Source organism: Stenella coeruleoalba, assembly GCF_951394435.1.
Source record: "Stenella coeruleoalba genome assembly, chromosome: 5".
Taxonomy (NCBI): Eukaryota; Metazoa; Chordata; class Mammalia; order Artiodactyla; family Delphinidae; genus Stenella; species Stenella coeruleoalba.
The window spans coordinates 60,791,350-60,904,308 of NC_137150.1; the positions used below are offsets into that span (position 1 = coordinate 60,791,350).

The 112,959-nt window shown below is 40.9% G+C and overlaps 2 protein-coding genes across 3 annotated transcripts; both read right to left on the reverse strand.

Moving 5' to 3' along the window:
• Positions 1-283: 283 nt before the first annotated feature.
• Positions 284-63,916, reverse strand: MCCC1 (methylcrotonyl-CoA carboxylase subunit 1). Its single transcript, XM_079921224.1, has 19 exons — positions 63,732-63,916; positions 61,077-61,123; positions 58,143-58,279; positions 55,010-55,105; positions 42,799-42,920; positions 42,004-42,151; positions 41,795-41,916; positions 33,014-33,125; positions 31,386-31,467; positions 23,492-23,619; positions 20,236-20,419; positions 17,904-18,013; positions 16,249-16,465; positions 14,091-14,177; positions 8,658-8,707; positions 5,566-5,703; positions 3,934-4,041; positions 1,485-1,556; positions 284-703 (listed from the first exon to the last, which is right to left on the reverse strand). Exons 1-19 carry the CDS (start codon positions 63,818-63,820, stop codon positions 575-577), a joined length of 2,178 nt encoding a protein of 725 aa, XP_079777350.1. The 5' UTR covers positions 63,821-63,916; the 3' UTR covers positions 284-574.
• A 6,739-nt stretch (positions 63,917-70,655) lies between these two features.
• LAMP3 (lysosomal associated membrane protein 3) lies at positions 70,656-105,443 on the reverse strand. Of its 2 annotated transcripts, none has more exons than XM_079922512.1 (6): positions 105,266-105,443; positions 97,462-98,192; positions 96,455-96,583; positions 86,731-86,788; positions 83,514-83,684; positions 70,656-72,656 (listed from the first exon to the last, which is right to left on the reverse strand). In XM_079922512.1, the coding sequence occupies exons 1-6, from the start codon at positions 105,312-105,314 to the stop codon at positions 72,523-72,525; spliced, it is 1,272 nt and encodes a 423-aa protein (XP_079778638.1). In that variant the 5' UTR covers positions 105,315-105,443; the 3' UTR covers positions 70,656-72,522. The 2 variants fall into 2 exon arrangements, with proteins under 2 accessions (XP_079778638.1, XP_079778637.1); XM_079922511.1 differs by lacking the exon at positions 70,656-72,656 and adding an exon at positions 79,565-81,132.
• Positions 105,444-112,959: the final 7,516 nt, after the last annotated feature.

Consider the following 112,959-nt stretch of genomic DNA (forward strand, 5'->3'; position numbering starts at 1 on the left):
TGTGTGTGTATATATATTTATACAAGCTTAGAAAGTACAATAAAGGCAGAGGCAGTCTAGATAGAAACTTTCCAATCACAAAAACAAGAAACAAATAGCATCCATGTGTTTAAACTACCTAAGAAGTTACTCTTTGGCAAAAAAACTCTTAGGTTTAGTGCTATGGCATCTGTCTCTGAAATATGTTACTGTCCATTTTCATCACGACTGTGACTAGGAAATAATTCATTTAGTTAAATGACCTTTTCTTTTTCAGTTGTTCTCCTTTGATCAAGTTGCTGCTCACCTTCCTAAAAACACTACATTGTATAAAATTTGAGGCAGAAACAAACTATATTGTCTCCCAATAAAAAAGTATCATTTTATTAGTATGAAATATTCTGAGATAATTTATTGTATTTGTGACCCAAGTACACGATTCTTAAATACGAAACGGTTTTAAGCGCAATCATACAATCATTTAGTAAAAGTGCTGGTCATCAGACCCCGAGAAAAGCAGGAAGGCACTTTCCCATTTTGGTGTAGAGATACTACACTTAAGAGGCTGCTTAATTGGCCGCTTATTTAATGGAGTTTATTCTGCTTCCCTTTTGTCAGATTCTTCCTCCTCAAACTCGACTAAAGGAGCGTGTCTGTTGGCCTGAGAACCTTCTTTGTAGAACACTTTCTTGATAGTGCCATCCTTTGGAGCCTTTATGGTATGCTGCAAAGACAAAAGGCATGACAAACAATGGCTATGATGCTAATGAGGGTTGAGCACACACCAAGTCAAGAAACATGAAAAGTGAAAAATGAAGCCAATTATTTTGATGTTTTGTCATGTATCAGTGCTTCCCGACCTTTCTCATATCACAGCACACAGAGAAAATAATAACAGTTTTATGGTGCGCTTGGGGATTGAGAAGAATCACTACCTTGATGCATCTGGTCAATAATTGGGAAGCTCTGAATTAGCTAGTAATTCTCAGCTCAAGCTTCACAGTAGACTCTCACCTGGGAAGCTTTTAAAAACTACTGATCCTTGGGCTCCCCTAAAGGAAATCCCAGTTCAACTGGTCTGGGAGGTACTTTTGCAAAAAGCTTCCCCGGTGCAATTTGTGACCAGGGCTCAGAACCAATGGCCTACAATTTCTAACCATCTAAAAACCTAAACAGCTAATTTAACTTGACTGAGGTTTTCACTTTGATACTGATATTTGGCATCCTAGGTATGGCCTTAGAAAATACCAGTAGCTAATATTCTGTTGGGTTACTGCCTGACTCTAAGCTATTGATAATTTCAGAATCACTAATGACAGGCACAATCTCACAAAATGAAAATGTAAGAGAAGGATGGTTTGGTTTTGTTTCCTGTAGTTAATGCTTCATCAATCCATGGTTCTTAATATTTAAAATGGTCTTAATTTACAAAATAAGACAAAAGAATGATTGGGACTGATAGCTCCCATAGTTTATTTGGCAAGTGAACCCGTGATTTCACTTACCTCCATCTTCATGGCGATCATAACCATCAAAGAATCTCCAGCTTTTACTTTGTCTCCAGCTTTCACAAACACCTAGAGAGTCAGAGTGACAGGTTAATATTTAAAAACGCAGAGGTCCTTTGTGGTCCACGGAGTTGGTATATAAATGTACACAGCAGAAGTATGTGTCTGTGTGGTTGTCTTATCTGCCAAAGACAAACATACTGGCACAAATCAGAGACCCATAGGTCAGTCTGGCATTGCGGGCACTGTTGTCAGTGGGGGGGCACTCCTTAGCTACCCATCCCTGCCCCCTAACCCACTGAGTTTTCCTTGAATCAGATGAATACACTTAATGTATTTCAAGATCCTTTTGTGTTTTCATGAATACACAGACAAGACATGTCACCAACGGGGAAGGACTGACTACAGGTACACCTCGTTTTATTGCTCTTCACATTTATTTTGCCTCACAGATATTGCTCTTTTTTTTTCTTTTTAAGAAATTGAAGGTTTGTGGCAACTCTTCATCAAGCAAGTCTATGGGCGCCATTTTTCCCACAGCATTTGCTCACTTTGTGCCTCTGTGTCACATTTTGGTAATTCTTGCAAAATTTCAAACCCTCTATGAGTAAAAAGATTATGACTCTCTGAGGGTTCTGATGATGGTTAGCATGTTTTAGCAATACAGGTTTTTAAAAAATTTTTATTTTACATTGGAGTACAGTTGATTACAATGTTGTGTTAGTTTCAGGCGTACAGCAAAGTGATTCGGTTATACATCTATCTAAGTATTTTTTAATCAAGGTATGTACACTTTTTTTTAAGACATACTGCTATTGCACACTTAACAGGCTACAGTGTAGTATAAACGTAACTTTTATATGCACTGGGAAACCAAGAAATTCATGTGACTTGCTGTACTGTGGTGGTCTGGAACCAAACCTGCAATCTCTCTGCTGTATGCCTGTACTACACTTAAATGTTTTCACGACAGGCAGGGTGGAGGGTCTTGCCTGGTTTTCTAGTTTTTAGGTTGTTTAGGATAGTGTTTCAAGTCTTTAGGGCCTTGTGTAGTAAATGCAAAGACAATCTTCATGTGAAAGAATTAAACTTACTGGCAACACAGAAAAATATCTCTATTTTCCTTTTTTCAAGTATAAATGAACTCATATATCCCATATGGTTTTACTGTCTTCTTGGTTAACATGGTTATCAAGTAGTTTTCAGAAACATCACACAGTAGAGTTAGGTTCTGAAGTCAATGTGTACAGTCAAAACTGTGAAAAATGAGAAACATGTCTGAGAGCCCCACAATCACCCAATGCTGGGTGATAACTTTAGTAGCATTCAATGAAATCAATGATCTGGGTTTAGGTCAGTTATGGGGGAAAAAAGTGCATGTTTAAAAGTACACCCTGAGTAGGGATGCCCATATTACAAGAGGCCTGTGGGAACTGAGACTGAATGAGCAAAAGGCAGGTCCAAGTCCCTCAAGTCTGTTGCCCTTCTGGGGCAAACATTTCCAGACAGGAATGGTAGGTGAAATCACTCACACTATTTAAATAGTTGTTTTCTTCTTTTATTTATGGGTACCAAGAACATACAGTTGAATTTTTATGACTTAAATACATTTAAGGGGACTCTACTATATGTAAGTATATAAAAGGAGACTACTGATCTACCACCATTGGAAGATCTCAACTCTGAATATATGTGGCATTCAACACCAAACCACATTGTTCTTCACCAATACCATTCAAATTTTGGATAATGCTTGGTGAATGTGTCATTTTAATCATATAAAGACAACCTTGATTATTTGTACTTTGATGGAAATTCCCACTTCAAAGAAGAGTCTTTATCATAAATTAGGCAAATGGGGACTTCCCTGGTGGCACAGTGGTTAAGAATCCGCCTGCCAATGCAGGGGACACGGTTTGATCCCTGGTCCGGGAAGATCCCACATGCGGTGGAGCAACTAAGTCTGTGCGCCACAACTACTGAGCCTGCGCTCTAGAGCCCAGGAGTCACAACTACCAAGCCCGCGCGCACCATCTAGTGAAGCCCGTGTGCTCTAGGGCCCGCAAGCCGCAACTACTGAGCCCGTGTGCTGCAACTACTGAAGCCCGCGTGCCTAGAGCCCGTGCTCCGTACAAGAGAAGCCACTGCAATGAGAAGCCTGTGCACCGCAACAAAGAGTAGCCCCTGCTCGCTGCAACTAGAGAAAGCCTGCGTGCAGCAACGAAGACCCGACACAGCCATAAAAAAAAAAAAAAAAATTAGGTAAATGGTATTTTCACTGTAATATAGAACTTGAATCTATAATAGATCCTCTTGTTTTCTTGAAATGGATGCTTTCCTATGAGCAAGATTTAGAGAGGGGGAAAAAGAATATATACAACAAAGTTCAACAAAGACATTTATTAGGACTTATTGTACATCATTCTACATACGTTCACATCATTACCTTTTCAACAGTTCCAGTCATAGGAGCTATGGCACCTCCTTGGGTTCCTTCTGAGCTCACTGCGGACAAGTATCTGGGGACTGGAATGCCAATCTGAATACTGCCATCCTATAAATAGAAATGATATTTATGGGGCATATATTTGTAACATAAATCAGAAATGAAATTAAGATCACTATAGTTTTACTAATAGACCTGAGGTGATGATTATTTTCAAACTATTTGTTAAATATCAGTCATCTTTAATACCATGGTTCTAGTTTAGCTTTGTACCTTGAGCAAATTACTAAACCCCTCAGTCTTGGTTTCCCACTGTAAAGAAGTAATGGCATACATGCCTCACAGGGGATTAAAAGAATTAAAGGATATAACTGTCGGTAAAAGACAGCCACTGTCTGGAAGCCATTTTTAGTAGCAACCCCACTATAAGGTGCTTAGTCTAAGCCAGGAACTCTTCTTAACAACTATATGAACATATAATGTCATTGATGGTCCCAACAACCTTATGAGTTGGGTTCTGTTATTTATTTATTTCTGTTCATAGATGGGAGAACTGAAGCCTAGAGAGTTTAACTTGCTCAAGGTCAAGCAGATGCTGGTAGGGCCAGGATTTGAACCCAAGTAGCTTCATACTCCAGAACTCATGCCCTTCACCACTCCACTCTACGGCCTCTGCCATCATATTGTTCTAGCACATTGACTATGGCAAGAAATGCCTGGTAAAATGAGATCAACCTTGACTCCAAATATGTAGTTTAATTACTGGAATACTAAAGGCATCTCATCACAAAGGACTGTGGTCTGGAAGATGGTTCCCAAATGTGAGAACACTCTGAAGAGGCCACAGTATATCTGATAATCCATTCCCTTTCTTCGCCCATGCAGAACACCAAGGTCTTCTAACAAGCTCCTAACCAAATCCATGCCGAGCCTACCCCAACCATCCTTTGACTGCCACGAGACCACCACTAACCCCACCCACCGCCCCCATATGGAGTATTCGGTCCACAGACTCCTCCCACAATGGTCACCCTCCCAAGTCCCCAGGATTCCCAGTGCTAGGAGGATGGTGATTGGGGGAAGTTTTCAGGCCTCAAATCCCTGAGAGAACACTGCCCCCTGAGCAGGGAGATTCGCTCTGACAAAAAGGGGGTAAGGGTGTTTAAGAATTAAAGGAAGAAATGGATATGTGTCTGTCAGTGAGAATCTGTGAGAACAAAAGGGATGAATGGAGAAATAGAGAAGGTGGAAATGTGACAAAGAAACAGACTGAAAGGGAGACAGAGAAAAGGTCACAGCAGTGAGAGAAGGAAGCAGGATCTTTCTACTATCTCAGTGGAATACCTCTGGTCAAGCAATTTTCTCCCAATCTCCACAACAGTGTTATTATATTATTATTATTTTTTTGCGGTACGCGGGCCTCTCACTGTTGTAGCCTCTCCCGTTGTGGAGCACAGGCTCCGGATGCGCAGGCTCAGTGGCCATGGCTTACGGGCCCAGCTGCTCCGCAGCATGTGGGATCCTCCCGGATGGGGCACGAACCCGTGTCCCCCGCATTGGCAGGCGGACTCTCAACCACTGCGCCACCAGGGAAGCCCCCACAACAGTGTTATTATAAAGAAAAGACACTACCATGGAAAATAGGTAAATAGTGTTTTCCAGGATAACCAGCTTAGTTTTACTAGCAACTCCATTAACAGAAGATTTCAGGTAAGTGCAGTCTCCCTCACTGCAAAGATCACCAAGGACATGGAAAGTTTTATCTTCAATCTGAAAAAACAGAAAAATAAGATCCTTAAAATAAAATAAATGAACAACCCTACAGAATTAAAATCAAAATCAATTCTTTACTAGTAAGTTTCAAAAGGTAATAGGTAAAATGTTCTTTTTAAAAGTCATGTAGGAAATTTCCTCCTAAGATTCATAAACAAAATACTCTAGAAAGAAACAGCAGTAAGATAATTAAAAGGAAAACAAAAGTTATAGAACATATCTATAGCATCATACTGCTACAGAAAAAGGTTCATTTAAGAATAGCAATAAAAAAGTGAAATAGAAATACAGATCAAAGTAAGCAAAATTATTAAAATTCAGTTGAGTATATTACATGTTAGTACTCATTTCTGAGTACCCAAAGTCAAATTTAGTTTTACTGTGCCAAAGTTAGTAATGAAAAAAGCCAGAACCCCATAATTAGATAGATTTTACCAACATGTAGATCCAATTCATGGGTTTCAGTTATGATTTAAGAAGATAAATTAGCTGGAGATTGACCACAATTTTCTTACTCTGAGAGAGAGGGTACCGAAGAACAGATTTCACACTTAACCTTCCAAGGAAGCTGACAAAAGGACATGAAACCTTTCTGTTTAAAAGGATGCTTTCTCATATACGCACTCAAGAAAAAGATTTCCCTTACACACAGAAAATTCATTTAAATCTTCTTTCTTTATTTTTCATTTCAATTCCCATGTTAGTGTCAGAGTCCTGTGGCTATTCTTTTCAAATATATTATGTAGGCTAAAGTGAAATAGGTCACACTGCAGTATTTATACATGGTTCTCATCTATCCTAAGTTAAAAAATACGACATTTTTCTCTGCTTTGGAACCTACTAAAACAGCCATTTGAATGTTTGTGGAATTCTCAGGACGTAAAGGTTAGATTGGGAACAGTTTTGTTTAAAGATCTACAGAAGCACATTCTAAGTTCGTGAATGTAGTTCCATGAGCAGATTAGAACAAATCTGCAATTTAATTTACCATTTACCAAGGGATAAGAAGGGGTTCCTAAACCAGAGGTACCAATATGAATTGCAACTCTCACATACTAAAGTAAGTAGATTTCCCATCATTTGTCTGAATCTCAGAGAAAGAAAACCAATGTGTCTCAAAGCATTGGGTAATCTAAAGCACATCATTGATAAATTCATTTTGCAGGATTTGAAATCTCTTAGCTCGTACTAAAAATGATTTTTTCTATTCTCTGAATATATACTTACTATAGGAATTTGGTTGAGTTCTCATATTGTTTTTTAACCCTTTTAGCATTTCATTTTGCCCGTATAATGGACTTTTGAAAATTGAGGTCCATCATAAAAATTTTGACTAGAGATTCTGAAAGTATGACCTGTGGATCCCTTGGGGTCCCCAAAACCCCTTTAGGAGTTCCACAAAGTCAAACAATTTCATAATAACATAATGTTATTTGTCTTTTTTTACCCTCATTTTCTCAAGTATACAGTGGAATTTTCTAGAGATTGCAGGACACGTGATAATGTTATTGCTCTGTTGGCTAATGGAATGTGTGCTTGTAATAAACTTTTCTCCGTTTATCCTGCAACTCAACAAAAAACCCAACCCGGTTTTTAAAAAAAGGCAAATAATTTGAATAGACATTTCTTTAAAGAAGATAAACAAATAGTCAATCAGCATACCAAAAGATGCTTAACATCATTAGTCATTATGGAAATGCAAATCAAAACCACAGTCAGATACTACTTCCACACCTGAGAATGGTTTCTTAAAAAAAAGAAAAACAACAACAACAAAACAAAAAAACCCACCAGAATATAACTGTTGGCAAGGAAGGATGTGGAGAAATTGGATCCTTTGTGCACTGTTGGTGGGAATGTAAAATGGTACAGACACTATGGAAAAAAGTATGGTAGTTCCCCCCAAAATTAAAAAGAAAATTACCATATGACCCAGCAATTCTACTTCTTTGGGTATATGCCTAAAAGAACTGAAATCAGGATCTCGAAGAGATATTTGTATACCGATGTTCATAGCAGCATTATTCACGATAGGCAAAAGGTGGAAGCAACCCAAGTGTCCATTGAAAGATGATAAATAAAGTGTGGTATATACATACAATGGAATATTATTCAGCCTTAAAACAGGAAGGGAATTTGGACATATGCTACAACAACAGAAGGACCTCAAAGACATTATGCTAAGTGAAATAAGCCAATTACAAAAGGAAGAACGCTGAATGATTCCACTTATATGAGGTACCTAGAGTAGTTAAATCCGCAGAGACAGAAAGTGGAATGGTGACTGCTGGAGGAGGGGTGGGTGGAGAAGTGGGAGTGGGCTCTTACTGTTTAATGGGTACAGAGTTTCAGTTTTGGAAGAGGAGAAAAGTTCTGCAGATGGATGGTGGTTGCACAACAATGTAAATGTATTTAATGCCACTAAATTGTACACTTAAAAATGGTTAAAATGGTAAATTACACATTATGTATATTTTAAAAACGTACATTAAAAGAATAATAATTTTTTTCTCAGTGTAATTTTCTAAATGGTAAATATTAATAGATGTAACTAATACAAACAAAAGCTCTTAGGGGAATCTCAATAACTTTTAAGAGTGCACAGAGGTCTTGAGACCAAAAAATTTGAGAACTACTACTTTAGATATAAATACATTCACATAATTTAGGGGCTTATTACGTGTCTGATTCAAAACTATTATTATTATTATTTTTTTTTAACCCATCTTTTATTCTTAAGGAACCCCACAGACAAACTGAATAAATAATCAGAAACTGTATAGGGGGTAATTTCTCCAAATTGGTCTGAAATAAAAGCTCATGACATTCTCCTAATTATAGTCATAATAATCAATGGCTTAAGAGAAAGTAGAGAGTTAAAAAATACTCTACTTAGTATGACAGAGATCAGATTCAGCTCTGAGCTGTAGAACAAAACCAGAAAGGCTTACCTGCATGCTATGTGACCCATCACGGTTATATGTTACAGCTATGGTTACATCTTTATGGAGAAAGGGGGGAAATTGAAGAAAAATTAGAAGACATTCATTTATTCAGTAACTGAGATTCTGAAAACATCACTTTCAACCTAAGGATAACTAGTTGTTAGGGATATCAACATCTTTTAACTCTCTGACAATAAAGATTAAAAAAATTTAAAAATCAGACAGGTTTCAATAAAGGTGTATTTCAAACTTTCCTTTTTTAAAACTGGAGTTTTAGCTCTTTTAAGTTTATAGGATATTTCAGATACTTTCCCGTCAACAAGAAAGGCTGTAGTGTCATAGTAGAAAATGTAAGTAATTGGGAAAGAGAAGTTCTGGCTTAAGACCCAAATTTGCCATCTGTGGCAAGATCACCTCTGTGATCTTGACCAAGTCATTTAAAATCTTGCTTTTCTGATCCATTCTGACCCATCAACTGGGTATGAGAATGTAAATGATTAAATAAATGTGAGGGCTTCCCTGGTGGCGCAGTGGTTGGGAGTCCGCCTGCCGATGCAGGGGACACGGGTTCGTGACCCGGTCCGGGAAGATCCCACATGCTGCGGAGCGGCTGGGCCCGTGAGCCATGGCTGCTGAGCCTGCGCGTCCGGAGCCTGTGCTCCGCAACGGGAGAGGCCACAGCAGTGAGAGGCCCGTGTACCGCAAAAAGATAAAAAATTTTTAAAAATAAATAAATGTGAAAGTGCAGACTTTACAAATATAATATACAATATAGTTATATCATTATGTGACTACAGAATAGGTTAAAGACTATCCTAGGAGATGGAAATTTCGTGGGGTAGAGAATGCAGACCAAAGTCATTTCATCTACTCCTGACACATCACCCAGCATCTTGATGCTGCCAGCTCAAATCTGTTTCCAGACTTGACCTTCCTTCTCCAGAACTCTAGTTAGTCACTCCTAGCAGGATCCTCCATTGGCAATTTAAAATAAATATGGTGGAGCCAACAAATCATCTCCCCACTCCGCCTGCCTTCCCTCCTGACCTGTGAGCTCCATGACTGACACCATTTTTCTTGTCATCCAGGTTTATAACCTATCATTCTTGCCTTCTCCTTCTCCTTTGCTTTCCACCTCCAAGAGTCACCACAAAGCTGCCAAATTCTTCCCCTGGAGGACCTGTCCTCTACACTTCCTCCTGTCCATTCCCATCGCTCTACTCTGATTCAGTCCCACAGCTTCTGGCCTGGCTGCCTCCAAAGAGGTCCTTCCAAAACTTCCTGCTTCCTGTCTCAACCGTTCCAGCTGATGCTGCCTAGCATGTCCCCACCACATTCAAAATACTTGGCCTGGTATGGAAGGCACCAAACTCCCAGTCTTGGTTCCCACTATTCTTCTACATAGCCCTGTGTTCCAAACAAATGGAAAAAATGGGCCAATTAATATTCTCCATATATGCCTCTAGCCTTGCCCACAATTGTGCCTCTTTGCTCATGCTCCTCCTTCACACTTTGCTGGTCCTCAGCCACACCAACTGACACATCACGCTCACTCACTGTCCTTGGGAGGAGTCTGTCTAGGTGGAATGAATTCTCTCTCCTCTGAACATTAAGACTTCGGCATATAAAATACCATTATGATTCTCCCCTCATCCAGTTTTATATGACAGTGATTTTTCTCTTTATCAGTTGTTTTTAAAAATTGCAAAAATAGGACTTCCCTGGTGGCACAGTGGTTAAGAATCCGCCTGCCAAGGGAGGGGACACCGGTTCGAGCCCTGTTCCAGGAAGATCCCACATGCCGCGGAGCAACTAAGCCTGTGTGCCACAACTACTGAAGCACATGTGCCTGGAGCCCGTGCTCCGCAACAAGTCACTGCAATGAGAAGCCCGCTCACCACAAGTAGAGAAAAGCTCGTGCGCAGCAATGAAGACCCAATGCAGCCAAAAATAATAAATAAATAAAATAAAAAATATTTTTTAAAAATTGCAAAAATAAAAATATTCACAAAAGTTAAATACTGAAGTTCATAAACTAAAAAGTCCCCTCTACTGCCCAGATGTATTACTACTAAACATTTAATGTGTGAATCCTTTTAGATTTTTTCAAACGCACAAACTTATATTTTTCTTTTATAAAAATAGGATATTGTTATAATATTGTTCTGCAACCAACTTTTAAAAATTAACATGTGACATACATATCTATTTTGTTCTTTTCATAGTAGCAAGGGGATAATTTAATAATGATGATGATGATAGCTACTGTTTATTGACTGCCTGCTCTAGGTCATTCAATGAGCTAAATGCTAATGAGCTAAATGCTTTATAGGTGTTGCCGCATTTCATACACTCAACAACCCAAGGAAGTAACTGCCATCACCATCCCCATTTACGGCTGAGGACACTAGATGCTTAGAGAGGGTGACTTGCCCAAGGGTCACAGACAAGAGGGGAGCGGAATTCAACCCATACAGTCTGACTCCAGGGCCTGCATTATTAACCACTATACCGTCCGTCTTGCCAACATATACACTTCTCCTTTGCCAAGCGGTAAATTTCTTACATCTTTTTTTCTCCTCTTTACATTACTCAGAATATCTGTTTTTTCAAAAACTTTGTACTGAATGTATGAATGAATGAAACTTTCCCCATATATCTTACCAATATCTTTAAACTTTCTTATAAGAAAATACATCCAATTATGCCAGATCAGTTTTCTTTCAATTTGTAAGATATGAAAAGTATTTAACTGACATGAATGCCGAATGAATCATAGTAAAGGACTTCCCTGGTGGCTCAGTGGTTAAGAATCCGCCTGCCAATGCAGGAGACACGGGTTTGATTGCTGGTCCGGGAAGATCCCACATGCCGCAGAGCACCTAAGCCTGTGCACCACAACAACTGAGCCTGTGCTCTAGAGCCCAGGAGCTACAATTACTGAGCCCACGCACTGTAGAGTCTGCGCGCTGCAACTACTGAGCCCACGCACCACAACTACCGAAGCCTCTGCGCTCTAGGGCCCAAGTGCCGCAAATACTGAGTCCACATGCTGCAACTACTGAAGTCCACGCACCTAGAGCCCATGCTCTGCAACGAGAAGTCACCGCAATGGAAGCCCATGCACCACAACGAAGAGTAGCCCCTGCTCGCCGCAACTAGAGAAAGCCTGTGCGCAGCAACGAAGACCCAATGCAGCCAAAAATAAAAAAATAAAATGAATAAATTTTTTAAAAATTAAAAAAATCATAGTAAAGACATTGCCAGGAAAACTCTAAATTCTTTTATATATTATAGGGTAACTGAATTTGTTCCTCCCTCCTCTAGGTATCTCTTGACCCCCACAAGAGAACCTTAAACATCTTCTTATAAATTTAATATATGTTTAATATCCTCTTACATACTTAATAAAGTATATAAGTTTAGCATGGTGCAGTGTTAGGTAAGCACATGTACCCTGGAGCATGGGCTCATATTCTGGCTCCACCAATTAGTTTTGGTGTGACTTCAAGAAAACTATTAATCTCTCTAAGACATGGTTCTCAATTTACAAAGTTGACACTAATAATAACACTGATCTCATTGGCCTATTCTGAAAATGCAAATGAAATAATCCATGGAACGTGCTTAACAAAGTGTCTGATATATACCAAACACTCAATAAATCTTAGCCATTAGTATTGAGGGTAGGGCAGGGTTCTGTGAAACATGGCCATAGTAACAAAGGAAGATTATTTTTCAAGCCCTGAATATTTAAAATGCTGGGTCGTTCTTACTGAGATCATTAGGAGTTGGTTCTACTTTAGATTCACAAATGCTTCTGGGCTCTTAGACTTCCTCTTTGGAGCACTCTCTTATTCAACCATGGTCACTACTGATTATATTAGAGACTCACCATACCATTCTGAAAGCTATTATATTCAGACCTGGATTATTGTTGAAAAATACTACCAAAAGGATGTAGTGAACAGCATGCATATTGGCTTTTCAATTATATATTTATTTATTTTAAAAATTAAAACAGCAAAATCCCCAAAAATGCAGCATAATTCAAAACACTGCTCAGAGCCTTAGTGAAGACCCATGCCAGATAACACAGTTGGCTCATCTGAATTACAATCACACATGTGATTTTTCTGTTTAATTTAGGTTGAAGAGGTCACTGAAACTTTGCTGCTGATACTTGTGTTCAGCATAGAAGATTCTAGAGTAAGATATTCCCAGATTTTGGAGGCTGTTTTTTAGGACGAAATGAATAAATACACCAGTATAAAATGGATAGGTTGACCATTTGCAGAATGCTACTTTATAAGGGATGTTTGCAAACTTTCTTTTCATGTACTCAAGGCACTTAGGGCAATGACCATCTAGGTTCAGAAAGAAAAAATACCTAAAGAGCTATAACCCAATCAACTTCTGTGAACAAAGAATCTTTTAGTAAATGACTGGATATCTACACAGAGTTGAGGCACAGAACATCTCACTCTGTCTGGGGCAGAGGGTGCTGTGATGAGCTGGCAGGAGCATTCTGTTCTACCTGGTAGGCGCATTCTGATAATGGAGTTATCACAGTTCATTGACATCTCACATTTAAGGCCATCCAGTCGTCCCAGCCCTGACTCTGTACATCTGGCTTGCCAGGCAAACTGTCCTGCAGCAAGAGGGATACAGCCACCTGCTATCACAGGATTCTGGTTCCTCTGGTACACTGTTCCAGCCATAAGTTTATAAACCACCTTCTGGTTTAGGTGTCAGCCCTTCCTGACTTAAGTTACAATAAATCAGGCCCCCTCCTGAGCCTATTCAAATTAGTTTGCAATCAAAACTCAATTTTCCACTGGAAAAGTGGTGAAAATAGCATAGGGGCCAAGGTCAAAAAGACTGGGTATCAATCTTGGCTCTGCCACTTACTAGCCTTGAGTAAGTTTTACTGCACCTCCCATGCCTAAGTTTCACCACCAATAGGTGGGTAAAACAGTGACTCCCCTTCATTAACGCTGCCTGAGCATTGGGCAATCCTTCCCTGGAGTAGTTCTGGTTACTGTTTTTCTTCTTTAAAAGTCATACATGCTCACTGAAGAAAAACTGCAAAGCAAAGAAAGTACAAAGAAGAGGCGGAAAAAAGACTGCTTCAAATTCCACCATCCAACGGTAATCTCACTAATGTTTTGTCATATTTCATTTGTCATTTTGCTATGTACGTTTTATGACATATTTTAAAAATAGTTACCAAATATAGAAAAAGTGTAAAAAAAAAAAGTCGTTAACTCTACCACCCAGAGCCAATCAATTCTATTATTTTAGCATGCTTCCTTCCAATGTTTAGGCTAGGGATCTGAAAAAATGTAATTGATAGTGGCCAGACTGAATCCTTTTTTTTCAGGTAAATATGCTATATTTCTACAAAGCACATTCCTCTTTTAATAAAACATTACTTACTGTTTTTACCATCCCTAAGAGTCATGCTTCTGGTATAACAGATATTCAGTCTTCTTCCACTGCTGGATACAAAAGGAGAGTATTGATCTAGAAAAAATTTAAAATTCAACAACAAATTAATGAACATCAAGCTTACTAACAAAAGAAAATGTAGAGGTCCTATATCAGCAGCTCAAATGTGTTTTCTTTGTTCTATTCATTGCTTTAAATTTATTTTTAAAAAAGTTTTTTTAAAAGCTATTTTCTTCTTTTTAAAATATTTATTTATTTATTTTTGCCTGCCTTGGGTCTCAGTGGCGGCACGTGGGATCCTTCGTTGCGGCACGCGGGCTTCTCTCTAGCTGTGGCACGTGGGCTCCAAAGCGCAAGGGCTCAGTAGTTGTGGCTCGTGGGCTCCAGAGTGCATAGGTTCTGTAGTTGCAGTATGTGGGCTCTCTAGTTGTGGCGCGTGGGCTCAGTAGTTGCAGTGCGTGGGCTTAGTTGCCCTGTGGCATGTGGGATCTTAGTTCGATCCCCTGACCAGGGATCGAACCCATATCCCCGAATTGGAAGGCAGATTCTTAACCACTGGACAACCAGGGAAGCCCTCTCATTGCTTTAAATTTAAATTAGACACTTTCATTTACGGCTCAGGAAATTTTATATGAAAAATATCCCAGTTTCTCTTGAAAATCAGAATATTTGCAGCCTCAATTCTCATCCTCTGGTTACATAAACTGCACAGTGGTCACCTTTTTTGACAGGACAAATGCATTCCAGGTCACCCAAATCCTCACCACTCACTATTTTTCTTTTACCTGGCCTCTTTTACTCTTCTCTGTTACTGGTCCGCCCCAGACATTTGTGTGTTCACCCTCTGTTAGACAATATCCAGGAGCTACAGAGTAGCTAAATTGAAGCAATTTATTCTGAAACTCCTCACTGTGCTAGTTATAAATTTTAAAAAGGAAAGTGAGAGTAAGAGGACACTCCATTCTAAAAATGCTAAGTCCAGGCTTAGGAATACCAGATGGGGTATAGTTAGATGCATTTATTTAATGTAAAAGGACCAAATGAGGACACAGCACAAATCTCCAAATATAGTTTTATATTTTAAGCTTTCAATGTAACCTTCTTGAATGAATCTAGAAATTAAAGATCCCAATAACAGGATCCTATAATAATAATCCTAACAATAATAAAGGGATAAATGGATTCAATTTTTTTTTTTCTGTTTGCTCCAAAGATCAGAAACAGCCTGAGGAAACATTATGGAGCAAATTTGGGAGAGCTCAGATTTTGCCAATTTAGAGGGAAGAACTTCTTAACGGAGAACTGACTGAAACTGTAATTAACTAACGAATTTTCATTATGAATTTCCAGCTTCCTGAGGTGTTAGGAGGCTGGGCAACAACTCAGCAGGGACGCTGAAGCAGGGATGCACGCGTGTGGCAGCCAGGATGAATCTCTCATAGGCCCCCCACCCCCACCCCGTGCCCAGATTCTATGATACAATGAAGTACCTAGGTGTCTAGCTAGTCAGAAATTTGATCACAGAATAGAAAAAGAGAGGAGGAACTAACTCAACAATAAATCATGGGTAACCCAAGGGAATCTGAGCATCTCTGGCGCTCTGTCTTTAGTCTCCAGGACCAAGGAAGTTGCTGCAGGTACAGAGGATACAACAAAGTAGGCCACAAGGAGTGGTGAATAAAAGAAGTTGGAAGGAAATGAAAAATAAATTAAAAAAAAAAAAGTTGGAAGGGATATCAGCATGGGATGCGGGGAGAACTTGTGTTTGCTTGAAAATAATTCCTTCTTTACATTACGCTGTTAGGTGATAAGTTATATTTAATGGGTTAAAGGGTGTTGATGGGCGCACCCATGTTATGTGAGGAGCTCTACTTCACACTAAAAAACACTTTAGCAGAGGAAGGTGTCAATCACTGACAGAAGAAAAGGGAGGTAGGAGTGGCATAAAGAAAGAAAAGCGGGAGTTCCCTGGTGGCCTAGTGGTTAGGATTCTGGGCGTTCACTACTGTGGCCTGGGTTCAATCCCTGGTTGGGAACTGAGATCCCATAAGCCGTGTGGCACAGCCAAAAAAAAAAAAAAAAAAGCATGTTCAATGATTATTCATAAAATCTTGATAAGCAGAAGAAAGAGAAAAGCATTCCATACCTTGTGTCTGGATTTTGAAAACATCAGTCATAGCTTTCTCCTTGAGGATGAGCCCCAGAGCTGCCTGGCATAAAAATTCTTTGGCTGTGGTCTTCCGATGGGGCAACAGTTCTTTGCGGTGCTGAGGGATGAAATCAGTGTGCACGTTCCCAGCTTCAAACTCTGGGTGGCCAGACAGTTTGAGGAGGAAGTCAATGTTGGTGTTCAGCCCAACAATCTAAGGGGGAAAAAAAAGCCGATGTCCCCAGTGAGTGGGGAAAACAACATATTCAGAAAAACATTTCTATGGCATCTGCTCTTTCTACTAAGTATTTTCTACTATGAATAACCCTCAGAAAGAACAAAATAAAACGAAAAACCCACTTCACCATCACTATACATCCGCACACAACACTATGTAATTTACTATGATAAAGACAATGTAGGAAATGGTGTTGGGTAGGTAGTGTGGAGATGTTTAATTGACTCAGATTAGGAAAGCAAGTAAACGTTAAGAAACTTAAGTGAGATTTACTTGCAAGATATCGAAGACTTGCCGCTCAGAACACACCCACGAAATAGGAAAACCAGAGTAAGATTGCTGCACTGGGGATGGGTAGGATCATACGACCTGAAAAAAGCTTCCTTCCAACACTAAAATCCAACTTTGACACATTGATATAAAAATTTAAAAAGGTATAAAATTAACCCCAATCCACCCAATAAATAGGATCCCAGGCAAAACTGCTATCTGAGCCTTGGGTTCATTCATTCATTCACTCATTCATCCATTCATTCATTTATTTTATAGCCATTTACTGAGTGCCTTTTAGGTGCCAGGCCCTGACCTGGATACTGTGGACGCAGTGAGGAACAAAACACAGTGAGGAACAAAACACAGTCCTTGCCTCCACATTCAAGGGACACATGACAGCAATATCTATAAACAAATATCTAATATAATGGCAGGTGATATGAAGAAAAAGAAGGCTGGCTAAAGGAAGAGAGAACGCAAAGGGTTCTGTGGGGTGGCCTGGAGGACTCTGAGGGTCACAGTGAGCAGGGCTCAGGATGGTGAGGAGGCAGTCATGTGGGGGAAGAATATTCTGGAAGGGAGAACGGGAACACATGGCTCCATGCTGGGGTGTCTAAGGAGTAGCAAAGAGGCCAGTGTGGGTGGAGCCACAGAAAAAGGAAGTTTGATCAAATTCACGATATATAATAATTTGAATATCATGGGTTAATAAGAAGTCCTTCTATGAAGCTAAATCAATGTGGTACGTGACTTACTGCACCAAGGAAATGAATGGCTACAGAAAAGCAACAAACTCTTTTAAATGGATAAGACTGAACATAATTATCTTCCTTCACAGAAAATAACACCAGACTATAGGCCACACGCGTGTCGTGGCCTCATCTACAGGATGAATAGAAATTTCATACTGAGGTTAACACTGATGCTAATAGTTTTAGTCTTGCAATCTTTCTTTTCTAGCTGAAATTAAGAAGTCCTCAAACTCTATTCTGACCCATGGGAAATTCTCCCATGTGAAATTATTCTGTTAGTGACATATGGGTAATTGGAGGAAATAAGTTGACAAGGACAAAGTTGACCAAGCTTGGCTGTAGAGATGCAGAGAACAACAGGGCCACTGACACAGCCCCAGGTCACTCACACTGTACTGTCGAAGGCTGTACTGCAGTTTCGTCAAGGCTGCCTGGCGATCTGCAGCCCACACAACCAGCTTTGCAATCATGGGGTCATAATGCACTGAAACTTCATCTCCTGAAATTGAAAAACCACAGTAACCAAAGTTAAAGAGAGAAAATATGATAAGTAAGACATTCTCCTGGGGCTTTACGTACATTTCACACTTAATCCTCACAAACTCCTGCACCACAGATATCCTTATCACCATTTTATTCATTAGGAACTGAGGCTCACGGGGGTTTAAAAACAGAAGCTGTTAAGGAGGGTGTGGCCATCCAAGAGCACCACGCCCCAGATAGTCATTCAATGACACACAGGCTGGTTTTCCTCATCTTATCTTCGTCTGAACCTTCTTTTCCCTTCTCATTTTGGGAAGTCAGTACAAACTCCCTCTACCTATCATATCACAATCACTTCTGTCTTTGGCATTTCCTTCCCTCCACCCCCTCAGTTTCCTCATCAGAAAAAAAGGACAATAATTCCTCTATCCTATATGCTTGTTGGGAGGATTGACAATCAAGTGTCAAATGCCATACCTGGCAGAGCTGATAAACAAACAGCAGCTGTCATTACTGTGACCAGAGTCTCAGAGAACAAGGATGTGAACCATGCACATCTCACTGGTTAGAATGGTTCAAGACAAAAGGATGTGGTGTATTACACAGAATACTGTTCTAGGACCTTTCTGTGGTTTTGACAGGCCACTGGACCCCTCTGAACCCCAGAGTCTTCATCTGTAGAATCAAGGGGTTAGATCACACTTCCTATCCACCCATCCATCCACCCACCCACCTACCAACACATATTGAACACCTTCTAGGTCTAGGGTTGAGCAAAGTCCTGCAATTATAACATAGAAGACACAGTCCCTCTCTTAAGACTCTTATAGTCTAATGGAGAAGCTAGACAATGAGTAAAAGATCATCATAAGATAATATAAAAGGGCAATGCCCAAGGAATACACGAGGGACTCAGGGAACACAAAAGAGGAGGGTTGGGGAAATCTTCCTAGACTAGATTATCCTCCTCAGTGCCAGGATGTGAATCTGGGAGTCTGTTTTAGAATTATATCTCTGTTATCCTTTGAGCACCTTTATTAAAGTATATTGCAAGCTTTGCTTGCCTCACAGATTCCTTTTTTCTATTGCAATTTCCCTCTTCTCTCTATGATGTGCCACTGATATGAAAAAATTTACTGACTACCAAATCTTGCTGTGGGTTAGCCAGAACTCTCAAAATGCTGCCAGTTCATTAAGAAGTCCTCATTCATTTTGGCTTTCCAGACCCTATACAATTTGCTTTCATTCTGTATCTCCAGCCATATCTCCAACTACTCACTGTCCTGAACCCTTTTCTCCAGCCACATATTTTCTCACAGTTCTTCAAACACATCTTTAGTTAAATCCTCTTTTCTTTACCTTTCTGTATGCTGTTAAATCTGCCTACTCAAATCCACTCCAGACTTCCCCTTAGAAGCGTGTCCTGATTACACCAGCCTAACATAACCTGTTATTCCGAGAATTGCTGTATTTTATCACTCACCATCTGTATAACTTCTCTGGCAACTAAAGTTAAGGTGGCAGTAGACAGTGGTGGCTCAGAGCATAAAACCTAGAGCCAGAATGACTGGGTCTGAATCTTGGCTCCAAGGGTGACCTTGGACAAGTCACTTCTCTGTGCCCTGGCTTCCTCATCTGGAAAATGGGAGTGATAATAACATCTATTCATACGGTAGTTCTCATAGTTAAAGGAGCCCAGGTAGAAAAATCACCTAGAACAGTGCCTGTACATAGTAAGTACTAAATAACTGTTATGACCATCGTTATTAGTCATATGTGAATCGTGATAGTTCTTGCACTGTCATTTTTTTTCTTTTCTTTCTTTTATTTATTACTGTTTAGCTCGCACTAAATTTATTTATTAATTTTTCAGCTTGACTTTCAGTACCTTGAAGGCAGAGTGCCTTGGACATAGCAGTTATCAGTCACCTTAAATTATATGTGGAACTAGGCAAAGTAAAAAATATAAAACAGTACCCACAAAATATTTGTTGCTTAGGCTTCACTAAGTGCTGCTGCATTTCAAAAAAGAGAGTAGTACTGCTTAAAAATACTAGTTATTCTTTAAAAATGACTATTCCAGAAGGAAAAGTAAAGATTACAGAGAAATCAATTAAATCCTTTATTTTTAAAGCACACTAGATATATCCACAAGACATAGGGAAAAGACCCCATACAAAACCAATAATGTACTAACAACTTTTAAACACTGAGACTTTTTGCTTTATTTCACTTTACCTTGCCGTACTCCAGTTTCAATCCTAGTGGCAAGGTCTGCTTGAGGGGTGGAGAGATGCACTAATGGTCCAGCCCCTGGCATGAAGTTATTGTTAGGATCTTCTGCATATATTCTAGCTTCAAAGGCATGGCCTCGCAGAGTTATCTCTTCCTGGCTCAAAGGAATCTTCTCTCCTGCTGCAATCTGGTAAAAGAAGAGTATGTGCTTCTTATGAATATCCACCTTCTAGCAGCTATGAGACTTAGTCGACGGTCTTATCCTTTTCTACGTAAAATGTACATCAGGACTTTATAATGAAGCCAAATAAAAACTCTTATTTTATCCACTTACTCGAGTATTGGGCAAAAGCAAAAGTAGATTAAAAAACAGATGCAGCTTGAAAATACTGTACTTATTACAATGGGTTTCTAGAATTTTTAAATAGAGAAAACAGGCAAACCAATGACTAAATCACAAATATAAGTATCAGTGCTTTTTCAATATAATGAAAACTGAAATTTCTTACTGGCAAGATATTCTCAGTTTTCATTTAAAACATTAGCACTCAGTTACCAAATCAAGCTTTTTTATAGTAAATTATTAGTTGGTGTTTAGGACTATTTTCACAGCTATGCCTAAAGCGTGGCATTAGTCATCTTTGTCATCTTCATCACCAAGTGATCAAGCAAAACAGAGGAACATGATGTTCTTAAAATTTTGTTATGTTTATTGCAAGATACCAGATTATAAACAGGATGATCAGCATTGTTTACCACTACTGATATTATTATTATTTTGGCTCTTATATACTAATACAACAAATCTCTCTTCAACTAATATAACTTGGAAAAGGCTATTGGAGGGCACACTGTCACTCTCTTCTCTCTTCCCTTAAGTTTTCCTCCAAGATGAGAAAATGACAAACTGAGATGGCAAAAGATACAGGGAAAAACTCTTACTGAGCAGCACACTGAACTAGACAGGTAAGTGTAAAACAAGCAAAGGTCTCATCTCTTTAGATCTGTAGATAAGAAAAATCAGGAACCACAACAGTGAAAATGAAAGGAAAATGGACTAAATTGAATGGCTTTATGCCATGGTGTTTGGAACCAAAGACTCTGCTGCCGTATTGCCTGGGTTCAAATTCTGTCTCTATACTTACTCTGTTCTGGGCATACTCATATTCTGGGTAAGTTTCTGTAACCTCTTAATGCTTCAGAGAAAAATGCCTGGCATAAAGTAAGCACTATGTAAGTGTTAGCTATTATCATTTCATTCTTATCCTTTATAATAAAATACTCTTTAATGTTCTGATAAAGAATTCTATTTCAAAAAAAATAGAATTCTATTTGTTTTAGTATAAAAAGGAAAAGAATGACCATATGTCCGTATTCTAAGATGTGATCTTATTGCTGACTATATAGCGCAATTTCAACCTGGCTATCTTTGCCTATCTGTTTTCCTCTGAAGTTGGTTTCTATATGGGCCCAGAAGAGACTGACCCAACCATGCCTCTGGGTACTTAGAAAATGGTACCATCTGAGTTCTCTGGGGCTTAGACATTGACTCTTTGGAAGCCCTGGACCTTGGATATTTCACCAGCCTCTCCTGAAACCACTAACCATCTGAACCTGCAGCCTGGGTGCTCACATCATTGCACCCTTGCTCTAGGAAGCTGGTGACTCCAGAGACAGGTCCTGGAGCTTGAACTCTTGCCTCACCACATGGAGAGGCCCCTTGTTTTACCTCTGTTTGGAAGCCAGACTCCAAAGTACCTTGAACACTGTAAACAGGGTCCAATGGCATCCCTAAGTTCTAGAAACCCTCCCCAGATGATAAAACCCTATTTTTCTTTCTAAAGCTCTTACAGTTTCTTGACTTGCAGAAATAAATGTCTGCTCGTCCCCCTAATGTCCAAAAGCTTTCTCCTCTTTAATCCTTGGAAACCCTTCATCCTTCATGATTTCAAAATTCTGGACTCTCGTGGTTACCGCTTCAGAAAAAAATATTCTTTTCCTTGAATTCTGGAAACATAAGCACTCTTTCCAAAAGTTTCTAAACCCGCTACAGTTTTCCTGACACTTACTAACACTTACTAGCCTGATGTGCCTGGTTTTCATTAGCTCCCAATGCCCAGAAGGCCCAGAAGAATCTTATGGCTTAATTAAAACCACCAATCATCCCCAATGAACCAGCAAAAGGAACGTTATATTATTGTCCACAGAAGTTCTGCAAAGACAAAATTATCAAAATAATCACGACTTTAGCATCACAACGTGGAAAAAATAATTTCGTTTCAGGATATATAAAGAACGAAGAATCCTACAGAGATCAAGAATATTCATACTACTTAAAAACATTTTTTATATTAAACAACAGGTTGTAAAAATCTACTGTTTTCAATAAAGAGAACAAAACAGACTAAGTTATTATCATTAATATTTGAAGGAATAAGCTTGTAGAACTCAGATTCAGGCCAGTGAAGAACAGCTGTAGACTTAAGATTTCAGTAAAATTCAGTAGATGTGTCACAGAAATGTTAAAAGTGCTTTAAAATTTTCTAAACGTTTACTCTGAATGGCTACATTTATCCCTTCATGGGCCATCAACAGTCTGTCCGCACTTGCACGTGGACCCCTCTGTTAATCTAGACCCTTCCCTTGGCTCTTCATTCCCATCTTTTCCTTAGCTTATTTCACCTTGGCTAGCATCTGTCCTGCCTCTAAAATCTCATGATGGCCTGGACCTGAATGATGTGGTCTCAGGGCACAAGGCTTTGTGTTGAGACAGTGTGGTCACAAGCAAGCCTCAGTGACAGCAGTTCGCCTGCTGGCTGCCCCATGTCTAAGGGGGAAAGATGGTAAGTGACAGATTAGGAATCTGAGTCCATAAAGTGCATCAAATGTAATGCCACCTTTAACCTCCCATGTTCCTATCCTCATGACAACCACTAAGAATTGAACCCTTGTCCAAAGCAATGCCTCCTTATAAGAGGTTTTAAGAAGGGAATGTATTCTCGACACTGATTTTTTTTTTTTTTTTTTTTTTGCGGTACACAGACTTCTCACTGTCGCGGCCTCTCCCGTTGCGGACCACAGGCTCCGGACACGCAGGCTCAGCGGCCATGGCTCACGGGCCCAGCCGCTCTGCGGCATGTGGGATCTTCCCGGACCAGGGCACGAACCCATGTCCCCTGCATCGGCAGGCGGACTCTCAACCACTGCGCCACCAGGGAAGCCCCTCGACATTGATTTTTAATAGAAAAAATACTCCCACCCTAAGCTGCCATTCCACCAAGTCAGTTCCTGTGATCATCTCAGTAACAGGATGTTCCACTTGCAGCCTTGTATTCATCTCCATGAAGTAGAAATTGTGCTTTGAGTCCATAATAAACTCCACGGTTCCTAAATACAAAATACATTGGGTCACATTTCAACAGTATATAATCAGTAGGAATCAAAATCTTTCTTGATAGATTATATCAAGTTTTACAGCTGCCTTCATTCAATGGTAAACATTTTGCATTTCATGAAGAAAACATCTCACATTTTGCAGCAGCAAATGATTCTCAATCAAAAATATGGAGCCACATGAAATTTAACAATAGAAAAGTATATTTGGGGTTTCAAATGGTAAGCCCAGGTTATGAATCAGTCTCAACTGTTGTAGCAGTTAGAACATGGTTGGACCATGTGTTGTTACTGCTTCTGTGTACCAAGATCCCTGGAAACCTCACTGTGACATCCCATCTCACTCTAACTCTGTGGAGGAAAACACAACATTTTTTTCTCCTGACTGTGCGCTTTGGAAGTGTCTTTAAAAGTCCTTTTTCTAGTGACCCACTGGGAGATTACTTAGTAACTAAACACTATGTTAATGTCTTATCTAGTGACATTCTATTAAGTACTACACTTCCCCCAACTTTATTAAGGTATAATTCCAGACAGTAAAATTTATCTATTTTAAATATTGTGTGCTGAGTTTCAGCAATTGAATACAGCCATATAACCCCCACCACAATGAAAATACAACATACTTCCATCATCCAAAACATTCCCTTGTTCCCTTTGCAGTCAGTCCCTTCCCCAGGCCCCAGCTCCAGTCAATCACTGGTCTGCTTTCTATCACAGTTTTTTTCTAGAATGTCACATAAATGAAATCATATAGTATACAGTCTTTTGTGTTTGAATTTTTTTCACTTAGCCTAAGGCTAATTCCATATAATTTAAAACTTGCTTTTCAAACTGTGGATCACAACCTATTAGTGGATTGTAAAAATTTAGTGAAGACTTCCAGTTTCTTGCCCAGCATGGAAGGAACTTAGAAGTTGCCATTCCATTCTGACAACAAGAAAATGCTGAATAAGATGAAAAATCAACAACTCTTCTTAGATGCATCACAGACATGAGGTTAAAAGGCAAGCCGCTGCCCCCCAAATTAGAGAGCCAGAAAGGTGAAAACAGAGATTCACAACTTATTGGAACAGAAACCCATGAGCAAAAACCTCTGTGGGAACACATACTGGAGAAGGAAAACCTGGACTGTAATTGACAAATTGCTGGAGGCTCAGTGTGGACAGTTCCAAGAGTTAAAAACTCCAGGGGGGACCAAGTTATAGGGAGCTCCGAACACTTTTATAAGTTTTACCTCCAGAAGCTCTACCAGGTCCTCACAGTGAACATTGGAGAAAAAACCCCTTGAGTTCCCAGCAGTGGGAGGGGAAAACGAACCATATGAAGTATGCCAGAGTTCTGTTCTTCTGAACAAGATCTATCCTTAAGAGAAACTATTTTATTACAGCCTAAACTATTGGGATTTTATCAGGGCCTAATTAATGTAATTGAGGGAAGGGAAATACACAACTCCAGCCATTCTGTCCCACATAAGGGAATAAATAAAAAACAAATAAACAAAAAAAAACTGAAAAACACTGATGAAGTTCACAGTTCAGAGCGCAAGCTCACCAAAAGACAGACTAAATCACAGGTCTATAGAACATTTCACCTTCCCTGTACCTAACCACTACACTACTAAAGACCTATTTACCACAGTTCCTTTTACCTGGTACATCAACGTCTGGCTATCAAGAACAAATTACACGGCATCCTAAGAGGCAAAAAACACAGTTTAGAGAGACTGAAAAAGCATCATAACCAGACTCAGATATGATAGAATTATAATTATCATAATTATCTGATAGAATTATCAGAGCAATAATTTAAAAACCCTTTAATTAATATGTTAAGGGTTTTAATGGAAAAAGTACACAACATGTAAGAACAGTTAAATATAAGTAGACATGGAAATTTTTTTTTTTTTTCCGGTACGCAGGCCTCTCACTGTCGTGGCCTCTCCCATTGCGGAGCACAGGCTCCGGACGCGCAGGCTTAGCGGCCATGGCTCACGGGCCCAGCCGCTCCGCAGCATGTGGGATCTTCCCGGACCGGGGTACGAACCCGTGTCCCCTGCATCGGCAGGTGGACTCTCAACCACTGCGCCACCAGGGAAGCCCAGACGTGGAAATTTTAAGAAAGAAAAAAAAGATTCTACAGATCAAACATACCATAAGAGAAATGAAGAATGCCTTTGATGGACTTATCAGTAGATTGCACACAGCCAAGGAAAGAATCTCTGAGCTTGAGGATATGACAACAGAAACTTCCAAAATTAAAATCAAAGAGAAAAAAGACTGAAAAAAACCAGCACAGAATATCCAAGAACTGTGGAGAACTAGAAAAGGTGTAACATATGCATAATGGGAATACCATTAGATAAGTAAAGAAAGGAACAAAAGCAGTATCTGAAGCAAAAATGACTAAAAATTAATGTTGGACACTGAATCACTGATCCAGGGAGGTCAGAGAACACAAAGCAGGATAAATGCCAGAAAAACTATACTTAGGCAAACTATACCTATAATATCATTTTCAAAGTACAGAAAATCAAAAATCCTGAAAGAACACAAGGAAAAAAAACACACTTTATTTATAAAGGAGAAAAGATAAGAATTACATCTGACTTCTCCTCAGAAACCATGCAACCAAGGACAGCAGAGTGAACTATTTAAAGTGTTGTCTAAAAAAACCATCAAGGGCTTCCCTGGTGGCACAGTGGTTAAGAATCCGCCTGCCGGGCTCCCCTGGTGGCGCAGTGGTTGAGAGTCCACCTGCCGATGCAGGGGACACGGGTTCGTGCCCCAGTCTGGGAAGATCCCACATGCCACGGAGCGGCTGGGCCCGTGAGCCATGGCCGCTGAGCCTGCGCATCCGGAGCCTGTGCTCCGCAACGGAAGAATCCGCCTGCCAATGCAGGGTACACGGGTTCGAGCCCTGGTCCGGGAAGATCCCACATGCTGCAGAGCAACTAAGCCCATGCGCCACAACTACTGAGCCTGCGCTCTAGAGCCAGCAAGCCACAACTACTGAACCCTGCGTGCTTAGAGCCCGTGCTCCGCAACGAGAAGCCACCACAACGAGAAGCCCGCGCACCGCAACGAAGAGTAGCCCTTGCTTGCCACAACTAGAGAAAGCCCATGTGCAGCAACGAAGACCCAACACAGCCAAAAATAAATAAATAAATAAATAAATAAATGAGTGAATAAATAAATAAATTTCAAAAATCTATCAAGAAAGTCAGCCAAGTATACAAAAAAAATCATCAACCTATAATTCTGTATCTTGTTAAGTTATCCTTCCAAAGTGAAGGAGAAATAAAGACTATCTTAGATAAACAAAAATTGAGAGAATTTATTGGCAGTAGACTTGCCCTGCAAGAAATGTTAAAAGAAGTTCTTCATAGAGAAGGAAATGAAATAGGGTCAATAATCCAAGATGTAACAATACTTAATGTTTACGCATCTGAAAACACGGTGTCAAAATACATCAGGTAAAAACTAAGAACTGCAAGAATAAATAGATGAATCCACTAATCAATTGGAGACTTTAATACCCCTCTATTAGAAATGGATAAACCCAGCAGGCAGAATATTAGTAAGGACATAGATGAACTCAATAGCACAGTCAATAAAATGGAATAATTGACATCTATAGACTAATTCATCCAACAACAGCAGATTACATATTGTCATACTTGCATGGAACAATCACCATGACAGAACACATTCAGGGCCATAAAAAAAGACCTTAACAAATTTAAAAGAATAGATAACATATAATGTCTGCTCTCAGACCACAATTAAACTAAAAATCAACAAATTGAACTAAAAATCAGAAAGATAGCTGGAAAAAATCCCCAAATACTTGCAGATTAAACAACACACTACTACATAACATGTGTCAAAGAAGAAATCTCAAAAGAAATCTAAAAATTGTTTAAACTAGATGAAAATGAGGATATAACTTTTCAAAATTTGTGAGATGCATAGAAAGCAGTACTTAGATGGCAAAGTATAGCATTGAATCCATATATTTGAAGAGAAGAAAGATCTAAAATTAATCTAAGCTTCTATTTTAGGAAACCAAAAAAGGAAAAGCAAATTAATTCCAAGGTAAACAGAAGAAAATAAATAATAGAGTAGAAATTCATGAAACTGAAGACAGAAAATAGAAAAAAAAGTCAACAAAACCAAAAGTTGGTTCTTTGAAAAGATCAATAAAAGTGATAAGCCTCTAGACAGGCTATCTAAGAAAAAAAGAGGATAGAAATTACTAATATCAGACATGAAGGAAGGAACATCACTACAGACCTTATGAACATTAAAAGGATAATAAAGGAACATAACAACATTATACTCACAAATTTAATAACCTAGATGAAATGGGCCAATTCCTTGAAAGACACAATCTGCCAAAACTCACACAAGCAAAAAATAGACAGTTTAAATAGGCCTATATCTATTAAAGAGATTGATAAATCATTAATAACCTTCAAAACAGAAAGCAGCAGGCCCAGATTGGTTCACTGGTAAATTCCACCAAACACTGAAGGCAGAATTTATACCCATTTTCTACAATCTCTTCCAGAACACAGAGTTTTTCCTAACTCATTCTATGAGGCCAGCATTACCTTAATACCAAAACCAAAGATGCAAATCAAATCCAACAATGTATAAAAATCCCACCATGACCAGGTAGGATTTATCCCAGGTATGCAAGGCTGGTTCAACATTAGAAAATCAATTAATGTAATCTATCACATCAATAGGCTAAAGAAAAACCATGTGATCATATCAATAAATGCAGAAAAAGCATTTGATGAAATCTAGTACCCAATTATAATAAAAACTCTCAACAAACTAGGAACAGAGGGGAACTTCCTCAATTTGATAAGGAAGATTTACAAAAACCTACAGCTACCATCATACTTAATGGTGAGAAACTAGAAGCCTTCCCCCTAAGATCAGAAATAAGGCAAGGATGTCCACTCTCACCACTCCTTTTCAATATCATACCAGAAGTCCTATCTAATACAGTAAGACAAGAAAAGGAAATAAATGGTATATAGATTGGGAAAGAAGAAATAAAACTGACTGTTCACAGATGACTTGATCATCTTTATAAAAACTTCAAAAAAGTTGACAAAAAAACCTCCTGGAACTAATAAGTGACCATATCATAGTTGCAGGATACAAGGTTAATATACAAAAGTCAATTGTTTTCCGACATACCAGCAAACAAGTTGAATTTGAAATTAAAAACACAATACTATTTACATTAGCACGCTCCCCCATGAAATAGGTATAAATCTAACAGAATATGTATAAGATCTACATGAGGAAACTATAAAATTCTGGTAAAAGAAGTCAAAGAAGAATTAAATAAATGGAGAAATAGTCCATGTTCATGGGTAGGAAGACTCAACATTGTCAAGACGTCAGTTCTTCCCAACTTGTTATATAGAGTCAATGCAACCCCAATCAAAATCCCAGCAAGTTATTTTGTGGATATCAGAAAACTGATTCTAACGGTTATACGGAGAGGCAAGAGACCCGAATAACCAACTCAGTCTGACAAAATGACAAAATGGGAAGACTGACACTATCTGAATTCAAGACTTACTATAAAGCTACAGTAATCAAAACAGTGAAGTACCAGTGAGAGAACAAACAGATCAGTGGAACAGAATAGAGAGTCCAGAAATAGACCCACATAAATATAGACAACTGACCTTTGACAAAGGAGCAAAGGCAATACAATGGAGAAAAAACAGTCTTTTCAAGAAACGGTGCTGGAACAACTGGGCAACTACATGCAAAAAAAAAAAAAAAAAAGAATCTCAACACAGACCTTACAAAAATTAACTCAAAATGGTTCAAAGACCTAAATGTAAAACACAAAACCATAAAACTCCTAGAAGACGACACAGGAAAAAACCTAGTTGACCTTGAGCATGGTGATGTCCTTTTAGATACAACAGCAAAGGCATGATCCATGAAAAAAATAAGTGAGAAACTGGACTTCACTAAAATTAAAAACTTCTGCTTGGCGAAAGACAATGTCAACAGAATGCAAAAACTAGCCACAGACTGAGAGAAAATATTTGCAAAAGGTACATCTGATGAAGGACTGTTATCTAATATATAAAGAACCCTTAAAGCTCGAAAATAAGAAAGCAAACAACCCAATTAAAAAATGGGCAGGTCTCCCTGGTGGCGCAGTGGTTGAGAATCTGCCTGCCAATGCAAGGGACACGGGTTTGAGCCCCGGTCTGGGAAGATCCCACATGCCGCGGAGCAACTAGGCCCGTGAGCCACAACTACTGAGTCTGCGCGTCTGGAGCCTGTGCTCTGCAACAAGAGAGGCCGCGACAGTGAGAGGCCCGCGCACCGCGATGAAGAGGGGCCCCCGCTCGCTGCAACTAGAGAAAGCCCTCGCACAGAAACGAAGACCCAACACAGCCAAAAATAAATAAATAAATAAATAAATTAAAAAAAAATATGGGCAAAGACCTGAAGAGACACCTCACCAAAGACATACAGATGGCAAGTAAGCATATGAGAAGATGCTCCATATCATATGTTATCAGAAAAATGCAAATTAAAACACTGAGATACCACTACACACGTATTAGAATAGCCATAATCTGGAACACTGACAACACCAAATGCTGGTGAGGATGTGGAGCAACAGGAACTCTCATACTCTGCTGATGGAAATGCAAAATGGTACAGCCACTTTGTAACACTTTGGCAGCTTCTTACAAAACCAAACATACTCTTACCATGTGATCCAGCAATCATACTTCTTGGTATTTACCCAAATGAATTGAAGCTGTGTCTACACAAAACCCTGTACACAGATGTTTATAGTAGCTTTATTTATAATTACCAAACTTGGATGTCCTTCAGTAGGTCAGAAGATAAGTAAACTGTGGTACATCCAGACAATGGAATATTATTCAACACTAAACAGAAATGAGCTATCAAGCCATGAAAAGATATGGAGGAAACTTAAATACATATTACTAAGTGAAAGAAGCCATCCTGAAAAGACTACATACTGTATGATTCCAACTATGTAACATTTTAGAAAAGACAAAACTATAGAAGCAATAAAAAGATCAGTGGTTGTCAGGGGTTGGAGGCAGGGAGGAATGAAGAGCATAATTAGGGCACTGAGACTATTCTGTAAGATATTACAATGGTGTTTACATGTTGGACACGTGTCATTATATATTTCTTCAAACTCACAGAATGTACAACATCAAGAGCGAACCCTAATGTAAACTATGGACTCTGGGTGATAATGATGTGTCCATGTAGGTTCATCAGTTGTAACAAAAGCACTGCTCTGGTGCAGGATGTCGACAGTGGGGGAGGCTATGTTGCAGGGGGATGCGGGGTGTGGGAACTCTTTGAACTTGCTGCTCAATTGTGCTGTGAACCTAAAACTGCTCTAAAACATTTAAGTTTACTAATTTCGAAAAACGCAAAAAAATCATTTTAGCGATTTTATTTCAAAATAGGATAGAAAATATCAAAAGCATTATACAGAATTAGGCTAAGTACTGTTTAGTGACGTTTTCCCCCGATATACATGTATACAAACATAAGCACATTTACATCCTGGTTCTCAACGTAAAATGTACTTCTTAATGTGGATATAGTCAAAAAAGTTTGAAAGCCTATGATTTCAGAGCTGTATGTCTCGTTTGTCTTTCAAAACACAAATGAATTTTCCTCCTCCTCTGTTAGAAGCCAGTCGTGACGTACCTGCGCCAACATAATTTACAGCTTTAGCAGCTCTGACCGCAGCTTCTCCGAGCTTTTTTCTTACTTCAGGTTTAATACCAGGCTATGAAAAAATATTTGAAATAAATTTCCATTAGTACTTTGTTCTACTCGAAGTTTCCATTAAGATTCAATAGTACATTTCTATGTATCAAATATTGCATTAAAGAGATAAGGATAAATATCTAACGTTGTACATTTCAGCATGAAATACTGTCTTATACCACAGTTCAACTATACCAAAGTTTAATGATTCTGTTAGTAATTTCTATGAATTGCAGATATTACTTAGCATAATGACATATCTCTGTCCCTTGTACCTACAAAATAACTATCTTTTCTTTTTTTTTTTGGCCGTGCTGTGCGGCTTGCAGGATCTTAGATCCCCAACCAGGGATGGAACCCAGGCCCACAACAGTGAAAGCACTTAGCCCTAACCACTGGACTGCCACAGAATTCCCCCAAATAACTCTCATGATCATATGTCCACTTAAAATTACATATATCAACAAAAAAACTTTGAATCTCTATTTGTTTCAAGATGATAAAGCAATCTGGGTCATATGCCCAATAATTATCTTGGAATAATGGTAAATGTTGAGATTACAAGTTAATAAGAAAGGTTCAGGGACTTCCCTGGCGGTCCAGTGGTTAAGATTTCGCACTTCCATTGCAGGGGGCGCAGGGAAATAAGATCCTGCGTGCCGTGCATGGCGCGGCCAAAAAAAAAAGTTCATAAAATGTTTATCAATAAGTAGGCAAAGCCTTTTAACACTGTTAAATAGCTCTCTACAGATTTTTATTTAAGCAGTCACTGCTTGAAAATAAGGCTTTATTGAAATTATTGTTGACATTTACTTCAGATGGTATAATGTACTCTGCAACAGAAATTGAATTTTGAATACAGTATGAGAATAACTAACTGATTAATCAGAAACCTTAGATCTCTGACCTTTTAGAAATACATATTGAAAAAAACATGCATATAACTTTGGACGAGAGGCCTACGGCAGTAGCAGATTCCAAAGAAATGTGAATCTGAAAATAGGTAATCCTAGGAGTAGGCCTTGACCTGGGTGATGACCTGAGTCAATCAAGAGGTAGACTCAGATGTAAACAATTATAAGGGGGCAAAAGTGGCCAAATAAGAGCAAATCCAAATCTCTCCTCTATACAACATAACCTTCAAGTTGGGAAGATGACTAATATATTTTAAGAACATCTGAAACACCAGTTAAAAGAATGTTCTTCATAAAAAATACATTCAATGAACAAGACCATTCCATTCCTCAAACACACTAGTTAATTACAATTTAAAATCTGCATGGAAATGGTAGCTGTTCACTGTAAGTCAGATACTACTTGGATCAGAGCAGATTTTCCCAGATACCACCCAGAAGGATCATGGTCTTAGTGCGCCCTCAGTATGGCAGCCCCAGAATATCAACCCTTCCTCATCCCCAACACTGCAGGAGGCTGTATTACTGCTGGGGAATGGTTGTTCAGCAGGACTTTGGGGGAATACTAGCTTCACAGATTTCTGACCCAAAAGTCAGTGACTGAGATTTACAATATACAGAAGTTGACAAATTTCTTTACAAGATCCTTACCCCTGGGGCCTCCTCAATGATCTTCTGATGTCTCCTCTGTACACTACAGTCTCTTTCAAACAAGTACACAGCATTGCCATGGTGGTCACCAAACACCTGGACTTCCACATGCCTATTTAAAAACCCAATGAGAAGTTTCCATTTGTAGGTTGAACATTCAAGAAAAAAAATTATATATATGAAATGAGTGAGAAATAAGAAAAGACAGAAAACACTGGAGACCATATTTATGACCTCACAGTAGGGGCAAGTCACAAGTACAAACTGTCAAGGAAAAGACTGATAAATCTGAATACATCAGAATTACAAGTTACAGTCACAATTCATGTATCCTCAAAAAGTCAATGAAAACACATTTTTATGATCAGGGGATTTTAAAAAAGCAACTCTTACAGTCAGATTTTATAAACTAAGGCAGACTGGAAATTATAATGGCTCATCCATAGAAAGGTTAAGAAATAAATTTATATGGATCATTCGTTTTTTAAGAATATACTAAAATTAAATCATAAAAAACAAGATAAGGAACTTTAATGTTGAGTGTAAAATAGTAAAATTATCAGAAATCATATTAAGAGTAAATGCAGGACTTCCCTGGTGGCGCAGTGGTTAAGAATCCGCCTGCCAATGCAGGGGACATGGGTTCGAGCCCTGGTCCAGGAAGATCCCACATGCCGCGGAGCAACTAAGCCCATGCACCACAACTACTGAGGCCTCATGCCACAACTACTGAAGCCCGTGTGCCTAGAGCCCGTGCTCCACAAAAAGAGAAGCCACCGCAATGAGAAGCCTGCTCCACTGCAACTAGAGAAAAGCCCGTGTGCAGCAACGAACACCCAACACAGCCAAAAATAAATAAATAAATAACTTAATTTTTTTAAAAAAGAGAAAGAGTAAATGCACATAACACTTAAGAAAATAAGGGTAACACAGACCATTTGGTGAACATGAAAGCATTCTTCTCAGGAGATTCATTTTGATATGTTCACACTGTAGCTCACCTCACACATTCACCACCATAATACAGAAATGAGTGACCAGCAAACATTTTTTTCTGTTGAGTTTTTTTTTTTTTTGGAAGATGTTGGGGGTAGGAGTTTATTAATTAATTTATTTATTTTTGCTGTGTTGGGTCTTCGTTTCTGTGCGAGGGCTTTCTCTAGTTGTGGCAAGCGGGGGCCACTCTTCATTGCGGTGCGTAGGTCTCTCACTGTCGCGGCCTCTCTTGTTGCGGAGCACAGGCTCCAGACGCGCAGGCTCAGTAGTTGTGGCTCACGGGCCCAGCCGCTCCGCGGTATGTGGGATCTTCCCGGACCGGGGCACGAACCTGTGTCCCCTGCATCGGCAGGCGGACTCTCAACCACTGCGCCACCAGGGAAGCCCTCTGTTGAGTTTTTAAAATAAAAATTGTCAAACATAGAAGAAATTTTTTTAAAAACCCATAAAGTCTTATAAATGTACTATTTCAGCACAGTGGCTCATTTCTCTTCCTTTCTGTTTACCTCATGAAACACTTCATTAAACCACTTGGAAGAATTTTTTTCTTGATATATCATTTCTACTGAATGTTCCATTTAAAAATTTCCCAACTTGTCCAACATATTCTCTTGACAAAATAATAGGAGCTGACTTCTTCCTTTTGGATGTGCTTCCTTGATCTTTCCTCCTATTTTTACTTACCCTTAAGCTACTAACACCAAACACATTCTTGCTATTATTATTTTGAATAAACTTATCTGTGAGATCAATTAAGAATAAAAAAACCAAGAGATTTTATTTTGCCTTTGTTTATTCTTTCTCAATCGCTCTTCCTTTCTTTAAAGAGATCCAAGTTTCTGACCTGCATCATTTTCCTTCTCCCTGAAGAACTTAACCATTTCTTGTAAAGCAAGTCTACTGGTGACAAAATCCCTCAATTTTTGCTTGCCTGAGGAAGTCCTTATTTCTCCTTCAAGTGTGAAGGATAATTTCACTGGACACAGAATTTATAGGTTGATTTTTTTTCTTTCAACCCTTTATACATATTTTACTCCACTCTATTCTTTTTTTTGCTTGAAAATATGCAGTGTTTATTTCAACAGTCCACTCTATTCTTAAGTCTGATGTATTTCTTTTTTTTTTTTAATTTGTTCACGACCCACTATTCTTCTTCTTTTTTATTTTTTTTATTTTAATTTTTTTTTTTTTGCGGTACGCGGGCCTCTCACTGCTGTGGCCTCTCCCGTTGCGGAGCACAGGCTCCGGACGCGCAGGCTCAGCGGCCATGGCTCACCGGCCCAGCCGCTCCGCGGCATGTGGGATCCTCCTGGACTGGGGCACGAACCCGTGTCCCCTGCATCGTCAGGCGGACTCCCAACCACTACTCCACCAGGGAAGCCCTCTTCTTCTTCCTTTTTTTTTTTTTTAACATTTTTATTGGAGTATAATTGCTTTACAGTGGTGTGTAGGTTTCTGCTGTAAAACAAAGTGTACAGCTATACATATACATATATCCCCATATCTCCTCCCTCTTGCTTCTCTGTCCCACCCTCCCTATCCCACCTCTCTAGGCGGTCACAAAGCACTGAGCTGAACTCACTGTGCTATGTGGCTGCTTCCTACTAGCTATGTCTGATGTATTTATTATCCTTGCTCCTCTATAGATAAGGTGTTTTTCCCTTGTAGCTTTTTTCAAGACTTTTTTTGTCTTTGGTTTCCTGCAGTTTTAGTGTGATTCAAAAAAATTTTTGACATTTAGCCTGCTTTTGGTATACCCTGAACTTCCTGGTTCTATAATTTGGTATATGTCATTAATTTTGGAAATATCTTGGCCATTATTACTTCAAATATTTCTCCTGCCTCTTTCTTTCTTCCCCTTGTAGTATTCAAATGATGCATATATTACACCTTTTAAAATTGTCCCACAATTCTCAGATATTATGTTCTGTTTGTTTGTTTTCATTATTTCTCTTTGCATTTCAATTTGGGAAGTTTCCACTGACATAAGTTCAAGGTCACTGTTTCTTTTCTCAGCTGTGTCCAGTCTACCCTGAGTCCATCAAATGCATTCCTCATTTCTGTTACAATGTTTCTGATTCCTGGCATTTTCTTTTGATTTTTTTTCTTAGAGTTTCCATCTCTCTGCTTACATTACCCATATGTTCTTGCATGTCACCTACTGCTCCATTAGGGCCCTTAACATTTTAGTTACTTTAAACTCTAAACCTGATAATTCCAAAATTTGTGTCATATTTCAGTCTGGTTCTGATGCTTGCTTTTTCTCTTCAGACCATGCTTTTCTTGTCTTTTAGCACACCCTGTAATTTTTTTTGGTTAAATGCTAGGCCTAATGTGTCACAGAACAGGAACTGAGGTGAACAAAACTTTCATGTGACATTTTATGTTAGCCTGGCTAGGAGGCAGGCTGTGTTTAATGTCTGCAGTAGCTACAGGTGCCAGAGGCTTCAGTTCCCTCTAGTGTCCTTGTTTTGTTTTTTCTCCTTTTGTCTTCGGGTTTCCCTAAGAACCCCTTAATCAGAGTCTGTGTCTTGCAGCTCTTTCGGTTGTAACCTGGTTATTATACAGGAGCCCTGGTGACATGGCAGTAGGGTGTGGGCGAGGGAAAGCATTCTATAATCTTAGGATTAAATCTCGGTCTTTCAGTGGGTCTGTGTCCCTGTGTGCCTCAGAAGTGTTTCTTAGCTTTTTTTTTTTTTCTTCCCTTACGTGAAACAGGAAGACTAGAGTTGGCTAACTGCCCTTCCCCCGGGACAGAAAAGGCTCTGGCAAAGTTCCCCTTAGAGTGCTGGCCTTTGGTAGGGAGAACAGACAGCTCTGGGTCTATTTCAGAATGGTTTCTTTTTTCCTCCTCCTGCCCCAAAATGTGAGGGAATTTTTCTTGGATTTTCACTTTGAGAACTTGGTGGTGTCCTTGGAGGAAAAACCTATGAAAATTTGGTTTTGTCACCAAAATTGTCACCATCAAGCTAGTCCACACGCAGCCTCTAGTAATTTGTCAAAATTCCCATTTAAGTGTCCCTATCAGTTTATGGCTCCCGCAGCTTCTGCTCCAGGTTAGCTGATCTTGGCTGTGATTTGCTGTCTTCACTTGCCTGCCCAGATTTCAGGGTGGTGGTTTGCCTTGTGGCCTCAGTTCTCTGATGGGTCTAAAATTCATTGATTTTTATTTTGTTCAGATTTTTACTTGCTTTTTGGGTGTGAGTAACAACGTCTATGCTCTTTGCATGTTGGAGCTGAGCTGTTTGTTTTTCAAATTCCAATTGTAAAACTTTACCACGTCCACTGACTCTCCCTTATCCTTTAGCTGCTCCAGGGAAGAAGGCACTAGAGCAGGAACTCTAGGTTCTGAAGTGAACATACGGGGGCCACACCAGGAGCACAACATAGCTCTTTCCTGACTTCTCAGAAGTTGGAAGCACTTTCCTTTGGTTGTTTACAAGGGAAGCTCATTGAGGATCTGTGTTCTGTTAGGATTTCTGCGGTTGTCAAATCACCCTTGTTATTTTCCTTTTTCTGATGATCCTTTTCTGTGTTGCTTTATCTAACTTAGAGATTCTGGAGCACAGTGCCTGAGAACCAAGAAGTACATCAAATCCCAGTCACTCCAATTCAGCCACTGCTGGGGTCTGGCTAGATGGACGGATGCAGCTGGTTTCTAGTAGGAATGCCTTGGTATTTTCTAAGAGTTCTAAAGTTTTTATTTTCCTATTCACAGTTTTTTAAAATAGATTTTATTTATTTATTGGCTGCGTTGGGTCTTTGTTGCTGTGCATGGGCTTTTCTCTAGTTGCCGCGAGTGGGGGCTACCCTTTGTTGAGGTGCATGGGCTTCTCATTGCAGTGGCTTCTCTTGTTGTGGAGCACGGGCTCTAGGCGTGCGGGCTTCAGTAGTTGTGGCATGTGGGCTCAGTAGTTGTGGCTCATGGGCTATAGAGCGCAGGCTCAGTAGTTGTGGCACACGGGCTTAGTTGCTCCGCGGCATGTGGGATCTTCCCGAACCAGGGCTTGAACCCGTGTCCCGCGCATTGGCAGATGGATTCTTCACCACTGTGCCACCAGGGAAGCCCCGTGGCATTGGCTTTGACAAATATTTGCCTCCTAGAAGCTTTATCAGTAAGATGAAGAGACGTGCAGTAGCCAGTCTTCCACTGGACAGAGCAGGAGTGGCCTGCGTGGCTGCTAGGGTTCGGCCCAGAGGAGACTCCACAACCCTCTGGAAACATCTCCCCCTCTCTCAACTGTCTTTAAAAACGTTCGCAAGGGCTTCCCTGGTGGCGCAGTGGTTGAGAGTCCGCCTGCCGACGCAGGGGACGCAGGTTCGTGCCCCGGTCCAGGAAGATCCCACATGCCGCGGAGCGGCTGGGCCCGTGAGCCATGGCCACTGAGCCTGCGCGTCCGGAGCCTGTGCTCCGCAACGGGAGAGGCCACAACAGTGAGAGGCCCGTGCACCGCAAAAAAAAAACAAAAAAAACAAAAAAAAACGTTTGCAAAACTTTCTCTCACCTGCTGTGTTACAAAGATCTAACTAAAATAGACCTCCCTATAGGTTTTACCCAAAGGTTAAAAAAAAAAAAAAGTCCCATTTCTTTTTCACATAAAAACAGTACAATTGAGAAATGCAAATCAAAACTACAATGAGGCATCACCTCACCCCCGTCAGAGAGGCCATCATCAAAAAATCCACAAACAGTAACTGCTAGAGAAGGTGTGGAGGAAAGGGAGCCCTCCCGCACTATTGGTGGGAATGTAAACTGGCACAACCACTATGGAGAACAGCATGGAGGCTCCCCAGGAAGCTAAAAATGGAGCTACCATACGACCCAGCAATCCTACTCTTGGGCATATATCCAGAGAAAACCATGGTTCAAAAGATTACATGCACCCCAGTGTTCACTGTAGTGCTGTTTACAACAGCCAGGACATGGAAGCAACCCAAATGTCCATCAACAGACGAATGGACAAAGAAGATGCGGTACATATATCAATGGAACATCACTCAGCCACCAAAAAGAACGAAACAATGCCATCTGCAGCAACATGGATGAAACCGGAGACCATCATACCAAGTGAAGTCAGACAGAGAAAGACAAATATCATATGATATGACTCATATGCAGAATCTGCTTGACCCAAAAGGCTGGGGAGGTTAAGCCTCTTAAGCAGGAGCCATTGTTTCCTTTCAAAGCTGGGGATGGAGGGATCTGCTGAGAACCGAGAAGAGAGGGCCCTCACAACCCCTGGCCTCTGCTTCCTCTGTGGCTGCCCCAGCCAGATCTCCTCATCTCATCTGTTCCTTTTCTCGTCCAAAGTCACATGCAGGACCCATTACATAATTTATGGATCCACTGCAAAATGAAAATGCAGGGCCCCTTTTAAAATGTTATTAAGAATTTTAAGATGCCTCCACGGGGTATTAAACCAAATATGGACCCTTCTGAGCTTAGGGCCCTGTGCAACTGCCCAGGTCACATGCCTGGGAAATGGGTCCTGGTCTCATGATTCATGTGTGTGTTAGGTCAGGAGCTGGATCTGAGTCTTCTGCTCATGAAGGTGCTATACAAGGTCAGTTACTGGAGGCCCTGGAGCAGCCAGACAGGCATCGACAGGCAGACGTGACTCTGAGAACTAGTCGATACTTCACCTTCTGGCCCTGCTTCTCCATCTGTAACAGGGATCATGATACCCTCCCGCATTTTTAATCCCTCTAGAATGTGCACTGAATATGAAGTGAGGAAGGAATCTGATTTTTTTTTTAATTCTCTAAAATAGTACACTTTGAAGATTGTTATCTATCCCAACCTTTCAGATAAGCTCAATAGTTCTGATCAGATTTATTATATAATACATCTTGATTTCTACTTTTCTCAGTTATCAGTACCACCCTGACAATCTTCTGGTACTCCATTAACTCAACAGATAATTACTTAGCAGAATATAAAATAGTGATTATCATGATATTGAAATGTTATTACTAGAAAACACAGAAGAGAAATATGTAGAAATGCTAATACTTATATTAGGAGAATGAGCTATGACTGACTTGGTTTTCCATCTTTTGTATTTTCCAAGTTTGTAATGTATTCATATTATTTCTATATTTAAAAAAATATTACTGATGCCTATCATGAAGAAAATAATGCCAGGTAATATATATGGGAAAATAAAAAGAAAGAAAACTACCAGGTCCTTGATTCCCAGGAGCTTCCCAGGTATTGAGAGTATAAATTACAATGTGAGGTAATATTTAGCTAACATTTCACAAGTAAAGAATCTACATCTTCAAAAATGTTGCAGGCGTTGAGTTACAGTCACTGAAATAGCTAGCTGATGTCTCCACGACAATTTTAACTCAAGAGTATGCCAATGCGGATAGTTAGCCTATCCTTTTCTGAAAGCTACTGTGGAAAGGAACCTTCAATTCACCTTAGAACTTCCTCCATTTTTGCCTTATTTCCCACTAATAGGTGGCATACGTTTTGCTCTCCTAATCAACTGGCCTATTTTGAGATTGACTTTTTTGTTTTTTTTAACTATCACATTCTAAATGAATTTAATTACTGTGCCATGCTCAGGGACAGTTCTAAGTTTTGTAGGGCTTGAAACAAAAACAATTTGGGAGCCCACTTTAAGATGAGTACAAAATTGGGTACAGGTTCTTCAAAGAAGTTCATGCAAGAGAAGGGCCTGAAGCTTTAGTTCATTACCTGCAAGGTAAATCTCTCTCTGGTCATGGTCCCCAAATGAATTTTTCTCTCTAAAGTCACTTGACTTACAGGTTTGTGTGTGTGTGTGTGTGTGTGTGTGTGTGTGTGTGTGTGTGTGTGTGTGTGTATTTAACACAAAATCTATGAAACAAGAAGCTTTTATAATCAATATCTTCTTTTAAGCAATACACATGAAAATAAAATTCCTGATAATAAAATAAATTAGAAATCCACATAGTATCTGCTATAGTGGTACCCAGAGAAGCAGTTTGGTGTGGTCACTTAGAGTGTGAATTCTGGAGTCAAACTGCCTGGATTCAAATCCCAGCTTCACCACTTCCCAACTGGGAGATGTCAGGCAAGTCAGATGACCACTCTGTTGCTCAGTATTTTCACCTGAAAAATGGGAACAGGGTCCACCTAATGGGATTGTTGCAGGAATTAGACTAGAAATAGAAGGATAGCAAGATTATTACTTAGTATACGTAAAATACTTAGAACCTGGCACATGGTTAAGTGCAATATAAGGATGAGCTATTAGTATATTTGTTAACATATCACTTACAATTCAATTTGGCTAACTATTACCATTTTCTGAGCATCTCAAATGATGCTTTATCTGTAAGATAGAGCTTAGTTTCTTACAAGAATTTTTTTTATTTTGAAAAGACTCTAAATTCCATCAACAAGAAATGAATTGAGGACTTCCCTGGTGGCGCAGTGGTTAAGAATCCGCCTGCCAGTGCAGAGGACAGAGGTTCGATCGCTGGTCCGGGAAGATCTCACATGCCACAGAGCAACTACGCCCGTGCGCCACAACTACTGAGCCTGAGCTCTGGAGCCCGCAAGCCACAACTACTGAGCCCACGTGCCACCACTACTGAAGCCCGGGCACCTAGAGCCCGTGCTCCCCAACAAGAGAAGCCACTGCAACGAGAAGCCCGCGCACCACAACGAAGGGTAGCCCCCGCTCGCCGCAACTAGAGAAAAGCCCACGCACAGCAACGAAGACCCAACGCAGCCAAAAATTAATCAATTAATTAAAAAATTTTTGAGTCAGAAAAAAAAGCTGAACCCACCTTGGTGTGTCCACAAACTTCTCAATCAGCATCCCATCATCATTGAAAGACTTCTTAGCTTCCCTCCGCGCTGATTCTAATTGCTCTTGAAATTCTTTTTCGGATCTAATGATCCTCATACCCTAATATGGAAAGATAGTTACGACTACAACATAAGTAAAACAAATTAGATAGCCCAAAACGGAAAACACGAGCATGCGCAATCTTACTTTTCCTCCTCCACCACGGATGGCTTTAATCATGACGGGGTAACCGATTCTCCTAGCATGCTCTTTCAGGCATTGGTCTGATTGGTCCTCACCGTGATAACCTTCCACAACAGGCACTCCAGCAGCAGCCATGATGGATTTGGCTGTGCTTTAGAATAAAAAAACCAAGATGTCCTAAATCTATGGATTATTTCATACAAGAGAAACACAAATACTTCCTAGTCTATAAAATACAATGGAAGTTTAAAAATAAAACATTCCATAGGTAAAAGGACTATAGTCTGAGACAACAAATATTAATACAAATGTTAAAATATCTATTAGTTTTCTCAATCCAGTTTTCATGTGGTAGCTCATCCCACCTTGTTTTTAATCTCCCAAAACTGATTAACATATTGATTAGAAACACTAATTAGTTGAATATTTTCTGTAACTCACTGTAGTGGCAAATAAATAACTTTTGCCTATGATGACAAAAGGGTATAATTAACGTGTCTATTATAGTTAAAACAAACCATTTCAATTAGTCTTCCTATGGTTGTATTTAAAAGATATAAACTTGGGCTTCCCTGGTGCGCAGTGGTTGAGAGTCCGCCTGCCGATGCAGGGGACACGGGTTCGTGACCCGGTCCTGAAAGATCCCACATGCCGCGGAGCGGCTGGGCCCGTGAGCCATGGCCGCTGAGCCTGCGCATCCGGAGCCTGTGCTCCGCAACGGGAGAGGCCACAACAGTGAGAGGCCCGCATACCGCAAAAAAAAAAAAAAAAAAAAAGAAAAAAGATATAAACTCATACCTCTTTATACCCATGTCTCTAATTGCTGATGAAGGAGGACCTATAAAAATAATTCCTTCTTGCTTACACAGTTCAGCAAATTCCATGTTTTCTGAGAGAAAACCATATCCCGGATGGATAGCCTAGAAAGGAGAAATGAAAGGATAAACCTTCTAGTGCTCCCCTGGCAGACTCTGATGCAGGTGATGGAATCTTCCTCTGGGGAGGCCTCTCCCTATACTGGTGATAGCTATACTATGGTCTCTATCAGAATATGTTTCTAAAGAGGGGTTTCTTTAGAACTTTAATACTAAAGTCCTAAAGCCTTACCCAAACCAGAAATATCTGTATTTCTTTTCATTATGGTAATACACACATCAAATTTACCATTTTAACCACTGTTCAGTGTATAGCTCAGTGGCATTAAGTACATTCACAATGCTGTGCAACCATTACCATCATCCATCATCCCCCAAAGAAACTCTGTATCTATTAAATAGTAATTCCCCATTCCCTGATAACCTCTATTTTACTTGCCATCTCTATGAATCTGCCTATTCTCCGTACCTGATAAAAGTGGAATCATACAATATTTGTCCATTTGTCTCTGGCTTATTTTATTTAGCATGATGTTTTTCAAGGTTGATCCATGTATCACAATTTCATTACTTTTTATGGCTGAATAATGATCCACTGCAGGTATATTTCACATTTTGTTCATCCATTCACCTGTTGATGGACGTGTGGATTGTTTCCATCTTTTGGCTATTGTGAATAATGCCACTATGAACACTGGTGTTCAAATACCTGTTTGAGTTCCTGCTTTAAATTCTTTTAGGTATTGGGTTGGCCAAAGAGTGCCTTTGGTTTTTAAGTAAAAATAAAAGACACATTTTTCATTTTTACCATGAACTTCATTGAACAACGTATTCACCCTTTTGTTCCACTACCTTCTGCCATTTTTCAGACAACTTCATAATTCCATCTTCCCAAAACTTTTTATCTTTTTGAGCAAAGAACTGTTCCAGGTGCCTTTTACAGTCTTCCAGGGAATTGAAATTTTTTCCATTAAGAGAATTTTGTAAAGACTAAAATAAATGGAAATCCGAAGGTGCAATGTCTGGTGAATATGGTGGATAAATCAGAACTTCCCAGCCAAGCTGTAACAGTTTTTGCCTGGTCAACAAAGAAACATGCGGTCTTGCGTTATTCTGACAGAAGATTATGCGTTTTCTGTTGACTAATTCTGGACGCTTTTCATAGAGTGCTGCTTTTAGTTGGTCTAATTGGGAGCAGTACTTGTTGGAATTACTCGTTTGGTTTTCCAGAAGGAGCTCATAATAGAGGACTCTCTTCCAACCCCACCATATACACAACATCACCTTCTTTGGATGAAGACCGGCCTTTGGTGTGGTTGGTGGCGGTTCATTTCACTTGCCCCACGATCTCTTCCATTCCGCACTATTGTACAGTATCCACTTTTCATCACCCATCACAATTTGTTTTAAAAACTGAACATTTTCGTTACGTTTAGATAGAGAATCACATGCGAAAATATTTTTGTTTTGCTTAACTTATGTGGAACCCAAACATCAAAGCGATTACCATAAGCAAGCTGGTGCGAATGATCTTCAACGCTTGATTAGGATATTCTGAGTTTGTCGGCTATCTCCTGCGTGGTATAATGTTGATTGTTCTCAATTAATGTCTCGATTTGATCGCTATCAACTTTAACTGGTCTACCCGACAGTGGAGCATCGTCCAGCGAGAAATCTCCAGCACAAAGTTTCGCAAACCACTTTTGACATGTTCGATCCAGCACCTTCTCCATATACTGCACAAATCTTTTTTTTGCATTTCAGTTGCGTTTTTACCTTTCTTGAAATAATAAAGCATAATATGCCGAAAATGTTGCTATTTTTCTTCCATCTTCAGTATTAAAATGGCTACACAAAAATTCAGCAATTTTGATAAGTCTTTTTTATTTATTATTATTTTATTTATTTATTTATATATTTTTTTGTGGTATGCAGGCCTCTCACTGTTGTGGCCTCTCCCTTTGCGAAGCACAGGCTCCGGATGCGCAGGCCCAGCGGCCATGGCTCACAGGCCTAGCCGCTCCATGGCATGTGGGATCTTCCCAGACTGGGGCATGAACCCGTGTCCCCTGCATCGGCAGGCAAGTTCTCAACCACTGTGCCACCAGGGAAGCCTGATAAATCTTTTTTAAATGACGCTGATATGACAGCTGTCACATACAATCTAACAAAATTGTTTCAAATGCAGTTAAAGACAACTAAGTGCTACTAGAGCCACCTTACGGAAAAAAACGAATGAATCTTTTGGCCAGCCCAATATACACGAAATGTCAAGTAATATCAGCAAGCAGGAGTAAAGGGCTTCAGAGTGGTAAGGGGAGTGGGTGGTTGTTTGCCGTGTCTCCATATAAAGCTGGCCTAGAACTGAAACCACGTATCCAAAAGCTGAAAAGAGCACCCTAGCATAATATTAACTCATTTAGCTTCAGGTCACTATCTGCCGATGCTACCTTTCCAGAAAAAAAGCTAAGAAGCAAACAAAAGTTCATAGAGTACTAAAGTCTATATATACTTCAGTGAAAGGGGACCCCCCCCTCATATTTTAACCTAATCACTTGCAACTCACTCAGAGTTTTAAGAAATTTATTTACTTGGCTTTCTAGGCCACAGAAGAGGAAAATCAGTAACTGAATGACAGCAAGACTGCTAAGAGAAACATGCTGACAGTGAAAAGGGAGGAAACAGAGGAAAGCAAAAAGGCTTAAATGGTTTAGTGAGGAATAAGGCAACTCTCCAACTTCAATAGTTCTGAGGGCATTTTTGTTCTTTTAAAATAATAATTAAGTATGTTTAATTATAACCAAGAGAATGTAAAAATAAAAAGCGTATCCAACCCTATTTCAAAATAGTTATGTCCAAAGAACATTTCAAAACAAAAGCAGTAAGCTTCAGATGTCTGGGAAACTCATGTGAATAGAAAAACCCACATCTTAGTGACAGCAAACAGCAAAATGCTAGATAGTGAATAAAATGCTAAATAATCACATTCTGATGTCAGCCTGGAGTTTTGCTCCTTTTAAACCGAAGTTTAATTTTAGTCATTTTTCATGAAATGTCAAATACTATTTATATTAGGCAAAGTAAAACAGGTCTACATCCCAGTCCTCCCTGGTTTTTTAACAGCTTTTTTAAATGTATGCTTTACAATGCATAACATTCACTCATTTCCAGTTTGATGAATTCAGCACATTTATACAATTGTGCTGTAACTGGACTATAAATATAATCCGTTTTAGAACACTTCTACCAGAAGTTCCTATGTACCCATGTGCATAGATGATCAATCCTTGCTCACAGAACCAGGCAACTACTGACCTGCTTTTTCTCTCTATAATTTCGCCTCTTTTAGAGTCTCACACAATGGAACCATATAGTCCGTAGCCTTATATGTATGGCTTCTTAAACTTAGCATAATTTTCTGTGGCTCACCCACAAACAAAAAATGAAATACTGGTGCATGCCACAACATGGATGAATATAGCACATTTGTTTACAGATTGTATGGATATACCATATTTTGTTTTTTATTAATTTGGATTTTTCCCAGTTTCTGGCTATTATGAGTAATGCTGTTATAAACATGCATGTACAAGTCTTCATTAATTTTTCTCAGCAATGTTTTATAGTTTTCAGTACATAGGTCTTGAATTGCTTTTGCTAACTTTATTACTAAGTATTTGATTTTCTTAGAAGTTATTACAAATGTAACCGTTTCCTTAATTTCATTTTCAAAGTGTTGGTTGCTAGCCTCCTTTCTTTTGGAACAGATACTTAATTTGACAGAACCCTGATTAACTAGATAAATACTCTCCCTTCATAACTAAGAAGAAAAGCTGCTGTCTCCTTGCAAAAAATAATATTCAAACACATTATGGGAATGGTCTCAAGAAGTTTAGTTTCTCTTAGGGTGAACACTTTAATATATCCAAACCACAGTATCCTCGAGCATTTGAATGGATTAAAAAGGAAATCTAGGGCTTCCCTGGTGGCGCAGTGGTTGAGAGTCCGCCTGCCGATGCAGGGGACACGGGTTCGTGCCCCGGTCCGGGAAGATCCCACATGCCGCGGAGCGGTTAGGCCCGTGAGCCATGGCCGCTGAGCCTGTGCGTCCGGAGCCTGTGCTCCGCAACGGGAGAGGCCACAACAGTGAGAGGTCCGCGTACGGCAAAAAAAAAAAAAAAAAAAAAAAAAGGAAATCTAACAATACTACTATTACCAGCAGGCTAATTCCAAGCCATCAGGCATGTATCTAGCTGCCAATTCACCCTGGTGGATCACAGGATTGTAAGCCTGTTTAGATTGTTCATCCCATAGGACTAATATGCCTTTAACAATAAAGACAGAAAACTGGCGTCATCTCCTACCCTTAAATCTCTGCCAAAATAATTTCTCCCATGTTTTTAGTTTGTGTCTATTCGGCTCTGTGCTTGTTCAAGCATATGCACAGGTCCAAAGTTGTTGTTGTTGTTATTAGCTCTGTCTTCAGCAAAAATGAGATGTGTCCTTTCCGTGGTGGAGGGGACAAGCCATACTCTTCAAATTCTTTTTTTTTTAACATTTTTTTATTTTTGGCCGTGTTGCGTGGCTTGCAAGATCTTAGTTCCCTGACCAGGGATCAAACCTGGGCCCCCGGCAGTTTAAGTCTGGAATCCTAACCACTGGATCACCGGGGAACTCCCTCAAAAATTCTTTTTTTTTTTCCTTCAAATTCTTATTACCAAGAATTTCCTACCCCAATCTGTGATTCTTATGACATTTGGATTTCCTTTTGGTCAACCACATAGATGACCAGTATTTAGTTAAATAACTTGCTATATTCATTAAAGTTATTTGTCAGTGATTTTGAAACATCTCAAACAAAGTTATTCATTCCTGGTGGCACATTAAAAGAAACTGGAGCACTTTTACAAAACATTCATGTTCAGAAGCTAATCCAGATAACTAAGGGAATAAGTGAGGTCTGGCAAAAGCTTTTCACTAAAGAATAATATACTTACAAAAAAATGCACATTATAAGTATACAGCTTTTATAAACATAGTTTTCATAAACTGAATACACCTGTGTAGACAACACTCAGCTCAAAAAATAATCACTAGCCTTCCACCAGAGAGCATAAAGCTCCCTTCTAGGTGACTTTAGGCCCCTCCCACAGTACTGTATCAACATACTCTTTAAAAGGTTCCTCAGTGATTCTAATCTTCAGCCAGCACTTACTACTACTACCTCTTTCCCAGCCAGAGAAGACCTGAGAAAACTGACTGTCAAGAGGACTAGCCTAATGAGCATGCTTACCATTACATCTTTTAGATTCTCTCAGTACAGCCATGTTACCAGGCAAATCACCAGAAATTTAGCTCAAGTGTAAATTTTACTCTAGCATCTATAAAAACGCCTATGTTAAAATGGCCACATTTAGAAGTCTACATGGAAACACAAAAGACCCCAAATAGCCAAAACAAACTTGAGAAAGAACAGAGCTGGAGGAATCATGCTCCCTGACTTCAGACTATACTACAGAGCTACAGTAGTCAAAGCAGTATGGTACTGGCACAAAAAGAGACACACAGATCAATGGAACAGGATAGAGAGCCCAGAAAAAATACCCACACACTTGTCAATCAATCTACGACAAAGAGGCAAGAATATACAATGGAGAAAAGACAGTCTCTTCAATAAGTGGTGGGAAAACTGGACACCTACATGTAAAAGAATAAAATTAGAACATTCTCTAACACCATATACAAAAATAAACTCAAAATGGATTAAAGACCTAAATGTAAGACCAGATACTATAAAACTCCTAGAGGAAAACACAGGCAGTACACTCTTTGACATAAATTGCAGCAATATTTTTTTTGATTCATTTCCTAAAGTAAAGGAAATAAAAGCAAAAATAAACAAATGGAACCAAATTAAACTTAAAAGCTTTTGCACAGCAAAGGAAACCATTGCCAAAACTAAAAGACAACCTATTGAATGGGAGAAAATGTTTGCAAATGATATGACTGATAAGCGATGAATATCCAACATATATAAACAGCTCATACAACTCAACATCAAAAAAACAAACCACCCGATTAAAAAATGGGCAGAAGAACTGAATAGACATTTTTCCAAAGAGGAAATGCAGATGGCCAACAGGCACATGAAAAGATGCTCAACATCACTAATCATCAGGGAAATGCAAATCAAAACCACAATGAGATATCACCTCACAACTGTCAGAATGGCTACCATCAAAAAGAACAGAAATAACAAATGTTGGCGAGGATATGGAGAAAAGGGAACACTTGTACACTGTTGGTGGGAATGTAAATTGGTGTAGCCACTGTGGAAAACAGTATGGAGGTTTCTCAAAAAACTAAAAATTGAACTACCATATGACCCAGCAATTCCACTCCCAGGTATATATCTGAAAAAAATAAAGACACTAATTTGAAAAGATACATGCACCCCAATGTTCATAGCAGCATTATTTACAATTGCCAAGATCTGGAAGCAACGTAAGTGCCCATCAATAGATGATTGGATACAGAAGATATGGTATATGTATACAATGGAATACTACTCGGCCATAAAAAAAGAATGAAATTTTGCCATCTGCAGCAACATGGATGGACTTGGAGAGTGTTATGTTAAGTGAAATAAGTCAGACAGAGAAAGACAAATACTTTATGATATCACTTATATGAGGAAATCTAAAAAATACAAGAAACTAGCAAATATAACAAAAAAGAAGCAGGGAATTCCCTGGTGGTCCAGTGGTTAGGACTTGGCTCTCACTGCCAGGAGCCTGAATTCGATCCCTGATTGGGCAACTAAGATCCCATAAGCCGTGCTGCGTGGCCCAAAAAAAAACAAGCAGACTCACAGATATAGAGAACAAACTAGTGGTTACCAGTGGGGAGAGGGAAAACAGAAGGGGCAAAATTGGGGTAGGAGATTAAGAGGTATAAACTATTATGTATAAAATAAGCTACAAGAATATATTGTACAACATGGAGAATATAGCCAATATTTTGTAATAACTGTAAATGGAACATACCCTTTAAAAATTGTATTTGTATAAAAAGAAAGAATTCTACATTTTTGGCAAACTTCTTTCAAAATCATTATGCACATGTCATTCAATGTCCTTTATTACTGGGGTCCCCAACCCCTGGGTCACAGACTGGTACCAGTCCATGGCCTGTTAGGAACCAGGCTGCACAGCAGGAGGTGAGCGGGGGAGGGGGGCAGCGAGCAAAGCTTCATCTGTATTTACAGCCACTCCCCATTGCTCCTGTTACTGCCTAAGCTCCACCTCCTGTCAGATCAGCGCCGGCATTAGAGTCTCATGGGAGTGCGAAACCTACTGTGAACTGCGCATGCGAGGGATCTAGCTGGGGAGTGGCTGCAAATACAGATTATCATCAGCAGAGAGGTTTGACTGTACAGAGACCATAATAAATCAATTGCTTGCAGACTCATATTAAAACCTTATCAGTGGGCTTCCCTTGTGGCACAGTGGTTAAGAATCCACCTGCCAATGCAGGGGACGCAGGTTCGAGCCCTGGTCCGGGAAGATCCCACGTGCCGCGGATTAACTAAGCCCATGCGCCACAACTACTGAGCCTGCGCTCTAGAACCCATGAGCCACAACTACTGAAGCCCTTGCACCTAGAGCCCGTGCTCCACAACAAGAGAAGCCACCGCAATGAAAGAGTAGCCCCCATTCACCGCAACTAGAGAAAGCCCACACAGCAACGAAGACCCAACGCAGCCAAAACTAACTAAATAAATAAAATTTTAAACCCCCAAAAAAACCCCTATTGGCGAGTGGCAAGTGAAAACAAGCTCAGGACTCCCACTGATTTTGCATTATGGTGAGTTGTATAATTATTTTATTATATATTACAATGTAATAATAATAGAAATAAAGTACACAATAAATGTAATGTGCTTGAATCATCCCCAAACCATCCCCCTACCCTGCACCCGGTCTGTGGAAAAATCGTCTTCCACGAAACCAGTCCCTGGTGTCAAAAAAGGCTGGGGACCGCTGCTTTATTAGAAGGATCAATATGATTCTTCTTCCAAGTCAAAGTGAGGGCAAGGTTTGCTCCCTTAATTGATAAATATCCTCTTATTAAAGAGCCCTGTAAATTGTAACCCACCAAATTTCCTTTTTGATCAGGGCTGCCAGGAAGAACTAAAGAAGCTTTCCTTGGCCTAAGTTTTCTGACTTAATTCCAACCACTATGCCCCAATAATAGTCCCATATTACTTATTTTTTGTTTTTATCTTAGTCTTAACCACTATCTGTAATGTTGCAAGTCACCTCAAATCTTGAATATCCAGGCAAAATGTGTGAAAATTATTTACTCTTTTCTCATTGTTTGTGTTATTAACATAACATCTAACATAATACTAATCCAGATAGACAGAGTTCACAAATTCTCCAGAATTAACATATCATAAATTTGCTAGAGTCGTTACTTAAAGACATAGGTAATAGGGCTGAGAGTCAGGATACTTTTGTTTAATTCTTTCTCTTTCAATGATGAGATGAGTTTTACTTTCAAAGCACCCGAAGACCTTGAAAAAATGCTAATTATGCATAAAAATGTAAATTACAGTGGGCTTGGAGTGTGGCCTAAGAAGTTGCATTTCTACCAAATGATGCCATGGACCACACTTTGAGTAGTGAGACTAGACGATTTTGAGTATCACGTATCCTGTGCATTTTATATTTGTAAAATGGCGGTAATAATACTGTCTAATGTAAGCTCAAACATGCGATAAGTACAAAGTGACAATTATGTTAAAGTCCCTGGATTCCTAAGGGCCTTTTACTCCAAATGATAACTAAAAAGCTTTAGAAACAAGCATATTTTAAATACCTGTGTGTATAAATTAGTGCCTACATTGTTCAGTCTAGAAACTCTGATTCTAAAGATGCAGAAACACATAAATACAAAACAACTGCATATATTCATTAATTCAAATTAATGACCCTCTGTGCCAGGTCATGGAAATGTTAGGAGGTAGAGAAAATAAGTCTCAGTTGTGGGTTCTTCTCTTAAACAGAGCACAATTGAGTTGAGGAGTCATGATATGCATTAAAATTTTTAAACAAGAAAATGGCTAATTAAGTATAAAGATGACTGGAACAGGAAAGCAAATGCTAAAGGAAAAGGGAGACATCAGTGTGACTGGAGTCAAGAAAGTAATTGTAAGAGGCAGGAATTCCAGTGCCAGTGAAGGGCAAGACTGCTGCAATTGACTCCTAATTATTCTGCCTGCTGTGTTTGTTACCACCCCACCTTTGCCCCATCCCACTAGCCTATTCCCCACGGGCAGCCACATGATCTTATTAAAATATAAATCAGATCACCTCCCTCCCCTGCTTAAAATCCTCCAATAGCTACTTAGAATGAAATGCAAACTCCTTACTAAGGCCTATAATGCTCTAAATGATGCTGCCTCTACCACTCTCAACTTCATCATCTACCACCTTCCTCCTGTGTCAGTTGGTTTTCCAGCTCCAAATCCAACCTTCCATACTGAGTTAGTTTGGCGACAGGGCCCTGCAAATTACTGTTCTTGCCACTTGGTTTCCTATCAGGTTCCACCAGCAGGGGTCACTGTAGGGAAACTGGAAGCCAGGGAAGCTTCCTGTTCTTCCACCCTGGGCAGCAGCAGTTCCCGTGTTTAGTCTCTCTTGGAACTTCCAGAACCAGCCTCATTATGCTCCCTGCAGCCAGGTAGGGCCCCTCTATAGAGAACTGAGTAAGAGCTGCAGAAGGTCCTTCCTCCAACCTCTTCCTCAGCCCAAGGGGTCGTTATCAGTATCTGTAGTTTTATCATTAGGTAATTTCAAAATACTTTTTTCTCTTCTAGTCCTCTAACACTGGTAGAACTAATCCCTAAATTAATCTCCCTCTGTTGAAATATCTAATGGAATTTCAGTTTTACTAACTGGATCCTGAATGACACAGCCCCTCATTGCCTTCACTCCATCCACACTGAATATTTTTGTCCCTTGAACACAAGTTTATACTCATCTCAGCGTCCTCCCAAGTGACTGAACCTTCCTTGTCAAGTGCTTCATATGGCTGGCTCCTTCTCATCAGGCAGGTCCCTGTTCAAGTGTCACCTCTTCAAAGAGGCCTCCACTGATCACCCTATTAAAAAGCATTTCCTAACCAGTCTTTACTCCCTTATCTGGCTTTATTTTCTTCCCACCACTTATAACATTCCGAGTTATATTAGTTCTTTACCCATTTAAATATTGGGTTGGCCCAAAAGTTCGTTCAGGTTTTTCCATAACATCTTACAAACAAACTTTTGGGCCAACACAATATTTATTTTCTGCCTCAACTACAAGAGTGTAGCTTCAGACACAGGGTATAAACCGTGTTAGTCATTGCTGCATACATGCTTTCTTTTTTTTTTTCTTTTATACATGCTTTTTAAAAAAATATTTATTTGTTTGGCTGCATCAGGTCTTAGTTACGGCACGCGGGATCTTCGTTGCAGCATGTGGGATCTTTCGTTGCGGTGCTCAGGCTTCTCTCTAGTTGTGGTGTGCAGGCTCCACAACTATTGAGTGCATGGACTCAATAGTTGCAGCACATGGGCTCTAGAGCACGTGGGCTTAGTTGCCCCATGGCATGTGGTATCTTAGTTCCCCAACCAGGGATCGAACCTGTGTCCCCTGCATTTGAAGGCGGATCCTTTACCACTGGAAGTCCCTGCATACATGCTTAGAAGCTGGCACAAAGGAGGAGACCAAGTAATGTTTGCTGAGTGAATAAATGCATGAATGATATGAGAAGGAGGAAAAGAGCATTTCCAGCACACGGAACAATATAAGCAGATGCCTAGAGAAATAAGCATGATGTGTAAAGACAGAGAAAAGTTCATTGCAACCATTAGAAACAAGTGACAATGAGAAATAAGTTTTGACAAATACTGGAAACTCTTAAATGCTAGGCTGAAGAGTTTGAACTTTATCTTGTAACCACAAAAGATTTACTCACTAGGGAATAGGATGAGAAAGGGGTGAAGTTATTGAGAAAAAAAAAAAGAGCAGGTGGTAATAATGAAACAAGGGTTTAAGAAACATCTGTCTTACATCTGTCTTGCAGTAAAAACAACTGCTAGCAGTTATCTATCTAGCACAACTCATTGGATGGGCAAGGGATTTACAAGTAGGGAAACCAGCTGAGAATCAGAAATCCAGATAAGAGATCATAAGGTCTGGCTGTGTGATTAAAAAGAACAACTTCTGGAGACATTTCAAAGAAAGATTCAACACAAGTTGGTTCCTATTTTATTTTGAAGGATGACAGATACAGTAACAGCAAACTTTTGAGTCTGGGATATTGGAAAACAGGGAGCGGGGCCTTAGAATGAGACTGGGAAGTCAAGAGGGAAAAGGATTTCTTTCTTGATTCTATTTTTCCTTGTAATTTAGAGCACCACCTATTTCTCCCAAAGAATCCGATGTTCCTAGGATCTGGCTTTGAAGGTAGAAGAGCTGAATTCCCTCTTAATTTAAATTTGTAATTAAACCCTCCCTCCACCTGTTTCCCCAAAGATCTAAAGTGCACAGGACTCAGTAAGACGGTAGCGTGTCTGAGGAGTGAGAAGCCACACGCCTACTTTACAATAACAATCCCATAATCAAATGTAAAAATCTTGGAAACAGCTAAACATAGAGAACGAGTTCTGTAAATAATAAGCAATTTTGTGTAACCTGTACAAAACTTATTCCTTGGGGCTTCCCTGGTGGCGCAGTGGTTGAGAGGCCGCGTGCCGATGCAGGGGATGCGGGTCCGTGCCCCGGCCCGGGAGGATCCCACATGCTGCGGAGCGGCTGGGCCCGTGAGCCGTGGCCGCTGAGCCTGCGCTCCGCGGCGGGAGGGGCCACAACAGTGAGAGGCCCGCATACCACAAAAACAAAAAAAACCTTATTCCTTTTGCTATGCAAATTTCTTCTTTTTGGGGGCCATACTACGTGGCATGTGGGATCCTAGCTCCCCAACCAGGGATGGAACCTGCGGCCCCTACATTAGAAGTGCAGAATCCTAACCAATGGACCGCAAGGGAAGTCCCTGCAATGCAAATTTCTTCATGACTCTTTTACCTGTGCAGCGGAGATCTTGGCCACTTGAATGATTTTCTCCATAGAAAGGTAGCTCTGCTGTGAGGGAGCAGGGCCGATGGAATGTGCTTCATCTGCCTGTTGAAGGAATATTACATGCTTAAAAGACCACACAGCTGGTACACACTAGTACGTTATACAGAACTGCTGCTGGGTCATCTTATTATTATAAATAAAAATGCTGGCTCCTAAGAACAATGCAAGAATTGAGAAACACAAGCAGCAGCTCATGTCTATGTTATAAAAATAAGCCAGTTTGGAATCTTTCGCAGGAGGAGGGTACCAAAACTTGACTTTTATGTATAAAACACACAGAGTGAAATTAAAGTGCCTTGGGTTAGAAGGCAAGAGGCATTAGTCACAGTATTAATATTAGCAACAATAGTAACCTTAAATGTAGTTAATGCCAAAAATGTACAATTTGACAAAAGAGACAAAATATACAACAGATGTATACAGTAAGAAATAAAAGTTTCCTTAAGTTTATATACTTATTAGAGTATGATAATACCCCTTCTATACATTTATGAACTATTTTTATATTGTCCCTTAAAACTTTCATATAATCATAGCACCCCTTGAGGCAGACCAGATACACAATATCATTCATTCATTCAAAGACTTACTGAATGCCATGCTTTGAGGTGAAGCTGCCTATACATCAGTAAATAGGACAAGTGTCTCTGTCTAGAGGAAGAGACAAACATCAAACATACATTCACACACTTAATGACAGCTGTGATAAAGGCCAAGAAGGAAAAACAGAGGACACAATGCAGGTAAGAGGAAGAGGATCAGGTTTAGTCTGGTCAGGGAAAGGCTGGGAGGGAAGGTCAAGGGGCTCCTTGACCTGGGACCTGGCCAGGCAAATAGGAGGAGGGGGTGGAGTTCGGAACAGGAATGGAGATGGGGCCAAGCCTCACTGGCAGAGAAAACAACACATACGAAGGTCCTGGGGTGGGAAGAAATCTGGCTCATTTGAGGGACTGAAGGAGGCTTGTGTGGCTGGAGCAATGAATAAGGGGTCAGGGACCAGACATGTGACTGGAAGACAGCGGGATGCAGATTTCAGAGGGCCTTGTGCGAGGTTAAAGCTTTGGATTGTCTCCCAAGGGGACACATGATGAGACTTTTTAAAGTATGTGTTTTTAATTTAAACTTTTAATTCCACAATACACAAATCCATTCTCATTCTAAAGACTGTGAACAATAATACAGAAGCAAAGGAGTCCTTTGGCATTGCCCCTCTCCCTCACTCTAAACTCCTTCCAGATATAATCTCTATGATCAATTTGGGACATACCTTTCCATATCCACATTCCTATTTATTTGAATATATTTATATAAACATACAACAGTTTTAGTTTTTGTTTTTACACCAATAGGATCAAACTCTAGAGTCATCTTCTGCAATTGCTTTTTTCACTAACAGTATGTCTTGAGAGCTCTTTCCTTACTAGTACACACGTCTACCTCATTTTTTTATAACAATTGCATAATGTTCCACAGTATGAAGGTACCATAGTTCATTTAATCAGGCACCTCTAAATGGACATTTAAGCTGTAATGGCAAAAGGATGCCAGCAGCATCTTGTGCATGCCTCTAGGTGCACATATGTGTGAGTATGTCTCTGGACAGAGATCTAGAGGAGTGTTTGCAGGGCTGGGTGAAAGATATGACATTTTAATCGCTCCTGGTTAATCATCCCTTGAAATGGTGTCACTAATATACATTTCCATCAATAACCTAATTTCTAACCACATTAACCAACACTGAATATTATCCATCTTTTAAATTATTGATAATCTGGAGGATGATAAAAAGGTTTAAAGCATTTAAAGCATAGGAGTAACATGAAAAAATCTGATTTTTAAGCTATCAGTCTGGCTGAAGTGTAGAAAATATTGTGAGAGGGGGTCAAGGGTAAAGTAGGGAGACCACATACAAGGCTACATACAGCATTTGACCAGGCGAAGATGACAGCGGCTTTGACTTAAGGTGCAGGTGGAAGACGGCAGAAAGAAGTGGAAAGAAATGTTTGAGAAGCAGAATTAACAGCAATTGGAGATTGTCTAGATGGGGAAGGGGGAAGGATGTAGAGACGGGAGGAAGATGGGAGATATTCAAAGACTTCCAGATCTCTGGCATTATTATTTTTATGAGCGATGGTGTTGCCACCTACTGGGTTAGGGAAGTCTGCAAGAAAAGCATGCTCAGTACAGATGAAAGGTGAGGAGTTCAATTTCAGACATATTGATTTGGTGCCCATGCAGGTGGAGGTGTTGAGTGGGAGGCTGGATAGACATGTATCATGTTCAAAAGAAAGTCTGGGCTAGAAATAGACATTTGGCAGTTTTTAGCAAAGCCACAGGACTTGATGATATGATCTAGAGTGACAGTATACAGTGAGAAAAGAAGAAAATGGAAGATTCTTAACAGGGGAGAGGAGAAGGACTCCACAGCACAGGAAGACAACTAGCCTTGGATGGGAAGAGGACAGATGCAGATGCAGCGAGCAGATTCTGTGGCAGGAAGCTCAATTCTACGTCCTCTGTGACTCAAGATCATCTGCTGAGAATAGGTGGTAGAGGGAGAGTCAGAGGTTGGAATGGAGCAAAACTGGTTTGAGATAGTCCCTGTACAGAATTCAAGGGAAAAGTGGCAGTGTGGAAAGCCCAGGTGAAGCTGGTTGTAATTTTACAGTTAAGTCAAGGCTCAGAAACATTAAATGACTTGTCTAAGATCCCTTGGCCAGTAACTGGTAGTTGCTAAGACTGACCTCGAACCTTTTCCTGGTACATCAGGGATCTGGATGTGCGCCACTGACAGTGTGATCTGTGGGTCAGCCACCTTCTCTGAGCCGTTTTAACCAATCCTTGATGAGACAGGACCTTGCCTAGAAGTCACCTACACCACTAGGCACACAGTGTAGTTTCACTGGTGTTACGTTTGGAAAAGGTTCCCAAGATAAATTTTTAGTGAGCAGTCTGAACTTACCTACTTAGACACTGTTAATACTAGCAAATATAAACCGTCAACAAAGAAGTAAAATACTGACACAATAAACAAATACAATCACTTACAAAATTTGACTTCCAGTCTTTAACAACGTACCATGTCAACATGCATGGAATTCCTGTCGGCCTCACTATAAACAGCCACAGACTGTACACCCATTTTTTTGGCTGTTCGTATCACCCTGCAGGCAATTTCTCCTCTGTTTGCAATGAGGACCTTGGTAATGTTTCGTCCTGTTTAAAATACCATGAAAATCATATACAAATGTTACTGGGGAATTAAGGAATGAGAATGCAAAATATAGTTGTCCCTCAGTATCCATGGCGGACTGGTTCCAGGACCCCTGCAGACACCAAAACCCACAGATGCATAAATACTAATACTATATAAAACAGTGTAGTATTTGCATATAACCTACCCATGCCCTCCAGTTTACTTCAAATCATCTCTAGATTACTTATAATACCTAATATAATATAAATGCTACAGGGACTTCCCTGATGGCACAGTGGTTAAGAATCTCCCTGCCAATGTAGGGGACATGGGTTCGAGCCCTGGTCCGGGAAGATCTCACATGCTGCGTGCACCACAACTACTGAGCCTGTGCTCTAGAGCTCGCAAGCCACAACTACTCAGCCCATGTGCCACAACTACTGAAGCCTGTATGCCTAGAGCCCATGCTCCACAACAAAGAGAAGCCACTGCAATGAGAAGCCCATGTGCCGCAAGGAAGAGTAGCCCCTGCTCGCCGCAACTGGAGAAAGCCCGCGCACAGCAATGAAGACCCAACGCAGCCAAAAATAAATAAATTAATTAATTAGTTTTTAAAAAATGCTACATAAACAGTTGTAAGTACAATGTAAATGCTATATAAATAGTTGCCGGTGCATAGCAAATTCAAGATTTGCTTTGGCAACTTCCTGGAATTTTCAAATATTTTTGTTCCTTGGCTGGTTGAACCTGCAGATGCGGGACCTATGGATACTAGAGGGCCAAATGTAAATATTCTATGATATTAACTAGGTTATAAACATTTGTTTTGGTAAAATCAGCATAACAAAGCCTCAAATAACCATTTTAGCTAATATCAGTGCATTTCTTTTCAATGTCCAATATTTGTAGATGTTGCTACTTGTGTAGGGTAAAGTTAGACCTTTGCAGAGATAGGGTCTCTTTAACTTATAGTGTGTCTATTGTCTTTATTGCAGATTGTCTCTCTGTTATCTTCTTTGCCTTTCCTTTTTTTTTGTTGTTTGCTTTGGCTGCACCAGGTTTAGCTACGGGACTCAGGATCTTTGTTGTGGCATGCGGGATCCTTTGTTGCGATGTGCGAGATCTTTAGGTGCAGCATGCGCACTCTTAGCTGTGGCATGCATGCAGGATCTAGCTCCCGGACCAGGGATCAAACCCAGGCCCCCTGTATTGGGAGTGTGGAGCCTTAACCACTGGACCACCAGGGAAGTACCCCCTCATTGTGGGTTGTTTTTTTTTTTTTAACATCTTTATTGGAGTATAATTGCTTTACAATGGTGTGTTAGTTTCTGCTGCCTTTCCATTTTGACTTCGATTAGAATCAATGCCAGTGCGATCAGATCAGGGAGAGCTGTTAATAAGCCTTTAGAAGTCATGAAATTCAAGATACTCTTATTAACATAAATTCTTACTCAGCTTTTTCAATTTAAAATAAAAAGATGCTTTGTTAGGTCAAAGATCAAATTACAATAGCTAAAAAAAAAAAGCAGTTAATAATAACTAAATTTTAATACCTATTTTCTATGCCCCAGGTCCTCTGCTAAACACTCAACTTGGACTTAAATCCTCACAATCATCCTATGAAGTAGAGGCTATTATTGTTATCTCAATTTTAAAAATGAAGATATTAAGATTGAAAGAGATACTGCTTTCCTGAAATCATAGAGCTAAAAAAAATGGTAGCTCCAGGATTTGAACCCAGGTTAGCTTCACTCCAGAATGTGAGCTCTTCATCACTCTGCTCCACTGCCTCTATCCCTCTGTACACAGGGGTATGTGGTTCTTACAATATAAATGAATACTGCACCAGTTCACTGGCATCAGTGTCATATGACATGTTATTGTATTAATAAATAAAATACACTTCCATCATCACACATGAAATAAATGTTTTTGACCGTTTATAATATTTATTTTTCTCAAAAAATAAAGTTTTATATAATTTCAAAGTATGTATTTTGGGACTTCCCTCGTGGTCCAGTGGTTAAGAATCGGTCTTACAATGCAGGGGACGCCAGTTCGATCCCTGGTCGGGGAACTAAGATCCCACATGACACGGGGCAACTAAGCCCGCGCGCCACAACTGCTGAACCTCTGTGCTCTGCAGCCCGCGCGACACAACTAGAGAGAAGCCTGTGCACAACAACAAAGAGCCCACACGCCGCAATGAAGGATCCTGCGTGCCGCAACTAAGACCCGACGCAGCCAAAAAATAAATATGTTTTTAAAAAAGAGAAAAAGCTCAGCATCATTATAAAAAACAAACAACAAACAAAAAACTATGTTTTTCAACAAGGATCTATAGAACCCAAGCTGTCACAAGGGGTGCTAGGGTGAAGCATGCATGTATATGTTGGAGGAGGAGCTACACTCAGTCAACCGGAAGTTACACTTTTAAATGTTTACAGTTGGGAACTCCACGTAACACTTTTTTTGAAATAAAAAAAAAATTCCTGCTACTTGAAAGAACTGTTTTCAAGCACTGATTTAGACCATCATATTTATGCTTTTTCAATTCAATACACTAAAGAGGGTCAAACAAATAACAACATAAACATAAAATGTCCTTAACTATTTACCTATATAGACTCAAAAGCAAGAGAGATTTAACATAAGAGGTGAAAACCATTGACTCAATACTAAGAAAGTAATCATGAAAATTCAAAACTTCAAAAGTATATAAAAACTAATTCTATTATGCACACATTAAATAATTAAACATTTCCCTTTCTTACTTCATAAGCTGAAACAAGGCCAAATCGAAGAGGGTGTCAGTACCTGTGGTAGTTGCATACTTCATGGCTCTTTGCTTCCAAGTCCATCCCCTATAAAATGAATCCAAATGGAATTATGATTAAACAGGATATGTAAGATCTGTCATTGTTCTCTCAAAAAAATCTCAATTTTTAAAAACTTGCAACCAAGTCTAGATATGACTTTAGTTACATTTAAACCTTAAGCCTACAGAGTGATTCAATAAGATTTACTTTGTGGGAAGAAAACGAATCTAGAAATCAAAAGTTACGGTTCTGGCTGTTCTCCCTGGTACTAAGTGACCTTGAGCAGATCACCTAACCGGCTCATTCCTGAGGCTGGCAAATGACCATGGAGTTAGAAACAATTAGAAAGCCAAGGTACTTCAAGATCATCCAGTTCAGCTTGTTTTCAAACTTTTTTCACCAGAACCCAAAGTAAAAACTATGTTTGACTTCACAAGCCAGTACACACACAGAAGTTTCATGAAAGAAAATTGCCCCTATGTTTCGATAGTCCTGTTCTATTCCATTTTATTAAATAAAATGTCCTGGGAAGACCCACAGCTTTGGTACTTGAGTTCCACAAGATGGTTTTCTCAGGAGGCTACTGCTTTCCCACATCTTTCCAATCAACTGACCTCGCTTTCTTGATCTTCAATGGGGAGGTGGGGAATCACAGCATCTTCCCATCACAATCTTCAGATACACTTACCAATAAGATTCAAGGCCTGTCCTGGGCAATGTGTCTATAAAATGGCTGCTTCTTGGTAAATTCAGCTTAAGACTTTGATTCAGTTTTAAGGACACTGCTGAACTAAAGTTTTCTTCTGCCATTTTCCAGTGTAAACCAAGAGACAACCACCTCCCACACACACCACTTAACTATAATCTTCTATCCCAGCAATGTTCTGATTGGTCTATTCCATTTTCCACCATTATCTACACTACAATTTAAAATGGCTTAAAAAACATTAAGAAGTTGCTTCCATGCGATTATTCCATCCTGATTCAAGAATTTCTATACCAGTTTCTCCTCGTTTTTAAAATTCCACCACTAGACTAGATTTCTTTGCTGAGTTACTAAAAAATCATGACACAAAAAGACATGTAAACACCCTATATACTGATAAGATTTTAATTCTACATGCCATTAACAACTCTAACATTTTCCAGGGTGACAACCACTTGAGAATGGTTCTATACATAATAGCTAAGATTTGAGAGGGAGAGGGAAGTGAGAGAAAATGGGTCTGTGTAATATCCTGAAGAGCCCTGGAAACCTAAGAAAAGAAAAATCAGGAGAAAAAGAAGAGCACTAACATTGGTTTCATCAACTGTCATATTTTGCTCTGAGGCTAGTCCTACAATTAAGTAACTGAAAATCTACATCCATAACAATAACTTTTGGACAATAAAAGCAATAAAAAAAAACTTAAGACAGGGTTTCCCTGGTGGCGCAGTGGTTGAGAGTCCGCCTGCCGATGCAGGGGACACGGGTTCGTGCCGCGGTCCGGGAGGATCCCACATGTTGCGGAGCGGCTGGCCCCATGAGCCATGGCCGTTGAGCCTGCGCGTCCGGAGCCTGTGCTCCGCAACGGGAGAGGCCACAACAGTGAGAGGCCCGCATACCGAAAAAAAAAAAAAAAAAAAAAAAAAACAACTTAAGACAAATCATTGAGTCTGCAAAGGCTACATCTATGGATTGATTCATATGCATCAGATTCTGTTTAAGCCTCTTTACATTAATATTAATTCATTTAATTTGCACAGTCTAAGGCACTAGTATTATCTCTTCTAGGGATAGTATCATCACCTTCTCCTAGGTAAAGAAATTGAAGCACTGAGGATAATAAGTAACTTTCTCAAGGTTACTCACACACCCAGAGTAGCAAAGCTGAGACCCCTGCCTTCTGAGTGCAGAGTCTGTGCCCTTCAGCACTAAGCTATACTATGTTTCCAGAATGATGGAGGAGGAGGGAAGAGAAGGCAAAGGAAGCTAAAGAAGCTTGCTACCTGGAAACCTGAGGGTGTCTTCACTGCCAGTAATTGTCTCCGAGGCTTAAAATCTGAAACTGATCTGGAGTCAGGTTAGTTAGAGTGAGCCATCTGATAGCTTTGTTCAAATGTGTGTACAAAGCCGTTGACAAAACCTCTCAGCTCTCCGGAGACAAATTTGCTTTTGTTAACTTGAGTCATTTCAGCAAAGGGAAAGAACTCCAAGAGTCTTTAGCATCCTGGGGCCATTTCTTACCACTAGTGTAAACTAGGGCAAGTCTTTGACCCCTTCGGACTTCACCAGAAGCGGGATCATAACAACGCTCCCCGAAGAGGGAATGCAGTGAAAACACAGTGTTAATGATTAGGAGCTGTACAAGCGTTACTCTTGCCCCTATGGCGAGGGGAGCATGGAGACGGCAGGCTCAGCTCCACCCCTCCCCCACTCCACAAAATTGGACAGAATGCTGAAGGCTGGATGTGTGGAAGGGAGAAGAAAGTGTGTGTCTCCCTCCCGATGCCGAGACTGAAAGCAGAACCTCCCCCGGCCTGGGCTGGAGTTTTTCTTCCATCCTCCCCTCCTCCCTCTCTATCCTCGGTCCCTCCGCGCCTCTCACACGCCGCACGAGTCCATTCACCCCGGGCCCCGACACTGATCCACCGCCCCTCCACCCGCCGTTACCTCGGCGGCAGCAGCAAACTCGGGACTCGCTGCCATCGGTTCCTCTCCGCCGCCACCAGCACGACCGACAACGCAGAGGCCGCCGCCATGTCCCTGCAGCCCCGTCACTCTCCGACGCTTAGACACAGCAGCTGTGCTGTGTCCCACTCACTGCAAAACCTTGCCTCCGCTCTGCAAGCCTGTTGTCCTCCGCCGGCCACCGTCCAGGTCAGAGCCAAGCAATAGGTGAACCGAAGGGGTGGTGGGGGCGTCTCCACCATAACCAATCAAAGAACAGAGCAGGGCTTGGGTGGCGGTGATTGGCCAGTCTGTCCGCGTGCCGTGGGGGTGCGGTTCCCGCTCCCTCCTCCCCTTGCGCCAACCAGAGGAGGGGTCGGCTGTGTCCTCAGCCTTCCTTGGACTCGGATCGCTGTTTCTTCCCTAGGCCCTCGGCGTTCCTTCGTTCTGGAACCCTGCTCCTGACCGTTATTATTAAAGCCGCAAGGAAGTGGGCGAGGCAGAGTCATGGGGAAAAAGTCTAATGGAGTGGAGAGCTCGATAAAATTCTCTAGTGATCTCAAGAATGGATAAAATAAAATAAATAACTACAATTAAATTTAAAACCACCCTGAGCTTTTAAAAAAGTGTTTTAACGGACTGTTGAGGAAAAGAGGAAGTCAAAACCGAATTGCAGAATATCTAGAAAACAAAAGTACTGAAAACACTACATATAAATGCTTATTTGATTTAACTGAAGCCGGGCTTATAGGAAAATTATAGTGAACGTAAATTAATCATCTAATTTAAGGGTTAGAAAAAAATACATAAATAAAGCATAATAAAGTAGTAAAGATTTTTTAAAAAGAAATAAATGAATTAAGAAAACTAATATCGAAGCACTAATAAGTCCAGGAGTTCAGAAAATAAATCAATAAAAAAAATAGTAACTAATCTAATCAGAAGTAAAGGGGAGAAATGCACACTTGCTATGATTAAAAAGAAAAAAAAGGTAAGTGGGGAAAAGGTGCAGGTATAGGAAAAAATTATAAATTTGTAAGAGACTATTTTGCTCAACTTTAAGCAAATAAACTTTGAAAACCTGGATGAAATGGATGCTGTTCAAGATAAGAAAATACAGTTTACCCAAATAGATCCTGAGATAGAAAATCTAATTAAACCATTACCACAGAAGAACAAGAGAATATTATCAAAGACCTATCGTTCCTACTGCCTTTATTTCCACCTTCACCTCCATCCCCAAAGTACGTGACTCACCTTGTTTCACAAGGAAACTCCACCAAAATGGTAAATACTAGTTGACCCCAATGCTATTAGTTCTGACCCAGAGCACAGAAAAAATTGGAAGTCCTCCAAAATCTTAATGAGGTGAGCATAACATTGGTACCAAAATCTAACAAAGATAGCACACACACACACACACACACAACTATAGTCCAATTTCTTCACTTATGAATATTAATGGGAAAATCCCAACTATATTACTAACTAAAGTATCTGGTAGCATATGGAAAGAGTAATACACCATGATTAAGGTTTATTACAGAAATGTAAGAAGATTCAATATTAATATAACTAATTAATCTTATTAATAGTTTAAAAGAGAAAAAATTGTATCATGTTCATAGATGCTTAATAGGTCTTTGATAAAATTCAACATTCATTCTAGATTTTAAGACTCAATAATTCAAGAGTGGTATTGGGACAAGTGGCAAGCCCTCTGGGGGGAAAAAAAGTTGAATCCCTACTCACTCCTCATACCTAACACTAAAATAATTCCAAATGGTTAAAAGATTAAATATAAAAGATGAAATCAGGGCTTCCCTGGTGGCGCAGTGGTTGAGAGTCTGCCTGCCAATGCAGGGGACACGGGTTCATGCCCCGGTCCGGGAAGATCCCACATGCCACAGAGCGGCTGGGCCCGTGAGTCACGGCCGCTGAGCCTGTGCGTCCGGAGCCTGTACTCCGCAACGGGAGAGGCCACAACAGTAAGAGTCCCGCGTACAGCAAGAAAAAAAAAAAAAAAAAGATGAAATCATAAGAGTGCTAGAATATATCATAGGATATCTTAAAGAAGGAAAGGTTTTTCTAAGTGTAACACAATACTCAGAAACTATAACAGAAAAAGAATTGATAAATTCAACTACATAATTTTTTTTGAAAATCTGCACAACTAAACATATATATAGAAAAAAAGTAAACTAGGAATAATTTTATAACTTATCACAGATGAAGGTCTACTTTCCTTAATATATAAATAACTCCTACAAGTCAGTAAGAAAAAATATCTATAATGCAAGAGAAAAGCTTCAAAGAATATGAAGAGACCAAGGGAACAGAATAGAGAGCCCAGAAGTAAACCCACGCATATATGATAAACTAAGCTTTGACAAGGGTGCCAAGTGCACCCAATGGGGAAAGAATAGTCCTTTCAATAAGTACTGTTGGGAAAACTGGACATCCACATACGAAAGAATGAAACTGGACCCTGCCTTACACCACTAGAAGAAAACATAGGGAAAATGCTTCTTGACATTGGTTTTTTATTTTTTAGATATGACATCAAAAGCAAAGGCAAAAAACGCAAAAATAAAGTTGGGACAACATCAAGCTAAAAAGTTTCATCAGCAAAGGAAACAATCAATAAATGAAAAGGGAATCTGCTGAATAGGAGAAAATATTTACAAACCATATGTCTGACAAGGGATTAATATCTAAAATGTAGAGAGACTTTATAAAACTCAATAGCAAAAAACAAATAATCCAATTAAAAATGGGCAAAGGACCCAAATAGACATTTTCCCAAAGAAGACATACAAACAGCTAACACCTACATGAAAAGGTGCTCAACACCACTAGTCATCAGGGAAATGCAAATCAAAACCACAATGAGATATCACCTGTTAGGATGGCTATTATCAAAAAGACAAAAGATAACAAGTGTTGGTGAGGATGTGGAGGAAAGGGAACCCTTGAACACTGCTGGTGGGAATGTAAATTGGACAGTCATTATGGAAAACATCATTATTCAGAGTCCTCAGAAAATTAAAAATAGAACTACCATATGATTCAGCAATCCCACTTCTGGACATATATCTGAAGGAAACAAAATCAGTATCTTGAAGAGATATATGCATTACCACCTTTATTGCAGCATTATTCACAGGAGCCAAGATATAGAAACAACATAAGTATCTGTTGACTGAATGAATGAATGAAGATTATACACACACAAACACACCACAGTGGAATATAATTCAACCATGAGAAAGAAATCCTGCCATTTGCAACAACGTGGATGAACCTGGAGGACATTATGCTAAGTGAAATGAGCCAGATAAAGATAAATACTGTATGATCTCACTTATATTTGGAATTAAAAAAAAAAGTCAAACATAGAAACAGAGAGTAAAATGGTGGTTACCAGGAGCTGATGGGTGGGGGAAAAAGGGGAAATGCTGGTCAAAGGGAACAAACTTTCATTTATAAGATGAATAAGTTCTGGGGATCTAATGTATAGCATGGTGACTCTAATTATGATACTGTATTGTATATTTGACATTTGTTAAGAGAGTAGATCTTAAGTATTCTCATCACCTGACTGTGGTAATAATTTCACAATGTATACATATACCAACTCATCACATTGTACATGTTAAATACATACAATTTTGCTTGTCAGTTATACCTCAATAAAGTTAAGGGGGAAACTAACAAGTATAAAGAAAAAAAAAAGAATATGAGGAGTTCACAGAATAGGAAACGTAAATAAATGTAAAAGGCACTTGACCTTATTACAAATCAAAGAAATACAAATTAAAACTATAGGGCTTCCCTGGTGGCACAGTGGTTAAGAATCCGCCTGCCAATGCAGGGGACACGGGTTCGAGCCCTGGTCCGGGAAGATTCCACATGCCGCGGAGCAACTAAGCCCGTGCGCCACAACTACTGAGCCTGTGCTCTAGAGCCCATGAGTCACAACTACTGAGCCCTCACGCCACAAATACTGAAGCCCATGCACCTAGAGCCCGTGCTCCGCAACAAGAGAAGCCATTGCAATGAGAAGCCCGCGCACTGCAATGAAGAGTAGCCCCTGCTCGCCGCAAACAGAGAAAGCCCATGCGCAGCAATGAAGACCCAATGCAGCCAAAAATAAATAAATAAAAAAATAAATTTATTAAAAAATAAAACTATAATGATATACCATGTTTCACCTGTCACATTAGCATATATCAAACATTTAATAACACTGTAATTAGTTAGGGGCATGAGAGTGTTATCATTATTGAGTGAAAATTGGTACAACCATTATGCAGAGTACTTTGGTAATAGTTATCAAAATTGCAAATTCACAAAGTTTTGAAACTAGCAAAGCTATTTCTTAGAAATCACCCAAGATATACTCACAGATATTTGAAATGATGCCTGATTAAGGAAACTTACTGTTTCATTGTTGGAAATAACAAACTAATTAAAAGAGACTGGTTAAATAAATGTATATTTATTTGGATTTAATGGATATTTATACATTTAATGGATTACTGTGCAGCCACTAAAAAAAGAATGAGACAGCACTATATGTACTCATATATTAAGATTCATTGATGAGTGAAAAAAGCAATGTGCAGAACTGTGGTTATTATTTTATCATTTGTGTAAAAATAGGAGAAAGACAAAACATACATGCTTATGTATGTAGCAATAGCCTCTGGGAAAGAAAAGTTGTTGGCTCCAAGACAGGGACAGGATAGCAGGATGGTGACAGCTTTTTATTATACACCCTTTTACATACTTTGGATTTGTTTTGACATAACTTCAGACTTACAGAAAAGCTACAAGAATAGTACCCTTCACCTATAAATCCCAAGTGTTTATATTTTACCACATTTGCTTTATCTTTTGCTCTCTGTGTACCTACACACACACACACACACACACACACACACACACACACACACTCATATACTCATACTTTTTTTTCTGAACCATTTGCAAGTAAGTTGCAGACATGATGCCCTTTTTTACTCCTAACTACTTTAACGTGTATTTCCTAAAACAAACAGATTCTCTTACCTCTACATGCTCTCTGAACCTGCTTGGGCCTGATCCTGGATGTACCATTTCCATCTTGCAATTGATTACTGTTAGACCCATCCAGCTTCCTTACTTAGTGGATTTGACAGAATCCAGCTCAAAAATGGTCAATTCCGGATATATGGTCACTTAGTGTCCCAAGGTCAAGTGTTCCAGGAGCCAGTAACATGCCAAGAGCTGTTTCTCAAAGGGTATATATTTCTCTGCTGCAAATGGCATGGCCATGGCCTTGCTCCAGGATGCCCAGGGCCTGTTATGATTCTCCCACTAGAGTTTGCCAAAAATTTCATGCTGTACCTTTACCCACTGCTGAAACCTCCAACACTGTAAGGTCTGTCTGAGTGTCTGGCTCAAGCAGCAGGGCTGATTGCATCGTGGCCTGGAGTTGCTGTACTGCCCTTTCCTGATCTGGCCCCACTCAAAACTGATTGCTTTCTATGTCACCTGGTAAATGGACCAGAGGAATTTTCCTAGCTGTAGAATGTTGTCACCAGAACCCAAAGAGGCCTAACTGGCTCTGTGTTTCCTTCTTTGTGGAAAGGATGCAAGATGAAAAACATCTGTATTCTATTTTGGAGGGGATATTCTGGCAGGTCCTTGATCATCTGTGTCCTTAAATACTTCAATGAAGTAGTCAGTCCCTGAATCTTCATACCTCCTGGAACACATATGTTTAACCAAGGCGTCCAGCATAATAATTGCTCCATGCTTGTCCTGTATAATTAGCATGATGTCATCAATGTAGTGGTTCAATGATATTCCATGGGACGTCTGTGCAGTCCAGATCGCTTTGGATTACATTATGACAGAGGACAGGAGAGTTGACAAATTCCTGGGGCAAAGCTATAAATGAATATTACAGAGCATGGGCCAACAACTAGCCTTCGTAGAAAGGCAAGTCAGCCCAAGCAGTGGCTGGTCCATAGACTGTCAGTGCCAGGGCTTGAGAGGCTGTTCTCCTGGGGGCGTGCTACATCTGGGGGCAGAGTTGGAAGCAGGCTGGAATCAGCCCTGCTCCTATTACCTTTTGTATAGGTTCCTATTAAACCACTTTTCTTTGTGTATGCACTGGAATTTCTTTTCTTTTCTTTTTTTTTTTTGCGGTATGCGGGCCTCTCACTGCTGTGGCCTCTCCCGTTGCGGAGCACAGGCTCCGGACGCGCAGGCTCAGCGGCCATGGCTCACGGGCCCAGCCACTCCGCGGCATGTGGATCTTCCCGGACCGGGGCACGAACCCGTGTCCTCTGCATCGGCAGGCGGACTCTCAACCACTGCGCCACCAGGGAAGCCCTGCACTGGAATTTCTATACGCGAGTTTCCCCACAGAAGTAAACCAGTAATTCTACCTTGACAGTGGACGTGGGGTAGACAGCATCCAAGACAGCCCCCCCTTGATTTCTACCTCTCCTGGTCTTCACTCCTACATTGTACCAGGGATGGTCAATGTGACCAACAGGATACAGCAGAAGTGATGTCATGTCACTTCTGTGATTAGGTGGTCGTCTCTCTCTCTTGGATCACTTGCTCTGGGGAAAGCCAGTTGCCATGTTGTGAGCATCCCTTTCGATATGCCACATGGTGTGAACTTGGAAGTAGATCCTTCAGCCCCATTTGAACCTTCAGATGACTGCAGCTCTGGCTAACAGCCGAACTGCCACCTGGTGAGAGACCCTGAGCCAGAGCCACCCAGCTAAGGTGCTCCCAGATTTCTGACCCTCAGAGACTGTGTGAGATAATAAATGTTGTTTTAAGCTGCTAGGTTTCAGGGCAATTTGTTACACAGCTATAGATAACTAACACAGGACCTCTTCTGATTTATCTCAGCCCCTACCAGACTGTCTGGCGTTTAGGAAGTCCTTAATCGATGTTGGTTGGATGAATGAATGAATGGGTAATTGTGGCAGCACTTAAATAAACCAGTGATCCAATCAGGTAGTCTGGACTGAGAGTTGAGAAATTTAATTTATAACTTTAATATGGTTTATCTTCTCAGAAATTCAGTTTCTCTCAAATAGGTCTTCCTACCTAGTAATAATGTGGCAGTGGAGAATAGAACAAAATAAATTATTTCTAGGAAGACGATTTAACTTACTGATTCAAGCAACAACCTCCACTAAGGTTGTAAAACAAAATTTTTAACAGCACAAAAACCGAATTATAAGGAACGAATGACATAAATCTCCAAGGTAAGTTTTTATTACAAAAACTTTTAATACAATTCAATATTCTATTAAGACTAAAGGCAGGTCCTTGCCAACCCTACTAAGCCATAAGAGAACAAGTCAGGAAAGTGAATATGTTCTCCAGGGTGACTCGAATCATTCCTTTACTAACGAATGCTAGGGGTGTGTGGTCTTTTCTGTTAACATTTCTTTGGTAGTAAAAACAAGGAGGAATAAAATTCTTGGCTGCTCTACAGAAAAACATGAACTAGAGTGAAAACGTGGCCATAAAACTGCAGAAGAAGCAAGTTACCACAAGAGGGGGATCTACATTCGAGAAAGAAAAGTTGGTTAGCGGTTAAATTTCTCTTTCAAAGAAATAAAAAATGCCTTGAGAAATTTACTCCATTCCTTTATCCTTAGACTCACAGCTTAACAATCCCTTGAAAATGAGAAACAAATGTTTTACAGAGCCTCTCAGTTTTCTTCAAGGGAGTAGAGAACTTCATTAATGATAGGCTATTTTATTTCCCATTAAGCCTCCTTTCATGTACCATAATCTCTCGTGATTCTGGACAAAATAATTTCCTCTGTAAAAGGGAGCCTATGCCAGTATGAGGCTTCAGGCAGCACTTACTGTCGTTGTTCTTGTAGGCAATTTGATGTAGTGAAAAGACCAGAGACCTTGGTACCAGACCAACAGGAAGTCAAATTCAGGCTCTGCCACTTGTTAGCTGGGTGACATTTAAGTGATTAATTTCTTTAAGTCTGAGTTTGCTCACATGTAAGTTGTGCAAATTAAATGAGATGTATATAAACTGCTTAGCCTAGTGTCTGACACATACCTGTTCAATAGTGAAAGGCCATTATTATCGTTTCTTGCTTATTATTTAATTCTGTTGTCTGTAGCCACCTAATTCTTAGTTTTAGTGATTCTGGAGGAGTCATCAAGATAAAAATATAAGCTGATCTATTCCTCTTGGTGTCACATCAAATATCTAGACAACCTATGATATGTTGCTCTTTTTGACGATTTTTAGAGAACATTTAAAGTGGAAAAGGAGGTAGGTCAATTGACATACATCTTACAAAACATGGATAGTAAAAGCACTGAAAATACATTTTACAGGCAAAGCAGAAGCATTTTTAAAAGTGGAAAAGATCAAGGATAAAATAAAATCCCCAACGTGAACACAGGTAACGTTCATTACTATTGATGCTTCGGTGTATAATGTGGAGCATATACCACTTTACATACATTATGTTAATTTAATGTATCTCAAATGTTGACTTTGGTTAAAATATTTTCAAGGACACTAGAAAATATTCTTAAACAGCTCACTAGATCTTTCATAAAATGAACAAAAAAATTTTGAAATTGATGTACTGCTTGAACTTACGTCAGAAATTTGGTTTTTGTGAAAAATAGTGGTTTACAAGGTTGGAAGGACCCACACTCCAAGGGAAGTCTTCAACATCTTGGAAACAATGAAAGAATTCTCTAAACTCCACCTTTTTCTTTTCCCTCGGGGCACCAGTTAGATTCTCTGGTATCCAGAAGATTCACGCCTTAAGCGGATTGCATAGACAATCAAACCCACTGCGAAGAGACCAAGCACGATGGCCCCAATCACGGGAAGCACAATTGTGTAGTCAGATGAACATTCGTCCACTAAGAGAAAAAACAAATACAGCCACTAAGGTTTAGTGAGGACAGACCAGAAAGTAGGCTAGAGTGGGGAGAATATGAGCTTTGGAGTCAGACCTGTGCTTGACTTTTGCTTCCACCACTAACTGTGTGAACCTGGGAGGGTTATTTAACCCTGCAATTTACTCATTTATAAAGGAAGCAAATAATATATAAAATTGTTGGAGGATGAAATAAAATAACTTTCTCTTCTCAGAAATTAATATTTAATAATTGTTAGTCCTGTTTTCTTCCAGGTGTTGCTCTCTGTAAAGTGGGATGTGCTTACGTAAAACAGACTGTGTCACTGTAAACCTTATCTCTTGAAAACATGGGATGTTTCTCCACTTTTTAAAACATTCATTTTTGTCACACTTACAGTTCTGTTTTATTGCTTTTAGTTAGCCAAAAATATTAGAAAATAGACCTAATTATTTACGAGAACTTAAAAGTGAAAGTTTCCAAATTTGTCAAACTTCTTTTTTCTTTATTCTGTTAGAGATTATTTATTCAGTTCATTTAAAATGTAATCAGTCTTGACTGGAGAAAGATGCAAGGCCCTGGGAATAAAAGGGACCTTAATTGAGTACAAATAAATGGAGAACTATATCTATATCTTATTCAAGAACAGATGAGAGGATATGCCCTTGAGGTCTTCCATGAACCAATATTGAAATTATGTCCTGAACCAAGAATCACCATTAATCCAATTCTCACCTGAGGTCCAAGTAAAAAGAATCAGGAGGGGCCAGGGAAGAGGGAATGGTAATTAGAGACTCCTGGGAAAAAAACTAAATCTATAAAAGACAGGAACTGTGCTTGTGGTACACTATTTGATTTGGCAGTGGACAATATTTACATTATAATGATGCATACCTTATTGATTTAACAAAAAAGACAGTGATATAACCATAAAAAGGATGGTGTAAGAAGTATTAAATCCTTATCTTTCATAGCAAGAGGTTTAAAGCTGATAAATTAAGAAACAGTAGGATAAGCTTTTTATTATTTTTTAGAGAATTATGGAGATAGTTACCATAAGAAATTGTTAAAACTAGTTAAAGTGCTTTGTCTCTTAGAGGAGGGACAGGGAAATGTTGCTTTTCATGAATCCTTTTAGAGTATATGATAATTTTGTTATTTACATATTTGTTTAAATTACATATAATTTTGTTATATTAAATATTACATGTAAATATTTATATATATTTCTTAGATAGGAAAGAACATAATCTAAGAAGTTAAAATAATTTGGAAAAAAAATACAGAATTGTCAAAAAAAATGTAAAACACATACCTATCAATCCAGCAATTCCACCACTAGGAATTTATACTGAAGATATATTCATAAAGTACACAAAAATATGTAATAATAATCTCCTTTTATGAGAGGAAAATTGACAATCTAAATAGCCATCAAAAATTTACAGTTGTATATTCATACAATAGACTATGATGTAGCCATCAAAAGGAATGTGGTAGATTTCCATGTGCTGACAGGGAAGTTACCTAAGATCTGTGAAGCACTGCATGGGTGCCTAGAGCAAAAAAATACACAAGAAGCTGGGGGAAGACTGGGATGGGAATAGAGGCAACTTTTACTTTCTATATAGTTATATACTATCTAATATTACATTGTTTAAACATCTTCAAAATGCAGAAAAGTAAACAAAGAAAATAGTTATTCAATCACCATGTTTCTTCCACTTGAATTAATCACCATAAATCTTTGAGGCATTTGTTTCCTCTGTACATATATGTGTGTATGAGTGTGTGTGTGCTCATGTGTATGCTTAAAGAAAAATCATTGTATTTTTAAAAATGATATATACTCATTATAAATCTCCTGAAAACCACCTACCCAGAAATTATCATTGGTAAAACATGGACAAACATTATTTCAGGTGTCTTTCTTTACAACTGTAAGAATAGATGGGTAGAAAAATAAATAGAAGTGGTTTTATCAAAATGGAATCATACAAATGCTATTTTAACCAAAATTGTTCATTTTAATATTACTTGAATTTCACAGAAGAAAAAAACTAAAACAAAACTAGAGGAATTACTGCACTTCAAATAAACGTGTCTTTGCCATGGGAAATATTGTTGCATAAAATATCTCTTTAAGGTTCAAAGAAGAGACAAAAATACACAAGTAGAAAATAAATAAATGATTATGAAATGCATTAAGAGGTTATAAAATAAATTAGAGACGTGTTTTCGAAACTCTGTTTCCAGTTAGACATTATCTATTGATTCTGTTTTGAAAGATTAACACTAACAGATTCCCTTCTATTTCTGGTCTTCCCAACTCAAATTCTGAACAGCTATACATATTTTTAGAAACATTGTTCAGGTTTACAATATTTCAATTCTATTTGATAATTGTAATGCCTATAATTTCTAAAAATTCGTTTCAAATTTAGAACACATTCACTATTTAAAGTCAAAATAATATGAAATGCTGTACATTGAGAAGTTTCATTTCTACCCTTGTGCCATCTTCTTAGTTCCCCCTGCCAATATTAGACAACTACTTAATTTCTTATCTATTTCCAATGTTTCAGATATAAGCAAAAGTGAAAATATACTTTATTTCCCATTTTCTTCACTATTATGCATTACACATTTTTTAACAATATATTTTGGATGACTTTCCTTATACATACACAAACATGTATGTTCTCATTCTTTTCTTATAACTGTATAGTATTCTGTTGTGGAATGTATCTGTCCCAGATTGATGGACCCTTGGTTTGTTTTTAATCTTTTGATATTACAAATAATTCTGTGATGAATAAGCATGCACATGTATCATTTTACATATGAGAAGGAATGATAAAATCTCAGATCCATAATTGTTTAATGATTTTTATAGTTTACTCTTCAAATAGATAAAATGCCTTAAAAAACAAAACAAAACTGAGCTTTCTCTATTCCTGAAAGATGTTTGCTGATATCCTTGCTTGTAATGTGGCTTCTCTCTGATCAAATTTCATTTTCAAGCTGTATCTTTAAGAAGAGCTCATTTGTGCTGTATCCCTTGAATTATTTCATGTTTGAGGATATCGGTCTATTACCTTTTTACTCAGATTATATTTTGGGGCCACACTTTCCCTTAGGATTTTGTAGACATTGGTCTATTGTTTTCTGGCTTTAAATGTTATTGTAAAGAAATCTGAGGCCAATTTTAACCTTCCCCCTTTATAGGTGATTTGCATTTTTTAGGGGAAGGGGGAGTTTGTATGTCTAAAGAATTCTTTAGCTTTGGCTTACTTTGGATATATCTTAATGTTAAGCTTTCTGTGTCAGGTTTTTTTTTTCCCTTCCACCCTGGGATAGATACACTGTGCACTTTCAATCTGCAACTTCAATTATTTATTTTAAGGAAAACCTCTTAAATCATCAAATATATCTTCTTTTTATTTTTTAACTCTGTACTTCAGAGGCACCAGTTATCCTTATTTTAGATGATCTGAATAGCTTTCATACCTAGCAGCTTACCTATAATATTATAATCTTAATTTTTATTAACTGGTTAACTCAGTCTTTTTCTCTATGAAGATAATTCAGTTTTCAGCTCTATCTGTTCTGCCTTTCACTATTTCCATTTATTACGGAAGTGTGTTGCTTTGATGCTCAACTTGTTTTCTTAGGAGTGAAATGTCCTATTTACCTCACTCTTTCATTATAACTTCTCCTCTATGAGCTCTGGTTATATGGAATTCACGTTCTTATTAATTGTCAAAAAACAATTGACAGGTATTTCTCTCTGTTCCTTGAGTTAGGTTTTCTTTGTATTTTATCAACTATATTCCTTTCTAACCCTCCCTCCTTTAATTTTTAAAAATTGTGGTAAAATATACACAACATAAAATTTACCATTTTAATTGTTTTAAAGAGTACACTTCAGTGACATTAAGTACATTCACATTTTTGTGCAACCATCACCACTATCCATCTCCAGAACTTTTTTCATCTTGCAAAGTGAAAACTCTGAATCTATAATTTAGTTTAATCTTATATTATTTTTTCCTGCAGTAATTTTGCACTGTAGTCTTGTAGTTTGTCTTCATCTTGCTCGTTTCCTCTTGAGCTAACTAATTGGATTCTATTTTCTTTTCTATACCTTGGGAACTAGCTACAGACTGGGGTGTCCTCTGGTCTGGGGCTGGCTCCCCAGTTCATTTCCAGCAGTCTGTGTTTATTCTGCCTTGTCTCCGCAGTAGCCATTTTCACTACTCCTACCTAGCTTGAAGAAATGCGGGATCCTAGTTCCCCAACCAGGGATCGAACCTGGGCCCCCTGCATTGGGAGCGTAGAGTTTTAATCATGGACCGCCAGGGAAGTCCCAAGTGGCTGCTCTCTTTCTCTCCAGTTTTAGGAAGAGTAGTCAGCATTCACAGAATGTTTTTTTTTCACAGTATGGCTCCTTGGGGTAGGTGTACTGGGGAGGGTTAGGAGCCCACTCAGCTGCGCCTCTCCATTCTTCCTCTCAGTCTTGTATCTTTGCTGTTCATCAGTTTAAAATGTTTATTGCATTAGGTTATGTCTTTTTGACTGCTACTGATTTAAAAAAAAATGTTTCTCCCCTCAATCTATTAGACAATGTGGGAGAAAAATTCTGTGAGGAAAATTCTAGTCATTATTATTTTTTTTTTTTTTTTTTTGCGGTACACGGGCCTCTCACTGTTGTGGCCTCTCCCGTTGCGGAGCACAGGCTCCAGACGCGCAGGCTCAGCTGCCATGGCTCACGGGCCCAGCCGCTCTGCGGCATGTGGGATCTTCCCGGACCGGGACACGAACCCGCGTCCCCTGCATCGGCAGGTGGACTCTCAACCACTGCGCCACCAGGGAAGCCCCTCTAGTCACTATTTTAACTCCAATTTTTCATTTCATATATTTCTGTAGTGCTTAAAATTTTTTTCACAACCTATGTGTTTTTGTTCCCATTTGTTTCTTAAAAATTAAGAATTAGTAGTGAAGTATAAATTATAACCATTTTAAACAGTTTATGAAACAAACCCAAAATTCGGGCACACATTGATACAAATTTGTTAATCAATGTCTGTTTTGTATGTAATTCATACGTAATTCTTTATTCACGTTATCGTTGTGAGAACCTAGAAACAATAAAAATTCCCAATAATAACAGAATAGTTAAGTAAATTATTGTGTAATGTTGATAGCATATTCAGGATAGCAGCCATAGTAATGACACTTTGTACCTCTAGCAGCATGGAGAAATGCTTATGGAACAAGGATACCAAACTGTGTCCTCTGTGTGCTTTCAGTTTGTAAAACAATATTCTTGAGAAGGAAATACAGTTGACCCTTGAAGGACACCAGTTTGAACTGCACGGGTCTATTTATAGGCAGATATTTTTCAACATTAACTACTACAGTACTACTTTATCCGCAGGTGGCTGAGGAACGCAGGTACAGAGGGAACCACCTAAACGGAGGGCCAACTCTGTTATACACACAGATTTTCAACCGTGGGAGGGTGGGTGCCCTGACCCCCAGCATCATTCAAGGGTCAACTGTACCCCAAAATGAACAATGGATAGGTTATCTCCATGTGGGCATTAGTGAAGGTTTCTACTGTCTCTAGGTAGGTTGCAGAGAGAGGGGTAAATTCAGGCGTTCTACCGTCAGCAGAAGGGAGAAACCGAGTTGAAACCAGCTGGAAGGGCAAGCAGCAGGAGAGCCAAAGGTCAGGGGCCAGTGCCGCCAGAGAGGATCAGAGGCCCCTTGTGAGGCTTCCCGGAGTCCTACACAGCAGCCTCCTGCCCCTACCTCAGAAAGGGACAAGCAGTGCTCTGCAGTAAGCCTTTCAGCCCTAAGAGACGACTTGGAGGCAGCACGGCGCGGGGCTGGCGGGGGGCGGGGGAGGGAACCCCAGGACACGGAGGAGGCCACTTCCAGATGCCCAGTCTACCACAGTCCCAATCCCAGCACTTTCCCCTCTAGGTCCCTCCTGGGACATCACTGCAACAGTGGGCAGAACTGTAAGGCAATAATGCATCCAGGCATTTACTTACTAATCATTCCAAGGAAACCTGTGTTCTTTTCGGTTACTAGAATGTTAATTCAAAGCAATTTTAAAGATAATTGGCGTGTGTGGGGAGGGGTAGATCACAGGAGTCTAAGCAGCAGCCGTCACTCCACAGAACTCATTGAAGATGGTAGAAAGGAAAATCAAGCGAACTGCCTTATCCCTCTCTTCTTGATTTTAATTCGACTTCGTTTTCCTCTGCTGTGGGAGAAATTTCTAAACTAGGACCTCCCTTTAGTCATTCTACAGGGTGGTTAGTGGCACGGTGAATAAACAACCCGTGCTCTGTGGTAGAGAACCTAACAAGCACACTTGAGGTGGAACTGGAAATGGGAGTCTAGTGTGGGTATTGGCTGACACCCACTGGAGGAAGGAGGTGAAGACAGATGGCATCTCTCCAAGGCCACGCCCTTGCTGCTCAACCCGAGTCACTTTTGGGAACACTGGGTCCTCATATCCCAGATTTGCATCAACACCTCCTGGGGTAAGGAGGAACAGGAACGTCCTCACCCTCCTGCCATCTTCAAGGGCTCTTGAAGCTCTCTGGAAGCTGCTGTGTGCTCTCCCCACCCCCTCACTTCTGAGAAAGTGGAGAGAGCTAAAATACCTCAAAGGAAAGCAGTACACGTCCTAGATAAGCAGTGGTTATAGAGTGGTTGCCAACTTTCATAAACTTCCTCTTAAAAATAATGAATAACACCTCTGGAAAATACAGAAACACAAGAACAGTGTCTGTTAGTAAAAACAGTTAAAAACATCCAGAGGTCCATTACTCTCCCCTTTCTCTGAAAGACCAACCCCAGTTCTGCTATTTAAACAGTCAACGTAGTAGAAAACCATGAATAACATTCTAAACCATATTTTAATAGAACTTTTCCTCCAGACACCAATCACTCCCAATCAGGAATTTTCTGGTTTACGGTTTTTTTTGTTTTTTGTTTTGTTTTGTTTTGTTTTTGGTAAATGTTTGCTAAAAAAGGAAAGTGGATAATAATCTGGGTAGATTTACCTCTTCTCTTTGCCATTTATGACTGTTTAGATGCTTTGCCTACCTCCGCCCCCCACGATGGCCCAACTTAACAAATCTACAAGGATATACTAAAATCAAAGAAAAATAGAGACAGAGCAGAAAAAAGGTATTAAGAAGGCAGACAACAAATTAAGGTGAAGGACTGGAGAACTAACTTGTATGAAGCCTCTTTTGTTTGCTAAGATCTTTCGTATATCCTTTACATTAAAAAATGGAATGTTGGGAAGTTTTCTAGTTGTTTTTTTTTTTTTTTTTTTTTTTTTTACTAATAATACATTATAACAGTGTAGAATACGTCCTTTTAAAAACGATAGTCTAAAAAGACCTCCAGGGCTTCCCTGATGGCGCAGTGGTTGAGAGCCCCCCTGCCATTGCAGGGGACGTGGGGTTGAGCCCTGGTCCGGGAAGATCCCACATGCTGCGGAACAGCTGGGCCTGTGTGCCACAACTATTGAGTCTGCACTCTACAACCCACCAGCCACAACTACTGAGCCTGCGCTCTAGAGTCCGTATCCCACAACTACTGAGCCCGCACACCTAGAGCCCGTGCTCCACAACAAGAGAAGCCACCGCAATGAGAAGCCTGTGCACTGCAAGGAAGAGTAGCCCCTGCTCGTCGCCACTAGAGAAAGCCCACATGCAGCAACAGACCCAATGCAGCCAAAAATAAAATAAATAAATTTATTAAAAAAAATAAAAAGACCTTCAGTCAACCTAAAAAAAAAAAAAGATAGTCTATCAAGACTATCATTTAAGTAAATCAGGAGTTGGGCAAAATCCAGGAGTTTAAAATCACTTTAGAATTTATTTTAAAATGGATAGGATTTTAAAAGTAAAAAAGTTTTTTTAAAAAACTAGATATTGAGACTCTTAAAAATGTATACGAAAAATCAATGCAGTTTGAAAATGTCTTTCACACAATCTTCCCTCTGGGTGTTTGCTTTTTCCTTCTCACAGGATCCTGCTCACATCCCTGCCTCTTGTCCCTAATTCTCACGCCAGGCCTGTATTATCACGTGTGGCTGGTGGAACTCAAGCCCATATGACCCAGGAAGAAGTGGGGTGGGAGCTGTCTTGTAGCTAGCCTGATGGCCTTTGGTAGAATGCTAATTTCCTAATCGGATTTGGAGGGTGGGGTTGGCAACTAGAAAAGTTGATCCCTTCGCTTCAGGCTACATATACAGCCAGCATTCCCAAGGCCTTAACCTTGCACACTTTGAGGAAGGTGGGGTTTTACATGCGTTCATATCCTCTCCTGGGCCTCTTTCTGGTCACCAGGCATGCTGTTAGCAAAACGCCAAGCAATCCTGCGATACTCAGGCCCATGGCCACAGGGATTTCTCTCCTGTTTCTGTCACTGAAGCATTCGTCCGCTGTAATTGAAGTCAGAGTAACAGGTGTTACAGGCTGGCCACAATGCTGGGAAGTGATACTGCCCCTGCCCGCCTCAGCTTCACAGAGAAGGCAACTGAGAGAGAGATGGATCTGCGGGACCTGTCCCTGCTGCCTCAGACATATGGACAGGTGAAGATGAGAAGGGAAGGGGTCACTGCAGTGGACTGACTTGTAGTGCCCGTGATCACTTAAGGGGTGTCTTAACTGCAGATCCCCGGGCCCCGCACCCAAGCAGTTTTGATTCAGCGGGTCGGAGGTGGGACCCAGGTGATTGTGATACGGCTGGGAGGCAGATCCAACTTTGAGGAACACTGGTTAGGTCCAGAGGGTCAGGATCAGAATTGTGTCTTGACTCTCAAGCCAGGGTAAGCACGGGAGCCTGGTTTCCCAAGGTTGGAGACACAGACCTGGACCATATCACCTGGCCAAAGTTTTCTATTTAAACTCTGTGCTTCTTGAAGGGACTGCTGGACACCCTGGGCTCCTGGTACTGGAGAGAGCCTTTGCAGGCTCCGAGATTTTAGAGAGAAGGGGTTTAGAAAGGGGGTCAGGGGCCTACTGTTTGGGATGACCGTTCTCTTTGACAAGGCCGAGCGTTACACTTGCTGGATTCCTCTCCGGTTCTCCGAGCCCCTGTTGAAGGGTCACCCATCTGTCAGGACTTCTCTGACCCCCTTCCTGCAACGCTGTGCTCCTCATGCCTTCCTCTGTGCTCCCACGGCCTTTTGTACTTATGCCTTTTATAATGCCATATTGTATGGTAACTTCTATTTTTCAACTTGCTCCTTTTTCTCTCTTCTCTTACTCTCTGGTAGAAAACATTATTTACAGGATGACATACAACTTCACATCTGAGCACCTTTAGTGAAATTTGAGGTGCAAAGACTGGGAATAAGGAGCTGAGCTGAAGCGGGGACAGTGGAATGAACAAGAGAAATATTTTGGAGGTAGAACTGATAGGGTTTTGTGACTATGTATATGAGAGGGTGAAGGAGGGAAAGGAAAAAATGAAAAGATAGCTTTCTACATCTCCTCGTGAGCACTGCTTAATAGCGGCCAGGTGTGCTGCTAAAAGGTTTTTATTTCTCATCTCTGTCACCGAGAGGTTTCCCAGACCTGCTTACTTCCTTCTATACACAGGTTCTGAGGGGGAGGAAGAGAAAGTGTGTGCCTTATTTTTAAGACCACATGATTAAATACAGAGGTTTTTCAAGCCTTCATAATAAATTTTTAAAAGAGTTTCTCAAATTGGATATTTTGAGACAAGATGACATAGTGGGGGAAATACCTACTAGCAAATTTTAATATTTAATCTTAGGACTCTGGTAAAGGTCCAAAATTAAGATAGAGATTGTAGGACTCAGACCAAACCTACAGATGTCAGGAGATCCAAGGCAAGTGACACTTCATACTGCCTTTGCTGAATGCCTTCCACCAGGTATATCAGAAGTTTTCTGCCAGACACATTTTCAGCTTTACAGTGGAATTCAAGTAGAAATCAGACTCATGTTATAGAAAGTTAACTTACAGCTACACCTCTAGCTAAATCTATTTTTGATAGCTGAGAAGTACTCATAAGGTCATTGACTTATTATGAGAGAGATGTTTTAGAAACTGAAGTTCAATTCTTGCCCTAATGTAGAAACCCTTGTAATACTGTTTTCCTGGTGGGGAGAAAAGGGCTTTTTTGGAAAGTCACCCTGGGCTGCCCCTGGCCTTCTTGTTAGAACCTGCTTCCCTCTGTGGTGGGAAAAACCCAAAGTAGAAGTTGCATGGAAACTAAGACTAATTATGAGGAAGCACTAGTTGGGTAGAACAGCTTGGATTTGAGAAGAGGGGATTCAACAGTGTATTTCTGTCTAGAATGATCACAACTTTCTCTTTTCCCTCCATAAGTGGGAAAGAATCTATTCTGAAATCTTGACTTTTAGACATATCACTAATACTCAGGATTTTAAGGTGTTCTCCAAAGACACCTGGGTTTACCAGTATTCAACAGCTTGTCCAGGGGAGGTTACTGATGGCGTTTTCTCACTCTTTGATTGATTGACTGTGTGTGTGTGTGTTTAAATGAGTCAGAATGTGTATCTTGGCCAGACAAGAAGAATGTATTCTGCTGTGGGAGGGCAGTGGACATGAGTGGGTTTAAGTGTCTGATTTTGAGGCTGGTATTGGCTCATACAACGGTGGGAGGGAGGGTTGGCCGGAGAAACTTGACCCTGAGAGCTTAGCGGAATCATACTCTTCTAGGAAGTTCATGTGATTCCTGTCCCTTTGAAAGCTTCAACCAAAAAACAACTTGAAACTACTCCTGGGTCTCAGAAGTTTAGGTTTGTGACATGATGATCCCTTAACTTACCATTTCCAAAGTGGTTGCCTTCAAAATCAAAGGCTTGAAGTTGGATATTCATTGTTTTCAGCTGAAGGTGGGTGGAGAGCTGGATGCTCTGTTCGCTCACACACTTGAAGGAATGCCCCGCCACAGTCTCAAACATCACCATTGCACTTTTCATTCCTTGGTAAACTTTCTCTGAAAACACAAAGGTGAAATACCGACATGTAAGAATCCTGGCAAGTAACCATTGAGCCCCAGCTGTTGCCGGATGGCCCATGTGCAGTTAAATGGCCTTCCTTAGATGTGGTTCTCCACGGTTCTGACACCTTCGCCTCATGAAACATCACCCTGGTGCTGTCTGGGGACTTTTTCCTGACGCTCTGTTCACCATATATGGGGGCAATCTCACATAAATTAGAATATGATAACATTGAAATAAAAACTCTTCGGAATCTTTTATTCAGTTATTTTAAGTCACTGGGGGCAGAGTCAATGGGGGCTATTGTCAGTGCCTGCGCACAAAAAAGTGTCCATGAAAACTTCAGAAATAAAAGAAGTAAGATTGTTCTCTGAGACAAAAATCACACGCTCTCATAATGCATCAGAGCAGAGACATGCAAAGTTACCAAGCAGAGTATTTGCATGTCACCACACTGAATGCATTCATATAGCAAAAGGAAGGACCAAGCCCATCATTGGGAGGGGTTGTTGCATCATTCATGGAAGCATAGAGAAGGGAGAGGCCCATCTGCATCCATCTGAGTGCTGCTGGGAGAGAAGGACCTGCTCAAGGACTGGCCCTGTCTCATGAGAGGCACACGCGTTTCAAGGAGGTGAGTGCTTCAAGGCCCATGGGGTTAAACATTTAAAATAGTTACACCATTGTAAAGCAATTATACTCCAATAAAGATGTTAAAAAAATTTAATAACTCCATTTGCTCTAATTCCACCTCTACCAGGCACCCTTCTGAATATAGTTTGGTTTCCCGAATGGGAGAAAGTTCATTGGCAGAGTACCCAACTGTCTTGGTCCCCTTGCAGTTATAATAAGAAACAGTAGCATGAACAAACTGGCATTCTGATTTTATACATCAGTTTTATGACCTTGGTTTAACATCAGGTTCCTTGAAGAAACAGCCACTGACGGCTTCCGGGGCTGAGGACCAGACTATGGACCTCAGTGAATTCATCCACGGGCTGTTAGCGAGGGAGTCCGAAAGTTCCCTCCTCTCCTGCTGCTGCGGGTGTGTTCACTTGCATCTGACATAACATCTCACACAGAGGGTCAGCTCACTGTGTTTCAGGTGCTGTGCAAGTACTTGACGTGCATTTTCCTGTTTAATTCCCACAAAAATTTTTTGAGATAGGTACTACTGTCACCATTTTACAGATGAGAAGACAGAGTTGAAAACATTCGTCTGAGAACATACATCTAGTAAGTGGTATTTGGACTCAAGCCGTCTGATTCTAGAGCTTGTTACCTTAACTACTGTGCTGTTGTGTCTCCTGCCTGTTACTGTTGTATTCACTGCAGACTCCTGCATTTATACATTCAAACGTCCTACATGATGTACTGAATTATCCATGTACACTGCTGTATCTTGTGTTATATCCTGGGGTAGTCTACTACCACTGCTCGTGCTAATGTCACCATGGTCACTACCTCTGAACTACAACTAACTACTGTACTCACACCACCACCACTGCCACCATTGACATGAAAATTATCATTACTATGAGTATGACAGTTCCTGCTGCCACTCCTGAGCCTTGAGCATGCGGACCTAGAGTTGTTTTTTCCCCTCCCTCAGCCTCTCAATTAGCTTCTGGTCTGACTTTCCCTTCTCCTGCCCCTTGAGACGTTACTACCCTATTAGTAGCTAAAATTTGGTCATTATCCAGTGATAACATTAGCTGCTTTATGTTAGCATGCACAATATTTATTCCCCAGTCGATATGAGGAGACTCGTTTGAGATAATGTATATGAAAAGGTCAGCTGTGACATCTTACTTACATTTAACCAATAATCATTGACAACAACTTTTTGAGCAATACCAATGTAATATTGCTAATATTTAAAATAGATATATCTTCACATTTTCATTTCTCGGCAAGTTTCTTTAGTATAAGTTCCTTAATTAATAAAAGAATAAGTTTAAGCCAGTCCAAAGAATTTTGAAGAGGAGAAAAGAGACATGAAAACTCTTAGTACACGACCTGGCACAGAGGAGGTGCTCACTAACAGTGTGTTATCGAAGTCTAGGCTTTCGGGAGAAACATCGGAGGCCTCTGAGAAACTCCCTCAACTTGACTGGGAGCATTACTTTCCTAGAAGTGAACGTTGTAGGAGTTCTTTCAACTTGCTCTACTTTGGGTAATTTTTCATATAGCAACCAAAGTGAACCTGTATAAATATAAATTTGATATATCATTTCCCTATGCCAAGCCCTCCAATGGCATCTTTTCACACTTTAGAATAAAATCCAAAGTCCTCACCCTGTCTTACCCACAGGCTGTCTGTGCTCTGGCCTGGCTGCCCCTCAGACCTCATTGGCTGCTTTACTTGCTCTCTTGGACACTCTGGTTCCTGCTGGTCCTTGAGTGCCCCAGCAAGCTCACTCCTTAGAGCCTGGGCACCTGCAGCTGTCCCCAAATGGGGACAGCTCTCTGCTCAAATCTCACCTCTTCAGAGAGGGCTTTCTCCTCAGAGGGCTTCCCTACTACACCTTCCAGTCCTCTCCATCCTCATCCTGCTTTTTTTGCTCATAGAATTCAGCACTATTTAACTGTATATTATAATTTAATGCATCTGTTTACGGTCCTCTCCCCACTTCTATAATGTAAGCTCCATGAGGGCAGGGACTATATGTTTAGATAATTAGGGATACCGAGTACATACTATAGGGCTTGGAACCTAGCAGGCACTAGCTACACTTTCGTAGAATGAATGCATGATTCCCAGAGTGTAAAATAAACCTCACCATTAACGGCAAATCTGTCCAAAAGTCACTCAACTCTATTGTTGTTGATTTGACACAATGTAGCCAACTTGCTGCCTGAGCAGACAAGCAGACTGAAGCACACAGAGGTGTATCAATAATAAGTTCCCTCAAAGTTACATTGCTGGCTGCTCTCTCAGTCTGTTTCTCAAAGGCAGCATCACATATTAGCCAGGTGAAAACTGGGCTAACCAGAAACATAGCATCATCGCTGGTAGAACAGGCTTCTCCAACTACTTACCTGGATTTGAGACGGTCAAATAGGCTTCCACCTCACTGATATAATACGAGTTTTCATCCTGTAAAACAGCAGTGTGTCAACTTTTGGGTAATCTCTGTTTTTATGTTTATGATCCTAGTTTACAGACTGTTTAGGCAGGATTCCAGCTATTAAATCATTGATATAGGGGTTTGGGTTCGTTGGTATGGAGCCACAACTGTGTTTGAAATTTTCCAAAGAAGTAAATACATCATACAATAAATAGATAATAAGTAATGGCTTGCCCCTGGCTGAAAATTTCTCTATTGCATACTTGTTGCTAGAGCCTGAAATTCAAATTCCACTGGTACTATTTGAGTCCCTTCAGCTGGGCCAAGTTTCCCCCTGTTATAATGCTGCAAATACATCTGGAAGGTGGATGGGTTGGGGGGGGCATACATTAAGCCCTTATTAGTAATTAATATCTTAGGGTAAGGATTCAAGCTGAGACCACTCATCCTTAAGGCTACCGTGGGTGGATTTGATGGGGTCCATAACCCTCCCTGGGAAAAACAGTGTATGCAAAATTGTGTGTGGATTTTCCTGGATAGGGTATCAATTACTTTAAATAGATTAATGCGTTCATGTCTCCAAAATGGTTACATGGGGCCATGAAGGATTCTGGAAAGAAAAGGTTAACCCTGAGATTACTGGCTGTTGTCTAGAAGAAGACCCCAGGTTGTTGTGTTCAGAATTATAAAGCAGTGCTCCACATTTTATCCAGAGACTGTACTTTTGAAAAAAAAAAACACTAAAAACCCTACAAAACAGCCCTATAACTTCCTGAGAGAATCAGGGTATGGAACATTAAAATGAATTGGATTGAGATATGAAAGTTAAGCTGGAAAAGGAGTTTTTATTTTTTAAAGTAGGTGATTTACGGTGTTATTGCTTTTAAACATTCATTAGAAAACTGTCTGCAAGTGAGTTGCCAAAAACGTTAGTAGAGCAACCAAAATCAGAATCTGAAATTGAATTACTTTTAGTAGTCATTAAAGGAACTTAGCAATAATAATCTTGACCACATTCTAGTCTATTTATATATTGTTTGCAGATGAAATGATGCTTGCTTACACAATAAGGGTTCCAGAAATACAGACTGTTCCAGTGAGGCGACTGCTATCGATGCACTGAACTCTAGATCCTACAGTTCCTTGAAGCAGCTCCACACACTGGCTTCTCACCTCGTGCCAGGCACTTCTTACCTTGTGTGGCAGGCACCTCTGTGCCTCACCTTATTTAATCCCCACAAGCACAAGGAGAAGAAATGGACGCTCAGTGACTTGCCCAAGGTCACAGTCCTAATAGTTGGCAGGTGAAGATATGACCCCAAGCCACCTGGCTAGCCTTTAACTTCTCTTATATCCACTCCAGACCAGGCATTGCTCTAGGTCCTGGGGGAAGAATAAGACCCAGATGCTTCATTCAAGGTGCTCAGTCTTGGGTCTCAAAGGCAAGTTGGATGATGTGCTTGGACCATCCATTTGTTTTAGAGAAAAACAACTGTGACCCAGGCCCTTGGGTTGCTTTTACATACAGTTTATTCGGGTTATTCTTTTTTTTTGCCACGCCTTGTGGCTTGTGGGATCTTAGTTCCCCGACCAGTAACCCAGGCCCTTAGAAGTGAAAGTGCAGAGTCCTAACCACTGGACGGCCAGGGAATTCCCAGAATATTCTTTACTTGGGATCCCTTTTAGCATAAGAGAGACCTGTATGTCAGGGCCCACAGTCACTGTTATAAAATCCCTGCCCCATCCTAAGGGCAGACAGAATCCATTGAAGGGTTTTAAGCAGGGCAGTGATATGAGGGCTTTGTTTTTGGAAATTGCTTGGGCTGCAACAAGAGATTGATTAAAGAGCAGCAGGAGAACTGTGATGGGGCCAGCGCTGAGCTCCATGGGATACCTCCTGAAGTATTCCCTCTCCTGTGGCATCTCCTAGAGCTATCCTCGCTGTAAGGAATGGGTACTTTGTATTTCTTTAATCGTTTTACAGTTTACTAAGTGCATTTTTCTGCCTTCTTTGGTCCTCACAACCCCCTTGAGGCAGAATAAATGTTCTCAGCCCATTTTACAGCTGAGAACGAAGAGCTCAGAGGAGGTAGGCCTCTACCTCTGATTCACATTGTTTGTAGGTGAGGCAAAGCAAGATCTTGTCTATGGGATCTTGCTCTACACTTTCCTTCATGGGATGTGTGGTTATAGAGAAAAAATTTGTCGTGCAAGAACTTTCTTTTACATTCCCTGGAATATATTTGCCTATATATAATCATCTATAGGAGGCAAGACCAGCTACATAGTTTGTGGACCTAGTTCAAAATAAAAATGCAAGATCAAAAATTATTAAGAATTCCAAGAGGGGAGGTAAAGCATTAAAGCAAGCATGGGCCCTCCCAGCTGTATGCCCTGACAGGAAGGGCTGTTCCTACTCTACCAGAACTGGTGCTATAATTATAGGGCTAATGCCCAAGGTAAGGTCTTCCAAAGCAGATGGCGGTGATCATACTCACTGCAAGTTTATGTCATAATGTAACAGGACTGAGTCCGGAGCCTGTATCCAGGTTTCCTTCTGTTTTGACTGAGTGAAAATTAGCCAGACGTTGACTGGGACTGAACTGCTGTCTATCTTCATGGTAAAGGAAGAGCATTTGTTAGGTGAACTTTTGTAAACAAGAGGTCAGTGGAATGTTTAGTTTCCTTGAGATTCCAAGTTTTACATAATGTATGCTGCTGATATCAAATGAGTCTTATTTAGACCATGGTACCCACTTTTTCTGTGGAGTTGTGTTAAAGAAAATAAAGTTGTCTTTTATTTAAACTAGAGCAAAGCATCTTTTTTTAGACTCAGAAATTCAGAATTTGGCCCCATTTGAATGGTAACAGAGCTGAAGTTTATTCTATATGAGGGGTTGGCAAGTTTTTTGCTGTAAAGGGCCATATGGTAAATATTTTAGGCTTTGTGGATCTCCCTAGCAACCACTCAACTCCACCATTCTAGCACAAAAGCAGCCACAGATGACACATATGCAAATAAGTGCGACCATATTCCCAAAGAACTTCATTTATGGGCACTGAAATTTGAAGTTATATGAGTTCCTGTGTCACAGAATATTCTTTTTTTTTTTTCCCAACCATTAAAAAATGTAAAAGCCATTCTTAGCTTATAGACTGTACATTTTTTTGGTGGTGGCTGGATTTGGTCGGGGGTTGGGGGGGCATAGCTTGTTGACTCCTGGGCTACACCATCCATAAAGAACAAAGTTGCTGAGCAAATCAGTTGGTTATGAAATGTTATAAAGAGAGTGGTTAACCTCCTCTTTGGGAGAATAAATTGTTGCTAAGAATTTTTAAACACTATTTTAAAAATATGTCTCTGTTCCCATGTAACCTAGGTTAAGTTGTTGAATCTTGGCGAACATTGCAAAAATTTAATTTTTTTTCTTATTCAGTAGCAGAATGGGGACAATAGTAACAGGACTTACCTCTTAGGTTGATGTGAGTATTAAATGAAGGAATCATGTAAAAAACGTATCACAAAGTCTTTGCTCAAATTTTAACTAGTGTTGTTAACAACAGTAATAAAAAGATTTCCCCTTCCCAGTAAACCTCTCTCACTGAGATCAAATGATAATTTTTTTTTTTTTTTGCGGTACGCGGGCCTCTCACTGCTGTGGCCTCTCCTGTTGCGGAGCACAGGCTCCGGACACGCAGGCCCGGCGGCCATGGCTCACGGGCCCAGCCGCTCTGCGGCATGTGGGATCCTCCCGGACCGGGGCACGAACCTGTGTCCCCTGCATCGGCAGGCAGACTCTCAACCACTGCGCCACCAGGGAAGCCCTCAAATGATAATTTTTAATCTATATCCTAGAGCTCAGATCCACCACAAACAGAAAGAAAGAGAGAGCAAGCCAGTGAGCTAAGCTTAGCTAGCCCTATGGATTAAAGAACCAGGCTGAAACTTTAGCTCTCAGGGACGGGAATGGGGTGGATACAGAGGAAGGCAGTGGTGGGGAGGTTGAGAACTTCAAGCAGGTGTCAGATTTAACCCAAAGCCCAAGGGAAATTACATGCCACACATTCTGCAATTTATATTCTGCAATTTATAGTGCGTTCTCCTTTGACACCCACGGGGCTATTCTCTGCCAGATGTTTTTCTCATTTGGGGTTGAGGTTGGAGAGTGACAAAAGGGGGCCAAGGACTCCTAAGAGCTGAATATGGTACTTTAGCACTTATAGCATGTCCATGTGAAGGGACCATTTGCAGAAGTACCATCTCACTACTGAACCAATGGCTGCTGACAACGTGGCTCCTCACCGCCAGTGTCTAAAGAGAACTCTGCAATATCTCCTCAAAAGGTCTTAATTCAAGGAACTTAAACACTCTCCTTAGCAAAGGACAGGGTCCAGAGCAAGCCAGCCAGTCAAGCCTGCCCAGAAATGCAGCTTGCCAAAGACGGTGAGGCCCAGGGTCCTCTCCTCAAGTTCTGCAAAATGTATCGTGGGAGTTTCACAGTCACAGATGTTCAGGATGTGGACAGCAAACAGGCCTTTTTTTGTTCAATGTTGTCGACTTCATCAAGAAACCTCTGCTCTGGAAACAGACTCACAGACTTAGAGAATGAACTCTAAGTGTGTTGGGGGGTGGGAAGGATAGTTAGGGAGATTGGGATTAACATACACACACTACTATATTAAAAATGGATCACAGGACTTCCCAGGTGGCGCAGTGGTTGAGAGTCCGCCTGCCGATGCAGGGGACACGGGTTCGTGCCCCGGTCCGGGAAGATCCCACGTGCCGCGGAGCGGCTGGGCCCGTGAGCCATGGCCGCTGAGCCTGCGCGTCCGGAGCCTGTGCCCCGCAATGGGAGAGGCCACAACAGTGAGAGGTCCGCATACCGCAAAAAAAAAAAAAAAAAAAGGATCACAAACAAGGACCTACTGTACAGCACAGGGAATTCTGCTCAATGTTATGTAACAACCTAGATGGGAAAAGAATTTGAAAAAGAATAGACACAGGTATATGTATAACTGAATCTCTTTGCTGTACACCTGAAACTAACACAACATTGTTAATCAACTATACTCCAATATAAAATAAAAAGTTAAAAAAGAAAGAAAGAAAGAAAGAAAAGAAACCTCAGCGCTCAATGTCACAAAAAGAGGCCAAAGAGGCTATTTCTTTAGAGCTGCTGGTCTACTTCTTGGCACCTTGCCCCAGAGTTCTCTGTGAAATTTAGATTCACTCCTTTATGGATTCATTTGCTAAAGGTATACTATGTATAAAGTCAGGGCTGGGCACTAGAGAGAGGAACGTGAATAAGTCAAGACTTGCCTTCAAGATGGCAAAATGTGTGGTAAGTGCATTTATGGAGGTCAGGGAATATATGGAGGGTCAGGAAACCAAGAGAAGAAAGTGTCCCAGTTTTACCTGGGATGGACGTGGGGATTGGGGTGGGGAGACTTCACAGAGTGAAGATGAATTGATAATTCATCTCAAAGGAAGAATGAGGGGTGGGAGGGGCATTCCAGGCAGAGGGAACCCCACAAGGGAAAACAGGGCAGGAAATGGTGCCACACACTTGGCAAGTTCTAAACAGCGCACTCTGAGTGTGTTAACATTTGAACACTGATAACAGTCCTCAGGAGTCTATAAGCTAAGAGGGCTCCGAATGCCCCTGAAAGGCTCTGGAGAAACACCAGGTGGGTGGGCACTATTCGACTTCCAGACCTCATCGACTCCAACTCACTGCCTTGCCCTGGTGCTCCTCTCTCCTGGTGACTGATTTCTCCCAGGTCCCAGAGCCGGCGCTGGAGGCTTGCACTGCCCTTCCAACCAGGTGGATGAGAAAGGGATAGTGTTGAGAATAGAAACATAAACTCTACACAGTTACTGAAAGATGTTTTTAAAACAAAATATCCTTTAAAACAAGGAAGTTGTGGGGAGCAGGGGGAAAGGAGATATATTTATCTTGCCTCTGAAGGGTCTGAACAGCTTTCAGCACTGTCACCTTAATCAAATGAGACATTGACATGGAAACGTTTTTGGTTCTTTAAAAAATGAAACTGAGAGAAACGAGACAGGAAACCCCCCTCTCCAGACGCCGTGCTCAGCACTTTCACATACACCAGCCCAGTTCACCCTCACAGTGGCCCAACAAAATAGGTCCTAGTTGGTCCCATCTTAGAGTGGAGGAAACTAAGGCTCAGAGAGAGAGCTAGTGACTTGTCCATGGTCACACAGTAATAATATGGATAAGTGAAGTCTTGACTGACAACAACATCAAGTGACAGTTTAGGAGGCAAGTTTTTCTTTACGTTTCTGCCATTGGCAGTATTTCAATATTAAAAATGACAAATTATTGTACATGATTTGAAACCTAAAACTATAGCCTATATTTCTTTTATTTCTCCTGTTATGTCTAGCTCAGTGTTGGCGACAAAGTAGGTGCTCAGTTAATTCTTATTGGTAAATTGGCTGACAAATCAGTCTTGCTAATCAGCATCCAGTTATCATTTTACAACCTGGTTCTCTTTATAACATCTATTATGTTATAACTAACATGTATTCCTCTTTTCTAAGGCTCTCTTTTTTCTCTAGAGCACTGGTTCTCAACCGAGGGTGATTTTGCCTCTCAGGGGACATGTAGCAACGTCTGGAGACATTTTGGGTTGTCACAGCTGAGGTTGGGTGTTGCTACTGGCATCTAGTAGGCAGGAGCCAGGGATGCTGCTCAACGTCCCACAAGGCTCAGGACAGGCCCTGCCGCAAAGACTTATCTGTTTAAACCCAAGTGTTAATACTGTTGCTGTTGAGAAGCACTGGTGTGGAAGGTAGCAACATGGGAAAAGTGGTTGACTGAATTGTTGAGCCCACTTCTCTTGTGGAAGGTTCTAGACATCTTTCCTGCCTAAATGCATTTCACATAGTTCCCCCATTAGGGCAGAAGGCACAGTGCCGGGATCCACAGGCCAAAGCGGGCCTACAGCTGTGTTTCGTTTTGTTTGACCAATGGAGTGTTCAAATGTCTAAAAGATGTGTTGCCAACACTAAAAAGTCATGTGCTTTCAGAAAAAGATTGGGATTTCTACCTTCTCTTGAACAAGAAGGGTTGACAAACACTGGTCTCTTATTACTCCCTGATAGAGGTGATGTGTAAATATTTAACGGGCACAGTAGGGCAGTGGCCATGCAGGACACCCCACCGTCCAGAATGAACACCTACCATAAAGGACAGTGACAGTCCCCAGGGCTAGATGCCAGCCCCACCACCAACCCCGCCAGCTGGAGCTGAGGAGTGGCTGGTAGGGAGACGGGTACTCCCAACCCCTCCCTCTTGTCCCGTCACTACTGGGGCTGCCGCTTGTCACCTCACACTTACTCTAACATTTTTCTTATGCAGATTTAATGGGGAAATAAAGTCTTCCTCAAAGGTGTCAAAATAAAAAATAAGAGCTGCCCGTTTCAAGGAAAAAGACATTTTTACTTTTTCACTACTTCACTCCTTAAGTTCTATGCTTAGCCCCTGTAATCTTTGGATTTGTGGCCACTGCTCTGGCTTAAACAACTTCTCTTTTAAAATGCATAAATTCCCCAGAAGGGCTAAGGCTGGGGGGAACTTTTCCTTTCTATGAGCCTTTTTGCTTTCTCTTGGGGCATAGCTAAGGGTGCCCGCTCCGGGTTTCGGTGCTGGCAGTGGAATGAATAAGGTGAGTTTCGTTGGTGAGACTCAGGCAAAGCAGCTGTTGCAACACCTGGGGCCGTGGACTGAGAGCGGCTCACCTTGCTCCTTCCCGAAGGTGTCGGGGGCAGGGAGCCCTGCTGGTCCTTCCAGCTCTACTGGACACTCATTTCCTGTCCACCCTCTGGAGGCACAGAGGATTTCCAGAACGGCTGGCATTCGGCACTTGGGTGGAGCTTGGTCAAACAGAGCCCAGCCTGAAGGCATCGTTCCAGGAGACAGAGGAAAGGAGCAAAGAAAGACATCGAAAGGTGCCAAGACACTCGTTCTGCCTGCGGCCCGGCAGCAGTGGCCACCGTGTGCCCCACACAGACACTGGAGGTTCCTGACGCCTTTCTGTAGGCAATTATTCACAGGGGCAGTGGGTTGGGTGGGATCAAGCCCTAGACTAAAGCATAAATTCTTATGCCTATCCTCTGCCATTTTGCCAAAGTGACTTTCAAAAAATCCCTGACACCTTTTTAGATTAACTTCAGTTGTGCAGGAACAGAGCGTTTATTCTGCCCTGAGTGTTCTTCTGGTGAAGGACCATGCTTGTTTCCATTTGGTACTGAAAGGAAACCACCAACTTCTCAGGGGCATTTCTACCTTAAGGAGAAAAGTATCATGAGAAGGACAAAGGCTACGAGACCAGGAAGCTCAGTTCAGTGTTCTGTGACGACCTAGATGGGATGGGATGGGGGTGTGGGGTGGGAGGGAGGTCCAAGAGGAAGGGGATATAGGTATACATATAGTTGATTCACTTCACTGTACAGCAGAAACTAACACAACATTGTAAAGCAATTATACTCCAGTTAAAAAAAAAAAAAAGCTTATGAGACCAAGTCAATAACATTAACAATAATAATAACTCCATGCAATAAAGGCCGTTGCATGTATCACGCACTGTGCTAGTTGGTTTACATATACCATTTCTAATTCTCCCAAGGGTCCCACTAAGTAGCTATAACTAGTTCCTTTTTGTAGATGAGGAAACATGCCCCAACTAGTCCAAGGTCACGCAGCTAGTAAGTATTATGGCTGTGAGTCAATCTTGATTTGTCTGATCCCAAAGTCTGTGCTCATTGCTCTCCAAGATCTGCTAACCAAGACCCTCTAACTTCAGAGGTCACGTTAGACAGGTAAGAAGAAGGCCCACACCGAGTCCCAGCTGCAAGGGTCCTCTTGGCTTATTTGAAAGACACTTTGGACCAAGGAGGGGCAAGCCTCCTTTGAGAGGGGGTTGACCATCACTGTGTTCCCAAGACATTTGTCCTTTTCAGTCACTGTAATCACAGCCACAGTGACTATTGAGCATCCACGTTCCATGTACTGAACAAAGCTCTTTACGGGAGTGATCTTTCATTCTTTTCCCCATTTTTCAAATGATAAACAAACAAATAAACAAACCTCAAACAGATTAAGTTGCCTGCCTGATGTCAAAAGGAGAACAGAGTCCAATTTGTAGCAAAGACTCTGATCTCATGACCATGCTTTTCCACTCTACCCAGTTGTCTACCCCACTCCAGGATATGGCCTGGAAAACGCAGCCCCCGGTTAGTCCCTGAATTTTGCCTTCTGTGGTTGGAAAGAACCTATTGTGACATTTGACTCTGGTCTCAGAGTAATCCTGTTTCTTTTTGCCCACTGGGTATTTCTGTGGGTCTGTTCATCGGTACAGCTTCCTCCTTGGGGTGGTTTGCAAATGGCACTTCGGCCAGGTTCCCCAAGGCCACATCTCTCTCAAGAGGCATCAAAGCCCTTCTTGGGCCGCACAGAGGAGGCTGAAGAGGGAAGAAAGCAAACGGAAGATGTCGACACTTGCCTCCTCTCCGTCTCCATGACCCTCATTCTTATCAGAGAAATCTCGAAAGGCTCTGAGGTCTGTTTCCCCTGGAACTTAAAGTGTGGGATTGCACCACCGGGCCCCAGGGTGAGGGACAGGGAAAGCGATGCTAGAGCAGGTTAGTGTAAGGAGTTCAGCCTCACCTTGGTAAATGTCAGATTCACAAATCCGCCCTGGAAATTCAAGAGAAGGTTGGATTTTCGGAAGCCACAGTTCCCAGAGGATTGGGTTGCATTGGGGTCGATGTTGAAGTATTTCTGAGGTGAAAAAACCTAAACCAAATAAAATAGATTGGCTCAATGGAATGTCAAAAAAAACTCTAGCTGGGAGACCAGAAGCACAGGCTGGTAATTGAGCCTGAAACTCCAGGCTAGTGGGTGTTCACTGGAGAATTTCAAAGTCCCTGGAAGACACCTCTCATTTCCAAACTGTTATGTTTAAAAGACTTTTTTTAAAGAAGGAGTGCTCTCACAGAGAGGAGTTCCTCGATAGATAATTCATGGCAGGTATATTCTTGAAAAACCGTGTAGAATTTAATTTTTGTTCAAGCAAACATGTTGGGCGCTACAGGAAAGGTTTTGCTATCTAATGTACTTCTGTTTCAAATAAAAACCAAATGTGGAAGTTTTACTTGACATCGTAAAAACTGCAAAAAAAGGAAGAATTTTTATAGTGATTCTTTCAGTAAATCAAATAATCTAAGCCCCACTCCCACCCTCTCCAATCTTCTCATTCACCTGGATTTTTCATATTAATGTCACAGCTGGCTGGAACCACAAAGACCGTCTAATGCAAACCTCTCATTTCACAGGAAAGTTGCTGAGGCTTGGAAGTCATCCAGAGGAGCAGGGCCAGGCTGGGGTCAATGCTGGCCACATCCAACACTCTGCCCATGGTGGCTAAAAGTGGAGGGTGTGCATATTTAAAATTTTGGTGTGTGCCTTTCTTCATTCATACGGTCGCTATCAGTGTCTATTTTTGTACGTGTTCTAAAACAGATCCACCTCGTAACAGAGCACCTTGGAGAAAGAGGAGCCCGCAGATACCTATTTCATTCCAAGATACAGGATGCAGGGGAACGTTCATTTTCAGCAAGGCACTCCCCACTCAAACTTTTTGAAGCAGTGCTATAGTCCTGTGCCAGACTTACCGACTCCGTGTCTTGAACCGTCAGCTCTATCCCCATCTCTGCTTTGATACAGAGCTTGCTTCCGTTCAGAACTTGATAAATTCCAGTCTTGGCTGACGATGGCTGGGGTGCGAGGGTGGGCCTGGGAGCTATGGTGGCAGGCGAGGCTCTGTGGGTTGTGTTGGTGGGCTCTGGGGTGTGGGTGGGTTGAGTAGGCTTCTGACTGGTTGTGCTGTTGTGTGGTGTGGTGGACAATGTCGCTGGAAGGGTGGTCTGGTTACTGAGTTGGGTGGTTTTCCCAGTTGTGTGGCTGACGGTCGACGGCCTGGCTCCAGTTCTGTGGGCTGGCGGGGTGACGGTGGATGGTGGTGGACTGGGACCTGTGCTGGGGCTGATTGTAGCCTCAGTGACTGGAGCAGCCGTGTGTGACTTGTTGGGTGTGGCCAGGGTTGTGACTAGGGTGTGGGCTGTCGGGCTGGTGGAGGGGGTGCTGTCTGCAGTTACCAGGGAAGCTGTTGCTGGAATTTTTATGGTTGTGTGTGTGGTTAGGGTCTCAGAGGTGGATGCTGTGACAGCTATCTGAGAGGTGACATGCCCATCTGTTGACCTTGCTGCTAAAGTTTTCTGAGGCACACGGTGCGTTGGCTGCAGGAGACAAGGTTTTGTTGTGGTCTGTACTGTTGCAGGTGGAGAATAGCCTGTGATTTCTGGAAACGCTTTTGCTCTCACATGACCGCCATAATGCAAAATCACTGCAAATTAGGAAACGAAAATGTTAATACACCAACCAATGGCTCACATGAGTGAAGCCCTCCCCCACTCCACTTTAAGGTTTCTTCATTAAAAATTAACATGTGTTTTTCAGATTTGGGGGAAATTTACAAGGAAATAACAGTGAAGTGAAGGTCACTCAAAATTCTACCACAAGGCCACAATTTTAACGTTTTGGTTGCACCCATGTTTTTACAGGGTTGTGAGCATACTGGAGATATTCTTCCCATTTCTCTGTGTGGGGTGTGGTACTATCACCCCAGCGAGCATGCTCAGCTAGATATCTAAGTGCCAATGCCTCTTCATTTTCCATCTTCAAATGTGAATCCAGACAGTTCCTGGATAGAGTGTGCTCCTGGGTAGGGTGCTGCTGTGATGACCTGATAGAGCTGGGGCAGCATGAATAACAGTAATAAAGATTTACACAGACTTGTATAGTTTTCAGAGAATCATATAATCCCAGGTTTGAAAGGGACCTTAAAGATTATCTAGTACAAACCCTAATCTGATGTGTGAATTGTACTGTTGGATATTTGCCATGTGTTCCGCCAATCTATGCATAATTACCTCCAATGACAAGAGATTCAGTTCCCTTCCATTTTTTATTTCACCATCAGTTTTCTTTTCTTTTAATAAATTTATTTATTTATGGCTGCGTTGGGTCTTCGTTGCTGTGTGCGGGCTTTCTCTAGTTGCGGCGAGCAGGGGCTACTCTTCCTTGTGGTGCGTGGGCTTCTCATTGTGGTGGCTTCTCTTGTTGTGGAGCACGGGCTCTAGGCACTTGGGCTTCAGCAGTTGTGGTGTATGGGCTCAGTACTTGTGGCTCACGGGCTCTAGAGCACAGGCTCAGTAGTTGTGGCGCATAGGCTTAGTTGCTCTGTGGCATGTGGGATCTTCCTGGACCAGGGCTCGAACCTGTGTCCCCTGAACTGGCAAGCGGATTCTTAACCACTGAGCCACCAGGGAAGCCCCGCCATCAGTTTTCAAAATGTACCCCAGTTTCTGTCATTCCCTTACTTAACCTTTAGAGTAGCGCAGACTTTTCCAACTAAGGAATTAAATTAATCCATAAGTGCTCTGATATATCTGGTGTGCAATTCTTCATGGTTTGGCTTAAATGTCAGCTCCTCAAAGAGTCTTCCCCATCCTTCCCACATGAAACAGCTCCCCATCCCCACAATTCTCCATCACAGTATTATATTCATTGCCTTCACTGCATTAATCACAGCTTGTAATTATATAAGGGGACGGTATTCAAATATTTAACAATAAGCCTGTTCAGACAGTGTGTACCAGCAGAATATCAGCCCTGATTTTATGTTTATTTATTAATTGTGCCTCTCTCCCACTAGATGAAAAGCAAGCTCAAGGTGGGAACTGTGGGTAATTTTTTTCACCACCAGTGCCTGTGCAGAGAAGGTATTCAGTGGATACGGAATGAATGAATAAATAACAGAATGTGTAAATGGTGGTTACAGCATTGTAGACCTCCTAGGGTTATTAACAGGCTCAAACAAGGTGGTTTGAGTGGAAGCCTTCCTGGACTATTAAGCATACCTAGAGTGTGTATTATCGTCATAGGTTCTCTCCTGGGTCATCCCTTCAGGGCCGAAGGCCTCTGAATCTTTTTCAACCAGAATAGTTCTATCCTTGTCTCCTTCCAAGCACAGAGCAAGCCAGAAATTAGACAACTGCAGGTGATGTCCCTTGGGAGCTTACGATCAGGTACACTGAGAGATGGCACTGTCTCTTCAATGCTATGGTTTCACTATGTTTATGCATTGTATTTTCACTCATTGGAGCTGTTACTGCCCGGTGCTGAGCAGTGACTTGGAAAAACACGGGGAAAAGGGAAAGAAGATCACTCTACGCTGGTGTTTATAAAGTCCTGAATTTCACATCGAATTAAAGTCATCCATAAACACCTTTACTATCTCTCCCTTTCATCCAATACATTTCTAGGTGGGTACTTTCCCCATAGCAATAAAAATTCCAAGTTACTGAACACTTACTACATGGCAGGCCTCAGGTCGAGGGTCTTATTTCACCAGCTCTTCTCAAAAACCCCCTGACGGGTACTAATCTTTATCTGTCTTTCAGATGAGGAAACTCAGGTTTAGAAAATTCTATTAACTTGACCATAATCACACAACTAGTAAATTTTGAAGCTGAGACTCAAGCCCCTGTCTGAACCAAAGCCTGCCCTTGGATCTGGGCATGGGTGGAGGTGGTGCGTGTCACTGGGAAGAATGGTAAGAGAAGAGACAAAAGCAGAGGAGAGAAGAGTAGGGTGCCCCTCCAGTGACCCCAGTTCACTAAACCATCATAATGGTGGTCCTCAGAGAGTCTTTCAAAGGCCCACATGCTAAAACAGTGATTATTTTCCAGAAGAAAAGGCTAACTTGAAGCCCAGTAGTAGCACTTATAAATTATTTCTGCACAGCTGGTTTGCAAAATGGGAAAGACAAAAGTATCAGTTCAAAATGCCTTTGATAACCTTTAAAGAAGACATTATTCATGACATTAAGTTACTTGAGACTATTACTAAAGAGTCTTTTCTTGTATCTAAAATGTTTACTTGGACAATTGAAATGTATGATATTTGAGAGTTGCAGATTTTATGGGCTATAGATTTACTTCACCAATCTTTGTAAAATCATACGTGGAGCCTTTATGCCCATACTGTAGAGCTTGGAGCAAGATTTTTCCTTTCAAGATTGTTATGAAGGTTGACAGTTGTTGAAGATTTATTTGCATAATTCATTTGGGCTGAACCTGAGTTGCTGTTCCCTGGGTCAAAAACCCAACAGGAACACAGTTAGGGTCATAGTATTACTATGAAGAAATAGAATTCACTCCCAGATGTGGTATCTAGGAATATCTTGTAGTAAAAAGCAAAGATTGCTGCAGAGAACTCCAGGAGACTGGGAACCACCTGACTTTTGCTCTCCTGGAAGATTAGGTCCTTGATAAAATCCCACTGTGTACAGCTTATGCTTATGAACTAAAGCAAATCTTCTCAACTGAGTAGAATTTCCTCAACTGAGTAGCACACCCTTTCAAAGGGGGAGCCTTCCTCATAATGCAATTAGAACTCCTCTCTCAGCAGTGATGAATGAACTCAAGTAAGGGAAAAAAGCACATTGGCCATTCATGAACGCACAGCACCCCAAACAGGACAAGAAGACTCACGGTACACTGTCAAGTGTGCTTGGTATATAGGAAGTCTTTGTGAGGTGTCTGGAGGTGATGGTGTCTCCATATGGTATGTGACCTTGAGGCGGACAGGAGCCTGGGCTGGTAGGTGGCAGGAACAAAAGTGACTGAAAGTAACAGAGTGTGTTACAATTAAACAAGTCTGGGAAATATTGTTCTAATATTCTTCTCTTTCTCTACTCTGGTCCCTCCCCTCCTCTCCTCATCTCCCTGTAGGAGTGTGGGGTATAAAAGATGGGCAGGCAGTTAGATGGAAATTTGACAGAGGTAGCTATGCTGTGCATTGAAATACATCCCAGAAAGTCCATATGTTTGTTAGGTACTCAATGGAAATAATGCTCTGAAAAATACTCTGTTTTACAAAATCTATGTTTATGACCACACATATATGACCAATCTTGGTCAAAATTGGGTCATAGTTTTTCAATGGGATCTTTGGCCTAAAGGTTTAGTCAAGTTCACTGGTCTGTCTGAAAACCACAAACTGGGCAGTGGGCAGAAGCAAGGGCAGGGCACAGCTCAGACTCTCTCAGTTCTCCTTCTACTCAGAAGAATACAGCCTGAAGTCCACACGCTGATTTGCGAAGCTCCCACTCCCAGAACCTCAGCGTCTCCTCTCCAGGATTCAAGAGACTCAGCAAATGAGTACCCCGGAGCCTTAACCCCTTGTTTGTATTCCTCTAGATGGTGAACTGCAGGAAGGGGCGTGAGAATGTTTTGGTTTCCCTACAACTCGCAGGAGGAGTGAGAGATAACCCATCGGCCAGGCCCTGGCAAAGCCAGTGACCACACAAGAACTGCTTCTTTAGGTATTTCCCAGACAGTCGGGCCTTCCCAGAGAGCCTTAGTTTGGTTTCCCCGCCACACCCAATTCAGCAGATACAGAGGCGCCTCCTCTGAGCCAAGCTCCAGGCCAGGCACTGGGGTTAGGTCTTTGTTCTCAGGGGGGCAAAGCCTTGTGAGGCAGACACAGAAATGGACTATACTCCTCGGTGTGACAAGTGTTATTATTATTATTTTAATAAATTTATTTGTTTATTTATTTTTGGCTGCATTGGGTCTTTGTTACTGTGTGCAGGTTTTCTCTAGTTGCGGCGAGCGGGGGCCACTCTTTGTTGCGGTGCATGGGCTTCTCATTGCGGTGGTTTCTCTTGTTGCGGAGCACGGGCTCTAGGCACGGGCTTCAGTAGTTGTGGCACGTGGGCTCAGTAGTTGTGGTTTGCGGGCCCAGTAGTTGTGGCGCACGGGCTTACTTGCTCCGCGGCATGTGGGATCTTCCCGGACCAGGGCTTGAACCCGGAACCCCTGCATTGGCAGGTGGATTCTCAACCACTGCTCCACCAGGGGAGCCCAGGTGTTATTACTGAAGCAGGCCCTGAGTCCTATGGGGTGAGGTGGGGAATCCATCACAAGGAGAAATTCTTCAGGCAGACAGGAAAGTAGATGGCATCCCACAGGCAGGAGAAAGAGTATGTGTAAAGGCATGGGGCTTCAGAGCCTGGAATGTCTCTGCAGAACAGCAGAGTCAGCATCATGGGAGCTTGGGAGGGTGTGAGGAGGGGTCAGGAGGAGGGCCAGCAGGGAGCAGACCTGGCAGGTCTCAGAGGCTACCTTTTGCAGAGCTCTAAGGAGCACAGCTGGGGAGTAGATGGAGTGCCGTGGCCATGTCCAGGGGCAGGGAGTCGAGCTTAACTCCTGAGCACTTTCTCTGGCACCTCCCCGGGCAGCAGAGGTAGCCCTAGCTGGATGCGGCAGGAAGACGGTTTCTGGATGTGTGGGGCAGCAGGGGTGGGCCCTTGACAAGGTTCTGCTCACAGTTTCACAGTTTAATCTTAGGCCTTTTAGCAGAGAGATGTAAATCCTGCCTCTGTCAGTTTTCTGTGGGACTTGAGGCTCAAAGAAAACCCTTGAGCAGAAGGGGCTCTAGCCCTGTGTCAGAGACTGCTGGCTGACTACGCCAAAATCCAGTCTCTCCTTTTTCCTTAGTAACTGAGCCATGAGTTTAAGCTGAGCACTTGCTGCATGGAATAAAGCCCCCCATCTCTAAGTCTCCTTTCCAGATGGGTAGGAATGTGACTGAGTTCAAGTCAAAGCAATACAAGTGGTAGGGTTATGTGGGCCTCTGGGAAGGTTGCTTGAAGGGAGCTCAGTCACCTAGGGGGCCTCTCTATTGCCTTCCTGTTTCCTCCTTTAATCAGGCTGCAATGTGTATGTGATGGCTGGAGCTCCAGCAGACATCTAGAACCATGAGGAGACCTTGCAGGTGGAAGTCACACATTGGATGGTGGGTCCACAAGAATGAGTCCCCACACAGACCTGGTCTGAATTCCTCTGGACTTGTTTTCACTTGAGACAGAAACAAACACTTATCTTGTTTAATTCACTATTTGGCGCTTGTCTCTTATGTGCAGCTGAACCTAAATTTAACTGATACAAACTTAAATCTCCTCATTTTATGGGGTTCGAATTTGAGATCAGGGAAGCAAAGTGACTGTATAAAGATTACATAGTTAGCTTACCTAAAAGCTTTGTCTCTCCAAGCAAAATGTCGAATGGTTTTTGCTCACATGCAATTCAACAAGTATTTCTTGAACATATGCATGTAGAAGTATAGTGCAGAAGTGCAGAGCATGGACCCCGAAGGTGAACTTCCTGGGTGCAAATCTCAGGGCTGCCATCTGTTAGCTGAGCGCCCATGTTCACCTCTAAGAATGCACAACTCAGAGACGAAAGGGCAACGTGGGCATTTCCTTTCCACCTGCCTGTGCATTTATCTCACGTTCATTGCCCTCCTGAATCCACCAGTCATCTGCCAGCCATTGAATTGGTGCCCACAGACAGGTCACTGAGGGTTACTGCTACATTGAAATCGTCTGCATTTTTATTGGCTTGCTCTGCTAAATATAATGATTAATTTTCATTTTGCCTCCAAAAGAATGTGAAACTCTAATTCTGAAAGTGTGGCACAAAGAAAAACAGCCTGGATTAGGGTCGCTGGCCTGACCTTTCACCCAACTTTCATGACAATTCGTGTTACACTCAAGTGCAGCTGTGTCTCCCATTTGAGCGTGTTAGTGAGGCCATGTGGACAGAGCTAGTTCCCTCACATGTTCAAGTCAGTGGTAGTGGAAGGAATTGTGAATCAACCAGCTAACTTGATAAAGCACATAAGAGGACTCAACGTCCTAGGGAGAAAATGTTCTTGGTGAAAGCAGGGGGCACAGACATAAAAGAATCATTAAAATCTCAGCTTCCCAGACAGTCTCTTTGATCTGACCTATACTGGTAATGAAACAAGAAATCTTTGATGCCCTGGCTTACATCTTTCTGAGACGGCAGTTTGTCAGACCACATCTCGTTCATCTTCACAACTCGCTGTTACATAACATACACATAGCGCTCCATTTAAGAAAAGCAGAAAAAGCAAGGCATGACGTGATTTCCCCAGGCTCTTGGCAAGAGCCCCATTTCTAAGCCCTGGCCCAGTTCTCCATCTCTTAAATCGAAGAGATTTGTACAAACTCTCCCTAATCAGGTGCCTACAGACCATTTGGGAACGAGGGGCAGCGTCACTGTCTTCCAGGGTGGACACCTACGCTGCCTGACTCATGGAAAACAAGTCCAAACTGTGAAAGCCTCTGGAAAAGAAAATGAAGGTGTGCTCCACACGTAAGGTAATAAAGAGGCATTCCCGAGTCAAATACCCACAGTAGCTGAAGCCACTACAGCCATCTCCAATCTGTCCTGCCCCACCTTGGTCACTGGCACTAGAATGCATTTACATTTAACAGGACCGGATGTGGCAGGGTCACCATGGAAAGTCATGTGTGTCACTCACCGGCCAGGGACACGAAGAGCACCACCACTGCAGACAGCTGCCAGGACATGACTGGGGAGCCAGGGAGTATCGCTGCCTCGCCAAGGGACTGCTAGGCTCAGCGCTCAGCAAGGCTGGGTCTTCCGAATGGTGCAAGGCTAATTCCAGGGCAGGCTCTGGCAACAAAGTAGACACCTCCTTCTGCCCCTTATAACTTGTGGCAGAGAAAACAAAGTCACTTGCGTTATGAGAACTGAAAGGCCCTCCCAAGTGGTATGCTGAGAGGGGAGGGAAACCACAAGTGGCTCTTGTGTGAAGGCAGGCACTTTCGTCTCTGCCTTTAGTGTTTGTGAGCGACGGGATGGGGGATGGGGCATGTCCCCCAGCCAAGGTGAAGGGCATCTGAGATCATTTTGCACAAGAGGTGGTGGATCTGTGGCAGTGTCTGCTTCCTTCTCTCATAAGTTGGGTCTCCATTTTTCTCTAAGATCTTGAGTACATTTCTGTAAACCCAGAGACCCTTCTCAGCCAGGAGAAAACCAGTCCCTCAGTCTTGAGGGTGAGCAGGAGTCAAAACTCCATGGGTACAGTGCTGTCTGTCTCTGTGTGTTTTCACAAGAAGTCTGAGGCAGCCCTGTTCTCTGCTCAAGGCAGCCTCACCTGGGAACTTCACCTTGTGGGGAGGGGTCAGTGTGACCTCAGGAATCAGGGAGATCTGGGTTTGAATCTGGCTCTGCCAACTCACCGGCTGTATGACCTTGGGTAACCTCTCTGAGCCTCGGTTTCTTCTGTTGTATAACAGGGATAACAATGACTACTCTCAGGTGGTTTTCCTGGAACACAAATAATATTGAATATCTTCAAAAGGCAACCTCTTCATGTCTTATCTCCTTCCTCTATTAATTAGACAAAACAATGGTGGTCTCTCTCCCAGAGCTGTGAGTCCCCGTGAGGAACACACATATAGGCAGTTTATCAGGATACCCTCCTGATTACTAGGTTTAGGGCTTTCAGTTTAGTCTCAAACCATTTCCTGAAAAACAACTTTGGCAACTATTTTATCTTACTACGTTGCTGTAATCAAGCAAATTTAACAAAGCAAGGGGTGTGTTTCCAAATTGAATTTTTATGGTGGAAGGTGAAGATTAATTTGTGTCAGTTGACCTAATTTCAGCTACTTGCTATCTAGAATTCTGGACTTTGAGTCAATTTATTCAACAGACAATAATTAAGCAGATACTCTGTGCCAGACACTCTTCTTATTCCATTTAAGCCCCACAGCCTCTCTATGTGGGCACTATAGTATTATTGTTGTCCCATTTCACAGATGGGGAAACTGAGCATAGAGAGGTCAAGTGACTTGCCTAGAATCACTTAGATAATAAATGAAGAAGCTGGGCTATGAATCCAGTCGGCTTGAAAGTCTAGGATTTTAAGCACTATGTTGTACTACAGCTGAAGAGGTGCTCTGGACTAGAATATAATATACGCTTTCAAGTTGCTTACTGCCTAGTTGAGAAACATTTATTGATATAAATAGCTAGAGAGCGACTGATCAATTGTTTGCTACTTAGAAACACACTAGATGAGGAAAGGAATAGTCAGAGATGACTTTGTAGGCGTTGAACCTTGGAGAGACTGAAGGTCATAGAGGATCTGGGTAGTTGGAGAATAGCAATAATAATAGCAGTAATAATGGTTTCCATATAAGGACTCCCTATTACGTGCCTGACACTGTGTAATGCATATGGTACCTCTACAGGGTAGATTTTTTTAATCCCCACTTTACTGATGTGGAAAATGAACCACCCAGCATCACATAACAGGCTAAAATTTGCATCATGCCTTGTCTAGCCCTGAAGCCTGTGCCCTTTCTGCTGGCTACCGGAGCAAAATCTCTTGAGTGGTGATAAGCCTGACTGGAGGGGCCTGGGGAGTTATTTTCTTAGTGGTTGCCCTGAAGATTACTGTACATCTCAGCCTATAGCAATCTAGTTTGGATTAATACTATCTTAACTTCAATAGTATATAAAAACTTTGCTTCTATCTATTTCCATTGTCTCCCCTTCCTTTTTGCTATTATTGCCATATAAACTACATCTTTATTCATTGTATACCCACCATCATGGGTTTATAATGATTGCTTTATGAAGTTGTCTTTTATATCAGATAAGAGAAAAAGGAGTTACAAACAACGCTATACAGGAAATGTTTGTGTTCCCTCAAAATTCATATACAGAAGCTCTAATGTGGTGGTATTGGAAGGTGGGGACTTTGGGAGGTAATTAGATTATGAGGGTGGAGCCCTCATGATGGGATTAGTGTCCTTAAAGGAAGAGGAAGAGAGCTAGTTCTCTCTCTGCTCTCCACCACGTAAGGATAGAGTGAGAAAGCAGCTGTCTACAAGCCAGGAAGTTGGCCCTCACCAGAATGCCACCATGCTGGCACCCTGATCTCAGACTTCCCAGTCTCCAAACTTGTGAGAAATAAATCTGTTGTTTAAGTCATTCAGTCCATGGTGATTTGTTACAGTAGCCAGAGCTATGACAAACAAAAAAATATACCTATAACGTCTTCTATATTTGCCTATGTAGTTACATTTATTGGTGCTCTTTATTTCTTCATGTGGATTTGAGTTACTGTCTAGTAACCTTTCATTTCTGAAGGATTCCTTTTAGCATTTCTTGTAGGGAAGGTATGTTAGTGACAAATTATCTCAGTTGTTGTTTATCTGGAATGTCTTAATTTCTCCTTCAGTTTTGAAGGACAGTTTTGTGGATATAGAATTCTTAATTGACAGTCTTTTTCCTTTCAGCACTTTAATATATCCTCTCACTGCCTTCTGGCCTTGATGGTTTCGGATGGGAAATCTCTTATTGAGAATTCCATATGATTTGAGATGTGGATGAGCTCATTGCTGAAAAAATTATCCTTTCTTCACTCTATTGCTTTTGTACCTTTGTTGAATATCAGTTGTCCACACGTATATGGGTCTATCCTGTTCCACTGATATAATTTTCTATCTTTATGTCAAGATCAAATTGCCTTGATTGCTGTAACTTTACAATAAACCTTGAAATCAGGTATTATTAGCCCTCCAACTTTGTTCTACAACATTCTTTTAGCTTCTGCCTTTCCATTCCCTAATTCTCTCTCTTATGCTTTAAATTAGCCAATAAAGAGTGAACCTGTGAAACCCTAAACACCCCACCCTTGGGCCCTAACAAAGGCAGAGCCCCAGGTCTGTGCTCTCTGTCTCTCAACCTGTGACCTTGCTTCATGGCCCTTGAGTGTGCTGTGTACTCTCCAGGACCTATGAGTAGTAAATCTTGTTCCTCAAAGTCCCCTGATGGTTTCTGGCTGAAGTGTGTACTGCAATCATTATAAGAACCACACGGGCTAGTCCAGCCACAACACTGGCCCCACAAGCTTGGTGAGTGCCTCAGGTGTTCCTAGTTCCTAGGCAAGAGCATCACCATCAACAGGATGGGACCAAACAGCAGGGGGGAACACAATTCAGCCCATAACAATGGTCTGTCTTGTTAAATGTTCCATGTGAACTTAAGAAGAATGTGTGTATTCTTTTGTTGTTGGATTCAGTGTTCTATAAATGTTATTAGGTTAAATTGGTTGACAGTGTTGTTCAAGTATTCTATATTCTTACTGATTTTTTCTTTATTGTTTTATCAATTCTTACAAGAGAGGAGTTGAAATATCAGATTAAATTGTGGATTTTATTCCTCTTTGCAGTTCTGTCTTTGCTTTGTGTATTCCAAAGCTCTGTTATTGATGTGTAAATATTTAGGATTGGTATGTCCTCTTGACGGATTAACCGCTTTATTTTATTTTTTTTTGCGGTACGCGGGCCTCTCACTGTTGTGGCCTCTCCTGTTGTGGAGCACAGGCTCCGGACGCGCAGGCTCAGCAGCCATGGCTCACGGGCCTAGCCACTCCGGGGATCTTCCTGGACCGGGGCACGAACCCGCGTCCGCTGCATTGGCAGGCGGACTCCCAACCACTGCGCCACCAGGGAAGCCCAACATATTCTTATTCTTTTTATATTTAAATAGTCAATTTTCTTTTAAGGAGACATAAATAATGAGGGGAAAAAGCTTCAGTACTTACTTATGTGATTACCATTTCCTGCAGTCTTCACTCCTTTGTGTAGACCCTTGAGTTTGTTGTTGCTACAGTTAGCCTAAGTACACCATGCACTTCAGATTCCTCAAGTGTTACCTGTGTTTAAGGTATGGCATTGTTTGACCAAACGTTTTTCTCAATGTGTGCTCCACTCTCAGCTTTAGGTCTTCCCTGGTATGTGTCAGAGTCTCTCCATGCCCTTGTAGCTCTCCCAGCAGACTCCACTGTTACTTGATAGTCAGTGCTTGTTAGCCTGGGGCTGGGGACTGAGCCATGAGGTGCTCTGTTCTGATTAAGTCTCAGGCAGGCAGGCACTCTGTCCCTGGGTCTTGAGGGGGTGTGACCTTCAAAGTGTTTCTACCCTCCCCCAGCAGTTTTGGGCACAGCACATATTCCCACCTCTCTCCCAGGATCAGAGGTTTGGTTTTTATTCCATTATTTTCCCCCAGCTGCAGTTGGATTTACCAGCCCTGTAAGGATGTGTTTATTGCCTGTTCTTGGACAGCTGGTTCTACTTTTGTTCTGTTGGAAATATGGGGCAATAGGATCCAAGCCTTGTCTCATGTCTTTCCTGCAGCAACTGATATTCCCCTTCCCCAGGCTATGCCCTCAAGGATGCTTTCTCAGGACTTTTGCTAATCTTTTTTGTGAGTGCCCAGTGAGACCACTGGAGGAGAAAAGCCTGTAAGTGGATGCAAATATTCATTATATCTATGGCCCCTTGGTTTTTATTTTCTCTTGCAAGCCTACACTGGGCCACAAATTTAGCAGAACTCTCTTTGCCAGCGTACAGCAGTGCCTGCTCCAGGTAGGCAAGTGCTTGGAGTTCCATCTCTCTTTGTAGGTGCCTGTCTTTCCTTGGTCTTCAGGCTATATGGGTGCCCGGTGAACTCAGCTCTCTCATGGGTCCACAAAAAGTTGTGAATTTGCATATTTTCCAGATTTTCTGATCTTGCAAGTGTGGGGATAGTTCTCTTTCTAGATTTCTACATCTCAAGCAGAAGATATTATTTTTAATAGCTGCACAGAGTTCCATTGTATGTCAGTACAATATTTTATCAATCGGCTTTTTATATTTAATATATTTGTTATCTATCGTTAACAAAACTTAGGTGCTTAAAACAGCAAACATTTATTATCTCATGGTCCTCTGGTAATAAATTCAAGAGTGGTTTAGCTGGGTTCTTCTCGCTCCAGGTCTCTCATGAGGTTTCAGCCAAGACATCAGTTTGAGCTGAAGCCATCTGAAAGCTTGACTAGGGCTGGACAGTCTACCTCCCAGGGGCTCACACACATGGCTGTTGGCAGGAGGCTTCAGTTCCTGCCACGCAGGTCTCTCCTTTGGGCTGCTTCAGTGTCCTCTCAATATGGCAGCTGGCTTCTACAGTGAATAACCCAAGAGGGAGAATGAGGAAAAAACTAAAATGCTTTTTATAACCTAGTCTTGAAAGTCAACGAGCATCACTTCCACCGCATTCTATTTACTGAGTCATTAGTACAGCCCACACTTAAAGAGAAGGTAATTTGATTCCACTCTTTGAAGGAAGGACTCTCAATCTGGGGATAAATTTTTACACTACCACAGACATTTAGGTTGTTTCCCATTTCTCACTACTTGTTTTCCTGTTAAAAGTGATCCTAAAATAAACATCTGTACATATAATTCTTTGTTCATTTGTATGAGTTTATCATTAAAATAAATTCCTAGAAGTGGAACTGTTGGATCAAATCATATACTTATTTTAAATTTTTGAAAGCTGTTACAAATTCACTTCTAAAATGATAGTACTAATTTACACTCTTACCAACAGTGTATGAGAGTGATGGTTTTCCTATAGCGTCTCCAACACTGGGTATTATCAAAGTTTTAAATGTTGGACAGTCTGATAATGAAAAATGATATATCATTGTTTGGCCTCTTTTCATGTATTTACTGGATTTTGAATTTTTTTCCTATGTATTCATGTCCTTTGCCCATTTCTTTTTCCATTGTTGTTGATTTGTAAACACTCTTTATACACCAAGGAAATTAGTCTTGTGCCATGTTTTGAAAATGTATTTACCTTTTGAGTTTTAATTTTTCCTTTTCTCTACATATAAGTTTTTGCCTCTTACATAGCTTAATTTGTCAAGATTTTCCTTTGTAGCTTCTGGTTTTAGTTTTTGCCTGGAAAGACTTTATCCTATTCAAGATGCTTTTCAATATGTTTTGACTTTCATGATTTCTTTAAGTCACACTCTTGAACAATAGTGAAACCAAGCAGGACCCTGTGGGAAGGGAGCAATGCAGAGACAAAGGAGGAGCAGTCAAGAAACAATAGTACAGCCCTGGGGCAGGTCCTGGTTCCACCTCAAGGGATACACATAACAATATCTTTGAGCTCTTTCCAGAATTAAAACGCCCAACAAATGGAAGATGTTAGCATTCTTCATTCCAGATTAAAGGAACCACAGAAGCTTATCAGGAGACCACCTGAGGCCAGATTAAAGGAGTGAAGGCCCTGCACACACCCTAATCCTTATCAGCAACTCTGGCCTTGAACCATTGCTATAAAACTGCTCACCAAATCCCTCTGGGTTGAGGACACACTGTTTTTGAGAGGCACAAGCCCACTGTGTCCCCTTTGCCTGGCAAAGCAATAAAGTTATTCTTTCTACTTCACCCAAAATTCTGTCTCTGAGATTCGATTTGGCACCAGTGCACAGAGGCCAAGGTTTTGGCATTGATATGAATGACTTTAAGGGCTGAGGTAAACTTACTATTATTTTTTCCATATTGCTATCCAGTGGTCCAAACACCACTTTTACAAAACATTTATCTTTTTGGTTCAGAACTAATTTGAAATGCCTTTTTTTATAAATTCTGAGATGTATCTGGGTCCATTTCAAGATTCTCTACCCTGTTTTCCTTTTGTTAATTTCCATGGTATATGTTCCCTGGCAAATTAAAATATTATGGTATAAACCTACAATTCTTGCTACTTTTATAATAGCCATATTTGAAAAGCTTATCCATAAACAAAAACTGCTACCAGATTAAAGATGCAATTGACAAACATTTTGTAGAGGATTAGTGAAACTATATTTTAAAAAGCTTTCTATCCTCATCTGACAATAAACTTGGAACTCAAGAGACACTTGATACTTGTTGACTGATAAGCAAATGCTAGTGTGGTAACTTAGAATCTTGGCCTAGGAGTTGGAAGACATGGATTCTAGTTCCTCCTCGGCTGCAGGCAGGCTGGGTGACACTGATGCACAGTAATAAAGTTGTAGTTGGGCAATGGCCTCCTAGCTAGCTTCCCAATACTTCTTGCAGCTTGGTGAAACAAAGTTTTAACTAAGGGAATATAAGAAAAGATTTTGCATGCCACTTGCACACTGGGCCTTAAAATATTACGTATGCATATCTTCCAAGTTCTTTCCCTTTCCTGCAATCTGGAAACTGGACATTCCTGAGATCTGTTTTTGACTATGTAGGCAAAGACAATGCTCTAGTGGATGGCAGAAAAACCAGAAGGAAGGAACCTGGGCCACTAAATGACCGTGTGGAGCACAGCAGCCTGCAGGCCCAA

What these genes read in the sequence shown, in the direction of transcription:
- MCCC1 (XM_079921224.1), bottom strand. Translation starts at nt 63,820, where the DNA reads ATGGCGGCGGCCTCTGCGTTGTCGGTCGTGCTGGTGGCGGCGGAGAGG. An exon ending in GAAGTATGCAACTACCACAG is followed by an intron (nt 58,280 to 61,076) that starts GTACTGACACCC and finishes TATTTTAAACAG; the next exon opens with GACGAAACATTACCAAGGTC. An exon ending in AAGTTTGTGGACACACCAAG is followed by an intron (nt 33,126 to 41,794) that starts GTGGGTTCAGCT and finishes GTTTTTAAATAG; the next exon opens with GCATGTGGAAGTCCAGGTGT.
- LAMP3 (XM_079922511.1), bottom strand. Translation starts at nt 105,314, where the DNA reads ATGTCCTGGCAGCTGTCTGCAGTGGTGGTGCTCTTCGTGTCCCTGGCC. An exon ending in TTTGACCGTCTCAAATCCAG is followed by an intron (nt 83,685 to 86,730) that starts GTAAGTAGTTGG and finishes TTGTGTTTTCAG; the next exon opens with AGAAAGTTTACCAAGGAATG. An exon ending in AGGCAACCACTTTGGAAATG is followed by an intron (nt 81,133 to 83,513) that starts GTAAGTTAAGGG and finishes CTTCAATTACAG; the next exon opens with CGGACGAATGCTTCAGTGAC.